This window comes from Panulirus ornatus, chromosome 50, assembly GCF_036320965.1.
Source record: "Panulirus ornatus isolate Po-2019 chromosome 50, ASM3632096v1, whole genome shotgun sequence".
NCBI lineage: Eukaryota > Metazoa > Arthropoda > Malacostraca > Decapoda > Palinuridae > Panulirus > Panulirus ornatus.
The window spans coordinates 27,827,060-27,971,238 of NC_092273.1; the positions used below are offsets into that span (position 1 = coordinate 27,827,060).

The window sequence follows — 144,179 nt, forward strand, 5'->3', positions numbered from 1 at the left end:
TTTGTCACATACATTCTTCAAAGCAAACACCTGATCCACACATCCTTTACCACTTCTGAAACCACAGTGCTCTTCCCCAATCTGATGCTCTATACGTGCCTTCACCCTCTCGATCAATACTCTCCCATATAATTTCCTTGGAATTCTCAAGAAACTTATATCTATGTAATTTGAACTCTCACCTTTATCCCCTTTGCCTTTGTACAATGGCACTATGCATGCATTCTGCCAATCCTCAGGCACTTCACCATGATCCATACATACATTGAATATCCTCACCAACCAGCCAACAACATAGTCACCCCCCTTTTTTGATAAATTCCACTGTGGTACCATCCAACCCGCTGCCTTGCCAGCTTTCATCTTCTTCAAAGCTTTCACTACCTCTTCTCTGTTTACCAAACCATTCACCCTGACCCTCTCACTTCGCACACCACTTTTATCATCTAAAACATTCAACAAACCTTCAATATACTCACTCCATATTCTTACATCACCACTACTTGTTATTACTTCCCCATTAGCCCCTTTCACCAATGTTCCCATTTGTTCTCTTGGCTTACGCACTTTATTTTCCTCCCTCCAAAATATCATTCTCCCTAAAATTTAATGATACTCTCATACCCAACTCTCATTTGCCCTCTTTTTAACCTCTTGCACCTTTCTCTTGACCTCCTGCCTCTTTCTTTTATACATCTCCCAGTTATTTGCACTATTTCCCTGCAAAACTTGGCCAAATGCCTCTCTCTTCACTTTCACTAATAATCTAACTTCTTCATGCCACCACTCACTACCCTTTCTAATCTGCCCACCTCCCATGCTTCTCATGCCACAAGCTTCTTTTGCGCAAGCCATCACTGCTTCCCCAAATACATCTCATTCCTCCCCCACTCCCCTTATGTCCTTTGCTCTCACCTTTTTCCATTCTGCACTCAGTCTCTCTTGGTCCTACCTCACACAAATCTCCTTCCCAAGCTCACTTACTATCACCACTCTCTTCACGCTAACATTCTCTCTTTTTTTCCGAAAACCTCTACAAATCTTCACCTTTGCCTCGAGAAGATAATGATCAGGCATCCCTTCAGTTGCACCTCTCAGCACATTAACATCCAAAAGTCTTTCTTTCACATGCATGTATATTTTTCCACACTTTATTGCCATTTCCCCATATTAGCGAGGAAGTGCCAGGAATTGGCAAAGGAAGGCCACCTGCTCACATCTTTTCTCTAGCTCCCATTTATGATATACTGAAACCATAGCTCGCTATTCACAACCAAGCTCCTTAGACGTTTCAGTGGTTTACCTCAAAAGCTGGTTCAGTCCATTGATAGCACATTGACCACAATATAATGCATCATTCCAGTTCATTTTATCCCATTTCTGCCTTTTGCCCTCTTGAAGGTTCAGGCCCCAATTGCTCAAAATCTTTTTCATTCCGTCCTCCCGTCTCCAATTTGTTCACTTTGTTTTCCTTGTTTCCTCCTCTTTTGACACACACACACACACACACACACACACACACACACACACACACACACACACACACACGACTGCTAGAGAATGATTGTGAGTGAATGAGGTCTTTTCTTGGTCTGTTGATGGTGTATCTCGTTAATGCAGGAGAGACTGTGGTCATATGTTGAGAAAAGAAGGTGAAGAAGAATTTGTGTAGAGTGACATATAGAGGAACTGCCAGGAAAACTATATCAGTTATGTTTGTTGTGTTGTATATCAGAGTTAGATAGAAAAGAAAGAATTATGAAATATATGTGCATAATCAGAGCAAATAATTGGGCAAGTGAGAGTGCTCTTGTGAGTGTGGACAGGGATTATTTATGATCTGTTTGCACATGTAAGGAATTGCCTCCCAGGTAGATATAGCAGATCGATATGATCCTGGTTCTTGATGGTTTAAATTTATTAATGTTTGAGTGTTAAAGGAATGAAATGTCTTTTATTACAGTGATCATTTGGTTCTGCATAGATAATTCAGGACTCATTGCTAAAATCATTGGTTTTAATGAAGTAACATAATCTTTTGAATATGTTAAGGAATTTAGAATGAACATTGGGAAATAATAGTGAATATTAAAATGTACAAATGCTGTAAGAAAGTAATTTTTGAGATGTGATAAGGGAGGTTATGTGGGATGAGAGCAATTTTGTACGGTGTGTGAGAACTAAGTGGATTGGTATTGTTTCTGTAAGTTTTGAAAGAGTGCATCTTTGTTAGATGAAAAAGATGCCTGTATGTTTTGCTTTTAAAGCTTATTAAAGTATATCAGTTACATCAATAAGAGCAGAATAAGTACAGTCAGGATTTTTGTCATGTAACCTTATATGATTAATTGGTATCATAATCACATATGAGGATGCAGTATAAGTAGCTCTTAACCTCTCATTTTCACCGTTCATGAATTTGAGCCATATCTATATAAATTGTAAACACAGTAACGATATACTGATTAATATAGCTAAATCTTCATGCTGTATGCATTGTGGCTTGTGAAATTCTTTCCTTTTTTGTTTTTATATTTACTGACCAATGGATTTGTATGTAGCATTTATGGATCTGGAGAAGGCATATGATAGAGTTGATAGAGATGCTCTGTGGAAGGTATTAAGAATATATGGTGTGGGAGGCAAGTTGTTAGAAGCAGTGAAAAGTTTTTATCGAGGATGTAAGGCATGTGTACGTGTAGGAAGAGAGGAAAGTGATTGGTTCTCAGTGAATGTAGGTTTGCGGCAGGGGTGTGTGATGTCTCCATGGTTGTTTAATTTGTTTATGGATGGGGTTGTTAGGGAGGTAAATGCAAGAGTCTTGGAAAGAGGGGCAAGTATGAAGTCTGTTGGGGATGAGAGAGCTTGGGAAGTGAGTCAGTTGTTGTTCGCTGATGATACAGCGCTGGTGGCGGATTCATGTGAGAAACTGCAGAAGCTGGTGACGGAGTTTGGTAAAGTGTGTGGAAGAAGAAAGTTAAGAGTAAATGTGAATAAGAGCAAGGTTATTAGGTACAGTAGGGTTGAGGGTCAAGTCAATTGGGAGGTGAGTTTGAATGGAGAAAAACTGGAGGAAGTGAAGTGTTTTAGATATCTGGGAGTGGATCTGTCAGCGGATGGAACCATGGAAGCGGAAGTGGATCATAGGGTGGGGGAGGGGGCGAAAATTTTGGGAGCCTTGAAAAATGTGTGGAAGTCGAGAACATTATCCCGGAAAGCAAAAATGGGTATGTTTGAAGGAATAGTAGTTCCAACAATGTTGTATGGTTGCGAGGCGTGGGCTATGGATAGAGTTGTGCGCAGGAGGATGGATGTGCTGGAAATGAGATGTTTGAGGACAATGTGTGGTGTGAGGTGGTTTGATCGAGTAAGTAACGTAAGGGTAAGAGAGATGTGTGGAAATAAAAAGAGCGTGGTTGAGAGAGCAGAAGAGGGTGTTTTGAAATGGTTTGGGCACATGGAGAGAATGAGTGAGGAAAGATTGACCAAGAGGATATATGTGTCGGAGGTGGAGGGAACGAGGAGAAGAGGGAGACCAAATTGGAGGTGGAAAGATGGAGTGAAAAGGATTTTGTGTGATCGGGGCCTGAACATGCAGGAGGGTGAAAGGAGGGCAAGGAATAGAGTGAATTGGAGCGATGTGGTATACAGGGGTTGACGTGCTGTCAGTGGATTGAATCAAGGCATGTGAAGCGTCCGGGGTAAACCAAGGAAAGCTGTGTAGGTATGTATATTTGCGTGTGTGGACGTGTGTATGTACATGTGTATGGGGGGGGTTGGGCCATTTCTTTCGTCTGTTTCCTTGTGCTACCTCGCAAACGTGGGAGACAGCGACAAAGTATTAAAAAAAAAAAAAAAAAAAAAAAAAAAAATTACTGACCAAATTTTGAGTCTGTACTCGCATCTGAGCTTTGTGATGAACTCTGTTCATTCCCAAATCTTCCATGTAAGTCTGCCCACATGACCTAATAAGCTGGAGCCTGTCCTTTTGTCTCTTAGTTCTTTTCCTTTTTTTTTTTATATCCAGCATTGTGTCCTTCATAGAAAAGAAAAAAAATTGAAATAATGTAAGATGCTTGATGCCTACTTTTTGTTTTACAAATCATCTTTTGTCACTGAACACAAATTTTCCTCATATTGATTATGGGAATACAATGTGTGAATGATTTTTCTGAAGTTTATAACCTTAAATATAAAGGAAACAGACTTTAACAGTCTGTTAGTATGGCTCTTTGTGCATGGAGAAATTCTGTAATGTTTGAAGTTTAGGTATGGAGGCTTTTTCTATCATCAATATTTGTTCTACTGGCTGCTGTTACTGATGAGAGTGAAGGATATCCCAAGAAACAAGTGTTTTATTAGTTACTATAATTGAGGAGAGTAAAGAATTTTTTAAGAAACAACCAAATGCTTCTCATGAAAATCAGTGAAGTCCACATTGATGTTTCCTACAGTGGTATATATATTCACTGTAGACTTTTCACATGTTGCAGAAAAACCTTAAACTTGGAATAAGTATAATAACATTTGGACGTAGTGATTAGTAATTCATTGGTTTACTGATGGGTTGAAGTGCATCATATGAATATAGTCCCAAATAGGATGTGGTGGGATGAGAATAACATGGATTGACTGGGAAACACTATACTGATTCTAACGTTTCGATAGTCTTGATCACAGAATGAGTTTAGAAGAACAGGACGCCAGCTTAAATATGCGTCATCATCAGCCTTCATCCTCACGGGTACTTGGTGTGACCTCCCAAATGGTTGTGCCCAGGGTTTGACCTTGCTACCTTTGCCATGTTCGACCTGGCCACCCCTGCCGTTACTGACCTTATCGTCTCCAACAAGCTTGATCTCACTGCTTTTGCTTCAGTGATCTGTCTTGTGGCCACTCTTGCAAGGCACATGAATCACTGGGAGGGCTTTGTCTGCCTTTTAAGAGCAGCTGCAAGACACAGCAGAGGCGGCAAGATCAAGATTGATGGAGACAACGAGATATGGCAGGTGTGACCAGGTGGAGCATGGCAGAGGCAGCAAGGTCAAATGCCAGGCACAACCTTTCAGGAGGTCACACCAGGTACCCATAGGGATGAAGGTCGGTGACAACATATATATATATATAAGCTGGAGTTGTGTTCTGTACTCATTCTTTGATCAAGACTCTCTTGAAACATTAGAATCAGTATAGTGTTTCCCACCCAATCCATCTTTCACCCCACCACATCACCAGGTTGTCATGGAATATTCATCGTCCCAAGTGTATTATTTAGCTATATGTGATTTTGCTGATTCGTATTTAGTGAAGTACATGCGTTACAGATGAATTTCTGCAAAAGTTGTTTTATGGGCTATATATTTTACTTCCAATGCTTTTGATACCAGACTTTGTGACCCTTATGATAATGAAGGCTTATTTAGGATTTATTATCGGTGTAATTTTTTTTTATTCAAGTAATAGAGTAAGTCTTGAAATTGAAAGTAATAGTTTATTATTATGCTAACTCTTCACTATGTAGAATTAAGTTCATAAGAACATTAGTATACAAGAATTTTATTTTAAATGTTTGTTTACTATCTTAACTAATATTTATCAGTGGATGTTGGATGACACCAAAGGTTAAATGGATTTGTAAGCATAGTATACCCATTCTTGCTTTTTAGGTGGGTTTGTATGTGGTCAATGATACCCATTCCTTTTTACTATATATTTTTATATAGTAATTTTGACCTTTTTATTTTTTTTTTTTTTTTTTTTTTTGCATTTCCACTCTTTTGCTGCCTCATTGAGTAAGCACATTTGAGTCCTATATCCCCAGCTGATACTTCTCTTAATCACACAACCTTTCCTGAAACATTACTGGATTATAGAGGATTGAGGTATTGATGTATAATAGACCCAAGTTGTCTTGTACTTAATAGATTTTTAGCATCAACTTTAAAACAGTTATTGGAAAAAATCTCTTAAACATATACTTTGAGAGTGGATTGAAATATTAAGTTTTATTATTGATACAGATCTCTATTACAGTTTTATAATGTATGTTACACAGAAAAAAATGACCTTTTTGTTGTTAGAACTTTTATACAAATGTATGAATAGATTGTTAAGACAGCTGCTGAGGATGTGAAGAAGTGTGATTGGCCCAACTCTCTCTGTACCTGTTTTGCTGTTGGTTTTATGTTAAATTTTTTTACATCCAGAGTCTATGTTCAATTTTATGTATATGTAATGTGTACAGCTATTCATATTTGCTTTTAATACAATGTCATTGCAGTACATCTATCTCTGCTTTACCTTTTATGTGAAGAGTGAATAGGGTAAGTAGTATATTGAATATGACTTTTTTTTTCTGGATGTTTTTATTTAGGCGAGTGACTGGAACTTCTGCAAGATCATCGTAACGAAAAAATACTAGCATTTGTGAATATGTAGTATTTGTAGATGTTGCTGTTGACTTTCACACAAAGTTTCAGTTTTGTGGCTTGAATCATTATAGGAAGGCAGAAAATTTATGAAGGAACATAGGGTGTTTTTGCTGAGTAAATGGAATAATGATGAGTTGAGCTTGATGTTTTGATGATTTGAAAAGACTTGAATTGAGTTGAACTTGGAGCTAACAAGAGTTGTGAAGAGGAATGGAAACTTCAATAAGTTGAGAAAACTGTTGTAGGAAACAGAAAAGTCAAAGGAGTTATGCTTTTAGGTGGAATGTATGGGCAATGTACACTTTAATTAGTGTCATGATTATCTTCAAACTTCAGTGCATTACATTGGAGATATTGTTTTGATATAGGATAGGCTTATGTACGTGAAAATGAGGAGTTTGAAAAGTAATTTTTGCTGTACAGTATAGCAGAAATTTGAATTTACAGAGGAGTTGATTCTTTTACAAGAGATTTTTTTTGAATGTTTAGATGAGAACAAGTAAAGAGTGCTGAATCTTATGGAAGTACCATGGAATGACAAATATTTTGCTGAAATAGGGAGTTGACACTTCATTTTTTGGGTGAATGAGAATTTATTTTATCATTTATGATTGCCTCATGACCCTCTTTTCTACGAGCTCCTGCAGCTCCACGGCAGCACTACTTTCTATAGCTGGGAAATTTTGAGCGAGAAGCTCCTTGGTGATTGTACTTCCAGTGATACAGCTTTGCCGAAGCTGACTTTTCACTTGCAATGTACCCTCATGCAGATGGAATCAGTTACACCAATGGGGAGGATTCTGGTGTAGGAATGGATGAGAAGTGTTCATTCAGAAGAATGAGATGGAAAACTGTGCTTTAGAGGGGGTTCCCACCAAATGACTTTGCAGAGCAATGTTTTGGAAATGAGAGTACAAATTTGTAGGAAGACTGTTTTTTTGCAAGAATGACAGATTTGAAGAAAATATAAGTAGTTTTTTCAGATATGTTTCCATTAATAATGAAATATTTACATGTAAAGTAAGGTTTTTCAGTTTTTTTGCCTTTTATAATGATATCAAAGCAAAATAACATGAGATTCTTATTGTATTACTGAGGGTCACCTTAAAAGAAACACCAAATTTTATATTATTAGTGTGCTGTACAAGTGAAATGTACCTGACTTGAAAACATTGATGTGTATTGTAGTGGCCAAGTATGTCAACAAACATAAATATCATACTGAAATAGGTAAACATGCATTTGTAGGTTTGAAAAACCATTCACTGCCCCTCCATCCTACTCCACCACCACCAACATCAATACCTGATTACCAGCATTCTTTATCATTATTATTATTGTTGTTATTATTATTATTATTATTATCATGTTATATGGTTGTGCAGAGGAGGGTGGATGTGTTGGAAATGAGATGTTTGAGGACAATATGTGGTTTGAGGTGGTTTGATCGAGTAAGTAATGAAAGGGTAAGAGAGAGATGTGTGGTGATAAAGAGTGTGGTTGAGAGAGCAGAAGAGGGTGTATTGAAATGGTTTGGTCACATGGAGAGAATGAGTAAGGAAAGATTGACAAAGAGGATATATATGTGTCAGAGGTGGAGGGAATGAGGAGAAGTGGGAGACCAAATTGGAGGTGGAAGGATGGAGTGAAAAAGATTTTGAGTGATCGGGGCCTGAACATACAGGATGGTGAAAGGCATGCAAGGAATAGAGTGAATAGGAACGATGTGGTATACCAGGGTCGATGTGCTGTCAATGGATTGAACCAGGACATGTAAAGTGTCTGAGGTAAACCATGGAAAGTTTGTGGGGCCTAGATGTGGAAAGGGAGATGTGGTTTCAGTGCATTACACATGACAAGCACTAGAGACTGAGTGTGAATGAATGTGGCCTTTGCTATCTTTTCGTAATGCTAACTTGTGCGCACATGGGGGAAGGAAGGTGCCATTTCATGTCTGGTGATGTGACGGTGTGGCGGCGGGACTGAATGAAGGCAGTAAGTATGAATATGTGTATGTGTATATATGTATGTGCCTGTGTATGTATATGTATGTAGGTGTGTGTGTGGGTGTTTATGTATATACATGTGTATGTGGGTGGGATGGGCTATTCTTTCGTCTTGTTTCCTTGCGCTTCTTCGCTAACGCAGGAGACAGTGACAAAGTATAATAAATATAAAATATTATCATTATACTTGATCCGTGTTTCCTGTGTTGGCATGGTAGCACCTAGAAACAGATGATGAAAGATCCATCTACTCTTTTACACATACATACGCTCATAAGGTACATATACACATATAAACATGTACATATTCATGCTTGCTTGCCTTTGATAAAATCCCAGTGCCACCCCACCCCACAAGAAACAGCATTGCCCCTGGTTGGCTAGTGTGTCATCTTATTTATATTGAATAGCACTACATCTGCATATCAGTGATGAGCCTTGGAATTCAACAGGACTGTTCTTCCAGTCCGTCTCTAGTGATTATCCTGTTTGACAGGAATAAGACGGATTGTGCTGCTGTAAGATGATTGAATAATTTCTGAGTTTGTAAAGGGCATAAGAATCAGAATTCAGATCATGTTAGTAAGCTTAGATTGTTCACTTAGCCGCAGATAATTTTTCTTTTGTGGAGATTTGATCTTTTCCTTTTCCTTAGGTCGATGTTGCATTCTGTGAGGAGAAAATTATTTGAAATTATATTAAAGTTATGCTTGCACATACACATACACATCTGAGTACCTGAATCTGGTTTGTGTGTGTGTATATACACATATAACAGTAAAGACATGGTACATGTATACAAAATTAAGGGACAGGGAACACTAGTTAAGAACTTTCTCCCTGTTACGTAGAAATAGTAATCACACACACACACACACACACACACACACACACACATTCACTTCTAGTGGGACTAGAACTACTAAGGCCATTGAAGCAATGACAGTCTGATATGCTGCCATCACTTTATTATTTTTCTGTTCGTTGCTTCTACTGTATTATTAAAATTATTACAAGCCACCATGGGAGTACCAAGAGATCCAATTTTGTATATAAAGATGTACCTTCTCTCAAGTGTCAACACACAGGAGACTGCAGTACATATAAGAAAATAGGGAAGACTGGGAGTCAGAAGTTTTTTTTCTTTATTCATCCAAAATCTTATGGCAGTTCTTAAGGTCTTAGTGGTTATACACTCAAACTTAACTGTGAAAGCTAAGGAGGTCTACAGTACTCAGGGGAAGTCTTCAGTATTTGATACCAACCAATTTATTGATCCCACTTTCTGATCATGAATCTCCAACTAATGAGAACTAAAGTTGCACATCACCACATTGTGTACATAGAATACATTAATAATCTTTCTCATGAGATACAACCTCAGTTATGAACTTCCACAGAAACTCTGTTATAATTATGCCTGTAAAAGAAATTATCATATCAGTTAAAACTTTTCATAGGAATTACATTTTCAATTATGCCATTTTACAGAAATTACTTTTTCAGTTAAGAACTTGCACAGGAAATACATTTATGATTATGCCATTATACAGAAGTTACTTTCAATCATAAGGACTTGCACAGAAACTACATTTTCAGGTATAAAATTTCAAAGAAATTACTTTCTTAGTTAATTTTAACACTACACTTTCAGCTATGAAATTTTACAGAAATTTCTTTCCTGGGACAATGTTGTACGGCTTTTGATCATGCGCTCATAGTAAAAGTGTTATGGGTTTGGATGTACGTTGGTTCTATCTGATAACCCAGCTGGGTTTACAGAATGAGCTGATTCAAAGTGGTTGAGGTGATTAGCATCATTTATTTTTTCACATCGGCCACAATTCGAAGATCAATATGAATGCTTCCATGAAGGCTAACCGATATGAGTTTACCATCTTCAGTTTTCAGTGCATTTTACATGACAGGTAGAAAGTGGATGAATGCAAATGAGGCTGGTCACTGCATCAAGAAGCTGCTCATCAATAACTACATCTGGAATGTATTGATCAGAAGGGTCATGTGTTCAGAGTTTGCTAACTAAAGTTTTGCACATGAGCATTCGAATATCTGTTAATTAGAAACTTGTACCATTAGAAGTCCTTGTAACCACAGATTGATCTGCTGAAAGCTACTTTACCCAGAGCACATCTGGTGGCACAGCACCCCCACTTTGTGCCAGGTCAAGACACATTACAGTGATGAGAGGATTGCTTGTAACTGGGTTGTTACAAAAGATTCTTCATGTGAGAGACGACACAAGAAGGGCTTTTGACGGTCAGGTTATAAAGTTCACTTCTTTAGCAACAGCTGCTTATTCCTTGCAAGTTCTTCAGCATCAAAATTCTATGCCCGCAGTTTGGCCATCTCTATTTCTTCATCAGCTTCCTCTTCTGGCCTGTGGAAACAAAGATAGGTATTGAATTGTATGAGCATCTGACCTAACATGCTTTCTGATAGATCTAAATAAGACAATATTGCAGTATAAAGAATTACTCATAAAATAAATTTTTACTTTAGGGGTATAACATTTGCAGTCTGTCAGCACATGGAACATGTTAATGGTTGATTTTCATAATGTGCATGTCATGACAGTTGTGGTTCATTCATTATCTGTTTCACAAACATGGACTGTTTCAATTTATGACTAAGGATGCCATCATTCTTTCATGAATGTTTTTCTTTGCACGATCATTCACAGCCAGTTCACTGTGGAGTGGAAGGAGACACCACCAAACACCTCTTCATTACACCCTTGATAAACTCAAATTCCGTTTGCTCTTGACCAACTGCTCTTTGACCAACTAGTAGGGCTCAGGTCAAAAGTCATCTTCACTTAACTGTCATCTTCAGTACATCCTCAACACTTTCAGGGTTAGGTCAAAGGCCATTTTCACTACACCCTCTTCTGTATTGTACGCTTCACACCACTGACCTTTGATCAGATCCCAGCAGTTCAGGTCAAAGGCCAGGGTTAATTAAAGTTGATGGTTGGAAAGAAACAGAATAATAAAGAAAGGATACTTAATGATTAGTCAGAGTAAACTCTCATGTATGTCACTTTTGGATGAAGTGGTATTTAGGAATATGGTGGAATTGTGTATGGTAGGTTACCACCTACAAGCATGGTGACGGTAAGGGATCTCCAGGACAGTGGTCTTTTAGAGTCCGGTGGGATGGTATTTGGAGATTTGGTGGAATGGTATTTGGTGATGTCATAGGACAGTACCTGTGAGTGTACTTGAGTTATTACGGAACACAACCTGGGAGTGTGAAAGTTTGATATTTGGGAGTGTGGTAGTATGATATTTGGGAGTGTAGTAGGATGGTACCTGGGAGTGTGTTGGAAGAGAACTTGAGAGTGTGGAATGATGGTAACTATAAGACTGGAGGTACCTGGAAATGTGGTGGGACCCTGCAGTATTGTGATAGTACTGAGGATTCTCGAGGTCAGTGATGGTGTCTGGGAGTGAGATACTAAGCGTTTCCCGCAGCAGAAGTGTGGATGCTCCTGCCAGGAGGGCCCCCAGCCCAAACACCAGTGATGGTGCCGATGGGTACAACGGGTCCTGTGGAGAGGCATTCGTTACATTTCCAGTCTCTCTACATCTCTTAATGTTCAATATGGTGCTTGATATGACACTGTAGATGAATACAAAATGTAAGTGTTAATAAAACAAGTTTTTATATGAAAATGGCTTTAAATCTTGAAATAAATGATACACTAATGTTTCTACATTTCATGTAGTGGATAGGTGGTTCACAAAAACACTCATATACAATACATAAGTTGGTTCATCAGATATGATGAGATCAGACATTTTCAAAACATCTAAGAGTGACAGAACAGTCACCAGTGTGTGAATAAATGAGGTATCAATAATTGCCAGGTAAAGAGAGAGGAGAGATTGTCAAAACAACTCTTAAATATTAGATGTCACTAGAGGTTGTGAGTAAATCTACTTAACATGTCAAGATTGGAGACAAAAATTATTTAATTATTGTCTTATACCATTGAGCAAGTCTTGCACATTGGCCTTGAAGGTTGTTTTGAGGCTTCTAAAGCTATCTCAGCTGTATAGATTACACAATTCACTATACTCATTCAAAATATGTAACCTAGCAGCTTCAAATTATAATGAAAGTACCTTGGGGTTAAAGGCAAGATCCAAGGGTACCATAGTTTGGCCTCAAAGGCCAACAAGGGATACCTTTCAAGGTTCAGACTTACTACAGCTTCATTGTACTTATTCATCTCGTAGTGGCCACATATTTCAATTTTTTGTCTCCCTTAGAAGACTCTGGAAACCACCATAGGCCATTTCCATTTTGTTATAAAGGCATTTTTTCCTATGTTGTGACATCACTTGGCTAATAGTGCATTACATATGACACTTAGAGATATAGGAATCAGTGAGGCTTTTTCTTTTTCTGTTCCTGCTGTTACCCCCCCCCCTCTTTTTATACGTATATTCATATTATTTATGTATATCTCGCTTTTTAAACCAGGTATTCCCAATCACCGGTCCTTTTTCAGCACATAAATCTACAAGCTCTTCACCATTTCCATTTACAACACTGAACACCCCATGTATACCAATTATTCCCTCAACGGCCACATTACTCACCTTTGCATTCAAATCACCCATCACTATAACCCGGTCGCATGCATCAAAACCACTAACACACTCATTCAGCTGCTCCAAAAACACTTGCCTCTCATGATCTTTCTTCTCATGCCCAGGCGCATATGCACCAATAATCACCCATCTCTCTCCATCAACTTTCAGTTTTACCCATATTGATCGAGAATTTAAGTAGGAGAGATGGCCAGAGAGAGTTATTCGATCGTGTTAATTGACAGGCGCGCGAAAGAGAGACTTTTGAATGTAAATGTGCTGATAGGTGCAACTGGAGGGATGTCTGATCATTATCTTGTGGAGGCTAAGGGGAAGATTTGTATGGGTTTTCAGAAAAGAAGAGTGAATGTTGGGGTGAAGAGGGTGCTGAGAGTAAGTGAGCTTGGGAAGGAGACTTGTGTGAGGAAGTACCAGGAGAGACCGAGTACAGAATGGAAAAAGGTGAGAACAATGGAAGTAAGGGGAGTGGGAGAGGAATGGGATGTATTTAGGGAATCAGTGATGGATTGCGCAAAAGGTGCTTGTGGCATGAGAAGTGTGGGAGGTGGGTTGATTAGAAAGGGTAGTGAGTGGTGGGATGAAGAAGTAAGATTATTAGTGAAAGAGAAGAGAGAGGCATTTGGACGATTTTTGCAGGGAAAAAATGCAAGTGAGTGGGAGATGTATAAAAGAAAGAGACAGGAGGTCAAGAGAAAGGTGCAAGAGGTGAAAAAGAGGGCAAATGAGAGTTGGGGTGAGAGAGTATCATTAAATTTTAGGGAGAATAAAAAGATGTTCTGGAAGGAGGTAAATAAAGTGCGTAAGACAAGGGAGCAAATGGGAACTTCAGTGAAGGGCGCTAATGGGGAGGTGATAACAAGTAGTGGTGATGTGAGAAGGAGATGGAGTGAGTATTTTGAAGGTTTGTTGAATGTGTTTGATGATAGAGTGGCAGATATAGGGTGTCTTGGTCGAGGTGGTGTGCAAAGTGAGAGGGTTGGGGTAAATGATTTGGTAAACAGAGAAGAGGTAGTAAAAGCTTTGCGGATGATGAAAGCCGGCAAGGCAGCAGGTTTGGATGGTATTGCAAAGGAATTTATTAAAAAAGGGGGTGACTGTATTGTTGACTGGTTGGTAAGGTTATTCAATGTATGTATGACTCATGGTGAGGTGCCTGAGGATTGGTGGAATGCATGCATAGTGCCATTGTACAAAGGCAAAGGGGATAAGAGTGAGTGCTCAAATTATAGAGGTATAAGTTTATTGAGTATTCCTGGTAAATTATATGGGAGGGTATTGATTTAGAGGGTGAAGGCATGTACAGAGCATCAGATTGGGGAAGAGCAGTGTGGTTTCAGAAGTGGTAGGGGATGTGTGGATCAGGTGTTTGCTTTGAAGAATGCATGTGAGAAATACTTAGAAAAGCAAATGGATTTGTATGTAGCATTTATGGATCTGGAGAAGGCATATGATAGAGTTGATAGAGATGCTCTGTGGAAGGTATTAAGAATATATGGTGTGGGTGGCAAGTTGTTAGAAGCAGTGAAAAGTTTTTATCGAGGATGTAAGGCATGTGTACGTGTAGGAAGAGAGGAAAGTGATTGGTTCTCAGTGAATGTAGGTTTGCGGCAGGGGTGTGTGATGTCTCCATGGTTGTTTAATTTGTTTATGGATGGGGTTGTTAGGGAGGTGAATGCAAGAGTTTTGGAAAGAGGGGCAAGAATGAAGTCTGTTGTGGATGAGAGAGCTTGGGAAGTGAGTCAGTTGTTGTTTGCTGATGATACAGCGCTGGTGGCTGATTCATGTGAGAAACTGCAGAAGCTCATGACTGAGTTTGGTAAAGTGTATGAAAGAAGAAAGTTAAGAGTAAATGTGAATAAGAGCAAGGTTATTAGGTACAGTAGGGTTGAGGGTCAAGTCAATTAGGAGGTAAGTTTGAATGGAGAAAAACTGGAGGAAGTAAAGTGTTTTAGATATCTGGGAGTGGATCTGGCAGCGGATGGAACCATGGACGCGGAAGTGAATCATAGGGTGGGGGAGGGGGCGAAAGTCCTGGGAGCCTTGAAGAATGTGTGGAAGTCGAGAACATTATCTCGGAAAGCAAAAATGGGTATGTTTGAAGGAATAGTGGTTCCAACAATGTTGTATGGTTGCGAGGCATGGGCTATGGATAGGGTGGTGCGCAGGAGGGTGGATGTGCTGGAAATGAGATGTTTGAGGACAATGTGTGGTGTGAAGTGGTTTGATCGAGAAATAAAAATAGCGTGGTTGAGAGAGCAGAAGAGGGTGTTTTGAAATGGTTTGGGCACATGGGGAGAATAAGTGAGGAAAGATTGACCAAGAGGATATATGTGTCGGAGGTGGAGGGAACGAGGAGAAGTGGGAGACCAAATTGGAGGTGGAAAGATGGAGTGAAAAAGATTTTGAGTGATCGGGGCCTGAACATGCAGGAGGGTGAAAGGCGGGCAAGGAATAGAGTGAATTGGATCGATGTGGTATACCGGGGTTGACGTGCTGTCAGTGGATTGTATTGGGGCATGTGAAGCGTCTGGGGTAAACCATGGAAAGCTGTGTGGGGCCTGGATGTGGAAAGGGAGCTGTGGTTTGGGGCATTATTGCATGACAGCTAGAGTCTCAGTGTGAACGAATGAGGCCTTTGTTGTCTTTTCCTAGCGCTACCCCGCACACATGAGGGGGAGGGGGATGGTATTCCATGTGTGGCAAGGTGGCGATGGGGATGAATAAAGGCAGACAGTGTAAATTGTGTGCATGGGTATATATGTATGTGTCTGTGTGTGTATATATATGTGCACATTGAGATGTATAGGTATGTATATTTGCGTGTGTGGACGTGTGTGTATATACATGTGTATGGGGGTGGGTTTGGCCATTTCTTTCGTCTGTTTCCTTGCGCTACCTCGCAAACGTGGGAGACAGCGACAAAGCAAAGTAAATAAAATAAATAGAAATATATTCATATTATTTATTTACTTTGCTTTGTCACTGTCTCCCGCGTTAGCGAGGTAGCGCAAGGAAACAGACGAAAGAGTGGCCCAACCCACCCACAAACACATGCATATACAAACACGTCCACACACGCAAATATACATACCTATACATCTCAACGTACACAGACATATACATATATACACATGTACCTCATTCATACCGTCTGCCTTTATTCATTCCCATTGCCACCCCGCCACACATGAAATAACAACCCCCTCCCCCCCCTCATGTACGCGAGGTAGCACTAAGAAAAGACAACAAAGGCCACTTTCGTTCACACTCAGTCTCTAGCTGTCATGTAATAATGCACCGAAAACACAGCTCCCTTTCCACATCCAGGCCCTACAGAACTTTCCATGGTTTACCCCAGACGCTTCACATGCCGTGGTTCAATTCATTGACAGCACATCAACCCCGGTATACCACATCGATCCAATTCACTCTATTCCTTGCCCTCCTTTCACCCTCCTGCATGGTCAGGCCCCAATCACACAAAATCTTTTTCACTCCATCTTTCCACCTCCAGTTTGGTCTCCCACTTCTCCTCGTTCCCTCCACCTGCGACACATATATCCTCTTGGTCAATCTTTCCTCACTCGTTCTCTCCATGTGCCAAAACCATTTCAAAACACCCTCTTCTGCTCTCTCAACCACGCTCTTTTTATTTCCACACATCTCTCTTACCCTTACGTTACTTACTCGATCAAACCACCTCACACCACACATTGTCCTCAAACATCTCATTTCCAGCACATCCATCCTCCTGCGCACAACTCTATCCACAGCCCACACCTCGCAACCATACAACATTGTTGGAACCACTATTCCTTCAAACATACCCATTTTTGTTTTCCGAGATAATGTTCTCGACTTCCACACATTCTTCAAGGCTCCCAGGATTTTCGCCCCCTCCCCCACCCTATGATCCACTTCCGCTTCCATGGTTTCATCCGCTGCCAGATCCACTCCCAGATATCTAAAACACTTTACTTCCTCCAGTTTTGCCCCATTCAAACTTACCTCCCAATTGACTTGACCCTCAACCCTACTGTACCTAATAACCTTGCTCTTATTCACATTTACTCATAACTTTCTTCTTTCACACACTTTATCAAACTCAGTCACCAGCTTCTGCAGTTTCTCACATGAATCAGCCACCAGCGCTGTATCATCAGCGAACAACAACTGACTCACTTCCCAAGCTCTCTCATCCACAACAGACTTCATACTTGCTCCTCTTTCCAAAACTCTTGCATTTACCTCCCTAACAACCCCATCCATAAACAAATTAAACAACCATGGAGACATCACACACCCCTGCCGCAAACCTACATTCACTGAGAACCAATCACTTTCCTCTCTTCCTACACGTACACATGCCTTACATCCTCGATAAAAACTTTTCACTGCTTCTAACAACTTGCCTCCCACGCCATATATTCTTAATACCTTTCACAGACCATCTCTATCAACTCTATCATATGCCTTCTCCAGATCCATAAATGCTACATACAAATCCATTTGCTTTTCTAAGTATTTCTCACACATTCTTCAAAGCAAACACCTGATCCACACATCCTCTACCACTTCTGAAACCACACTGCTCTTTCCCAATCTGATGCTCTGTACATGCCTTCACCCTCTCAATCAATACCCTCCCATATAATTTACCAGGAATACTCAACAAACTTATACCTCTGTAATTTGAGCACTATGCATGCATTCTGCCAATCCTCAGGCACCTCACCATGAGTCATACATACATTAAATAACCTTACCAACCAGTCAATAATACAGTCACCCCCTTTATTAATAAATTCCACTGCAATACCATCCAAACCTGCTGCCTTGCCGGCTTTCATCTTCCGCAAAGCTTTTACTACCTCTTCTCTGTTTACCAAATCATTTTCCCTAACCCTCTCACTTTGCACACCACCTCGACCAAAACACCCTATATCTGCCACTCTATCATCAAACACATTCAACAAACCTTCAAAATACTCAATCCATCTCCTTCTCACATCACCACTACTTGTTATGACCTCCCCATTTGCGCCCTTCACTGAAGTTCCCATTTGCTCCCTTGTCTTACGCACTTTATTTACCTCCTTCCAGAACATCTTTTTATTCTCCCTAAAATTTAATGATACTCTCTCACCCCAACTCTCATTTGCCTTCTTTTTCACCTCTTGCACCTTTCTCTTGACCTCCTTTTATATATATATATATATATATATATATATATATATATATATATATATATATATACATATATATATATATATATATATATATATATTTTTTTTTTTTTTTTTTTTTTTTTTTATACTTTGTCGCTGTCTCCCGCGTTTGCGAGGTAGCGCAAGGAAACAGACGAAAGAAATGGCCCAACCCCCCCCATACACATGTACATACACACGTCCACACACGCAAATATACATACCTACACAGCTTTCCATGGTTTACCCCAGACGCTTCACATGCCTTGATTCAATCCACTGACAGCACGTCAACCCCTGTATACCACATCGCTCCAATTCACTCTATTCCTTGCCCTCCTTTCACCCTCCTGCATGTTCAGGCCCCGATCACACAAAATCCTTTTCACTCCATCTTTCCACCTCCAATTTGGTCTCCCTCTTCTCCTCGTTCCCTCCACCTCCGACACATATATCCTCTTGGTCAATCTTTCCTCACTCATTCTCTCCATGTGCCCAAACCACTTCAAAACACCCTCTTCTGCTCTCTCAACCACGCTCTTTTTATTTCCACACATCTCTCTTACCCTTACGTTACTTACTCGATCAAACCACCTCACACCACACATTGTCCTCAAACATCTCATTTCCAGCACATCCATCCTCCTACGCACAACTCTATCCATAGCCCACGCCTCGCAACCATACAACATTGTTGGAACCACTATTCCTTCAAACATACCCATTTTTGCTTTCCGAGATAATGTTCTCGACTTCCACACATTCTTCAAGGCCCCCAGGATTTTCGCCCCCTCCCCCACCCTATGATCCACTTCCGCTTCCATGGTTCCATCCGCTGCCAGATCCACTCCCAGATATCTAAAACACTTCACTTCCTCCAGTTTTTCTCCATTCAAACTCACCTCCCAATTGACTTGACCCTCAACCCTACTGTACCTAATAACCTTGCTCTTATTCACATTTACTCTTAACTTTCTTCTTCCACACACTTTTCCAAACTCAGTCACCAGCTTCTGCAGTTTCTCACATGAATCAGCCACCAGCGCTGTATCATCAGCGAACAACAACTGACTCACTTCCCAAGCTCTATCATCCCCAACAGACTTCATACTTGCCCCTCTTTCCAAAACCCTTGCATTTACCTCCCTAACCTCTTTTATATAAATAAAATAAAAATAAATAAATATATATATATATATATTCCTCGCGTGTCGTAGAAAGCGACTAGAGAGGACGGGAGCGGGGGGCCAGAAATCCTCCCCTCCTTGTACTTTTTTAACTTTCTAAAATGGGAAACAGAAGAAGGAGTCACACGGGGAGTGCTCATCCTCCTCGAAGGCTCAGATTGGGGTGCCTAAATGTGTGTGGATGTAACCAAGATGTGAAAAAAGGAGAGATAGGTAGTATGTTTGAGGAAAGGAACCTGAATGTTTTGGCTCTGAGTGAAACGAAGCTCAAGGGTAAAGGGGAAGAGTGGTTTGGGAAGGTCTTGGGAGTAAAGTCAGGGGTTAGTGAGAGGACAAGAGCAAGGGAAGGAGTAGCAATACTCCTGAAACAGGAGTGGGAGTATGTGATAGAATGTAAGAAAGTAAATTCTCGATTAATATGGGTAAAACTGAAAGTTGATGGAGAGAGATGGGTGATTATTGGTGCATATGCACCTGGGCATGAGAAGAAAGATCATGAGAGGCAAGTGTTTTGGGAGCAGCTGAATGAGTGTGTTAGTGGTTTTGATGCACGAGACCGGGTTATAGTGATGGGTGATTTGAATGCAAAGGTGAGTAATGTGGCAGTTGAGGGAATAATTGGTATACATGGGGTGTTCAGTGTTGTAAATGGAAATGGTGAAGAGCTTGTAGATTTATGTGCTGAAAAAGGACTGATGATTGGGAATACCTGGTTTAAAAAGCGAGATATACATAAGTATACTTATGTAAGTAGGAGAGATGGCCAGAGAGCGTTATTGGATTAGGTGTTAATTGACAGGCGCGCGAAAGAGAGACTTTTGGATGTTAATGTGCTGAGAGGTGCAACTGGAGGGATGTCTGATCATTATCTTGTGGAGGCTAAGGTGAAGATTTGTATGGGTTTTCAGAAAAGAAGAGTGAATGTTGGGGTGAAGAGGGTGGTGAGAGTAAGTGAGCTTGGGAAGGAGACTTGTGTGAGGAAGTACCAGGAGAGACTGAGTACAGAATGGAAAAAGGTGAGAGCAATGGAAGTAAGGGGAGTGGGGGAGGAATGGGATGTATTTAGGGAATAAGTGATGGATTGCGCAAAAGATGCTTGTGGCATGAGAAGAGTGGGAGATGGGTTGATTAGAAAGGGTAGTGAGTGGTGGGATGAAGAAGTAAGAGTATTAGTGAAAGAGAAGAGAGAGGCATTTGGATGATTTTTGCAGGGAAAAAATGCAATTGAGTGGGAGATGTATAAAAGAAAGAGACAGGAGGTCAAGAGAAAGGTGCAAGAGGTGAAAAAAAAGGGGAAATGAGAGTTGGGGTGAGAGGGTATCATTAAATTTTAGGGAGAATAAAAAGATGTTCTGGAAGGAGGTAAATAAAGTGCGTAAGACAAGGGAGCAAATGGGAACTTCAGTGAAGGGTGCAAATGGGGAGGTGATAACAAGTAGTGGTGATGTGAGAAGGAGATGGAGTGAGTATTTTGAAGGTTTGTTGAATGTGTTTGATGATAGAGTGGCAGATATAGGGTGTTTTGGTCGAGGTGGTGTGCAAAGTGAGAGGGTTAGGGAAAATGATTTGGTAAACAGAGAAGAGGTAGTAAAAGCTTTGCGGAAGGTGAAAGCCGGCAAGGCAGCAGGTTTGGATGGTATTGCAGTGGAATTTATTAAAAAAGGGGGTGACTGTATTGCTGACTGGTTGGTAAGGTTATTTAATGTATGTATGACTCATGGTGAGGTGCCTGAGGATTGGCGGAATGCGTGCATAGTGCCATTGTACAAAGGCAAAGGGGATAAGAGTGAGTGCTCAAATTACAGAGGTATAAGTTTGTTGAGTATTCCTGGTAAATTATATGGGAGGGTATTGATTGAGAGGGTGAAGGCATGTACAGAGCATCAGATTGGGGAAGAGCAGTGTGGTTTCAGAAGTGGTAGAGGATGTGTGGATCAGGTGTTTGCTTTGAAGAATGTATGTGAGAAATACTTAGAAAAGCAAATGGATTTGTATGTAGCATTTATGGATCTGGAGAAGGCATATGATAGAGTTGATAGAGATGCTCTGTGGAAGGTATTAAGAATATATGGTGTGGGAGGCAAGTTGTTAGAAGCAGTGAAAAGTTTTTATCGAGGATGTAAGGCATGTGTACGTGTAGGAAGAGAGGAAAGTGATTGGTTCTCAGTGAATGTAGGTTTGCGGCAGGGGTGTGTGATGTCTCCATGGTTGTTTAATTTGTTTATGGATGGGGTTGTTAGGGAGGTGAATGCAAGAGTTTTGGAAAGAGGGGCAAGTATGAAGTCTGTTCGGGATGAGAGAGCTTGGGAAGTGAGTCAGTTGTTGTTCGCTGATGATACAGCGCTGGTGGCTGATTCATGTGAGAAACTGCAGAAGCTGGTGACTGAGTTTGGTAAAGTGTGTGAAAGAAGAAAGTTAAGAGTAAATGTGAATAAGAGCAAGGTTATTAGGTACAGTAGGGTTGAGGGTCAAGTCAATTGGGAGGTGAGTTTGAATGGAGAAAAACTGGAGGAAGTAAAGTGTTTTAGATATCTGGGAGTGGATCTGGCAGCGGATGGAACCATGGAAGCGGAAGTGGATCATAGGATGGGGGAGGGGGCGAAAATTCTGGGAGCCTTGAAGAATGTGTGGAAGTCGAGAACATTATCTCGGAAAGCAAAAATGGGTATGTTTGAAGGAATAGTGGTTCCAACAATGTTGTATGTTTGCGAGGCGTGGGCTATGGATAGAGTGGTGCGCAGGAGGATGGATGTGCTGGAAATGAGATGTTTGAGGACAATGTGTGGTGTGAGGTGGTTTGATCGAGTAAGTAACGTAAGGGTAAGAGAGATGTGTGGAAATAAAAAGAGCGTGGTTGAGAGAGCAGAAGAGGGTGTTTTGAAGTGGTTTGGGCACATGGAGAGAATGAGTGAGGAAAGATTGACCAAGAGTATATATGTGTCGGAGGTGGAGGAAACGAGGAGAAGAGGGAGACCAAATTGGAGGTGGAAAGATGGAGTGAAAAAGATTTTGTGTGATCGTGGCCTGAACATGCAGGAGGGTGAAAGGAGGGCAAGGAATAGAGTGAATTGGAGCGATGTGGTATACCGGGGTTGACTTTCTGTCAGTGGATTGAATCAGGGCATGTGAAGCGTCTGGGGTAAACCATGGAAAGCTGTGTAGGTATGTATATTTGCGTGTGTGGACGTATGTATATACATGTGTATGGGAGTGGGTTGGGTCATTTCTTTCGTCTGTTTCCTTGCGCTACCTCGCAAACGCGGGAGACAGCGACAAAGTATAATAAAAAAAAATATATATATATATATATATATATATATATATATATATATATATATATATATATATATATATATATATATCGACATGCTATCAATGGATTGAACCAGGGCATGTGAAGTGTCTGGGGTAAACCATGGAAATTTTGTGGGGCCTGGATGTGGAAAGGGAGCTGTGGTTATGGTGCATTATACATGAGAGCTAGAGACTGAGTGTGAACGAATGTGGCCTTTGTTGTGCTTTCCTAGCGCTACCTCACGCTTGAGCAGTGGGGAGGGGGTGTCATTTCATGTGTGGTGGGATGGCGGTGGGAATGAATAAATTAGGCTGCGAGTATGAATTATGTACAGGTGTATATATGTATATGTCTGTGTATGTATATATATGTATACGTTGAAATGTATAGGTATGTATATGTGAGTGTGTGGACATGTACGCATGTGTATGTGGGTGGGTTGGGCCATTTTTTCGTCTGCTTCCTTGCGCTACCTTGGTAATGCGGTAGACAGCTAGAAAGTATAAAAACATATATTTTTTTTTTTTTTTTTGCTTTGTCGCTGTCTCCCGCGTTTGCGAGGTAGCGCAAGGAAACAGACGAAAGAAATGGCCCAACCCACCCCCATACACATGTATATACATACGTCCACAAACGCAAATATACATACCAACACAGCTTTCCATGGTTTACCCCAGACGCTCCACATGCCCTGATTCAATCCACTGACAGCACATCAACCCCGGTATACCACATCGCTCCAATTCACTCTATTCCTTGCCCTCCTTTCACCCTCCTGCATGTTCAGGCCCCGATCACTCAAAATCTTTTTCACTCCATCTTTCCACCTCCAATTTGGTCTCCCTCTTCTCCTCGTTCCCTCCACCTCCGACACATATATCCTCTTGGTCAATCTTTCCTCACTCATTCTCTCCATGTGCCCAAACCATTTCAAAACACCCTCTTCTGCTCTCTCAACCACGCTCTTTTTATTTCCACACATCTCTCTTACCCTTACGTTACTTACTCGATCAAACCACCTCACACCACACATTGTCCTCAAACATCTCATTTCCAGCACATCTATCCTCCTGCGCACAACTCTATCCATAGCCCATGCCTCGCAACCATACAACATTGTTGGAACCACTATTCCTTCAAACATACCCATTTTTGCTTTCCGAGATAATGTTCTCGACTTCCACACATTCTTCAAGGCTCCCAGAATTTTCGCCCCCTCCCCCACCCTATGATCCACTTCCGCTTCCATGGTTCCATCCGCTGCCAGATCCACTCCCAAATATCTAAAACACTTCACTTCCTCCAGTTTTTCTCCATTCAAACTCACCTCCCAATTGACTTGACCCTCAACCCTACTGTACCTAATAACCTTGCTCTTATTCACATTTACTCTTAACTTTCTTCTTTCACACACTTTACCAAACTCAGTCACCAGCTTCTGTAGTTTCTCACATGAATCAGCCATCAGCGCTGTATCATCAGCGAACAACAACTGACTCACTTCCCAAGCTCTCTCATCCCGAACAGACTTCATACTTGCCCCTCTTTCCAAAACTCTTGCATTCACCTCCCTAACAACCCCATCCATAAACAAATTAAACAACCATGGAGACATCACACACCCCTGCCGCAAATATATATATATATATATATATATATATATATATATATATATATATATATATATATATATATATATATATATATATATATATATATATATATATATATATATATATATATATATATATATATATATATATATATATATATATATATATATATATATATTTTTTTTTTTTTTTTTCTTTTCATACTATTCGCCATTTCCCGAGATAGCGGGGTATATATATATATATATATATATATATATATATATATATATATATATATATATATATATATATATATATGTACAATGGCATAGTGCCATTGTACAAAGGCAAAAGGGATAAGAGTGAGTGCTCAAATTACAGAGGTATAAGTTTGTTGAGTATTCCTGGTAAATTATATGGGAGGGTATTGATTGAGAGGGTGAAGGCATGTACAGAGCATCAGATTGGGGAAGAGCAGTGCGGTTTCAGAAGTGGTAGAGGATGTGTGGATCAGGTGTTTGCTTTGAAGAATGTATGTGAGAAATACTTAGAAAAGCAAATGGATTTGTATGTAGCATTTATGGATCTGGAGAAGGCATATGATAGAGTTGATAGAGATGCTCTGTGGAAGGTATTAAGAATATATGGTGTGGGAGGCAAGTTGTTAGAAGCAGTGAAAAGTTTTTATCGAGGATGTAAGGCATGTGTACGTGTAGGAAGAGAGGAAAGTGATTGGTTCTCAGTGAATGTAGGTTTGCGGCAGGGGTGTGTGATGTCTCCATGGTTGTTTAATTTGTTTATGGATGGGGTTGTAAGGGAGGTAAATGCAAGAGTCCTGGAAAGAGGGGCAAGTATGAAGTCTGTTGGGGATGAGAGAGCTTGGGAAGTGAGTCAGTTGTTGTTCGCTGATGATACAGCGCTGGTGGCTGATTCATGTGAGAAACTGCAGAAGCTGGTGACTGAGTTTGGTAAAGTGTGTGGAAGAAGAAAGTTGAGAGTAAATGTGAATAAGAGCAAGGTTATTAGGTACAGTAGGGGTGAGGGTCAAGTCAATTGGGAGGTGAGTTTGAATGGAGAAAAACTGGAGGAAGTGAAGTGTTTTAGATATCTGGGAGTGGATCTGTCAGCGGATGGAACCATGGAAGCGGAAGTGGATCATAGGGTGGGGGAGGGGGCGAAAATTTTGGGAGCCTTGAAAAATGTGTGGAAGTCGAGAACATTATCTCGGAAAGCAAAAATGGGTATGTTTGAGGGAATAGTGGTTCCAACAATGCTGTATGGTTGCGAGGCGTGGGCTATGGATAGAGATGTGCGCAGGAGGATGGATGTGCTGGAAATGAGATGTTTGAGGACAATGTGTGGTGTGAGGTGGTTTGATCGAGTAAGTAACGTAAGGGTAAGAGAGATGTGTGGAAATAAAAAGAGCGTGGTCGAGAGAGCAGAAGAGGGTGTTTTGAAATGGTTTGGGCACATGGAGAGAATGAGTGAGGAGAGATTGACCAAGAGGATATATGTGTCGGAGGTGGAGGGAACGAGGAGAAGAGGGAGACCAAATTGGAGGTGGAAAGATGGAGTGAAAAAGATTTTGTGTGATCGGGGCCTGAACATGCAGGAGGGTGAAAGGAGGGCAAGAAATAGAGTGAATTGGAGTCATGTGGTATACAGGGGTTGACGTGCTGTCAGTGGATTGAAGCAAGGCATGTGAAGCGTCTGGGGTAAACCATGGAAAGCTGTGTAGGTATGTATATTTGCGTGTCTGGACGTGTGTATGTACATGTGTATGGGGGGGGGGGGGTTGGGCCATTTCTTTCGTCTGTTTCCTTGCGCTACCTCGCAAACGCGGGAGACAGCGACAAAGTATAAAAAAAAAAAAAAAAAAAAAAAAAAAAAAAAAATATATATATATATATATATATATATATATATATATATATGTACAATGGCATAGTGCCATTGTACAAAGGCAAAGGGGATAAGAGTGAGTGCTCAAATTACAGAGGTATAAGTTTGTTGAGTATTCCTGGTAAATTATATGGGAGGGTATTGATTGAGAGGGTGAAGGCATGTACAGAGCATCAGATTGGGGAAGAGCAGTGCGGTTTCAGAAGTGGTAGAGGATGTGTGGATCAGGTGTTTGCTTTGAAGAATGTATGTGAGAAATACTTAGAAAAGCAAATGGATTTGTATGTAGCATTTATGGATCTGGAGAAGGCATATGATAGAGTTGATAGAGATGCTCTGTGGAAGGTATTAAGAATATATGGTGTGGGAGGCAAGTTGTTAGAAGCAGTGAAAAGTTTTTATCGAGGATGTAAGGCATGTGTACGTGTAGGAAGAGAGGAAAGTGATTGGTTCTCAGTGAATGTAGGTTTGCGGCAGGGGTGTGTGATGTCTCCATGGTTGTTTAATTTGTTTATGGATGGGGTTGTAAGGGAGGTAAATGCAAGAGTCCTGGAAAGAGGGGCAAGTATGAAGTCTGTTGGGGATGAGAGAGCTTGGGAAGTGAGTCAGTTGTTGTTCGCTGATGATACAGCGCTGGTGGCTGATTCATGTGAGAAACTGCAGAAGCTGGTGACTGAGTTTGGTAAAGTGTGTGGAAGAAGAAAGTTGAGAGTAAATGTGAATAAGAGCAAGGTTATTAGGTACAGTAGGGGTGAGGGTCAAGTCAATTGGGAGGTGAGTTTGAATGGAGAAAAACTGGAGGAAGTGAAGTGTTTTAGATATCTGGGAGTGGATCTGTCAGCGGATGGAACCATGGAAGCGGAAGTGGATCATAGGGTGGGGGAGGGGGCGAAAATTTTGGGAGCCTTGAAAAATGTGTGGAAGTCGAGAACATTATCTCGGAAAGCAAAAATGGGTATGTTTGAGGGAATAGTGGTTCCAACAATGTTGTATGGTTGCGAGGCGTGGGCTATGGATAGAGATGTGCGCAGGAGGATGGATGTGCTGGAAATGAGATGTTTGAGGACAATGTGTGGTGTGAGGTGGTTTGATCGAGTAAGTAACGTAAGGGTAAGAGAGATGTGTGGAAATAAAATGAGCGTGGTTGAGAGAGCAGAAGAGGGTGTTTTGAAATGGTTTGGGCACATGGAGAGAATGAGTGAGGAGAGATTGACCAAGAGGATATATGTGTCGGAGGTGGAGGGAACGAGGAGAAGAGGGAGACCAAATTGGAGGTGGAAAGATGGAGTGAAAAAGATTTTGTGTGATCGGGGCCTGAACATGCAGGAGGGTGAAAGGAGGGCAAGAAATAGAGTGAATTGGAGTCATGTTGTATACAGGGGTTGACGTGCTGTCAGTGGATTGAAGCAAGGCATGTGAAGCGTCTGGGGTAAACCATGGAAAGCTGTGTAGGTATGTATATTTGCGTGTGTGGACGTGTGTATGTACATGTGTATGGGGGGGGGTTGGGCCATTTCTTTCGTCTGTTTCCTTGCGCTACCTCGCAAATGCGGGAGACAGCGACAAAGTATAAAAAAAAAAAAAAAAAAAAAAAAAAAAATATATATATATATATATATATATATATATATATTATCCCTGGGGATAGGGGAGAAATAATACTTCCCACGTATTCCCTGCGTGTCGTAGAAGGCGACTAAAAGGGGAGCGAGCGGGTGGCTGGAAATCCTCCCCTCTCGTTTTTTTTTTTTTAATTTTCCAAAAGAAGGAACAGAGAAGGGGGCCAGGTGAGGATATTCCCTCTAAGGCCCAGTCCTCTGTTCTTAACGCTACCTCGCTGATGCGGGAAATGGCGAATAGTATGAAAGAAAAAAGAATATATATATATATATATATATATATATATATATATATATATATATATATATATATATATATATATAAATAAAATAAATAAATATATATATATATATTCCTCGCGTGTCGTAGAAAGCGACTAGAGAGGACGGGAGCGGGGGGCCAGAAATCCTCCCCTCCTTGTACTTTTTTAACTTTCTAAAATGGGAAACAGAAGAAAGAGTCACGCGGGGAGTGCTCATCCTCCTCGAAGGCTCAGATTGGGGTGCCTAAATGTGTGTGGATGTAACCAAGATGTGAAAAAAGGAGAGATAGGTAGTATGTTTGAGGAAAGGAACCTGGATGTTTTGGCTCTGAGTGAAACGAAGCTCAAGGGTAAAGGGGAAGGGTGGTTTGGGAAGGTCTTGGGAGTAAAGTCAGGGGTTAGTGAGAAGACAAGAGCAAGGGAAGGAGTAGCAATACTCCTGAAACAGGAGTTGTGGGAGTATGTGAAAGAATGTAAGAAAGTAAATTCTCGATTAATATGGGTAAAACTGAAAGTTGATGGAGAGAGATGGGTGATTATTGGTGCATATGCACCTGGGCATGAGAAGAAAGATCATGAGAGGCAAGTGTTTTGGGAGCAGCTGAATGAGTGTGTTAGTGGTTTTGATGCACGAGACCGGGTTATAGTGATGGGTGATTTGAATGCAAAGGTGAGTAATGTGGCAGTTGAGGGAATAATTGGTATACATGGGGTGTTCAGTGTTGTAAATGGAAATGGTGAAGAGCTTGTAGATTTATGTGCTGAAAAAGGACTGATGATTGGGAATACCTGGTTTAAAAAGCGAGATATACATAAGTATACTTATGTAAGTAGGAGAGATGGCCAGAGAGCGTTATTGGATTAGGTGTTAATTGACAGGCGCGCGAAAGAGAGACTTTTGGATGTTAATGTGCTGAGAGGTGCAACTGGAGGGATGTCTGATCATTATCTTGTGGAGGCTAAAGTGAAGATTTGTATGGGTTTTCAGAAAAGAAGAGTGAATGTTGGGGTGAAGAGGGTGGTGAGAGTAAGTGAGCTTGGGAAGGAGACTTGTGTGAGGAAGTACCAGGAGAGACTGAGTACAGAATGGAAAAAGGTGAGAGCAATGGAAGTAAGGGGAGTGGGGGAGGAATGGGATGTATTTAGGGAATCAGTGATGGATTGCGCAAAAGATGCTTGTGGCATGAGAAGAGTGGGAGATGGGTTGATTAGAAAGGGTAGTGAGTGGTGGGATGAAGAAGTAAGAGTATTAGTGAAAGAGAAGAGAGAGGCATTTGGACGATTTTTGCAGGGAAAAAATGCAATTGAGTGGGAGATGTATGAAAGAAAGAGACAGGAGGTCAAGAGAAAGGTGCAAGAGGTGAAAAAAAGGGCAAATGAGAGTTGGGGTGAGAGGGTATCATTAAATTTTAGGGAGAATAAAAAGATGTTCTGGAAGGAGGTAAATAAAGTGCGTAAGACAAGGGAGCAAATGGGAACTTCAGTGAGGGGCGCAAATGGGGAGGTGATAACAAGTAGTGGTGATGTGAGAAGGAGATGGAGTGAGTATTTTGAAGGTTTGTTGAATGTGTTTGATGATAGAGTGGCAGATATAGGGTGTTTTGGTCGAGGTGGTGTGCAAAGTGAGAGGGTTAGGGAAAATGATTTGGTAAACAGAGAAGAGGTAGTAAAAGCTTTGCGGAAGGTGAAAGCCGGCAAGGCAGCAGGTTTGGATGGTATTGCAGTGGAATTTATTAAAAAAGGGGGTGACTGTATTGTTGACTGGTTGGTAAGGTTATTTAATGTATGTATGACTCATGGTGAGGTGCCTGAGGATTGGCGGAATGCGTGCATAGTGCCATTGTACAAAGGCAAAGGGGATAAGAGTGAGTGCTCAAATTACAGAGGGGCCTTGAAGAATGTGTGGAAGTCGAGAACATTATCTCGGAAAGCAAAAATGGGTATGTTTGAAGGAATAGTGGTTCCAACAATGTTGTATGGTTGCGAGGTGTGGGCTATGGATAGAGTTGTGCGCAGGAGGATAGATGTGCTGGAAATGAGATGTTTGAGGACAATGTGTGGTGTGAGGTGGTTTGATCGAGTAAGTAACGTAAGGGTAAGAGAGATGTGTGGAAATAAAAAGAGCGTGGTTGAGAGAGCAGAAGAGGGTGTTTTGAAATGGTTTGGGCACATGGAGAGGATGAGTGAGGAAAGATTGACCAAGAGGATATATGTGTCGGAGGTGGAGGGAGCAAGGAGAAGAGGGAGACCAAATTGGAGGTGGAAAGATGGAGTGAAAAAGATTTTGTGTGATCGGGGCCTGAACATGCAGGAGGGTGAAAGGAGGGCAAGGAATAGAGTGAATTGGAGCGATGTGGTATACCGGGGTTGACGTGCTGTCAGTGGATTGAATCAAGGTATGTGAAGCGTCTGGGGTAAACCATGGAAAGCTGTGTAGGTATGTATATTTGCGTGTGTGGACGTATGTATATACATGTGTATGGGGGGGGGGGGTTGGGCCATTTCTTTCGTCTGTTTCCTTGCGCTACCTCGCAAACGCGGGAGACAGCGACAAAGTATATAAAAAAAAAAAAAAAAGTTTGTTGAGTATTCCTGGTAAATTATATGGGAGGGTATTGATTGAGAGGGTGAAGGCATGTACAGAACATCAGATTGGGGAAGAGCAGTGTGGTTTCAGAAGTGGTAGAGGATGTGTGGATCAGGTGTTTGCTTTGAAGAATGTATGTGAGAAATACTTAGAAAAGCAAATGGATTTGTATGTAGCATTTATGGATCTGGAGAAGGCAAATGATAGAGTTGATAGAGATGCTCTGTGGAAGGTATTAAGAATATGTGGTGTGGGAGGCAAGTTGTTAGAATCAGTGAAAAGTTTTTATCGAGGATGTAAGGCATGTGTACGTGTAGGAAGAGAGGAAAGTGATTGGTTCTCAGTGAATGTAGGTTTGCGGCAGGGGTGTGTGATGTCTCCATGGTTGTTTAATTTGTTTATGGATGGGGTTGTTAGGGAGGTGAATGCAAGAGTTTTGGAAAGAGGGGCAAGTATGAAGTCTGTTGTGGATGAGAGAGCTTGGGAAGTGAGTCAGTTGTTGTTCGCTGATGATACAGCGCTGGTGGCTGATTCATGTGAGAAACTGTAGAAGCTGGTGACTGAGTTTGGTAAAGTGTGTGAAAGAAGAAAGTTAAGAGTAAATGTGAATAAGAGCAAGGTTATTAGGTACAGTAGGGTTGAGGGTCAAGTCAATTGGGAGGTGAGTTTGAATGGAGAAAAACTGGAGGAAGTAAAGTGTTTTAGATATCTGGGAGTGGATCTGGCAGCGGATGGAACCATGGAAGCGGAAGTGGATCATAGGATGGGGGAGGGGGCGAAAATTCTGGGAGCCTTGAAGAATGTGTGGAAGTCGAGAACATTATCTTGGAAAGCAAAAATGGGTATGTTTGAAGGAATAGTGGTTCCAACAATATTGTATGTTTGCGAGGCGTGGGCTATGGATAGAGTGGTGCGCAGGAGGATGGATGTGCTGGAAATGAGATGTTTGAGGACAATGTGTGGTGTGAGGTGCCCAAACCATTTCAAAACACCCTCTTCTGCTCTCTCAACCACGCTCTTTTTATTTCCACACATCTCTCTTACCCTTACGTTGCTTACTCGATCAAACCACCTCACACCACACATTGTCCTCAAACATCTCATATATATATATATATATATATATATATATATATATATATATATATTATATTTTTTATTATTATTATACTTTGTCGCTGTCTCCCGCGTTTGCAAGGTAGCGCAAGGAAACAGACGAAAGAAATGGCACAACCCCCCCCCCATACACATGTATATACATACGTCCACACACGCAAATATACATACCTACACAGCTTTCCATGGTTTACCCCAGACGCTTCACATGCCCTGCTTCAATCCACTGACAGCACGTCAACCCCGGTATACCACATCGCTCCAATTCACTCTATTCCTTGCCCTCCTTTCACCCTCCTGCATGTTCAGGCCCCGATCACACAAAATTTTTTTCACTCCATCTTTCCACCTCCAATTTGGTCTCCCTCTTCTCCTTGTTCCCTCCACCTCCGACACATATATCCTCTTGGTCAATCTTTCCTCACTCATCCTCTCCATGTGCCCAAACCACTTCAAAACACCCTCTTCTGCTCTCTCAACCACGCTCTTTTTATTTCCACACATCTCTCTTACCCTTACGTTACTCACTCGATCAAACCACCTCACACCACACATTGTCCTCAAACATCTCATTTCCAGCACATCCATCCTCCTGCGCACAACTCTATCCATAGCCCACGCCTCGCAACCATACAACATTGTTGGAACCACTATTCCTTCAAACATACCCATTTTTGCTTTCCGAGATAATGTTCTCGACTTCCACACATTCTTCAAGGCCCCCAGGATTTTCGCCCCCACCCTATGATCCACTTCCGCTTCCATGGTTCCATCCGCTGCCAGATCCACTCCCAGATATCTAAAACACTTCACTTCCTCCAGTTTTTCTCCATTCAAACTCACCTCCCAATTGACTTGACCCTCAACCCTACTGTACCTAATAACCTTGCTCTTATTCACATTTACTCTTAACTTTCTTCTTCCACACACTTTTCCAAACTCAGTCACCAGCTTCTGCAGTTTCTCACATGAATCAGCCACCAGCGCTGTATCATCAGCGAACAACAACTGACTCACTTCCCAAGCTCTCTCATCCCCAACAGACTTCATACTTGCCCCTCTTTCCAAAACTCTTGCATTTACCTCCCTAACAACCCCATCCATAAACAAATTAAACAACCATGGAGACATCACACACCCCTGCTGCAAACCTACATTCACTGAGAACCAATCACTTTCCTCTCTTCCTACACGTACACATGCCTTACATCCTCGATAAAAACTTTTCACTGCTTCTAACAACTTTCCTCCCACACCATATATTCTTAATACCTTCCACAGAGCATCTCTATCAACTCTATCATATGCCTTCTCCAGATCCATAAATGCTACATACAAATCCATTTGCTTTTCTAAGTATTTCTTACATACATTCTTCAAAGCAAACACCTGATCCACACATCCTCTACCACTTCTGAAACCACACTGCTCTTCCCCAATCTGATGCTCTGTACATGCCTTCACCCTCTCAATCAATACCCTCCCATATAATTTACAAGGAATACTCAACAAACTTATACCTCTGTAATTTGAGCACTCACTCTTATCCCCGTGCCTTTGTACAATGGCACTATGCACGCATTCCGCCAATCCTCAGGCACCTCACCATGAGTCATACATACATTAAATAACCTTACCAACCAGTTAACAATACAGTCACCCACTTTTTTAATAAATTCCACTGCAATACCATCCAAACCTGGTGCCTTGCCGGCTTTCATCTTCCGCAAAGCTTTCACTACCTCTTTTTTTTTTTCATACTATTCGCCATTTCCCGAGATAGCGGGGTAGCGTTAAGAACAGAGGACTGGGCCTTTGAGGGAATATTCTCACCTGGCCCCCTTCTCTGTTCCTTCTTTTGGAAAATTAAAAAAAAAAAAAACGAGAGGGGAGGATTTCCAGCCCCTCGCTCCCTTCTCTTTTCGTTGCCTTCTACGACACACAGGGAATACGTGGGAAGTATTCTCTCTCCCCTATCCCCAGGAAATATATATGTGTATATATATATATATATATATATATATATATATATATATATATATATATATATATATATATATATATATATTTATTTATTTATATATATTTATTATACTTTGTCGCTGTCTCCCGCGTTTGCGAGGTAGCGCAAGGAAACAGACGAAAGAAATGGCCCAACCCCCCCCCCCCCATACACATGTATATACATACGTCTACACACGCAAATATACATACCTACACAGCTTTCCATGGTTTACCCCAGACGCTTCACATGCCTTGATTCAATCCACTGACAGCACGTCAACCCCGGTATACCACATCGCTCCAATTAATTCACTCTATTCCTTGCCCTCCTTTCACCCTCCTGCATGTTCAGGCCCCGATCACACAAAATCTTTTTCACTCCATCTTTCCACCTCCAATTTGGTCTCCCTCTTCTCCTCGTTCCCTCCACCTCCGACACATATATCCTCTTGGTCAATCTTTCCTCACTCATTCTCTCCATGTGCCAAAACCACTTCAAAACACCCTCTTCTGCTCTCTCAACCACGCTCTTTTTATTTCCACACATCTCTCTTACCCTTACGTTACTCACTCGATCAAACCACCTCACACCACACATTGTCCTCAAACATCTCATTTCCAGCACATCCATCCTCCTGCGCACAACTCTATCCATAGCCCACGCCTCGCAACCATACAACATTGTTGGAACCACTATTCCTTCAAACATACCCATTTTTGCTTTCCGAGATAATGTTCTCGACTTCCACACATTCTTCAAGGCCCCCAGAATTTTCGCCCCCCTCCCCCACCCTATGATCCACATCCGCTTCCATGGTTCCATCCGCTGCCAGATCCACTCCCAGATATCTAAAACACTTCACTTCCTCCAGTTTTTCTCCATTCAAACTCACCTCCCAATTGACTTGACCCTCAACCCTACTGTACCTAATAACCTTGCTCTTATTCACATTTACTCTTAACTTTCTTCTTCCACACACTTTACCAAACTCAGTCACCAGCTTCTGCAGTTTCTCACATGAATCAGCCACCAGCGCTGTATCATCAGCGAACAACAACTGACTCACTTCCCAAGCTCTCTCATCCCCAACAGACTTCATACTTGCCCCTCTTTCCAAAACTCTTGCATTTACCTCCCTAACAACCCCATCCATAAACAAATTAAACAACCATGGAGACATCACACACCCCTGCCGCAAACCTACATTCACTGAGAACCAATCACTTTCCTCTCTTCCTACACGTACACATGCCTTACATCCTCGATAAAAACTTTTCACTGCTTCTAACAACTTTCCTCCCACACCATATATATATATATATATATATATATATTATTTATTTATTTATTTTGCTTTGTCGCTGTCTCCCGCGTTTGTGAGGTAGCGCAAGGAAACAAATGAAAGAAATGGCGCAACCCACCCCCATACACAATGTATATACATACACGTCCACACACGCAAATATACATACCTATACATCTCAATGTACACATATATATACACACACAGACATAAAATATTATTTATTTATTTATTTATATATATATATATATATATATATATATATATATATATATATATATATATATATATATATATATAAATATATATATATATATATATATATATATATATATATATATATATATATATATATATATATATATATTATCCCTGGGGATAGGGGATTAAGAATACTTCCCACGTATTCCCTGCGTGTCGTATAAGGCGACTAAAAGGGGAGGGAGCGGGGGGCTGGAAATCCTCCCCTCTCGTTTTTTTTTTTTTTTTTAATTTTCCAAAAGAAGGAACAGAGGGGGGGCAGGTGAGATATTCCAAAAAAGGCCCAGTCCTCTGTTCTTAACGCTACCTCGCTAACGCGGGAAATGGCGAATAGTTTAAAAGAAAGAAAAAGAAAATATATATATATATATATATATATATATATATATATATATATATATATATATATATATATATATATATATATATATATATCTATATATATCACGCGGGGAGTGATCATCCTCCTCGAAGGCTCAGAGTGGGGTGCCTAAATGTGTGTGGATGTAACCAAGATGTGAAAAAAGGAGAGATAGGTAGTATGTTTGAGGAAAGGAACCTGGATGTTTTGGCTCTGAGTGAAACGAAGCTCAAGGGTAAAGGGGAAGAGTGGTTTGGAAATGTCTGGGGAGTGAAGTCAGGGGTTAGTGAGAGGACAAGAGCAAGGGAAGGAGTAGCAATACTCCTGAAACAGGAGTTGTGGGAGTATGTGATAGAATGTAAGAAAGTAAATTCTCGATTAATATGGGTAAAATTGAAAGTTGATGGAGAGAGGTGGGTGATTATTGGTGCATATGCACCTGGGCATGAGAAGAAAGATCATGAGAGGCAAGTGTTTTGGGAGCAGCTGAATGAGTGTGTTAGCGGTTTTGATGCACGAGACCGGGTTATAGTGATGGGTGATTTGAATGCAAAGGTGAGTAATGTGGCAGTTGAGGGAATAATTGGTATGCATGGGGTGTTCAGTGTTGTAAATGGAAATGGTGAAGAGCTTGTAGATTTATGTGCTGAAAAAGGACTGATGATTGGGAATACCTGGTTTAAAAAGCGAGATATACATAAGTATACTTATGTAAGTAGGAGAGATGGCCAGAGAGCGTTATTGGATTACGTGTTAATTGACAGGCGTGCGAAAGAGAGACTTTTGGATGTTAATGTGCTGAGAGGTGCAACTGGAGGGATGTCTGATCATTATCTTGTGGAGGCTAAGGTGAAGATTAGTATGGGTTTTCAGAAAAGAGGAGTGAATGTTGGGGTGAAGAAGGTGGTGAGAGTAAGTGAGCTTGGGAAGGAGACCTGTGTGGGGAAGTACCAGGAGAGACTGTGTACAGAATGGAAAAAGGTGAGAACAATGGAAGTAAGGGGAGTGGGGGAGGAATGGGATGTATTTAGGGAATCAGTGATGGATTGCGCAAAAGATGCTTGTGGCATGAGAAGAGTGGGAGGTGGGCTGTTTAGAAAGGGTAGTGAGTGGTGGGATGAAGAAGTAAGAGTATTAGTGAAAGAGAAGAGAGAGGCATTTGGACGATTTTTGCAGGGAAAAAATGCAATTGAGTGGGAGAAGTATAAAAGAAAGAGACAGGAGGTCAAGAGAAAGGTGCAAGAGGTGAAAAAAAGGGCAAATGAGAGTTGGGGTGAGAGACTATCAGTAAATTTTAGGGAGAATAAAAAGATGTTCTGGAAGGAGGTAAATAGGGTGCGTAAGACAAGGGAGCAAATGGGAACTTCAGTGAAGGGCGTAAATGGGGAGGTGATAACAAGTAGTGGTGATGTGAGAAGGAGATGGAATGAGTATTTTGAAGGTTTGTTGAATGTGTCTGATGACAGAGTGGCAGATATAGGGTGTTTTGGTCGAGGTGGTGTGCAAAGTGAGAGGGTTAGGGAAAATGATTTGGTAAACAGAGAAGAGGTAGTAAAAGCTTTGCGGAAGATGAAAGCCGGCAAGGCAGCAGGTTTGGATGGTATTGCAGTGGAATTTATTAAAAAGGGGGTGACTGTATTGTTGACTGGTTGGTAAGGTTATTTAATGTATGTATGACTCATGGTGAGGTGCCTGAGGATTGGCGGAATGCGTGCATAGTGCCATTGTACAAAGGCAAAGGGGATAAGAGTGAGTGCTCAAATTACAGAGGTATAAGTTTGTTGAGTATTCCTGGTAAACTATATGGGAGGGTATTGATTGAGAGGGTGAAGGCATGTACAGAGCATCAGATTGGGGAAGAGCAGTGCGGTTTCAGAAGTGGTAGAGGATGTGTGGATCAGGTGTTTGCTTTGAAGAATGTATGTGAGAAATACTTAGAAAAGCAAATGGATTTGTATGTAGCATTTATGGATCTGGAGAAGGCATATGATAGAGTTGATAGAGATGCTCTGTGGAAGGTATTAAGAATATATGGTGTGGGAGGCAAGTTGTTAGAAGCAGTGAAAAGTTTTTATCGAGGATGTAAGGCATGTGTACGTGTAGGAAGAGAGGAAAGTGATTGGTTCTCAGTGAATGTAGGTTTGCGGCAGGGGTGTGTGATGTCTCCATGGTTGTTTAATTTGTTTATGGATGGGGTTGTTAGGGAGGTAAATGCAAGAGTCCTGGAAAGAGGGGCAAGTATGAAGTCTGTTGGGGATGAGAGAGCTTGGGAAGTGAGTCAGTTGTTGTTCGCTGATGATACAGCGCTGGTGGCTGATTCATGTGAGAAACTGCAGAAGCTGGTGACTGAGTTTGGTAAAGTGTGTGGAAGAAGAAAGTTAAGAGTATTTGTGAATAAGAGCAAGGTTATTAGGTACAGTAGGGTTGAGGGTCAAGTCAATTGGGAGGTGAGTTTGAATGGAGAAAAACTGGAGGAAGTGAAGTGTTTTAGATATCTGGGAGTGGATCTGTCAGCGGATGGAACCATGGAAGCGGAAGTGGATCATAGGGTGGGGGAGGGGGCGAAAATTTTGGGAGCCTTGAAAAATGTGTGGAAGTCGAGAACATTATCTCGGAAAGCAAAAATGGGTATGTTTGAAGGAATAGTGGTTCCAACAATGTTGTATGGTTGCGAGGCGTGGGCTATGGATAGAGTTGTGCGCAGGAGGATGGATGTGCTGGAAATGAGATGTTTGAGGACAATGTGTGGTGTGAGGTGGTTTGATCGAGTAAGTAACGTAAGGGTAAGAGAGATGTGTGGAAATAAAAAGAGCGTGGTTGAGAGAGCAGAAGAGGGTGTTTTGAAATGGTTTGGGCACATGGAGAGAATGAGTGAGGAAAGATTGACCAAGAGGATATATGTGTCGGAGGTGGAGGGAACGAGGAGAAGAGGGAGACCAAATTGTAGGTGGAAAGATGGAGTGAAAAAGATTTTGTGTGATCGGGGCCTGAACATGCAGGAGGGTGAAAGGAGGGCAAGGAATAGAGTGAATTGGAGCGATGTGGTATACAGGGGTTGACGTGCTGTCAGTGGATTGAATCAAGGCATGTGAAGCGTCTGGGGTAAACCATGGAAAGCTGTGTAGGTATGTATATTTGCGTGTGTGGACGTGTGTATGTACGTGTGTATGGGGGTTGGGCCATTTCTTTCGTCTGTTTCCTCGCGCTACCTCGCAAACGCGGGAGACAGCGACAAAGTATAAAAAAAAAAAAAAAAAAAAACATATTATTTATTTATTTATTATGCTTTGTCGCTGTCTCCCGCGTTTGCGAGGTAGCGCAAGGAAACAGACGAAAGAAATGGCCCAACCCACCCCTATACACAATGTATATACATACACGTCCACACACGCAAATATACATACCTATACATCTCAATGTACACATAATTATACATACACAGACACATACATATATACCCATGCACACAATTCACACTGTCTGCCTTTATTCATTCCCATCGCCACCTCGCCACACATGGAATACCATCCCTCTCCCCCCTCATGTGTGCAAGGTAGCACTAGGAAAAGACAACAAAGGCCCCATTCGTTCACACTCAGTCTCTAGCTGTCATGCAATAATGCCCGAAACCACAGCTCCCTTTCCACATCCAGGCCCCACACAACTTTCCATGGTTTACCCCAGATGCTTCACGTGCCCTGATTCAATCCACTGACAGCACGTCAACCCCGGTATACCACATCGATCCAATTCACTCTATTCCTTGCCCTCCTTTCACCCTCCTGCATGTTCAGGCCCTGATCACACAAAATCTTTTTCACTCCATCTTTCCACCTCCAATTTGGTCTCCAACTTCTCCTTGTTCCCTCCACCTCGACACATATATCCTCTTGGTCAATCTTTCCTCACTCATTCTCTCCATGTGCCCAAACCATTTCAAAACACCCTCTTCTGCTCTCTCAACCACGCTCTTTTTATTTCCACACATGTCTCTTTCCCTTACATTACTTACTCGATCAAACCACCTCACACCACACACTGTCCTCAAATATCTCATTTCCAGCACATCCACCCTCCTGCGCACAACTCTATCCATAGCCCACGCCTCGCAACCATACAACATTGTTGGAACCACTATTCCTTCAAACATACCCATTTTTGTTTTCCGAGATAATGTTCTCGACTTCCACACATTCTTCAAGGCTCCCAGGATTTTCGCCCCCTCCCCCACCCTATGATTCACTCCCGCTTCCATGGTTCAATCCGCTGCCAGATCCACTCCCAGATATCTAAAACACTTTACTTCCTCCAGTTTTTCTCCATTCAAACTTACCTCCCAATTGACTTGACCCTCAACCCTACTGTACCTAATAACCTTGCTCTTATTCACATTTACTCTTAACTTTCTTCTTTCACACACTTTACCAAACTCAGTCACCAGCTTCTGCAGTTTCTCACATGAATCAGCCACTAGCGCTGTATCATCAGTGAACAACAACTGACTCACTTCCCAAGCTCTCTCATCCACAACAGACTTTATACTTGCTCCTCTTTCCAAAACTCTTGCATTCACCTCCCTAACAACCCCATCCATAAACAAATTAAACAACCATGGAGACATCACACACCCCTGCTGCAAACCTACATTCACTGAGAACCAATCACTTTCCTCTCTTCCTACTCGTACACATGCCTTACATCCTCGATAAAAACACACACATATAAAGGCTTTTGCAGCCCAAGGCTATTCTAATTCCAGTAGGAGGAAAATGTAGACTCCTTTGTTTTGAGAAGTTCTTTGATGAGACTGTACTACCAGTGATACTGCTTTGTCAAAGGTAGCTTTTTCACTAGCAAGGTATATTAAAATAATTTTGGTAACATCATGCTGAACTGAAATATGAAATGTTTTACTTTTGGACACACTAAATTCTCTGGCTTTGTCTTGGCTAAAATCAGTGTCCTAATTTTCTGATACTTTTTTTTAACCACGTTTTTTCACCAAATTTAAGAAATTTCAAGTTTCTAGCCATCCCTGCCAGGCAGCTGTGACATGCATACCGAATTTAGGAAAATTAAACGGAGGTGAATACTAGTGGGGCTCTTCAATAGGTATACAAAGTTTCTGTCTTTGTTATGGAGCAATGACAACAATAAACCTCAACAATAAGCTGTTCTAAAAGTTTAGATAACCATACTTTCCCTATGAGGCTTAATCCTCTGTTCTTAACACTACCTTGCTAATGCGGGAAATGGTGTATATGTATGAAAAAAAGAAAAATGATCTTCCATATGTGGTGGAAAGAGAACATTGTTTATATTAAAGATTGGATGGGCACTCACCAGGATGTCATTGATGAAAGGTGATACAATGTAGCCTATTCTACTGGCGGTGGAAGTGGAGCCAAGGCCCTGGAGCCTCACCTCTGTGGGGAGGAGTTCGATGCTGAGCAGGAAGAGGACCTGGGAAGTTGCAGTGACACATACCTTGCCCAGGACGGCCAGAGTCATCACCAACCAATGCAGGTCTGTGGTGTCACAAGGTCTATAAATGCTGTTATATCTGTTGCTACATCATCCAGGGTATAAAGTGTGATATATTTGAAAACTGTCTGGTGTGTGTGCTTACTATTTGTGTGCTGCAGGGAGATATATTTACACCCATATTGCCCCATTACATAACCTTTTAGATATGTACCAAATCTCTACTCTTTTTTCTACATGCTCACACATATTTCTTAGATTTCTAAAAGGGAGTGAGCTCTGTCTTAAGCAAAGGGAAGACTGCATAGGTAGTTTATATCATGCTATGGCTTCTGTTTGTTTTCTTTGCATCTTTCGAATTTAAAGTGCCCCTTATGCTCTCTCTTCCACTGGACTAATTTATGGCATTTAACTTTTCATTGTTAACACACCTCACCTAATTTTGGTGCAATGTTTGTTTCCCTTCTCTTGACCTTGTGTTTCTTTAAGTAAGGTGACCACACAAACACATTCCTATACTTATTTCTTATTAAACAATGTTGGTGTTGAGGTCCTCTTTAACTCTGTCCCATGTCATTAGTGTACTTAGCATTTACTTGGCAAAAATTTTGTCAACTATGTATTGAGCCAGCTTTAGAACCTGAATAATTGCAATCCTCCTCATTCCACCCCCCCCCCCCCCCCCTCATGACTCCGGCATCATCCGCAAACATGCCTGGGTGTGCAGTCAGTATCTCTGGTAAGTTATTTACAGAGATCAAAAGGAGCATTAGCTCTAGTGTGATCCCTGTGGTACACTAATGATGAACTCAACCTACTTCATCAGATGATACAGGACTAGTGGATGGCCTTGATTAGGGCCCTAGCTGCATGTGCAGTCTCTGCTTAAAAAAAAAATTGGGGGCTACTCTGACATGTGTCCTTTGTCACCCTCCAATACCATAATTTTTAATCCATCAAATGAGTTGTATCCTTATTCCAGCTTCCTATGTGCTATGGTTTCATATACCTTCTGATAGTCCAGGAACATACAAACCACTCATCCTGTATTGTCTGATAAAGTTTACCTCCTCATAGAAAGTTTAGGAAATACATTATACACGATCTCTTTTCCAAGTATTTAGGCTTTTTCTTGTGTAGTATCTTCTTTGCAAATAGTTATTCACTTGTTTAGCTCTTGCAAGAGAGATGTGTCTGTAGTTTAGCAGAACTTTTCAGTCTCCTTTCTTAAAATCAGTATGAATTGTGCACTCTTCCACTTTCTTAGCACTATGTTACACTAGCAACATACAGACCAACATTTGAAGCAGTATTTCAAGGGTATCTTCACCCCTTTTCAGAACATACAGCTAAAAAACTACCAGAAGACCATTTTGTGTCTGTTTATGATGCTTATAGCAATTTCATTGTTTTTCATGACCTCTTCCCTCTGAATCCCTTAGCCAAGTAGCTGTTATTGAATGAATTATTTAGTCCTAATGAATTTTTGTTGATCTGATTATCATCTTCTGTTTTTAATGTTCTTTTCTGAGTTTCTCTACTCCATGTTTTTTTAATTTTGCTGTACTCGTTCTTTGATCTTTTGCTTCTTTCCAGTGTTTGTTGGCTATAGCTGTAGTGCCTCTTACATCTCCACTATTGTACATTCTTAAGCTCTTTTGCTTTTTTGACACCTCATATTGAACCACATCTCTGTCTCTTTCTCAGCTTTCCCTCTTTATTTGTAACTGAAAGTAATCATGTTCTCACTCCATTTCAGATTTCATGGAACCTTCCACAATAAAATATGACCTTAAAACTCCATTTCTTAGTTTATGTTCACAAAGAAATTGTTTAGCTCTGTGCAACTTCCACACTTCAAATGTCCTCTCTGATCTATTTATGTCCTCATTTATAAGGTAATCAAATTTAAGCACTGCATTTTCACTTTTACTTATTGATGTGTGTGCATTATTACTATTTTTGTGTTATGGGGAGAGAGTATTACACTAGAGTTGTGTGTGTGTGTGTGTGTGTGTGTGTGCAAACATCTCTATAAATTGAATATATTCTTTGTTATAGTATTTAAAGTGTGTATTCCAAACCAACTTCTTCAGTATAACCACATAACATGAAGTATATCTATACCTGGTGGTATATAAGTGATGGCCAGCATAACTGTGCCACTGATGATGAAGCAGATGATGGTGGGCCACTTCCTGCCCAGCTGGGCAACAATGGGTGCCATAAGAGTGTAACCAGGGACCTCCATCAGACCTGCTAAAGCCATGTGAAGAAAGGGATCTGTGCTGTAGCTACTGGTGCTGAGGGACATCCCATAGAAGCTCATGGACACCATGAAGTGACAGACACACAGCACCAGGGTTATAAGGCGCATTTTTGGTGCCCTAAGGGAGAGATGGGGTCCACAGTTGAAAATGGTTAGTTGAGCTTCTATGAGAGAACGCAACTCTGAAACCTAAACTCTAATATCACTGTCAAAGGCTGTCAGCAGACATCATAATGTTTCAAAAGAAAATGAAAATGCCTTAACATTACTAATTGTTTTACTTCCTAACCAAAGAAAAAGTATCATAAGAAGGACACTTGTGTTCAGGAAAATGCCCTGAGCATTAGGGACAATTGCAGTGGGTTATATGTCAATATGAGTCCATTCAATTTTCAGGGATGTAAATATAGATTAATTGGATGTTTTCAGTTTTCCTGAAATTGTTACTTTAATGAAACCAAACATAAGGTATGAACAAACAGTGATAAACTCTGGTGGATCACTCCAGCAGCTTAATATAGCATTGCATAATATGGAAAATGGTAATGGTAAGTAATCTAAGTATCAATTTGATGGGTACTCTGGTTATTTTCATTTTGATCATATTTCTATTTTCAAATTACAAAGTTCAATATACTCTAAATGTAATTAATATTTTTGCCTTTAAAAGATTTTGTAAGTACATTGTAGACTTTTGTCAGTTTCTTTGTATTCAAAATATTTGATCAATATATCATACCAATGTCCAAGCATATTATGTTCCAAGCATAAGATACTCATCAGCTTTATGCCTTTACAATGAAATGCTGAGGAAAAATTAAACATCAAAATAGGGCATAATACACCAAGCATGTCAAAGAATGTAAGTGTCAACTGACCTTGATCTTGGGGCTTCAACAGAAGACTCACCTCAAGAGGATGAATACATGAATGAAACATTGCCATGTTTTGTGTTTCCAGTTGACCACCTCTCCGTTTTCCTCCCTGGTTGCTTGCCTAGCTTTGGCTGACTGGGAAAACAAAGTAACTGTACGACACCACATGTATATATATTCATTTAAGTACTATACTTAATTGAATGTAGGTTTGCGGCAGGGGTGTGTGATGTCTCCATGGTTGTTTAATTTGTTTATGGATGGGGTTGTTAGGGAGGTGAATGCAAGAGTTTTGGAAAGAGGGGCAAGTATGAAGTCTGTTGTGGATGAGAGAGCTTGGGAAGTGAGTCAGTTGTTGTTCACTGATGATACAGCGCTGGTGGCTGATTCATGTGAGAAACTGCAGAAGCTGATGACTGAGTCTGGTAAAGTGTGTAAAAGAAGAAAGTTAAGAGTAAATGTGAATAAGAGCAAGGTTATTAGGTACAGTAGGGTTGAGGGTCAAGTCAACTGGGAGGTAAGTTTGAATGGAGAAAAACTGGAGGAAGTAAAGTGTTTTAGATATCTGGGAGTGGATCTGGCAGCGGATGGGAAACATGGAAGCGGAAGTGGATCATAGGGTGGGGGAGGGGGCAAAATTCCTGGGAGCCTTGAAGAATGTGTGGAAGTCGAGAACATTATCTCGGAAAGCAAAAATGGGTATGTTTGAAGGAATAGTGGTTCCAACAATGTTGTATGGTTGCGAGGCGTGGACTATTGATAGAGTTGTGTGCAGGAGGATGGATGTGCTGGAAATGAGATGTTTGAGGACAATGTGTGGTGTGAGGTGGTTTGATCGAGTAAGTAACGTAAGGGTAAGAGAGATGTGTGGAAATAAAAAGAGCGTGGTTGAGAGAGCAGAAGAGGGTGTTTTGAAATGGTTTGGGCACATGGAGAGAATGAGTGAGGAAAGATTGACCAAGAGGATATATGTGTCGCAGGTGGAGGGAACGAGGAGAAGTGGGAGACCAAATTGGAGGTGGAAAGATGGAGTGAAAAAGATTTTGTGTGATCGGGGCCTGAACATGCAGGAGGGTGAAAGGAGGGCAAGGAATAGAGAGAATTGGATCGATGTGGTATACCGGGGTTGACGTGCTGTCAGTGGATTGAATCAGGGCATGTGAAGCATCTGGGGTAAACCATGGAAAGCTGTGTAGGTATGTATATTTGCGTGTGTGGACGTATGTATATACATGTGTCTGAGGGTGGGTTGGGCCATTTCTTTCGTCTGTTTCCTTGCGCTACCTCGCAAATGCGGGAGACAGCGACAAAGCAAAAAAAAAAAAAAAAAAAAAAAACTTAATTGCTGTTTCCCACATCAACGAGGTAGCGCTAGGAAACCAAAGGAGAATGGCCCATCCACTCACATAATCATACATATAAATGAATGCCCAAACAGGCACATATACATACATATACATGCACATACAGAGACATATACATATGTATATATTCATACTTGCTTGCTTTCTTCCATTCCTGGCACTACCCCAGTAATAGATATATTTTTATTTCTTTTTTTATACTACTCGCCATTTCCTGCATTAGCGAGGTAGCTTTAAGAACAGAGGACTGGGCCTCTGAGGGAATATCCTCACCTGACCCCCTTCTCTGTTCCTTCTTTTGGAAAATTAAAAAAACAAAAATAAAGAGGGGAGGATTTCCACCCCCCGCTCCCTCCCCTTTTAGTCGCCTTCTACGACACACAGGGAATACGTGGGAAGTATTCTTTCTCCCCTATCCCCAGGGATATATATATATATATATATATATATATATATATATATATATATATATATATATATATATATATATATATTGTACAAAGGCAAAGGGGATAAGAGTGAGTGCTCAAATTACAGAGGTATAAGTTTGTTGAGTATTCCTGGCAAATTATATGGGAGGGTATTGATTGAGAGGGTGAAGGCATGTACAGAGCATCAGATTGGGGAAGAGCAGTGTGGTTTCAGAAGTGGTAGAGGATGTGTGGATCAGGTGTTTGCTTTGAAGAATGTATGTGAGAAATACTTAGAAAAGCAAATGGATTTGTATGTAGCATTTATGGATCTGGAGAAGGCATATGATAGAGTTGATAGAGATGCTCTGTGGAAGGTATTAAGAATATATGGTGTGGCAGGCAAGTTGTTAGAAGCAGTGAAAAGTTTTTATCGAGGATGTAAGGCATGTGTACGTGTAGGAAGAGAGGCAAGTGATTGGTTCTCAGTGAATGTAGGTTTGCGGCAGGGGTGTGTGATGTCTCCATGGTTGTTTAATTTGTTTATGGATGGGGTTGTTAGGGAGGTGAATGCAAGAGTTTTGGAAAGAGGGGCAAGTATGAAGTCTGTTGGGGATGAGAGAGCTTGGGAAGTGAGTCAGTTGTTGTTCGCTGATGATACAGCGCTGGTGGCTGATTCATGTGAGAAACTGCAGAAGCTGGTGACTGAGTTTGGTAAAGTGTGTGAAAGAAGAAAGTTAAGAGTAAATGTGAATAAGAGCAAGGTTATTAGGTACAGTAGGGTTGAGGGTCAAGTCAATTGGGAGGTGAGTTTGAATGGAGAAAAACTGGAGGAAGTGAAGTGTTTTAGATATCTGGGAGTGGATCTGGCAGCGGATGGAACCATGGAAGCGGAAGTGGATCATAGGGTGGGGGAGGGGGCGAAAATTCTGGGAGCCTTGAAGAATGTGTGGAAGTCGAGAACATTATCTTGGAAAGCAAAAATGGGTATGTTTGAAGGAATAGTGGTTCCAAGAATGTTGTATGGTTGCGAGGCGTGGACTATGGATAGAGTTGTGCGCAGGAGGATGGATGTGCTGGAAATGAGATGTTTGAGGACAATGTGTGGTGTGAGGTGGTTTGATTGAGTAAGTAACATAAGGGTAAGAGAGATGTGTGGAAATAAAAAGAGCGTGGTTGAGAGAGCAGAAGAGGGTGTTTTGAAATGGTTTGGTCACATGGAGAGAATGAGTGAGGAAAGATTGACAAAGAGGATATATGTGTCGAAGGTGGAGGGAACAAGAAGTGGGAGACGAAATTGGAGGTGGAAAGAAGGAGTGAAAAAGATTTTGATTAATCGGGGCCTGAACATGCAGGAGGGTGAAAGGCGTGCAAGGAACAGAGTGAATTAGTGAATTGGAACGATGTGGTATACCAGGGTCGACATGCTGTCAATGGATTGAACCAGGGCATGTGAAGCATCTGGGGTAAACCATGGAAAGTTCTGTGGGGCCTGGATGTGGAAAGGGAGCTGTGGTTTCGGTGCATTATTACAAGACAGCTAGAAACTGAGTGTGAACGAATGGGGCCTTTGTTGTCTTTTCCTAGCGCTACCTCGCACATCTTTTTCACTCCATCCTTCCACCTCCAATTTGATCGCCTTCTTCTCCTTGTTCCCTCCACCTCTGACACATATATCCTCTTTGTCAATCTTTCCTCACTCATTCTCTCCATGTGACCAAACCATTTCAATACACCCTCTTCTGCTCTCAACCACACTCAATTTATTACCACACATTTCTCTTTCCCTTTCATTTCTTACTCGATCAAATCACCTCACACCACATATTGTCCTCAAACATCTCATTTCCAACAGATCCACCCTCCTCCGCACAACCCTCTCTATCGCCCATGCCTCACAATGGCATAACATTGTTGGAGCCACTATACCTTCAAACAACCCATTTTTTCTTTCCAAGATAATGTTCTTGCCTTCCATACATTCTTCAATGCTCCCAGAACCTTTGCCCCCTACCCCACCCTGTGACTCACTTCTGCTACCATGGTTCCATCCACTACCAAATCTACTTCCAGATGTCTAAAACACTTCACTTTCTGCTAGTGAAAAAGATGTAAAAAAAAAATGGTGAAATATATATTTCTTTTTCTTTGCATGCTGTCATCATTTGAGTAACATGAGACTCAAAGAGGGAACTTGGGGATGGTGACACTACGTGATAGAGGGAAGATAATATAGAGAACAAGAGATAGGATGGAAGGAGCCCCATCAGCACAAAGATGAATAATTATGATTTTCCGATAACAAAATAACATTTTGCATTTGCTCAAACCAATCTGCAGTAAGTCTTCATGGACGATGACAAGGATAAGATGGAATAAACAAGGTTCATCGAAACTCTTTAGGAACTGAATTGATGATTCGATATGCATTGTTAAGAAACCTGGTTACAAATATTCCAAGCCAAAAATATGGATCTGACAAAACCAGTTTGAAAATTATCTTTTTTCCTCATATTCTACAGTCTGTGTGACTACTGTGATTAAGAAGCTTATAAGAACTCTGAATTTCTTGAGAGACCAGAACTGAAATGTATTGAGCATGTCACCTCTTTTTGTATGGTCCTCATGAGGTGCTCACGTTCTTCGTTGGGCGACAGCTCAACGTTGTTCCAGCGGGCTGCTCTCTCTAGCACCTTCTGGGCCTGCTCAAAGTGTCCATTTACAATCAACCACCGTGGAGACTCATCCAGGAACCTGAAAAGCAGTCATACTAAAAATATGACACTGATTTTTGAAGGAACATTTTCCTAATCAGAATAACATTGTGATCGATATAACTTTGTGTAAAAGATGCATTCTGTTTGCCTATTATTATGAAATTTTAGTTGACAGTTTCAGGTGATCAAAAATTGGACAAAATATCATGGGAAATAGTTCAGCACATATGCATGCAATGACAAGGATCTGTGTCAGAGTTCAGTGCTCAGTTCTAAACTTAACAAGTGTTTACTGATATGTATTCAGTTGCATGTATATATATCTATGAGCCACATCTGAACAATGGAAACTTTGAAAATGACAAAAAAAATAAGATATAGCCTGAAAGACTCAATTAAACGAAAGGGTTGCAATTAACTGTAACATGCACCAAAGAAGGGTGCATGGAAAGTAGAAATTCAGGTAAGGCTCATTGAGTAAATAGGTGGGCACACTGAAATGATGCAAGATAAAAGATGAGATAATCCAAGACCTGAAGGAAAAGCTGGTAAGGGTAAGGTATGAACTGAGATTAAGGTCTGAAGTAAATTAAGAAAAATAGTCAGGGAGTGAGGCAATGATATACACTAATGAATGTAAGGAAGGACTGGGAAATACTTGATAACTACAGGGATAGCAAAGATATAAATAAAGAGAACGACATGGGTGAAATAGTTAACTTGAACAGGGAAGGCAAAGATCTCAGACAGAAGGTAGGAGATGGGTTAAATGCAACAGTGAGGAGTAGGGACCTTCAAAGCTACATCTGAAAGTAAAACTAGAGAGAATGATAAGAAAATTTTAAAAGTTTACTGAATATAATAAAGCTGTTCATAAAATGAGTATGAAGATGGAAAAACTATTCAAGGGAAGGAACTTTGGAAAATACAGAAAATTGTTCCCAGTATCTTGAAAGCTGCTTTAGACAGCATACTGAAATGTGGAATGAAAAGAAATAAGTTGGTTATGGCTTTTGACCTGCAAAATAACTTGATCTAGGGAGGACAAGAAAATCTTGTACTTACTGGAAACTTTAGGCATGAAGATGACACATAACTCCATAAATACACACACACACACTTATGGAATGTGTGCTGAACTACAGGCCAGTCTCTTTGACAAGTATAGTCTGTAGGATTTTGGTAAAGATCACCAGATATCAAATAGATGACGTCTTGCAAAGGATAAATTACCTAAGTGAGAGGCAGCATGGATTCAGTGAAAGGTTCGTGCATATCAATTTTCTTTGAGATTTCTATGAGAGAGTAAGCTCTGTTTCCAGATGATTGGATGGATGGATTACAAGCATATAAACTTCCAAAAAGCACTTGACACCACACGACATAAGAGGTTGGTTAAGAAACAGGATCATCAGGCAGGAATAAGTGGCAGCCTCCTTCAATGGAAAGGCGATTACCATGGTGGTAGGGAACAAAGGATGCATGTCTAAAGGGCCATCTTGAAATGGTTTTGGGTCACTAGTGGCATGCCACAGTTCTTTGTCTTGAGACCACAGGTCTTCATGTATGCAAATGACTTGCAAGAAGAACTTGACTCATATCGAAAATGTCTGCAGATGATGCTAAGGTCACAGGGAAAGTAATGAGTGAGGAGGGTATCATTAGCTTATGAGAGGATCTATACCAACTCCAGAGTTGTTCCAATACATGGCTTAATGAAATGAAATTCATCCTTGAAAATGCAAAGTAATGAGGACGGGAAACAGTAAAAGTATTATCTAATGGGAAATAAGATTCAAGAGTCTGTGTGACAGAAGGACTTTGGTGTCTTTGCTGTATGTAATTTGTCAGAGTCCCACCTTAGGGTATTTACAAAGGAAACAGACTGCTGGCAGATAGAATCACAATCACGTAAATGAATATGAAATTATTCAGCAAATTATTCACATCCAAAATAAGGCTAAAACAAATAATTTTTTCAAGTTTGGCCACCACACTTAAGGAAGCACTAAGGATCAATAATGTCCAGAGAAACAAGGCAACAAAGATGATGCCAGAAATAAGAGGTAAATGGCCATATATTTGTCCAGCCTGGAAGAGAGAAGAGTAAAGAATGACTTGGTCACAACCTTTTAAGTTTTTAAACTAGTTTGATGACATTATTTGTAAATGTTTCTTTGACATATGAAGTTGATAAAACATTCATAAGGTATAACAGGATATAAGCAAAAAAAAAAAAAAAGAAAAAAGATACAGTAATGTCACAGTGATCTGCATGATCTAGTATTTGCTGATAACCACATGGAAAAATGAAAGTTCACTTGGAACTTGTCATGTTTCTTTTTCCTCAGCAAATCAAAGGAGGTGTGTATCACAGTACTGTACATAGCATGGTACAATATAACATAAAGTTTTGTATAGTACAGTACACAGTATGTGATACAAGCTGAGGGATCCATTCTTCATCCAGGTTATGAACTTCAAAGACATGTGTAGATGAACAGCACAAAAATACTGACTTCCAAAAGATAGATTTACAACATATTACAGGTTTTGTTATAGATATCCATCTGAAACTGATTCTTGTGCTCTTCATCTGGTCATTCTAATAGTTTTCTTCTTGTCTGACTGTCATTTCATCACTTCTTTCTTGTGCTATTGTAGCTATCCTCTGTCTGAAAGCATTCTCATCAGCTGTCTGTTGTGATCTTCTAACTATTCCTTCCCTATGTTGACTATGTCTGGCAGCAGTAACATCAACGGTCTCTTGCATTGTTTTCTACATATCTTTTCCCCATCCTGAGCTTGTCATGTAGCAGTTTCTGTGGCCATTTCTTGTCATCTTTCTTCAACTCTCTTGGCTATTTCTGATTTCTGTAATGACAGTGACATCAAAACTTGTTTGAACATCTTGACACACTTCACATACAGTAATGAAGGGAACATATTTAAGTAAGGGTCCCAAGAAAAATGTTTCACTAAAGGAAATGAAGCACATATGTGTGAGAGAGTGTGGTCACTGCACAACTCAACACTTCACTTAGTCGTGTGACAAATGACTGTAGAAAATTTCATCACAGAGACATGAACTCATCAATTCCTAACCCCACCAGAAAACTAGCAGGGTTTGGTTAGGTTAGTTACCAGAGTCCCACCACAACACTAGCAGGTTAGGCAAGCTAAATCCAAGTCCTAATCCCCAGCTGCTTTACGAAATAGGACAGAGAGAACTATTGTAACGCTCCATAAATATGGTAGAGACGAGTCCCCACTGGCAAGTCCCAGATCTCCCTCACAACACAAACCGATATGGAGAGGACCACATAAAAATCCCAGGACCCAAGCTGCGATGGTAACAGGGCAAGGGAGGCCTAAGTACCCGTCACCAGTGGTAACACAATCTCAGCAGGAGAGGGCCAGAGATGTGTCAGACCCAAGCTGTAAGAGTATAGTGGATGAGAGGTTTGTAATAACAGTTTCAAACCAAAGCTGTAACACTACTTGGATTAGGGAATTTCTTTTTTTAGTATATACCATAACAGACAATATGTAAATGTGGACATTACACACCATAAAGCTGGAAAGAGAAATACTCCAGGGAGACTGATGGCTAACTGGAGCCAGTGCCAGTCCCGTAGCAGGTAGGCCAGCCCAGCCCAGCCTATGGTGCCCAAAGCCAAAGGGAAGCCTAAGATAATGCCCACAATGGAACGATGACGCGGCTCACACACCTCCATTGCTGCAATACAGTGAGTCAAATATCAGCAAAAAATGGTGACATACGTTTAGGAATGTCAGCCACCAGTCATATAATCAGTCATGTATCAAAGGCAAGGGAAAGACAAATCTTGAAGGCAAAGTTTGGCCCTTACATTATACTTTCCAAAATCAGGTAGAAAGTAACCATTATCTAAAGAAAGGAGGACATAAATATGTCTTTTGAAAAATACGTAAATCTCAGAAACATGCACAAATGTCTCATTCAAAGGAAGGTGAAGTTCATAATTACTGCACACACTTTTTATCATACCCACAGATCACATCACTTCCCATATGAAAACTTCTTAATGTTCTTATAGCATCTGTAAACTGTCCTCAGAACCCAGGCTAACAAAGATACAATAGTGCAAAGGTTTTTATCATCCATGACGTTCATTATCTATACAAAAACCATGTTTTTTTCCACTATGGACTCCACAGGACTCATTGGACCACTGCTAATGTCCTAGGATCTGTGAACTTTACATGGTGCCACACATGACCTGGGACTGTTTGGGATCTTATATGGTGCCACTCTTCACCAGAGACTTCATATGGTGACACCCATGACCTGGGACCTCATATGGTGCCACTCATGACCTGAGACTTTATATGGTGCCACCCGTGACCTGGGACTTTATATAGCACCACCCATGCCCTGGGAATTTACATGGTGCCACCCATGACCTGGGACTTAACATAGTACCACCCATGACCTGGGATTTTATATGGTACCACCCATGACCTGGGACTTATATGGTACCACCCCATGACCTGGGCCTTTCCTGTGGTTTTATGCTTATACTACATCATGCTCACCATTGTGACCTCTTACAGTATATATATATATATATATATATATATATATATATATATATATATATATATATATATATATATATATATTTTTTTTTTTTTTGCTTTGTCACCTGTCTCCCGCGTTTGCGAGGTAGCGCAAGGAAACAGACGAAAGAAATGGCCCAACCCACCCCCATACACATGTATATACATACGTCCACACACGCAAATATACATACCTACACAGCTTTCCATGGTTTACCCCAAACGCTTCACATGCCTTGATTCAATCCACTGACAGCACGTCAACCCCGGTATACCACATCGCTCCAATTCACTCTATTCCTTGCCCTCCTTTCACCCTCCTGCATGTTCAGGCCCCGATCACACAAAATCTTTTTCACTCCATCTTTCCACCTCCAATTTGGTCTCCCTCTTCTCCTCGTTCCCTCCACCTCCGACAAATATATCCTCTTGGTCAATCTTTCCTCACTCATTCTCTCCATGTGACCAAACCATTTCAAAACACCCTCTTCTGCTCTCTCAACCACACTCTTTTTTTTTTCCACACATCTCTCTTACCCTTACGTTACTTACTCGATCAAACCACCTCACACCACACATTGTCCTCAAACATCTCATTTCCAGCACATCCATCCTCCTGCGCACAACTCTATCCATAGTACACGCCTCGCAACCATACAACATTGTTGGAACCACTATTCCTTCAAACATACCCATTTTTGCTTTCCGAGATAATGTTCTCGACTTCCACACATTCTTCAAGGCTCCCAGAATTTTCGCCCCCTCCCCCACCCTATGATCCACTTCCGCTTCCATGTTTCCATCCGCTGCCAGATCCACTCACAGATATCTAAAACACTTCACTTCCTCCAGTTTTTCTCCATTCAAACTCACCTCCCAACTGACTTGACCCTCAACCCTACTGTACCTAATAACCTTGCTCTTATTCACATTTACTCTTAACTTTCTTCTTTCACACACTTTACCAAACTCAGTCACCAGCTTCTGCAGTTTCTCACATGAATCAGCCACCAGCGCTGTATCATCAGCGAACAACAACTGACTCACTTCCCAAGCTCTCTCATCCCGAACAGACTTCATACTTGCCCCTCTTTCCAAAACTCTTGCATTCACCTCCCTAACAACCCCATCCATAAACAAATTAAACAGCCATGGAGACATCACACACCCCTGCCGCAAACCTACATTCACTGAGAACCAATCACTTTCCTCTCTTCCTACACGTACACATGCCTTACATCCTCGATAAAAACTTTTCACTGCTTCTAACAACTTGCCTCCCACACCATATATTCTTAATACCTTCCACAGAGCATCTCTATCAACTCTATCATATGCCTTCTCCAGATCCATAAATGCTACATACAAATCCTTTAGCTTTTCTAAGTATTTCTCACATACATTCTTCAAAGCAAACACCTGATCCACACATCCTCTACCACTTCTGAAACCACACTGCTCTTCCCCAATCTGATGCTCTGTACATGCCTTCACCCTCTCAATCAATACCCTCCCATATAATTTGCCAGGAATACTCAACAAACTTATACCTTATATATATATATATATATATATATATATATATATATATATATATATATATATATATATATATTTTTTTTTTTTTTTTTTTTTTTTTTTTCCAAAAGAAGGAACAGAGAAGGGGGCCAGGTGAGGATATTCCCTCAAAGGCCCAGACCTCTGTTCTTAGCGCTACCTCGCTAATGCGGGAAATGACGAATAGTATGAAAAAAAAAAAAAAAAAAAAAAATATATATATATATATATATATATATATATATATATATATATATATATATATATATATATATATATATATATATATATATTTTTTTTTTTTCTTTTTCTTTTTTTTTCTTTGTCGCTGTCTCCTGCATTTGTGAGGTAGCGCAAGGAAACAGACGAAAGAAATGGCCCAACCCACCCCCATACACATGTATATACATACATCCACACACGCAAATATACATACCTACACAGCTTTCCATGGTTTACCCCAGACGCTTCACATGCCCTGATTCAATCCACTGACAGCACGTCAACTCCGGTATACCACATCGATCCAATTCACTCTATTCCTTGCCCTCCTTTCACCCTCCTGCATGTTCAGGCCCCGATCACACAAAATCTTTTTCACTCCATCTTTCCACCTCCAATTTGGTCTCCCACTTCTCCTCGTTCCTTCCACCTCCGACACATATATCCTCTTGGTCAATCTTTCCTCACTCATTCTCTCAATGTGTCCAAACCATTTCAAAACACCCTCTTCTGCTCTCTCAACCACGCTCTCTTTATTTCCACACATCTCTCTTACCCTTCCATTACATACTCGATCAAACCACCTCACACCACACATTGTCCTCAAACATCTCATTTCCAGCACATCCACCCTCCTGCGCACAACTCTATCCATAGCCCATGCCTCGCAACCATACAACATTGTTGGAACCACTATTCCTTCAAACATACCCATTTTTGCTTTCCGAGATAATGTTCTCGACTTCCACACATTCTTCAAGGCTCCCAGGACTTTCGCCCCCTCCCCCACCCTATGATTCTCATCCGCTTCCATGGTTCCATCCACTGCCAGATCCACTCCCAGATATCTAAAACACTTTACTTCCTCCAGTTTTTCTCCATTCAAACTTACCTCCCAATTGACTTGACCCTCAACCCTACTGTACCTAATAACCTTGCTCTTATTCACATTTACTCTTAACTTTCTTCTTTCACACACTTTACCAAACTCAGTCACCAGCTTCTGCAGTTTCTCACATGAATCAGCCACCAGCGCTGTATCATCAGCGAACAACAACTGACTCACTTCCCAAGCTCTCTCATCCACAACAGACTTCATTCTTGCCCCTCTTTCCAAAACTTTTCCATTCACCTTCCTAACAACCCCATCCATAAACAAATTAAACAACCATGGAGACATCACACAACCCCTGCCGCAAACCTACATTCACTGAGAACCAATCACTTTCCTCTCTTCCTACACGTACACATGCCTTACATCCTCGATAAAAACTTTTCACTGCTTCTAACAACTTGCCACCCACACCATATATTCTTAATACCTTCCACAGAGCATCTCTATGAACTCTATCATATGCCTTCTCCAGATCCATAAATGCTACATACAAATCCATTTGCTTTTCTAAGTATTTCTCACATACATTCTTCAAAGCAAACACCTGATCCACACATCCTCTACCACTTCTGAAACCACACTGCTCTTCCCCAATCTGATGCTCTGTACATGCCTTCACCCTCTCAATCAATACCCTCCCATATAATTTACCAGGAATACTCAACAAACTTATAGCTCTGTAATTTGAGCACTCACTCTTATCCCCTTTGCCTTTGTACAATGGCACTATGCATGCATTCCGCCAATCCTCAGGCACCTCACCATGAGTCATACATGCATTAAATAACCTTACCAACCAGTCAACAATACAGTCACCCCCTTTTTTAATAAATTCCACTGCAATACCATCCAAACCTGCCGCCTTGCTGCCTTTCATCTTCCGCAAAGCTTTTACTACCTCTTCTCTGTTCACCAAATCATTTTCCCCAACCCTCTCACTTTGCAAACCACCTCGAACAAGACACCCTATATCTGCCACTCTATCATCAAACACATTCAACAAACCTTCAAAATACTCACTCCATCTCCTTCTCACATCACCACTACTTGTTATCACCTCCCCATTAGCGCCCCTCGCTGAAGTTCCCATTTGCTCCCTTGTCTTACGCACTTTATTTACCTCCTTCCAGAACATCTTTTTATTCTCCCTAAAATTCAATGATACTCTCTCACCCCAACTCTCATTTGCCCTCTTTTTCACCTCTTGCACCTTTCTCTTGACCTCCTGTCATATATATATATGGATGGATGTGCTGGAAATGAGATGTCTGAGGACAATGTGTGGTGTGAGGTGGGTTGATCGAGTAAGTAACATAAGGGTAAGAGAGATGTGTGGAAATAAAAAGAGCGTGGTTGAGAGAGCAGAAGAGGGTGTTTTGAAATGGTTTGGGCACATGGAGAGCATGAGTGAGGAAAGACTGACCTGCGTGTCGTAGAAGGCGACTAAAAGGGGAGGGAGCGGGGCGCTGGAAATCCTCCCCTCTCATTTTTTTTTTTAATTTTCCAAAAGAAGGAACAGAGAATTGGGCCAGGTGAGGGTAGTCCCTCAAAGGCCCAGTCATCTGTTCTTAACGCTACCTCGCTAATGCGGGAAATGGCGAATAGTTTGAAAGAAAGAAAGATATATATATATATATATATATATATATATATATATATATATATATATATATATATATATATATATATATATATATATATATATATATATATATATATATATATATATATATATATATATATATATATATATTGGGTATGTTTGAGGGAATAGTGGTTCCAACAATGTTGTATGGTTGCGAGGCGTGGGCTATGGATAGAGTTGTGCGCAGGAGGATGGATGTGCTGGAAATGAGATGTTTGAGGACAATGTGTGGTGTGAGGTGGTTTGATCGAGTAAGTAACGTAAGGGTAAGAGAGATGTGTGGAAATAAAAAGAGCGTGGTTGAGAGAGCAGAAGAGGGTGTTTTGAAATGGTTTGGGCACATGGAGAGAATGAGTGAGGAGAGATTGACCAAGAGGATATATGTGTCGGAGGTGGAGGGAACAAGGAGAAGAGGGAGACCAAATTGGAGGTGGAAAGATGGAGTGAAAAAGATTTTGTGTGATCGGGGCCTGAACATGCAGGAGGGTGAAAGGAGGGCAAGAAATAGAGTGAATTGGAGTCATGTGGTATACAGGGGTTGACGTGCTGTCAGTGGATTGAAGCAAGGCATGTGAAGCGTCTGGGGTAAACCATGGAAAGCTGTGTAGGTATGTATATTTGCGTGTGTGGACGTGTGTATGTACATGTGTATGGGGGGGGGGGGGGTTGGGCCATTTCTTTCGTCTGTTTCCTTGCGCTACCTCGCAAACGCGGGAGACGGCGACAAAGTATAAAAAAAAAAAAAAAAAAAAATATATTGTTGCATGACAGCTGGAGACTGAGTGTGAACGAATGGGGCCTTTGTTGTCTTTTCCTAGCGCTGCCTCGCACACATGAGGGGGAGGGATGTTGTTATTCCATGTGTGGCGGGGTGGCGATGGGAATGAATGGGGGCAGACAGTGTGAATTGTGTACATGGGTATATATGTGTGTGTCTGTGTGTGTATATGTATGTGTGCGTTGAGATGTGTAGGTGTGTATATGTGGTGTGTGTGGGCGTGTATGTGTATGCATGTGTGTGTGGGTGGGTTGGGCCATTCTTTCGTCTGTTTCCTTGCGCTGCCTCGCTGGTGCGGGGGACGGCAGCGGGGCAAAGTGAATAAATAGATAAATATATATAGGGGAGAAAGAATACTTCCCACGTATTCCCTGCATGTCGTAGAAGGCGACTAAAAGGGAAGGGAGCGGGGGGCTGGAAATCCTCCCCTCTCATTTTTTTTTTTAAATTTTCCAAAAGAAGGAACAGAGAAGGGGGCCATATGAGGATATTCCCTCAAAGGCCCAGTCCTCTGTTCTTAACGCTACCTCGCTAATGCGGGAAATGGCGAATAGTATGAAAAAAAAAAAATATATATATATATATATATATATATATATATATATATATATTATCCCTGGGGATAGGGGAGAAAGAATACTTCCCACGTATTCCCTGCGTGTCGTAGAAGGCGACTAAAAGTGGAGGGAGCGGGGGGCTGGAAATCCTCCCCTCTCGTTTTATTTTTTTTTTTTCAATTTTCCAAAAGAAGGAACAGTGAAAGGGGCCAGGTGAAAAATTCCCTCAGAGGCCCAGTCCTCTGTTCTTAACGCTACCTCGCTGACGCAGGAAATGGCGAATAGTATGAATATATATATATATATATATATATATATATATATATATATATATATATATATATATATATATATATATATATATATATATGTATATATATATAAATATATATATATATATATATATATATATATATATATATATATATATTTTTTTTTTTATTTTTTAATTATACTTTGTCGCTGTCTCCCACGTTTGCGAGGTAGCGCAAGGAAACAGACGAAAGAAATGGCCCAACCCCCCCCCCATACACATGTATATACATACGTCCACACACGCAAATATACATACCTACACAGCTTTCCATGGTTTATCCCAGACGCTTCACATGCCTTGATTCAATCCCCTGACAGCACGTCAACCCCGGTATACCACATCGCTCCAATTCACTCTATTCCTTGCCCTCCTTTCACCCTCCTGCATGTTCAGGCCCCGATCACACAAAATCTTTTTCACTCCATCTTTCCACCTCCAATTTGGTCTCCCTCTTCTCCTCGTTCCCTCCACCTCCGACACATATATCCTCTTGGTCAATCTTTCCTCACTCATTCTCTCCATGTGCCCAAACCACTTCAAAACACCCTCTTCTGCTCTCTCAACCACGCTCTTTTTATTTCCACACATCTCTCTTACCCTTACGTTACTCACTCGATCAAACCACCTCACACCACACATTGTCCTCAAACATCTCATTTCCAGCACATCCATCCTCCTGCGCACAACTCTATCTATAGCCCACGCCTCGCAACCATACAACATTGTTGGAACCACTATTCCTTCAAACATACCCATTTTTGCTTTCCGAGATAATGTTCTCGACTTCCACACATTCTTCAAGGCCCCCAGAATTTTCGCCCCCTCCCCCACCCTATGATCCACTTCCGCTTCCATGGTTCCATCCGCTGCCAGATCCACTCCCAGATATCTAAAACACTTCACTTCCTCCAGTTTTTCTCCATTCAAACTCACCTCCCAATTGACTTGACCCTCAACCCTACTGTACCTAATAACCTTGCTCTTATTCACATTTACTCTTAACTTTCTTCTTCCACACACTTTACCAAACTCAGTCACCAGCTTCTGCAGTTTCTCACATGAATCAGCCACCAGCGCTGTATCATCAGCGAACAACAACTGACTCACTTCCCAAGCTCTCTCATCCCAAACAGACTTCATACTTGCCCCTCTTTCCAAAACTCTTGCATTTACCTCCCTAACAACCCCATCCATAAACAAATTAAACAACCATGGAGACATCACACACCCCTGCCACAAACCTACATTCACTGAGAACCAATCACTTTCCTCTCTTCCTACACGTACACATGCCTTACATCCTCGATAAAAACTTTTCACTGCTTCTAACAACTTTCCTCCCACACCATATATTCTTAATACCTTCCACAGAGCATCTCTATCAACTCTATCATATGCCTTCTCCAGATCCATAAATGCTACATACAAATCCATTTGCTTTTCTAAGTATTTCTCACATACATTCTTCAAAGCAAACACCTGATCCACACATCCTCTACCACTTCTGAAACCACACTGCTCTTCCCCAATCTGATGCTCTGTACATGCCTTCACCCTCTCAATCAATACCCTCCCATATAATTTACCAGGAATACTCAACAAACTTATACCTCTGTAATTTGAGCACTCACTCTTATCCCCTTTGCCTTTGTACAATGGCACTATGCACGCATTCCGCCAATCCTCAGGCACCTCACCATGAGTCATACATACATTAAATAACCTTACCAACCAGTCAACAATAAAGTCACCCCCTTTTTAATAAATTCCACTGCAATACCATCCAAACCTGCTGCCTTGCCGGCTTTCATCTTCCGCAAAGCTTTCACTACCTCTTCTCTGTTTACCAAATCATTTTCCCTAACCCTCTCACTTTGCACACCACCTCGACCAAAACACCCTATATCTGCCACTCTATCATCAAACACATTCAACAAACCTTCAAAATACTCACTCCATCTCCTTCTCACATCACCACTACTTGTTATCACCTCCCCATTTGCGCCCTTCACTGAAGTTCCCATTTGCTCCCTTGTCTTACGCACTTTATTTACCTCCTTCCAGAACATCTTTTTATTCTCCCTAAAATTTAATGATACTCTCTCACCCCAACTCTCATTTGCCCTTTTTTTCACCTCTTGCACCTTTCTCTTGACCTCCTGTCTCTTTCTTTTATAAATCTCCCACTCGATTGCATTTTTTCCCTGCAAAAATCGTCCAAATGCCTCTCTCTTCTCTTTCACTAATACTCTTACTTCTTCATCCCACCACTCACTACCCTTTCTAATCAACCCACCTCCCACTCTTCTCATGCCACAAGCATCTTTTGCGCAATCCATCACTGATTCCCTAAATACATCCCATTCCTCCCCCACTCCCCTTACTTCCATTGTTCTCACCTTTTTCCATTCTGTACTCAGTCTCTCCTGGTACTTCCTCACACAGGTCTCCTTCCCAAGCTCACTTACTCTCACCACCCTCTTCACCCCAACACTCACTCTTCTTTTCTGAAAACCCATACAAATCTTCACCTTAGCCTCCACAAGATAATGATCAGACATCCCTCCAGTTCCCGCGTTAGCGAGGTAGCGTTAAGAACAGAGGACTGGGCCATTGAGGGAATATCCTCACCTGGCCCCCTTCTCTGTTCCCTCTTTTGGAAAATGAAAAAAATTTGAGAGGGGAGGATTTCCAGCCCCCCGCTCTCTTCCCTTTTAGTCGCCTTCTACGACACGCAGGGAATACGTGGGAAGTATTCTTTCTCCCCTATCCCAAGGGATAATATATATATATATATATATATATATATATATATATATATATTTTTTTTTTTTTTTTTTTTCCTTGCTCTGTCGCCGCCTCCCGCGCTTGCGAGGCAGCGCAAGGAAAGAGACGAAAGAAATGGCCCAACCCACCCCCACACACACACAGACATATACATATATACACAAGTACACAATTCATACTCTCTGCCCCCATCCATCCTGTTGCCACCCCGCCACACATGAAACAACAACCCCCTCCCCCCGCATGTGCACTAGGTAGCGCTAGGAAAAGACGACAAAGGCCATATTCGTTCACACTCAGTCTCTATCTGTCATGTATAATGCACCGGAACCATAGCTCTCTTTCCACATCCAGGTCCCTAAGAACTTTCCATGGTTTGCCCCAGACGCTTCACATGCTCTGGTTCAACCCATTGACAGGACGTCGACCCCGGTATACCACATCGTTCCAATTCACTCTATTCCTTGAACGCCTTTCACCCTCCTGCATGTTCAGGCCCCGATTACTCAAAATCTTTTTCACTCCATCTTTCCACCTCCAATTTGGTCTCCCACTTCTCCTAGTTCCCTCCACCTCTGACACATATATCCTCTTTGTCAATCTTTCCTCACTCATTCTCTCTATGTGACCAAACCATTTCAAAAAACTCTTTTCTGCTCTCTCAACCACACTCTTTTTATTAGCACACATCTCTCTTACCCTTTCATTACTTACTCGATCAAACCACCTCACACCACATATTGTCCTCAAACATCTCATTTCCAGCACATCCACCCTCCTCCGCACAACTCTATCTATAGCCCACGCCTCGCAACCATATAACATTGTCGGAACCACAATTCCTTCAAACATACCCATTTTTGCTTTCAAAGATAACGTCCTCGACTTCTACACATTCTTCAAGGCTCCCAGAACTTTCGTCCCCTCCCCTACCCTATGACTCACTTCTGCTTCCATGGTTCCATCCGCTGCCAATTCCACTCCCAGATATCTAAAACACTACTTCCTCCAGTTTTTCTCCATTCAAACGTACCTCCCAACTGACTTGTCCCTCAACCCTACTGTACCTATAACCTTGCTCTTATTCACATCTACTCTCAGCTTTCTTCTTTCACACACTTTACCAAACTCAGTCACCAGCTTCTGCAGTTTCTCACATGAATCAGCCACCAGTGCTGTATCATCAGCGAACAACAACTGACTCACTTCCCAAGCTCTCTCATCCACAACAGACTGCACACTTGCCCCTCTTTCCAAAACTCTTGCATTCACCTCCCTAAAAACCCTATCCATAAACAAATTAAACAACCACGGTCACATCACACACCCCTTCCGCAAACCTACATTCACTGAGAACCAATCACTTTCCTCTCTTCCTACGTGTACACATGCCTTACATCCTCGATAAAAACTTTTCACTGCTTCTAACAACTTGCCTCCCACACCATATATTCTTAATACCTTCCACAGAGCATCTCTATCAAGTCTATCATATGCCTTCTCCAGGTCCATAAATGCTACTACAAATCCATTTGCTATTCTAAGTTTTTCTCACATACATTCTTCAAAGCAAACACCTGATCCACACATCCTCTACCACTTCTGAAACTACACTGCTCTTCCCCAATCTGATGCTCTGTACATGCCTTCACCCTCTCAATCAATACCCTCCCATATAATTTCCCAGGAATACTCAACTAACTTATACCTCTGTAATTTGAGCACTCACTTTTATCCCCTTTGCCTTTGTACAATGGCACTATGCAAGCATTCCGCCAATCCTCAGGCACCTCACCATGAGTCATACATACATTGAATACTCTTACCAACCAGTCAACAATACAGTCATCCCATTTTCTATTAAATTCCACAGCAATACCATCCAAACCCGCTGCCTTGCCAGCTTTCATCTTCCGCAAAGCTTTTACTACCTCTTCTCTGTTTACCAAATCATTCCCCTTAACCCTCTCACTTTGTACACCACCTCGACCAAAACACCCTATATCTGCCACTCTATCATCAAACACATTCAACAAACCTTCAAAATACTCACTCCATCTCCTTCTCACATCACCACTACTTGTTATCACCTCGCCATTAGTCCCCTTCACTGAAGTTCCTATTTGTTCCCTTGTCTTACGCACTTTATTTACCTCCTTCCAAAGCATCTTTTTATTCTCCCTAAAATTTAATGATACTCACCCCAACTCTCATTTGCCCTCTTTTTCACCTCTTGCACCTTTCTCTTGACCTCCTGCCTCTTTCTTTTATATATCTCCCAGTCATTTGCATTATTTCCCTGCAAAAATCGTCCAAATGCCTCTCTCTTCTCTCTCACTAATAATCTTACTTCTTCATCCCACCACTCACTACCCTTTCTAATCAACCCACCTCCCACGCTTCTCATGCCACAAGCATCTTTTGCGCAATCCATCACTGATTCCCTAAATACATCCCATTCCTCCCCCACTCCCCTTACTTCCATTGTTCTCACCTTTTTCCATTCTGTACTCAGTCTCTCCTGGTACTTCCTCACACAGGTCTCCTTCCCAAGCTCACTTACTCTCACCACCTCTTCACCCCAACACTCACTCTTCTTTTCTGAAAACCCATACAAATCTTCACCTTAGCCTCCACAAGATAATGATCAGACATCCCTCCAGTTCCCGCGTTAGCGAGGTAGCGTTAAGAACAGAGGACTGGGCCATTGAGGGAATATCCTCACCTGGCCCCCTTCTCTGTTCCCTCTTTTGGAAAATGAAAAAAATTTGAGAGGGGAGGATTTCCAGCCCCCCGCTCTCTTCCCTTTTAGTCGCCTTCTACGACACGCAGGGAATACGTGGGAAGTATTCTTTCTCCCCTATCCCAAGGGATAATATATATATATATATATATATATATAATATATATATATATATATATTTTTTTTTTTTTTCCTTGCTCTGTCGCCGCCTCCCGCGCTTGCGAGGCAGCGCAAGGAAAGAGACGAAAGAAATGGCCCAACCCACCCCCACACACACACAGACATATACATATATACACAAGTACACAATTCATACTCTCTGCCCCCCATCCATCCTGTTGCCACCCCGCCACACATGAAACAACAACCCCCTCCCCCCGCATGTGCACTAGGTAGCGCTAGGAAAAGACGACAAAGGCCATATTCGTTCACACTCAGTCTCTATCTGTCATGTATAATGCACCGGAACCATAGCTCTCTTTCCACATCCAGGTCCCCTAAGAACTTTCCATGGTTTGCCCCAGACGCTTCACATGCTCTGGTTCAACCCATTGACAGGACGTCGACCCCGGTATACCACATCGTTCCAATTCACTCTATTCCTTGAACGCCTTTCACCCTCCTGCATGTTCAGGCCCCGATTACTCAAAATCTTTTTCACTCCATCTTTCCACCTCCAATTTGGTCTCCCACTTCTCCTAGTTCCCTCCACCTCTGACACATATATCCTCTTTGTCAATCTTTCCTCACTCATTCTCTCTATGTGACCAAACCATTTCAAAAAACTCTTTTCTGCTCTCTCAACCACACTCTTTTTATTAGCACACATCTCTCTTACCCTTTCATTACTTACTCGATCAAACCACCTCACACCACATATTGTCCTCAAACATCTCATTTCCAGCACATCCACCCTCCTCCGCACAACTCTATCTATAGCCCACGCCTCGCAACCATATAACATTGTCGGAACCACAATTCCTTCAAACATACCCATTTTTGCTTTCAAAGATAACGTCCTCGACTTCTACACATTCTTCAAGGCTCCCAGAACTTTCGTCCCCTCCCCTACCCTATGACTCACTTCTGCTTCCATGGTTCCATCCGCTGCCAATTCCACTCCCAGATATCTAAAACACTACTTCCTCCAGTTTTTCTCCATTCAAACGTACCTCCCAACTGACTTGTCCCTCAACCCTACTGTACCTATAACCTTGCTCTTATTCACATCTACTCTCAGCTTTCTTCTTTCACACACTTTACCAAACTCAGTCACCAGCTTCTGCAGTTTCTCACATGAATCAGCCACCAGTGCTGTATCATCAGCGAACAACAACTGACTCACTTCCCAAGCTCTCTCATCCACAACAGACTGCAACACTTGCCCCTCTTTCCAAAACTCTTGCATTCACCTCCCTAAAAACCCTATCCATAAACAAATTAAACAACCACGGTCACATCACACACCCCTTCCGCAAACCTACATTCACTGAGAACCAATCACTTTCCCTCTCTTCCTACGTGTACACATGCCTTACATCCTCGATAAAAACTTTTCACTGCTTCTAACAACTTGCCTCCCACACCATATATTCTTAATACCTTCCACAGAGCATCTCTATCAAGTCTATCATATGCCTTCTCCAGGTCCATAAATGCTACTACAAATCCATTTGCTATTCTAAGTTTTTCTCACATACATTCTTCAAAGCAAACACCTGATCCACACATCCTCTACCACTTCTGAAACTACACTGCTCTTCCCCAATCTGATGCTCTGTACATGCCTTCACCCTCTCAATCAATACCCTCCCATATAATTTCCCAGGAATACTCAACTAACTTATACCTCTGTAATTTGAGCACTCACTTTTATCCCCTTTGCCTTTGTACAATGGCACTATGCAAGCATTCCGCCAATCCTCAGGCACCTCACCATGAGTCATACATACATTGAATACTCTTACCAACCAGTCAACAATACAGTCATCCCATTTTCTATTAAATTCCACAGCAATACCATCCAAACCCGCTGCCTTGCCAGCTTTCATCTTCCGCAAAGCTTTTACTACCTCTTCTCTGTTTACCAAATCATTCCCCTTAACCCTCTCACTTTGTACACCACCTCGACCAAAACACCCTATATCTGCCACTCTATCATCAAACACATTCAACAAACCTTCAAAATACTCACTCCATCTCCTTCTCACATCACCACTACTTGTTATCACCTCGCCATTAGCCCCCTTCACTGAAGTTCCCATTTGTTCCCTTGTCTTACGCACTTTATTTACCTCCTTCCAAAGCATCTTTTTATTCTCCCTAAAATTTAATGATACACTCTCACCCCAACTCTCATTTGCCCTCTTTTTCACCTCTTGCACCTTTCTCTTGACCTCCTGCCTCTTTCTTTTATATATCTCCCAGTCATTTGCATTATTTCCCTGCAAAAATCGTCCAAATGCCTCTCTCTTCTCTCTCACTAATAATCTTACTTCTTCATCCCACCACTCACTACCCTTTCTAATCTGCCAACATCCCACGCTTCTCATGACACAAGCTTCTTTTGCGCAAACCATCACTGCTTCCCTAAATACATCCCATTTCGCCCCACTCCCCTTATGTTCTTTGTTCTCACCTTTTTCCATTCTGTACTCAGTCTCTCCTGGTACTTCCTCACACAAGTCTTCTTCCCAAGCTCACTTACTCTCACCACTCTCTTCACCCCAACATTCTCTCTTCTCTTCTGAAAACCTCTACAAATCTTCACCTTCGCCTCCACATGATAGTGATCAGACATCTCTCCAGTTGCACCTCTCAGCATATTAACTTCCAAAAGTCTCTCTTTCGCGCGCCTATTAATTAACACGTAATCCAATAATGCTCTCTGGCCATCTCTCCTACTTACATACGTATACTTATGTATATCTCGCTTTTTAAACCATGTATTCCCAATCACCAGTCCTTTTTCAGTACGTAAATCTACAAGCTCTTCACCATTTCTATTTACAACACTGAACACCCCATGTATACCAATTATTCCCTCAACTGCCACATTACTCACCTTTGCATTCAAATCACCCATCACTATAACCCGGTCAAGTGCATCAAAACCACTAACACACTCATTCAGCTTCTCCCAAAACACTTGCCTCTCATGATCTTTCTTTTCATGCCCAGGTGCATATGCACCAATAATCACCCATCTCTCTCCATCAACTTTCAGTTTTACCCATATTAATCTAGAGTTTACTTTCTTACACTTTATCACGAACTCCCACCACTCCTGTTTGAGGAGTAGTGCTACTCCTTCCCTTGCTCTTGTCCTCTCACCAACCCCTGACTTTACTCCCAAGACTTTCCCAAACCACTCTTCCCCTTTACCCTTGAGCTTCGTTTCACTCAGAGCCAAAACATCCAGGTTCCTTTCCTCAAACATACCACCTATCTCTCCTTTTTTCTCATCTTGGTTACATCCACACACATTTGGACACCCCAATATGAGCCTTTTAGAAAGTTAAAATACAAGGAGGGGAGGGTTTCCACATTTCTTGTGTGCATATCCTAACTGTTCCTAAAGGTAAAGTGAAGCTAGAGCAACATACCCAGGCTGAAACCGGTGTGGATAATGGACGAATGCATGAGTCCAATGATGAAACGGAGGGCTAGTATGGCGGGTAAGACAGGCACCCAGCAGGTTGCTACACCCACAGTGAAGTAAACGAGGACGCCTAGGGTTAACATGGTCTTCCGGCCGAACCTGTGGATTAGTAGAAACATATTATATTTGGTAGAAGGGAAGCCATAAAGAAAACCACCATATGCATACAAATACTTTTAGGATTGAGATTTTTTTTTTTTTTTTTTTAAGCTTTAGTTCTTGGACGAGGGGCTGCATGTTTGTCCAATGTGACAGGCTGCTTGTTCATCCACTCTGATGAACACCTGGATTACATCATATGATTATCTTGTTACTACAGTAATTTATGTCTTCATTAAGTAAAAAGGCGTGTCATCATAATAGATTCAATAGATGCCTTTGGCTTGGCTGTTTATAACTCCTTACCTAAAAGTATCTATTTGAAGGGAAGGGTCTTTGACACTCATAAGGCCCTATCTTTTGATTTTATCTTTTTTACATACGGTCATATAACTTTTTAAATTTCTGTATGCTGTCTAAACTCGCAATTGCATCACTCACTGCATTCCATTCGCCCAAACTATCTCTATGCTAAAAAGAAAAGTACTCCCTTACATCTTTTCTTATATGTTTCTTCCTTAATTTTAAGTCCTTAGGTTTTTTATCTTTGAAGCTTTTGGAGATACACTGACTGCTTATGTCATCAAACTGGTCTAAAACTTCAAATGCTGTGATCAATTCACCCCTAACTCTTACCTCTTCTATATAATTTCATGCCATCTAACCTTTCACTGGTGCCACTTTTGTTGCCCTTCTATCGATCTATTCTGTTAGTTCTTGTGCTTCTCTAAGTGCACTGATTAAACTTGAGGATAATGTTCAAGTTTTGGCCAAATAGAAGGTGTGAGCAGTTTGTTCAATATTTCCCCTATCCAGTTTCTTGAATGTAGTATTTGCCAGGAGAAAAATCTGTCTCCTTTCCTATTCTCCTAAGGTGAGGCTATAAACCTCTTGCTTCGCTATTGATCTTAATTTTCCTGTAATCAACTTGTCCAATAACTCCTGTGTTGCTCATTCGTCAAATTTCATCTTTCTTTTTTTCATCAGAGGTCTCCATATTTGCCAATATGCACTGATCCTAATACTCTGCTCTTTTATTTAAATGATCCTACAATATCCCAACTGTTTTGTCTCCAACACTGCACATTATTCTCTGAATAGTTTCACCTCATAATATCCGACTGACGACTCTTTCAGTGTCCCCAAGTCCTGTGCATTAGGTCATCATTACCCTCTGTTTCTGATCAACAAACCCAGAATTGTCCCCCCCCCCCTCCGATTCCCACCGTGTATGATCAATAGTTTCTGTTCTGTGTGTTACTGGGAATTTACTTTTGCTAGTTTATATAATGACCATACTGTCCTGTTTCTCAAACGCTTTCTATTCATTGTCCCTTTGTCTTCTGATCCCTACTTTCGTCTTCCATCTGATGATACTTTTCACGATCTTTGATTCAACTCTTTATCTTTTCAACAGCTGTAGGTTTTGGTCCCATTTCTCCATAACTCCTAATATTTCCCAATCCTTATGTTTCCCAGCGAGACAGGTGAAGTTTTGAGAAATTGGTGGACTTACCTGTCGGATAGGAGGCCATTCAGTGGCGCCCCGATGAGGTAGCCGAATATATACATGCTCTTGTAGATGGTTCGTAGGTATTCGGACGAGCATACCAGGTCAAACTGTGGGAGGGGAAGAAGGTGTTAGGGGGAGGTTAAGGTCAAACTTTGACCAGTTGTGTAAGGTAGCCACGTCACATCCCCAGCCAGTTAGTTTTTTTTTTTTTTTTTTTAATACATCCAGGTCACACCCGAAGATGGTTAGGTTCTAAAAGACGTCATGGCCACACCCTGAGCAATCTAAATTCTAAGGAACACCCAGGTCATGATCTAAGCTACTTTAGTTGTAGTGGACACCCAGGTCATGATCTGAGCTACTTTAGTTGTAGGGGACACCCAGGTCATGTCCTGAGCTACTTTGGTTGTAGGGGACACCTAGGTCATGTCCTGAGCTACTTTGGTTGTAGGGGACACCTAGGTCATGTCCTGAGCTACTTTAGTTGTAGGGGACACCCAGGTCATGTCCTGAGCTACTTTGGTTGTAGGGGACACCCAGGTCATGTCCTGAGCTACTTTAGTTGTAGGGGACACCCAGGTCATGTCCTGAGCTACTTTGGTTGTAGGGGACACCTAGGTCATGTCCTGAGCTACTTTAGTTGTAGGGGACACCCAGGTCATGTCCTGAGCTACTTTAGTTGTAGGGGACACCCAGGTCATGTCCTGAGCTACTTTGGTTGTAGGGGACACCTAGGTCATGTCCTAAGCTACTTTGGTTGTAAGGGCAACTCCGGTCACCCAGGCAGCATTGTATGTATACTTCTCTCTACACACAATACCTGGTCACAGAACAATTATTGAGATGTTCATCCTTACAACTTTTAAGTAAAACCATCTTTATTGTCTAAGTCAAGCTAGACACCACCTCTTAAAGTTGTTAAAAAAAAAGTCTGAGTTAGCTTTCAACAACTTAGTGGAATCTCCAGTGGGTAGTTTCATATTTCGATCATGAGAGAGAAAATGGGTCATGTGAAGGGGAGGACCCACCTGGGAAATAAGGGTGTTGCTGAAGGTGGAGTTGTCGTACTCCCAGGAGTCGCAAGGCTCCTTGTGCAGCGTACTGTCGTTCGCCCTTTGTGCGAAGTAGTTGCAGTTGTCGCTGCGGGGATGAACAGGTATCATATGAGACCCAGGAGCAATGCAAATCTATACTTTATCTCTCTATTATCATTTACGACACCGTAAACTAAATAGAATCAAATTCCTGATCCACTTCTGAAGAGGTTCCTGAACCTAACCTTAATATGAACCATTGTCAGCTTTTAGGTCACTCTTGTATAAAGTAATTGGTAGTTGGGGTCAGCCTTGAGGTCATTGCATAATATGACTGGTAGTCGGGATGGTAATGTTTTCACTTTTTTCCTCCATCTTACTTGGCTAAAGTTTGGGCAAAAGTGTTGTGCTTCATAAGTGCACCACCAAAGAATGGGTTTTAGACCTCTGCTTAGTGGCTCCGTCGTAACAAATGCTGATAGATTTACATTCTCCTGTTAGCATCAGGACTTAAGCTTTTCTAACACATTACTTTAGTACTTACATGTAAATTGTCTCGATACTCTGGAGGGCGTTTGTAACATAAGTTTACCTCAATCAGTCAGGTGACCGCCAGACACCTCCCTCCCCACTAGCCTGTCGTCTTTACGATACCCTTCACTATACAGGTGACTTACGTGCTGGTGACGTTGGTGCCATCGCTGTTGTAGGTGATGGAGGTGACGGTGAAGGCGTCGTCCGGAGGGATGCAGCTGTACTCCACCTTCGGCGTCAGGAACGTATTGCCCAGGGAGTTGGGCGCGAGGCTTATGATCCCTGCAACGTAAACGAAGACTTGCAAGTTAACTTGTTCACCCTCCCACACAGCAAGAAATATAGACTTTAGCGGAGGTATGTTATCATGTGGCGTGCCACACATGCATGTCTACTGATGCTATACTATGCTAACTGCCACATATGACTGAGGATTAATGATACTGTGTTAAGGTCACCAAGAAATATAGGCTTACACAAATAGCGCATCTCCTGCTCTCTGGACACAAGGCGTCTGATACTACAGTGTCTCTCCTACGCATTATAGAACAAAGAGAAGCAGAAAGACCAAAGGAAGGAAGGAAACCTAGAAACCACAGACTCATGTCAAAAGCTTAGGAGGTGTCGAAAGAAACCACTATGAAGTTTTACCGAAGTCTCTGAGAGGAGGACCAGAGGTGAAACACATAGGAGAAATCAAAAGTAGATCCAGCACTACGGGAGTTGTGTTACTGATGGACAGATGGTAATATAGGATTTTTAAGAGCTTGAGACAATGAGAGTTAAGGAGAGTTTCAAAGACTTTGCAGACGCGAGACGTGAAGGCAATTGGTTGATAACTCTAAGGGTTAGAGCGGTTTCCTTTCTTAGGGATGGGCTGCATGAAATCGTGCTCTCAAAAAAGAAAAATCAAGGTTTTTATATTCCAACGGACGCAAATACTACCCATGGAGAGGAAAAGATAGTAGAGATTAAAGTCATGCATCCGTATCGTGTAGTGGAGATGCTTAGCAATCTTGCACAACTGGGTTTCAGAGATTCTGAGGTTGACAGATGATGCTGTACAGAGGAACTTGGAACCGTAAATGTTGTAGATATGAATCGAGGAGAGCCAGGGGTAGGAGGTGTGTCTGTAAGATGTGGGGTGGGAAGGACGTAGAGAAGTGATATTGTATGGGTGGGGGAACAGTTGGATCAGACTACACACGGGAACTCAGACGATTGAAATGATACTTGATGGTATAGAAAGGTCAAGAGATGAAGGACCCAGAAGTGTAGAACTCTGTCCTCATACTGCAGAAACACACACACACACACACACACACACACACACACACACACGGCTTGATGAGGTCAGCAGTGAACAGTTCTTTCAAAGGTGCAAATGTAGAACAACCAGAAACCATAACATGAGGAGTAAACTCCTTTCTTGTATTCCGGGAGCAGTGGACAAATGAAAGTTACTGAATGACGAAGCTGTGATTTCGTACAGTATAAAGGAGTCTAAAAAGCCGTATGAGAATAGAGAAAGTTCAAGTGATGGGGACCCACGAGCATGGGACTAGGGCCTTCCCTTTACTAACGAGCCGTTCACACACAACTTACAGTATCCCACAGTAATGAAGAACATGAGGTTCCACTTGCCAGTCCCCAGCTGGGTGAGGAGGTCGTCGAAGTGTCTGTGCGCCATACTGCTTGCGGAGGAGCAACCTGAAGGAGGGAATGGTGAATCACTGTCTGGTCTCTATGACAATGCTAGGGGCAAGAGTGGACCAGCAGCCTTGGAGTATCTCAACACAGCGTTACCCCAGTACGTAATCGTCATCGAAATTCAACACTCCTGCTTATAAGACTTCTGAAAAGTAAGACCCATTAGTTTTATATATTAATAATGGTAAGATACAGAGGCGCAGACCTCAGTCCAGTGCACTTACGATTTATTCTTAATGATAAAGGAAAAAGGAAGTTAGCAATCTAAACCCCAAAGTTTGCTAACAACACAAAACTACGTCAATAGATCAGGTCAGATGATGGTCATAGACCTGTAATAAGATCCAGAGTGACCTAGTAATAATAACCTGGTAACTTAGATATATATGAATGAATGAAGTGTGGTGAAGAATGAGAGGTTGTTCTGTCTGGATAAACAAAGAAAACATTTTCCGTTTAAACTACTGGAGGCAATACAAGGAAGATTTTTGTGTCTTAAGTGATGTAGTAATCAAAACATTGTCTAAAACTACGTTAACCTACCAGTGAAATGTTAAGATTATCAATACAAAGCTCAGAGACTGAGCAACACGAAAGATGTGAAATTGAACATCGAAAAATGTCTCGTATTCCCAGTAAGTGAAGGAACATGTTTTCGTTAAACATCTCGAAGAATGACTGAGTGGAGTTTAGACTAATATTTCTATCCTGTTTATTAATTTTAGTGTATATAATCGTTTTCCCCCTTATTTTGCTGTTCGAAATGGCCTGAATGTATATATTAACCACTGAAATGTTACTTTGCATCTGGGTAGCCAGTCCCCAGCCAATCAGAGCTCGTCAGCTTCTCAATCGTTGCCACACACTGCCATCCAATCCGAATGGGTTTCCCCATCACCATTCACCCTCGACCTCTGTTCCACAAACATCCCTGAACATCTACTAAGAATTCATGAAGTTTTAATTGGATTGGAGGTGTCGGTGAGGTTCCTTGATGAACTAGCAATACAGTAAATAACATAATATGTTGACATCCATACCCACTTAGCAATAGCTAACATACACCATTATAAGCAAGCCGAAAAAAACCCCGGCACTTTACCCTCTTACTCAAATTTATTTCCTTTCATCTCACTATCCTGCCTCCTTCCTTCTAATCTTAGTGAAAGGGGTTTGATAAAGGAAGGCAAGTACGAAATCTCATTGTGAGTGACAAGTGCTCTATTTCGTCTCAAGAATATGATTTTGATTTTTAATATAGTTAAGGTTTGAGCATGTCTCATACATCAGTATCATAAAATAAACATGTATTTTTATGCATATCCGTGGGTGCGTGTTTATGTGTATGTTTGTATGTATAGCATCATTGATCTCATACACTGAGTCATTCACAAATACGTAACTTGCCAAGATAAACAAGTGCCAAGGCTGCTCCTGAGGCTGACAATCTTGTGAATGACCCCCCCCAGAACAGGCAACTTCTGCCGCCGTCTGGCTGGTGCAGACGTACACAATGGAGCAGTTTATCCTGATGTAAGCTCATGAAAGCCCAGCACATACCCTCTGGAGGTTACCCTTGACAGCGGTGCCGCTGGAGAACTTGTTGTTCAAGAGCAGCAGATCCTCGGTCTCTTACAAACTCTCTTTTCACCAGACAACTGAACGCGAAATGAGAAGAGACAAACGGAGTGTACATGTTTAGATTCCTGCTCAGCTGACACACTCAGGACGAGGTAACCTTGTCGTAAGCTTGTGGTATGTGGGGATTGCAGTGAGATAGAAACCAACGTCATCCAAGAGCAATTACATCCATATCAGATTGTTTACTTTCACACATAGTCAGTACACTTGACCTGATGCTTATCGATATGGCTGATCACTTGAACACAGTACTCATTTACCAGTGTTGTGGTCCCTTGCCCTCTCCATCTCCCATCATGACTGAGCAGACATCAAAACTAATCGGCCACTTACAGACTCGACGAAGAGAGGTTTAAGTTAGTGGGTAACGCTTCATCCCTGAACCGAGGCGACCAGTTAAGATGATGTTAGGATCATGCAGAAGACGTGTCATGACGCCCCCTGTCGCAACAACGACCTCAACATGCAACTTCGCCCCAGAATGCAAGGCAAAGTACGACCCGCGAAGACGTCCTGCTACCCAAACAAGGTGCAACAAGTGCATAGCTATGCAAGGGAACTGCTCTGTTTTCTGTTTGTCAGGCTATGTGGTACGTTAACAACTGTTATTACTGTAACCATTCGTCACTTAATCCTCTGTTAACTTCACGATGCATAGATCATATTATTTACTCTGTAAACATCCCTGTATATCTGCCACCATGGCGATCTAGATGTACCTCACCCATGAGCTTATCCAAAATGTGGAAATATACAACTCACCCGAGTCTTAAGATCTTGTATGGCTAATTAACTAGTAACTATCATGACCTCCCAGTTGTGGTTTACCTATAATACCTCAGCTGTGTATACCGACGCTTGGCTAACGGTGCTAAAATTCAGGAAAGTGGAGAGCACTGTACCCAGGAAGAGCTTGGATGAGTACCAGATTTAGAAACATGTTCAGAAGGTAACTGTTCTCAGTGCACGGGCTGTGGTAGGTCTTTCCAACACCACTAGTGACAGAGAAGGGAGGGAAAGAAAGGTTGATACGGAAAAGCGAAGGGAAGGGAGAGTGACAGAAGTTGCTAACGACGCTCTTGGCTAAAGAAAACGAAGACTTACTAGTGGATGACGAGGAGAGGTTATCACACTTCCTTTGAATAAAGGAACGTTTCGTCTCCCAGAGAACGTGCTTACTGTGTTTACAGGTAGTGATAAATGGTGAATGGGAGCCAGATAGCACTGATCCCTTACATGAATGGCCTCAGTCCAGGAACGGTTGAACCATGGACTGGATGAAGAGGTCGTCTTGGAGGAAGATGAGATAAATGCTTCCATTCCCGCAACAATAACCTCTGCTATGCGTCTGGCGGAGACGGAAGCATCATCACATAAGACACAGTAATTGACCTTAGGAAAGTCAGAGGAGAATTTACGCAAATTACGCCAATCAGCTTTGTTGAGGTGCCAATATTTACGCTTAGAATGGGCTGCTGGAGGGGGAGGTATCGTTTGGTCAGATGAACCAGATGGAGGCGATATTGTGTAGTTCCAACGTGACTGTGGTGTGTGTTAGCAAGTCACCTCAGCGCGTTACCCTGAGCGACCCACTTCCTCCTGTGTGTGAGGAGGAAGGACGCAGCGAAGTAGATGGAAGAATGTAAACTCAACAATGTACTTTAATGAGAAAATGAGGTTTATAGGGGGCCGTAAACACCCTTATGGGGAAGCACCGGATTGTCCTCCCCCCACCTCTCTCTCTCTCTCTCTCTCTCTCTCTCTCTCTCTCTCTCTCTCTCTCTCTCTCTCTCTCTCTCTTTCTCTTTCTCTTAACCATCGCTACACTATCGCCCTGGTTTCAGACGCTTCACTTGCCCATCATAACTGTTGTGTTTAAGACCCCCCCCCCCCACAATTTTGACCTTATTTAAGGACACTCAATTGGCTGGGTTGGAGGGAGGACAGAGATGGGAGGGACCCTAGCGAGCAAGAATGTAACAAAAACAAGGATTTCCTGCTTAAATGATGGAGTTTGGTGATTATCCGACCTTACACAGTTACTTGGCTGCTCGAACAATGAAAGATGTAAACACACACACACACACACACACACACATACATGTGTGTATACATTCATATGTAAAGTTCTTGAATAGGCAATGGTAATAATAATGATGATAATGATAATGGTAATACAATAATAATAATAATGATAATAATTATAATTTTTTTTTTTTTTTTTTTTTTCCAAAAGAAGGAACAGAGAATTGGGCCAGGTGAGGGTATTCCCTCAAGGCCCAGTCCTCTGTTCTTAACGCTACCTCGCTAATGCGGGAAGTGGCGAATAGTTTGAAAGAAGAAAGAAAACTATAATAATGATAATAATGATACTACTACTACTACTACTAACAATAATAATAATAATAATAATAATAATAATAATAATAATGATAATATTGATAATATTGATAATGTGAGGTGGTTTGATCGAGTAAGTAATGAAAGGTTAAAAGAGATGTGTGGTAATAAAAAGAGTGTGGCTGAGAGAGCAGGAGAGGGTGTGTTTAAATGGTTTGGTCACATGGAGAGAATGAGTGAGGAAAGATTGACAAAGAGGATATATGTGTCGGAGGTGGAGGGAACGAGAATTCTGAGACCAAACTGAAGGTGGAAGGATGGAGTGAGAGGGATTTTGATCGATCGGGGCCTGAACATGCATGAGGGTGAAAGGCGTGCAAGGAATAGTGTGAATTGGAACGATGTGGTATACCGGGGTCGACGTGCTGTCAATGGATTGAACCAGGATATGTGAAGCATCTGGGGTAAACCATGGAAAGTTTTGTGGGGCCTGGATGTGGAAAGGGAGCTGTGGTTTCGGTGCATTATACATGACCGCTAGAGACTGAGTGTGAACGAATTTGTTGTCTTTTCCTAGCACTACCTCGCGCACATGCGGGGGAGGGGGTTGTCATTTTATGTGTGGCGGGATGGCGACGGGAATGAGTGAAGGCACCAAGTATGAATTATGTACTTGTGTATGTATGTATATGTCTGTGTATTTATATATATATATGTATACGTTGAAATGTATAGGTATGTATATGTGCGTATGTGGACGTGTATACATGTGTATACATGTGTATGTGGGTGGGTTGGGCCATTCTCGCGTCTGTTTCCGTGCGCTACCTCGCTAACGCGGGAGACAGCGACAAAGTATAATAAAAATAATAGATGATAATAATAATAATAATGATGATAATAATGATAATGATAATAATAATAATATTGATTATGATAATATGAATGAAAATGTCATAATAATAATAATCATAATAATAATAATAATAATAATAATATAATAACGATGATTATAATAATATTGATAAAGTAGTTTGAAATTACCTGTATACATCTAATCACATACATGCTCAGTTCTGCAGGAAAGACATGACAGGAACTGCTTGAGATTCCCAGAGTGTATGTTTACCAGCTCCCGTTCCAGTCAGCGACCCTGGCTTATGTCAAGGGTTCCACGCTCCCTAGAACAGCCCTTCGCGATGACGGGTCAAAGTTGCCCAAGGTCACAAGTAAGTCAAATCTTGTTTATATGAGGTCAGATAACATTGGATTAGGTTACTTGTGTTGAATCTGGGAGGCATTGTTCGATTTGGATTGTGTTATTCCCTAATGGGAACTTGACCTAAGAACGTAAAAAACTGCATTTAGAAACTATCATCCCAGACCACACTAGGACAGAGAAGTTGCCTTTCTTGGTCTTACTCTCGTGTCCTGTACGATCACCACTTCCCAGACCATACTAAAAACAGAGTAGTTGTCTTGGTATCACTTAACTTAGTTTCTGTTGTGTACTGTACGGTCATCACATTCCAGACCAAACTAGGATAGAGGAGTTGCCTTTCGTGGTATGATTTAAGTTCTATTGACGTGTGCTAGACGATCATCGCATCCCAGACCACACTAGGGTAGAGTAGTTGTCTTTCTTGGTATAACTTTGGTTCCTACTGTCGTCTGCTGACGTTGTGTCGATATTGTATAGTCTTGGACGAGGCGCCAGAGCTCGTCAATGCGGGTGCAGAGTTGACTTACGAGCGCTGAAAGCGTACGATATGAGCAGCAAAGCTGCAATCTAATCTTGTTACTCATTAAGCTTCATTCGACGAACAGCTTCGAAGCCACGATTGCGGCTGGCGAGGAGCGTGGGGTGCTGACAGAGACAGATTCTGAGGTCTGTATGAGGTGGATGTCTTGACGTGTCCTGAGGGGAGGGTATTACACTACCACGACTCTGTTGTATATCCCTGGACACTCACTCTACTGCCGCCTCACCCAGATTCATACACTAGAGTGCACACAGACGCGCAGGTATAGATATACATTATGAATAATATACAACGCCACGATCATACGTAGAAGAAGGGACTCCTACCCGTTTATCGAGGCGCGAACACTCGCATGCTGGCTATAGCGATCCAGGGAATGATGGCATGACCACATAATGAAGCCTCCTTCGCTCACACGATTGCTGTCTTGCCTACCCCAGTGCACGCGTACTTGAGGCGGCTGTGGGATCGGCACCCACATCACAGCACGCGAGAAGCTGTTTGTGTTAAATGTGAGTCTATAGACATCTATTTCCCACAATGAAAGCTCCTCGGAACGTTAAACTTGATATTAATGTCTCTAAATAATTTTTTTTTCTATTTCCGACCTTTGTGTCACTGTGGATCGTGTTTCCATAAGTCAGAGGATGAAGAAGATCCTTCCTTCGTTGTTCTCTCGAGCCTAGAGCGTCAGTCAGGCCAGCCCAGGTTGCTCGCGCCATTTGCTGTCAGTGAGTCAGCTGGGATGTTTGGTGGGTGACCTTGGTGGGCCATGGTAATAATCCTCCACTGTCATGAGAGAGAGGCTGCTCACCCACTGTGGCAAGCTTCCAGTACCACAGATCGAGTCTTCATTCCCACTGTCAGTACCATAAAACCTGGTCTTCGTCCATACTACCAGTACTACCAACAACCGAACCAGCTTCATCCCCACTACCAAGCTACCAGTACCACAGACGAGAACCTACCAACCCGCCAGTACCACATACCAAGCTTACCACAGTCAGTGATCATGACAGCACCAAATGCTAATTTCTGCAGGCCTGGTACGCTTCAAGAACCCCAGCTGGTGACTGATTAGTGCCGGTGACCCTGGCCGGATCTACCTGCGCAACCCATGCTCATCCTGTGAGCTGTGGCGCGGAAGATTACAGAGGTCACAAAGGGTCTTAGTCAGACCCCAGTGGGTTAATGATACATAGGATGTTACAAAGTTGCTTCATTATATACGCTGGCATTGTCCCGACCCCTGCCGTCAGTTAATTGCCCCTTCAAATAGCATTTATCCACCAGTGAAGTAAATAATGTGGAGTGGGGAGCGTCGCAGTGGTGGAGGTTAGTTTTCGCTGGGTGTCCTGGGGTAGGTGACAGATTGTAGGAAAGGAAAAGATGGAGTCGCTGGGGCGACGATGACTGTCGCGAGAGAGGAGAAGGGGTCACAGGCGGTGGGCGTCTGTGTGGGGGTGGCAGCGGTGGAAGAGGCGTCGACAGGAAACTGACGCTGAGTGGTGTGGCGGGGATGAGGTGGTGGATTCGTGTAGCGTCATGTTAGCGCGTGTGGCTGCCTGCTGGAAGGTGTAGGTTGGTGACAGCATCTCGTCCCTCCATCTATCCCATTCCCATTCCAGGTCATGGCAGCATCTCGTCTCTCCCACGTAGCTCGGGTCACTCTTCTCCTACATTCATTTCTGGTAATCACTTCCATACTAAGGCATTCATATGTACAGTGGCCCATGGAATGATTGGAATTAACTCCCATAATCACAGACTAGTGTGTTCGCTGAAGGCTGTTGCGTTACTGCAGACCTGAACTCCTTCGTGAGTTGTGTTGACATACTTTGGATTTGTTCTTGTACAGACGCTTATTGATAACATTTCACGCTAGATTTGTGTAGAGCATCGCAGACAGTACCAGGACGCCGAATGATCATCTGCTTTGAAGAGGGATTTAGTTTCTTTGGTTCTAAGAAGCAGAAACACTTCGATTTCAGAAGAAAAAGAAAAGTGATACTTGAAAGCCATTTCACAACTTCTGTCACAGTTCACAAAAGGTTACATAAACAAAGGGGTGTCAAGGATATCGTGGTAGGGTTGGCGAGTAGTGCAGAGTGCAATAGATGTGGATGACCTATGAAGGGGAGTGAGCGATCTCTGTCGCCCAGTCGCACAGTGTACGGTTGACTTTGGGGTTGAGATAGATGGGACCGTAGACTGAAAAGGATTACCAAACCCTTTGGATTAGGTCTATCACTGCTCACAAAGGCTTATGTAAACGGGTGTGGGAGATGACATGGGAGGGTCGCTTAGCGGCAGAGAGCATGGCAAATAGTGGTGGCGGAGGGAGAGGGAGGGCAAGGGGTGGGGGGTGCTCTAACCCACTGAGTGGCATAGTGTACAGTCGATTTTGGGGTTGAGATAGACGGTTAGAGTCCTCTCACGTCACCCACCAGTGTGGAACGCGTACATACGGATACTCTCCCTCCTTTCTTACTCTCATATCACCGGGTGATGTCACAGGTACGTGACCCGCCTGGGGGTGGTTGGTTGACCAATTATCTCATAATATCTTCTCACTGATAATGCTGTTGTTGTTGTCGCTTTTTCCGTGTTGAACAGGGTTGCACGTCACAGCAAGAATCATCTTGAACGAACAAGTTCAACGCCATAAGCGATCACTCCCTTCACACACACACACACACACACACACACACACACACACACACACACACACACATATCTGGCTTAGGTCATTTTTCCTCCTATTACCATCCTCTTCTTTTCCCCACATAATTCTCTCTCTCTCTCTCTCTCTCTCTCTCTCTCTCTCTCTCTCTCTCTCTCTCTCTCTCTCTCTCTCTCTCTCTCTCTCTCTCTCAGCCTCACCGGACTCTGTCTACACGAGAAAGAGTTACAGCCTCTTCGGAGATTTCTCTCACTCCGAAAGGAACCCATCCTTTCCCTGCCAATGGCTGCAGCGCCGCCCTGAAGCGGTAGAAACCTCGTAAAACTGTCCTCGGATTATATATATATATATATATATATATATATATATATATATATATATATATATATATATATATATATATATATATATATATAATTGTGCGGAGGAGGGTGGATGTGTTGGAAATGAGATGTTTGAGGACAATATGTGGTGTGAGGTGGTTTGATCGAGTAAGTAATAATAGGGTAAGAGAGATGTGTGGTAGTAAAAAGAGTGTGGTTGAGAGAGGAGAAGAGGGTGTTTTGAAATGGTTTGGTCACATGGAGAGAATGAGTGAGGAAAGATTGACCAAGAAGATATATGTGTCAGAGGTGGAGGGAATGAGGAGAAGTGGGAGACCAGATTGGAGGTGGAAAGGTGGAGTCAAAAAGATTTTTAGTGATTGGGGCCTGAACATGGAGGAGGGTGAAAGGCATGCAAGGAATGGAGTGAATTGGAACGATGTGGTATACCGGGGTCGACGTGCTGTCAGTGGATTGAACCAGGGCATGTGAAGCGTCTGGGGTAAACCATGGAAAGTTATGTTGGGCCTGGATGTGGAAGGGAGCTGTGGTTTCGGTGCATTATTACATGACAGCTAGAGACTGAATGTGAACGAATGTGGGCTTTGTTGTCTTTTCCTAGCGCTAGCTTGCACACATGAGGGGAAGGGGTTTTCATTTCATGTGTGGCGGGATGGCAATGGGAATGAATAAAGGCAGCCAGTATGAGTTATGTACATGTGTATATATGTATATGTCTGTGTGTATATATATATATATATATATATATGTATACGTTGAGATGTATAGGTATGTATATTTGCGTGTGTGGACGTGTATGTATATACATGTGTATGTGGGTGAGTTGGGCCATTCTTTCGTCTGTTTCCTGGCGCTACCTCGCTAACGCGGGAGACAGCGACAAAGCAAACTAAATAAATAAATAGTAGGTAGCCATGTGTCTTTCTTTCCCCTGAGCGAGGCGACGCCCAGCTGGTGGGACAAATGACTTAAGTGTTCGTGGAAGGACATCATACAGGACCTGGTGACTCAGCTTCGTCTGTCTCACTCACACACCACAACACCACCAGAGTTTCGACACCGTGGGACTATACATTGTGTTGTTTAGGCTCTTCACCTTTGCAACGGTTCGTCGTGGTATAACACTATCTCGCTCGTCTCTTTTTTTACTCATTTTGGTTCATCGTTCAACTGGATGATCGTTTTTTTGTAAGGGAGAGAAGGAGGGAGGAGGGAGCGTGGGGGTTAGGGAAAGCGCTCACGGCCTGACTGAGGAAGACTTAGTGTGTTACGTCATCGTCACTCAACCTCGGAGAGAGAGAGAGAGAGAGAGAGAGAGAGAGAGAGAGAGAGAGAGAGAGAGAGAGAGAGAGAGAGAGAGAGAGAGAGAGAGAGAGAGATGTGGGTATTCGAGACCCGGTGGTCTGTCTATAAGCAGACGATGCGAAAAGAGAGAGAGAGAGAGAGAGAGAGAGAGAGAGAGAGAGAGAGAGAGAGAGAGAGAGAGAGAGAGAGAGAGAGAGAGAGAGAGAGAGAGAGAGAGAGAACACTGACCCAAAACCATTGTGTCGGTTGAAACTGACGACGTACAGGCGTAGCTCGCACACTGGTGCCTGAACGGCACTACGGGAGAAGGCAACATCTACGTCACCGTTGGTAAAGCATCAGGATACGTAGTAACTAGGGTGTCGTCCCGGTGTAAACACTTGAGTGTAGCAAACGTACGCGTCACTTTTTTTTTTCCAAGGAAATACGTAGCTCATGATGAAACCCGAAGCGTCCCTCTCTCTCTCTCTCTCTCTCTCTTCGCATCGTCTGGTTATAGATAGACCACCTGGTCTCGAATACCCACATAGATCTCTCTCTCTCTCTCTCTCTCTCTCTCTCTCTCTCTCTCTCTCTCTCTCTCTCTCTCTCTCTCTCTCTCTCTCTCTTCGCATCGTCTGCTTATATACAGACCACCGGGTCTCGAATACCCACATAGATCTCTCTCTCTCTCTCTCTCTCTCTCTCTCTCTCTCCCCTCGTAAAGCCAGTCTAGAATTCTTGGCTCCACCCAGCGATTGTTTACACCGTCGTCCTGTGCGACCAGAGATGAATGCCTGGCTTCATCTTGTGGTCTGCTGTGTAGAGAAGTACGTAGTTCATGTTTGCGTAGAACAATGTGGTACTGTATCGAGTATGTGATGATAAGCCTAGCGCCTAGCAAAAAAATCCTAGCACCTAGCAAAAATCCTAGCACCTGCCGAAAATCCTAGCAAAAATCCTAGCACCTGCCAAAAATCCTAGCACCTAGCAAAAATCCTAGCACCTGCCGAAAATCCTAGCACCTTGCAAAAATCCTAGCACCTAGCAAAAATCCTAGCACCTGCCGAAAATCCTAGCAAAAATCCTAGCACCTAGCAAAAATCCTAGCACCTGCCGAAAATCCTAGCAAAAATCCTAGCACCTGCCGAAAATCCTAGCAAAAATCCTAGCACCTGCCGAAAATCCTAGCAAAAATCCTAGCACCTGCCGAAAATCCTAGCAAAAATCCTAGCACCTGCCGAAAATCCTAGCAAAAATCCTAGCACCTGCCGAAAATCCTAGCAAAAATCCTAGCACCTGCCGAAAATCCTAGCAAAAATCCTAGCACCTGCCGAAAATCCTAGCAAAAATCCTAGCACCTGCCGAAAATCCTAGCAAAAATCCTAGCACCTGCCGAAAATCCTAGCAAAAATCCTAGCACCTGCCGAAAATCCTAGCAAAAATCCTAGCACCTAGCAAAAATCCTAGCACCTGCCGAAAATCCTAGCAAAAATCCTAGCACCTGCCGAAAATCCTAGCAAAAATCCTAGCACCTGCCGAAAATCCTAGCAAAAATCCTAGCACCCTGCAAAAATCCTAGCACCTGCCGAAAATCCTAGCAAAAATCCTAGCACCTGCCGAAAATCCTAGCAAAAATCCTAGCACCTAGCAAAAATCCTAGCACCTGCCGAAAATCCTAGCAAAAATCCTAGCACCTGCCGAAAATCCTAGCAAAAATCCTAGCACCTGCCGAAAATCCTAGCAAAAATCCTAGCACCTGCCGAAAATCCTAGCAAAAATCCTAGCACCTGCCGAAAATCCTAGCAAAAATCCTAGCACCTGCCGAAAATCCTAGCAAAAATCCTAGCACCTGCCGAAAATCCTAGCAAAAATCCTAGCACCTGCCGAAAATCCTAGCAAAAATCCTAGCACCTGCCGAAAATCCTAGCAAAAATCCTAGCACCTGCCGAAAATCCTAGCAAAAATCCTAGCACCTGCCGAAAATCCTAGCAAAAATCCTAGCACCTGCCGAAAATCCTAGCAAAAATCCTAGCACCTAGCAAAAATCCTAGCACCCTGCAAAAATCCTAGCACCTGCCGAAAATCCTAGCAAAAATCCTAGCACCTGCCGAAAATCCTAGCAAAAATCCTAGCACCTGCCGAAAATCCTAGCAAAAATCCTAGCACCTGCCGAAAATCCTAGCAAAAATCCTAGCACCTGCCGAAAATCCTAGCAAAAATCCTAGCACCCTGCAAAAATCCTAGCACCTGCCGAAAATCCTAGCAAAAATCCTAGCACCTAGCAAAAATCCTAGCACCTAGCAAAAATCCTAGCACCCTGCAAAAATCCTAGCACCTGCCGAAAATCCTAGCAAAAATCCTAGCACCTGCCGAAAATCCTAGCAAAAATCCTAGCACCCTGCAAAAATCCTAGCACCTGCCGAAAATCCTAGCAAAAATCCTAGCACCTGCCGAAAATCCTAGCAAAAATCCTAGCACCTGCCGAAAATCCTAGCAAAAATCCTAGCACCTGCCGAAAATCCTAGCAAAAATCCTAGCACCCTGCAAAAATCCTAGCACCCTGCAAAAATCCTAGCACCTGCCGAAAATCCTAGCAAAAATCCTAGCACCTAGCAAAAATCCTAGCACCTGCCGAAAATCCTAGCAAAAATCCTAGCACCTGCCGAAAATCCTAGCAAAAATCCTAGCACCTGCCGAAAATCCTAGCAAAAATCCTAGCACCCTGCAAAAATCCTAGCACCTAGCAAAAATCCTAGCACCCTGCAAAAATCCTAGCACCTGCCGAAAATCCTAGCAAAAATCCTAGCACCTTCCAAAAATCCTAGCACCTGCCGAAAATCCTAGCAAAAATCCTAGCACCTGCCGAAAATCCTAGCAAAAATCCTAGCACCTGCCGAAAATCCTAGCAAAAATCCTAGCACCTGCCGAAAATCCTAGCAAAAATCCTAGCACCTGCCGAAAATCCTAGCAAAAATCCTAGCACCTAGCAAAAATCCTAGCACCTGCCGAAAATCCTAGCAAAAATCCTAGCACCTAGCAAAAATCCTAGCACCTGCCGAAAATCCTAGCAAAAATCCTAGCACCTAGCAAAAATCCTAGCACCTGCCGAAAATCCTAGCAAAAATCCTAGCACCTAGCAAAAATCCTAGCACCTGCCGAAAATCCTAGCAAAAATCCTAGCACCTGCCGAAAATCCTAGCAAAAATCCTAGCACCCTGCAAAAATCCTAGCACCTGCCGAAAATCCTAGCAAAAATCCTAGCACCTGCCGAAAATCCTAGCAAAAATCCTAGCACCTGCCGAAAATCCTAGCAAAAATCCTAGCACCTGCCGAAAATCCTAGCAAAAATCCTAGCACCTGCCGAAAATCCTAGCAAAAATCCTAGCACCTGCCGAAAATCCTAGCAAAAATCCTAGCACCTGCCGAAAATCCTAGCAAAAATCCTAGCACCTAGCAAAAATCCTAGCACCTGCCGAAAATCCTAGCAAAAATCCTAGCACCTGCCGAAAATCCTAGCAAAAATCCTAGCACCTGCCGAAAATCCTAGCAAAAATCCTAGCACCTGCCGAAAATCCTAGCAAAAATCCTAGCACCTGCCGAAAATCCTAGCAAAAATCCTAGCACCTGCCGAAAATCCTAGCAAAAATCCTAGCACCTGCCGAAAATCCTAGCAAAAATCCTAGCACCTGCCGAAAATCCTAGCAAAAATCCTAGCACCTGCCGAAAATCCTAGCAAAAATCCTAGCACCTAGCAAAAATCCTAGCACCTAGCAAAAATCCTAGCACCTAGCAAAAATCCTAGCACCTAGCAAAAATCCTAGCACCTAGCAAAAATCCTAGCACCTGCCGAAAATCCTAGCAAAAATCCTAGCACCTGCCGAAAATCCTAGCAAAAATCCTAGCACCTGCCGAAAATCCTAGCAAAAATCCTAGCACCTGCCGAAAATCCTAGCAAAAATCCTAGCACCTGCCGAAAATCCTAGCAAAAATCCTAGCACCTGCCGAAAATCCTAGCAAAAATCCTAGCACCTGCCGAAAATCCTAGCAAAAATCCTAGCACCTGCCGAAAATCCTAGCAAAAATCCTAGCACCTGCCGAAAATCCTAGCAAAAATCCTAGCACCTGCCGAAAATCCTAGCAAAAATCCTAGCACCTGCCGAAAATCCTAGCAAAAATCCTAGCACCTGCCGAAAATCCTAGCAAAAATCCTAGCACCTAGCAAAAATCCTAGCACCTGCCGAAAATCCTAGCAAAAATCCTAGCACCTGCCAAAAATCCTAGCATCTAGCAAAAAATCCTCGCACCTGCCAAAAATCCTAGCACCTGCCGAAAATCCTAGCAAAAATCCTAGCACCTCGCAAAAATCCTAGTACCTAGCAAAAATCCTAGCACCTGCCGAAAATCCTAGCAAAAATCCTAGCACCTGCCGAAAATCCTAGCAAAAATCCTAGCACCTGCCGAAAATCCTAGCAAAAATCCTAGCACCTGCCGAAAATCCTAGCAAAAATCCTAGCACCTAGCAAAAATCCTAGCACCTAGCAAAAATCCTAGCACCTGCCGAAAATCCTAGCAAAAATCCTCACTTTTATTTACAACAACTTGTGTAAATATATCACAGGTTTTTATGTTTCAAGTTCACATAACACTTCTGTATTTTCCAGAATACATTTCTCGCGTTAATATTCTTATCATTTCGTACATGTTAGACACCTCTCGTGCTGTCGTGTATAATGTCTTGATTGTATCATACTAATCATGTATTCTGTATCATACTGAGCGTGTATTGCATTTTGACTGTATCATATTGAGCGTATATTGTATCATATCTGTATCATACTGACCATGTATCTTATCTTGATTGTATCATAATAACAGTGTTGTATCTTTATCCAGGCAAAATAGCCTTTGTTTTATCAAAGAACTCAGTTCTACACCTAACAGATATTTACAGCTATCTATATTTAATCTTACTGTGTCTTTCACTAGTCTTGTATACCCATGTTTGATAATTATAATGCCATTAAGTTCTTAAATCTGATGTTATACAAATACTTCAATGATTTCCCTCAATGTATTTTGTGTTTCTTCAACTCAGAGGAATGTATCTAGGTATATCAAAGCCAACCAGCCCTCTGATGAAGCTAATTAAGGTTCTTGATTACAATGTCGGATTACATTGAATTTAAGGGTTTTAATTAGAAGGAAATTGATAAGAACATGTATGCAGGATCGATGTGGCCAGATATCATCAGGCTAAGATAGCGAGTTAGTGTTTATAATGTCGAGTTTCTCTTTTGCTATATTAAGACAGGCCATAGATAACATGTAGAGAAGGAAGAGGCAAATATTGAAGTCAGGTAAAGCAAGGATAGATAACAGAACATGATATGATCGTAGCATATCTTAGGGTATGATGAACATTACATATGACTTCTGTTATTGACAAATATTAAGTCATGTCTATCAATTGCACATTGAGTAAAGTGAACTCTACAAAACCCCCCCAAAACAAATAGTTTTCATAACTTTGAAAAGTTTACAGGAACAGAAGGATCTTCAAAAGCTTATGGAAGAATTATAATATTAGTTTAGTTTGCCCTCTTAGTAGGTTTTCTATGAATCTTTGATCTTTTTTCATGAGGGACTTAACTTCGGTGTGACAAAACCCTAAAGTATACCGAAATTTGCCGAAATATACCAGATTTACGCAGTGTATGCTATCCTTATTGTGTAAGATATGCTCATGTATGCTGTTAGAATAATGGTTGGTGTAAAAAAGAAAAGATTCGTTACCAGTCAAAGAAAAATAACCATTTTTCCACTCAGCGTCCATTATTTACGACTAGCAGGACTGTCCCCACTACTCAGTGGCACTCGCATCACTAGTCCTCCAAAATATTAAGCAGCCTACATGGCATGCATGTCTACCCTCCTCCCCACGCTTGACAGAGAGTCAACTGGAGTATTACATTCCTGTCTCGTAAAATCTCCACAGGACTTGTATATTCGCTACGTCGCCAGACCGCACGTCAAACAACGCCCCCATGTTTCATCTCGGACCCTTGACGACCGCCTCCTCCAGGCAGAGAAGGTAGTGGAGGATAGTCCCCTCTTTCAAGGGGACCCAACTCCTGACCACCTCCACCAGCACCAATCGTCTAGGGACAGTTTGGTTGCACTACAGGACCGAATCATGGGGGGAAATTCACGAACAACATTAAGCCATCATACGAGCGTAGGGTCTGTGTGGCATCTCGTCAACAGAGTCCTCAGTCAGACGTTGGCCAGTGGCCTTCATCACAGTCCGAGTGGGTATGGGCTAAGAACTTACTGACATCTGGTCTGGCCACTCAAGACGAAGTAACCTTCCAGTGCACGTCCAGCAGGCCCTCTGTTCCCGAGCGTGTCACACAGCTCTCAGTCTGGTGGCACCATTGTTGGGAGCGGATGAAGAGGATACCACACAGCTAACCGAGGACGAAATGCGACGGCACCCAGAGATGACGGCATTACCTCCTAGTCTTCCATCTGGTTCAGAAAGTCTCCCTAGTAAACCCCGAACTCCGACTGGATAATCTGTGTCTCAGACAGCAGTATGCCCGCCGCCTGGACCTAGAGCACGATGGTGCCCACTCCAAAGCCTGGTACTGCCAAGTTTAGACACATCTCCCTCAACTCGTGTTTCAGCGAGGTAATGGAACGCATTCTCCCAGCCCGTCTCCTCCTGTTCCAGTTAGAGGACAAGCTCTTACCTCGACTATCTGGCTTCCTGCCACAAAGGGTTACGCGCCATTGCCTAAGCACACCTCTACACCCGCCTCTCCCCCGAGCAATGGGGTTGCCTTTCACTGGTCTCACGAGTGTTTGATATTGCTACTAGGGACATAACTCTCGACCAGTTGGTTGATTTCGGTGTCGAGGGCGTCTCTTGAAACGGCTGCTGGGGCTACTACCTCTGCAATAGGACCTCCCGGGTTCTCTCAAGAGGGTCTTATATCTCTACCAAAGGCTTCGAATAAGGAACTATACAGGGGAATGTCCTCAGCCCCTTTCTGTTAATGTCCTCATGCACCGCTGACTCTTCCTTCTACCTGACATCCATGGAACCACAGTCACCTATTAAGCTAATCTAATTCACCAGAAGATCTTCAGCGCTTTCTTAACTCCTTCTCTACTTCAGCTGGTGCCTGTGCTCTCATCATACCTCCTGATAAGAGAAGAATCTTCTCTCAACCAACTCCCGGAGTTCTCTGTTGGAGACATTGTCATCCTACATGCCCGCAGTACCTCTGCCTCGGAGCACCACCAGTTTAGATACCTCGAGCCACACCAGCCTGACAACGGGCTCATCCCGTCGTCCAAGACCATCTTGGATCGTCTTGCAAAGGCGCCTGGATCCTCTGATGTGGCTCACCAACACTTCTGCCAGCGTCTGTATACGTTGAGTCGTCATTTACCTCTCCTCTGCTTGAATTCCTCTCCCCAGGACGTCCTTGGATCCCCCTTGAGAAGTTTCGGAACAGAATGATGAGAGTTCAACCTCTTACCTCCTGTATAACTCACCCCACTCGATCACTACAACACCACGCACTACCTTGACTGCCCCTTGGTGGGTAACATGCCGCGGGGACACTGCCTCACTGCAGTATGTCACCACCTCTCAATACATCACGGAAACCTACGTAGATGTGACTCTCATTCGTCACTCGCAGTGTGGCGGGTGCTAGATCTAAGGTGCCGTGCACTCGCACACTTAAAGTGTTCTGCGTGGTACTAGGGCCTTTTAAATATCATGATTATATACTATATCGTAACCGTATTGTTCTCACGCCCAAGGGTGCAATGAATTGATTAAAACAACCAAAAATACAAGTCGTCTTGCAAGGCTTTTCGCCAACAGCGCCCCCAAGCATCAAGGCCTGTTGCAGAAACGTTCGTACGAAAACTTTCAGGTTAGGTTACGAATACACATAGGCGAAATGCTCTATACAGACAGAACTCTGGTTTGAGAGTTGAATAAGAATTACATAGAGAGAAAGAATACTTCCCACGTTTAGTAGAAGGCGACTAAAGGGAACGGGAGCGGTGGGCTAGAAACCCTCCCCTCCTTGTGTTTTAACTTTCTAAAAGGGGAAACAGAAGGAGTCACGCGGGGAGTGCTCATCCTCCTCGAAGGCTCAGACTGGGGTGTCTAAATGTGTGTGGATTTAACCAAGATGAGAAAATAGGAGAGATAGGTAGTATGTTTGAGGAAAGGAACCTGGATGTTTTGGCTCTGAGTGAAACGAAGCTCAAGGGTATAGGGGAAGAGTGGTTAGGGAATGTTTTGGGAGTAAAGTCAGGGGTTGATGAGAGGACAAGAGCAAAGGAAGGAGTAGCACTATTCATGAAACAGGAGTTGTGGGAGTATATGACAGAGTGTAAGAAAGTAAACTCCAGATTGATATGGGTAAAACTGAAAGTTGATGGAGAGAGATGGTTGATTATTGGTGCATATGCACCTGGGCATGAGAAGAAAGATCATGAGAGGCAAGTGTTTTGGGAGCAGCTGAATGAGTGTGTTAGCAGTTTTGATGCGCGAGACCGGGTTATAGTGATGGGTGATTTGAATACAAAGGTGGGTAATGTGGCAGTTGAGGGACTAATTGGTGTACATGGGATGTACATGTGTTGTAAGTGGAAATGGTGAAGATCTTGTAGATTTTTGTGCTGAAAAAAGGACTGGTGGTCGGAAATACCTGGTTTAAAAAGAGAGATAAACATAAGTATACGTTTGTAAGTAAGAGAGCGTTATTGGATTACGTGTTAATTGATAAGCGCGTGAAGGAGACTTTTGGATGTTAATGTGTTGAGAGATGGATCTGGAGGGATCTCTGATCATTATCTTGTGGAGGCGAAGGTGAAGATTTGTAGAGGCTTTCAGAAAAGAAGAGAGAATGTTGGGGTGAAGAGAGTGATGAGAGTAAGTGATCTTGGGAAGGAAACCTGTGTAAGGAAGTACCAGGAGAGACTGAGTACAGAATGGAAAAGGTGAGAACAAAGGACGTAAGGGGAGTGAGGGAGGAATGGGATGTATTTAGGGAAGCAGTGATGGCTTGCGCAAAAGATGCTTGTGGCAAGAGAAGCGTGGGAGATGGGCAGATTAGAAAGGGTAGTGAGTGGTGGGATGAAGAAGTAAGATTATCAGTGAAAGAGAAGAGAGAGGCATTTGGACGATATTTGCAGGGAAATAGTGCAAATGACTAGGAGATGTATAAAAGAAAGAGGCAGGAGGTCAAGAGAAAGGTGCAAGAGGTGAAAAAGAGGCAAATGAGAGTTGGGATGAGGTAAATAAAGTGCGTAAGACAAGAGAACAAATGGGAACATCGGTGAAGGGGGCTAATGGGAGGTAATAACGAGTAGTGGTAATGTGAGAAGGAGATGGAGTGAGTATTTCGAAGGTTTGTTGAATGTGTTAGATGAGAGTGGCAGATATAGGATGTTTTTGTCGAGGCGTTGTGCGAAATTGTCAGGGAGAATGATTTGGTAAACAGAGAAGAGGTAGTAAAAGCTTTGCGGAAGATGAAAGCCGGCAAGGCAGCGGGTTTGGATAGTATTGCAGTGGAATTTATTAAAAAAGGGGATTACTGTGTTTTTGACTGGTTGGTAAGGATATTTTATGTATGTATGACTCACGGGGAGGTGCCTAAGGATTGGCGGAATGCATGCATAGTGCCATTGTACAATGGCAAAGGGGATAAGAGTGAGTGCTCAAATTACGGAGGTATAAGTTTGTTGAGTATTCTTGGGAAATTATATGGGAGGGTATTGATTGAGAGGGTGAATGCATGTACAGAGCATCAGATTGGGGAAGAGTAGTGTGATTTCAGAAGTGGTAGAGGATGTGTGGATCAGGTGTTTGCTTTGAAGAATGAATGTGGGAAATACTTAGAAAAGCAAATGGATTTGTATGGAGCATCTATGGATCTGGAGAAGGCATATGATAGAGTTGATAGAGATGCTCTGTGGAAGGTATTAAGAATAAATGGTGTGGGAGGCAAGTTGTTAGAAGCAGTGAAAAGTATTTATCGAGGATGTAAGGCATGTGTACGAGTAGGAAGAGAGAAAAGTGATTGGTTCTCAGTGAATGTAGGTTTGCGGCAGGGGTGTGTGATGTCTCCATGGTTGTTTAATTTGTTTATGGATGGGGTTGTCAGTGAGGTGAATGCAAGAGTTTTGGAGAGAGGGACAAGTATGTAGTCTGTTGTGGATGAGAGGGCTTGGGAAGGGAGTCAGTTGTTGTTCGCTGATGGTACAACGCTGGTGGCTGATTCGGGTAAGAAACTGCAGAAGCTGGTGACTGAGTTTGGTAAAGTGTGTGAAAGAAGAGAGCTGAGAGTAAATGTGAATAAGATCAAGGTTGTTAGATACAGTAGGGTTGAGGGACAAGTCAATTAGGAGGTAAGTTTGAATGGAGAAAAACTGGAGGAAGTGAAGTGTTTTAGATTCCTGGGAGTGGATTTGGGAGCGGATGGAGCCATGGAAGCGGAAGTGAGTCACAGGGTGGGTGAGGGGGCGAAAGTTCTGGGAGCGTTGAAGAATGTGTGGAAGGCGAGAACATTATCTTGGAAAGCAAAAATGGGTATGTTTGAAGTAATAGTGGTTCCAACAATGTTATATGGTTGCGAGGCGTGGACTATAGATAGGGTTGTGCGGAGGAGGGTGGATGTGTTGGAAATGAGATGTCTGAGGACAATATGTGGTGTGAGGTGGTTTGATCAAGTAAGTCATGAAAGGATAAGAGAGATGTGTGGTAATAAAAAGAGTGTGGCTAAGAGAGCAGAAGAGGTTGTATTGAAATTGTTTGGCTACATGGAGAGAATGAGTGAGGAAAGATTGACCAAGAGGATATATGTGTCAGAGGTGGAGGGAACGAGAAGTGGGAGACCAAATTGGAGGTGGAAGGATGGAGTGAAAAAGATTTTGAGCGATCGGGGCCTGAACATGCAGGAGGGTGAAAGGCGTGCAAGGAATAGAGTGAATTGGAACGATGTGGTATACCGGGGTCGATGTGCTGTCAATGGATTGAATCAGGGCATGTGAAGCGTCTGGGGTAAACCATGGAAAGTTTTGTGGAGCCTGGATGTGGAAAGGGAGCTGTGGTTTCGGTGCATTAAACATGACAGCTAGAGAATGAGTGTGGACGAACGTGGGCTTTGTTGTCTTTTCCTAGAGCTACCTCGCGCGCGTGCGGGGGAATGGGGGTGTCATTTCATGTGTGGCGGGGTGGCGACGGGAATGAATGAGGGCAGATAGTATGAATTATGTACATGTGTATATTTGTATATGTCTGTGTATGTATATGTCTGTGTATGTATATGTATTTGTACGTTAAGTGTATAGGTATGTAAATGTGCGTGTGGACGTGTACGTATACACATGTGTATGTGAGTGGGTTGGGGCATTCTTTCGTCTGTTTCCTTGCGCTACCTCGCTAACGCGGGAGACAGCGACAAAGTATAATAATAATAATAATAAAAAAAACGTAGGTAAGTAACGAGCGTCCTGGGCAAGTAGAGTGTAGAATCTAGAGTTTCTACGCGACCTAAAACTTAGTCATGAAGGCACCTTGAACACGATACATGTATGAAAATGTAACCCTTACTGATAGTAGACTCAAGCACCAGTACAGGGGGGAATCAGTGTGATATACTACTGTTATATCTGTTTAGATCAGACCGAAGTCAGTCGATACGAGGTACATAATTGGGTCAGGGAGATGTGTAGACGGAGAGAGAGAGAGAGAGAGAGAGAGAGAGAGAGAGAGAGAGAGAGAGAGAGAGAGAGAGAGAGAGAGAGCGCACATGAATTTTCGTGGTCAGAATTATGAAAGGAAAATGCTGGATTAATTTGATTTTCTTGAATTACCGAAATCCAGGCCTTAGCAGAAGTTTCCTTATCGCTTCATTTTCTACGTATCAAAATCAAAATCATTAGGAAGTGTTTAGAAGTGGGTGAACAATAGCTGTCAAACACTGTCATTTGCTGGTTTGTCATACCATTTCATGACATGTCACTATATCCATCAACTTAATAAAGTCAAAAATATATACATCGATATGTGAATTTTTCACTGAATCTACTGGACAAAAATATGTTGATTACGTACACGACGAACAACATTTGAACCTTTAATTACCTTAGAGAGTTGCCAACATCGAGTCGTAGCCTATTCAAAAACCTACTTAAACCTTTACGTAGGATTCGAATCAAACTAAAACATTGAACCTAAGTATCGACTATAAGAACTCCTGATCAAGATCATTATCTTAAGTAAGTAATATCGTGCTAAATGAGGTATCTATTTGGGTAATTACATCACCTCTGGCAATACCAAGGGTTGGACGGGCCACAGTCACCGGCAACCGGCCCCTCCACTTCAAGCCTAGCTCAGGACCGCGAGGATGGTGATGGGGTATTGTATACAGGTTTGGTATTAGGTGAGGTGTTGTACGTGAGTTTTAGTATGTAACTTAAGAGGAATTCTGAGGACGAATAAGTTTATCTGGGAATTTTGTTTGAGGTTGTGGTAATTGGCCAGAAATGCCAAAGCATTTTGGCAGTGAGAATTTCATGTTTTCTTAGTTTGGATTTGAAGTTCGTTGTACAGCCACGATTTCATATAGTTCAACTGTTCGTATAGTATACTGTTTTGTCTTGGTGGATCAGGTATCTAGCAATTGTCGCCACAGTGTTGAACACTAGTGATGTTGGTGGAAGTGTTTTATCGATGTGTCTATGCAAGACTACGGTATATTGGTTCTGGGGTGTTAGGGCATAAACACCACCAGTTTAAACCTTACATAGTTTGTGGCAGGGAAAACTAGGCTGTAGGGAAGAGGACGATGTGCACGCGTAAAGGTATTAACTCGTTTCGGTATCTAAACTTCGGTCATTATGTAGAATTGTACTATTGTAGTTGTAAAAGGTTAACGACCATTAGTAACGTACTATAGTAGTTACAATACGTTTATGTACATTAAGTCAACACTGTTTTTAGCAGTTTTAAATGTTAGTCAATTTAATGGTAGATTTATTGTGGTTATCGTATATTGATACAAATTGACATTAACTCTGCGTTAGTTTTACTTTACGGTGTCTGTTATTTCCTTGTTTGATAATTTGAATATAAGGTTTAAGTTGAGGCTGTCGTGTTCAAGGTTTAACAGCAAATGAAAAAAAAAGTATATTACGTTTGGCTCATTAATTTGTATCTGTAAACTGTTGCGCATCAATGAAAGTTGACAAATCTTTTATCTATAAATTATCTACGGTAATCTGAGATTTCTGCGGTATATGATTGCGACATTTAACGAAACTAAAATATACCAATTACTGTAGATTGGAAAATTGCTTGTCTAATTTGGTTAATTCCATAGTTCATACGTGTTCCGTGTTGTACTTTGTAGACTGTAATCTAGGGTTGACGTGTACATGTAGGGATATTTGATAATCTTTTGAGTACAGTTGTGTTAAAGCTGACGCGCTTAAGCGTCCATTACGACTTTGTGAACTAGAATTGGTTAAGCTTAAGCTTCGTATGGCTTGGCTTTCGATTTTGTAGTATTAATAACGGCGCCAGATTTGGGGTATTATAGATTTTACGTTATTAGATAAGGGGATAATTAAGGATTACGAAGACAGGTGAAAAGTCTGGATTAACGTAAGTAGGTGGAACTTTGTTACCTGTGACAAACCCTTCCCAATGTACAAATGTACATTGTGGCTCACCAGTATTATAGTTGAAAGGCACCACACACCTGTTGCTAAACATGAGCTTCAAATGTCTAGATTCTTGAGCCATTCCACACTGCCCTGCAGCAGACCACAATGTTGGTAGATTTCCACTAAAAAAGAAATCTTGTTTGGGAATTTCGTAATTTTTTTTTTCCACTCTCACGCCTACCTATTTATGACTAGTTTATCATTGCAGTCAAGAATATAATGCTCCAAATTTGGCTACTTTGTGTTCTAAGTTCTAGATCATATACCTGAAATGATCAATTGATAAAGGTTGAAGCGGTGGAGGTAAACTGGAATCTCAACATTCTTTCGTAAATGGATAAGTGAAGTCATACGTCTTTGAGATCCTAAACCTTGCGTTTTCGCTGTTGGGGTTATAATACACAGTAATTGTGGGGTATAATCCGTATGGTAATCATGTTCTGGGGTATAATCCATATGGTAATCATGTTCTGGGGTATAATCCATATGGTAATCATGTTCTGGGGTATAATCCGTATGGTAATCATGTTCTGGGATATAATCCGTATGGTAATCATTTATGAATTAATCTACTCGTAAAAAGTAGTTTTATATGCCCAAGAAAACTTAGATTATTCTGTGCAGGCTGGGCACTTTGTTTAATTTTTTTGCTGCATTGGATAAATTATTTTCTGCAGGATAGGCACTTTTAATATTTTTGTGCTGCATTGGATAAGTTTTAAGTGAACGGGATCTGTACATCAATGTGGCTTGGTGAAAGTGGGTGATGTGTTCCCTCGTTAGGTTGGCAATGATACCCTGGGTATCTCGTGTTCGCATCCTGCTGGGAATATCTTGTTAGGGAAGAATAACTGGCGCGCATTTACACTCCTCTAAATTTGCCTGCAGGGTCGCGTACAACAGAGGCAGTTAGGTTAAATTCGATTCTAATTTCAAAGCAAATTCGAATTTCAAAGCAAATTTGAGATATAACAAATTTACATTGATGTAAATAGAAGTATTTTTACGAAGCTAAAGAGATTTCAATGCGGCAGTATAAACAAAGCTGACGATGTATTTATGATGGTATCTGCTGAGTGGCGCCAGTGAATATGATAATCACCTTTGAAGACCCGCAGATACTTGAAAATATAGATAGCAGCTTTTAGATAATTCCTACGTCGTCTTGGTTGTCTTTGGATATGCCTTGTATTGGATAACCTTCTGTTCGTAGGTGATCGATGTGGAAGGCTTGGGTTCGCAGTTATTTTACATGTTTTCTCATATTTGCTGTGGTCCACAATGTAGCGAGAAAGAAATATTCATCAGTAATTTTGATTTAAGGGATCACGCATTACTGTTAGGAGGATTGGTTTGCAAATATTCAAGATATTCGAGTAGTTTTGAGGCTCGAAACGACCCCAGTGTCCCGCTCTGTGTTGCCTCGCATTGTTGTTGCTCATGAGGGTGGAAGGTCTGTGCACTACGTATTGAATGGTTGGAAATCCTTTCACAACCCGTTGATAAGCATTACTCAGCCTAGGATATCCTAGATATCATAGTACTTTGATAAAACCAGTTTGCACCAATGCAAATGGAAATATTTTATACAGCAGTATGTATCGAAGCTAAGAATTGCAATGCGGCAGTATAAACAGAGCATTAGCTGAGTGGCGCAAATACCTGGAATATAGATGGCTTCTTAGGTCATTTCTACGTCATGGTTGTCTTTGGATATTGCTTGTGTATATATATATATATATAATTTTTTTTTTTTTTTTTTTATACTTTGTCGCTGTCTCCCGCGTTTGCGAGGTAGCGCAAGGAAACAGACGAAAGAAATGGCCCAACCCCCCCCCCCCCCATACACATGTACATACACACGTCCACACACGCAAATATACATACCTACACAGCTTTCCATGGTTTACCCCAGACGCTTCACATGCCTCGATTCACTCCACTGACAGCACGTCAACCCCTGTATACCACATCGCTCCAATTCACTCTATTCCTTGCCCTCCTTTCACCCTCCTGCATGTTCAGGCCCCGATCACACAAAATCTTTTTCACTCCATCTTTCCACCTCCAATTTGGTCTCCCTCTTCTCCTCGTTCCCTCCACCTCCGACACATATATCCTCTTGGTCAATCTTTCCTCACTCATTCTCTCCATGTGCCCAAACCATTTCAAAACACCCTCTTCTGCTCTCTCAACCACGCTCTTTTTATTTCCACACATCTCTCTTACCCTTACGTTACTTACTCGATCAAACCACCTCACACCACACATTGTCCTCAAACATCTCATTTCCAGCACATCCATCCTCCTGCGCACAAGTCTATCCATAGCCCACGCCTCGCAACCATACAACATTGTTGGAACCACTATTCCTTCAAACATACCCATTTTTGCTTTCCGAGATAATGTTCTCGACTTCCACACATTTTTCAAGGCTCCCAAAATTTTCGCCCCCTCCCTCACCCTATGATCCACTTCCGCTTCCATGGTTCCATCAGCTGCCAGATCCACTCCCAGATATCTAAAACACTTCACTTCCTCCAGTTTTTCTCCATTCAAACTCGCCTCCCAATTGACTTGACCCTCAACCCTACTGTACCTAATAACTTTGCTCTTATTCACATTTACTCTTAACTTTCTTCTTTCACACACTTTACCAAACTCGGTCACCAGCTTCTGCAGTTTCTCACATGAATCAGCCACCAGCGCTGTATCATCAGCGAACAACTGACTCGCTTCCCAAGCTCTCTCATCCCCAACAGACTTCATACTTGCCCCTCTTTCCAAAACTCTTGCATTCACCTCCCTAACAACCCCATCTATAAACAAATTAAACAACCATGGAGACATCACACACCCCTGCCGCAAACCTACATTCACTGAGAACCAATCACTTTCCTCTCTTCCTACACGTACACATGCCTTACATCCTCGATAAAAACTTTTCACTGCTTCTAACAACTTTCCTCCCACACCATATATTCTTAATACCTTCCACAGAGCATCTCTATCAACTCTATCATATGCCTTCTCCAGATCCATAAATGCTACATACAAATCCATTTGCTTTTCTAAGTATTTCTCACATACATTCTTCAAAGCAAACACCTGATCCACACATCCTCTACCACTTCTGAAACCACACTGCTCTTCCCCAATCTGATGCTCTGTACATGCCTTCACCCTCTCAATCAATACCCTCCCATATAATTTACCAGGAATACTCAACAAACTTATACCTCTGTAATTTGAGCACTCTTATCCCCTTTGCCTTTGTACAATGGCACTATGCACGCATTCCGCCAATCCTCAGGCACCTCACCGTGAGTCATACATACATTAAATAACCTTACCAACCAGTCAACAATACAGTCACCCCCTTTTTTAATAAATTCCACTGCAATACCATCCAAACCTGCTGCCTTGCCGGCTTTCATCTTCCGCAAAGCTTTTACTACCTCTTCTCTGTTTACCAAATCATTTTCCCTAACCCTCTCACTTTGCACACCACCTCGACCAAAACACCCTATATCTGCCACTCTATCATCAAACACATTCAACAAACCTTCAAAATACTCACTCCATCTCCTTCTCACATCACCACTACTTATCACCTCCCCATTTGCGCCCTTCACTGAAGTTCCCATTTGCTCCCTTGTCTTACGCACTTTATTTACCTCCTTCCAGAACATCTTTTTATTCTCCCTAAAATTTAATGATACTCTCTCACCCCAACTCTCATTTGCCCTTTTTTCACCTCTTGCACCTTTCTCTTGACCTCCTGTCTCTTTCTTTTATACGTCTCCCACTCAACTGCAATTTTTTCCCTGCAAAAATCGTCCAAATGCCTCTCTCTTCTCTTTCACTAATACTCTTACTTCATCCCACCACTCACTACCCTTTCTAATCAACCCACCTCCCACTCTTCTCATGCCACAAGCATCTTTTGCGCAATCCATCACTGATTCCCTAAATACATCCCATTCCTCCCCCACTCCCCTTACTTCCATTGTTCTCGCCTTTTTCCATTCTGTACTCAGTCTCTCCTGGTACTTCCTCCCACAAGTCTCCTTCCCAAGCTCACTTACTCTCACCACCCTCTTCACCCCAACATTCACAGGTATTCACAGGGAATACCTGGTTTAAAAAGCGAGATATACATAAGTATACTTATGTAAGTAGGAGAGATGGTCAGAGAGCGTTATTGGATTGTGTTAATTGACAGGCGCGCGAAAGAGAGACTTTTGGATGTTAATGTGCTGAGAGGTGCAACTGGAGGGATGTCTGATCATTATCTTGTGGAGGCTAAGGTGAAGATTTGTATATATATATATATATATATATATATATATATATATATATATATATATATATATATCATATACAAATGAGTTTTTGAGAGTATCGTTATATTTTAGGGAGAATAAAAATGTTTTGGAAGGAGGTAAATAAAGTGCGTAAAACGAAAACAAATGGGAACATTGGTAAAAGGGGCTAATGGAGGTAATAACAAGTAGTGATGAGGAAATGGAATGAGTATTTTGAAGGTTGGTTGAATGTTTGATAGTGGCAGATACAGGGTGTTTTGGTCGAGGTGGTGTGAGAAGTGTGTCGGAGAATGTTTTGGTAAACAGAAGAGGTAGTGAAAGCTTTGCGGAAGATTAAAGCCGGCAAGGCGGCGGGTTTGGATGGTATTGCAGCGGAATTTATTAAAAAGGGGGTGAATGTTGACTGGTTGGTGAGGATACTCAATATATGTGTGGCTTATGGAGAAGTGCCTGAGGATTGGCGGATTGCATACATAGTGCCATTGTACAAAGGCAAAGGGGATAAAGATGAGTGTTCAAATTAGGTATGTTTGAGTTTTCCTGGAAAATTGTATGGGTGGGTATTGAGAGGGTGAAGGCATGTACAAAGCATCGATTGGGGAAGAGCAGTGTGGTTTCAGAAGTGGTAGATGTGTGGATCAGGTGTTTGCTTTGAAGAATGTATGAGAAATACTTAGAAAAACAAATGTTGTATGTAGCATATATGGATCTGGAGAATACATATGATAGTTGATAGAGATGCTCTGTGGAAGGTATTGAGTATATGGGTTGGAAGGTAAGTTGCTGGAAGCAGTGAAAAGTTTTTATCAAGGATGCAAGGCATGTACGAATAGGAAGAGAGGAAAGTGATTGGTTCCCAGTGAATGTCTGTTTGCGGCAGGGGTGCGTGATGTCTCCATGGTTAATTTGTATGGGGTTGTTAGGGAGATGAATGCAAGAGTTTTGGGTAGGGGAAAGTTTGCGGTCTGTTGATGAGAAGGCTTGGAAAGTGTCAGTTGTTCGCTGATTGTGCTGGTGGCTGATTTGGGTGAGAAACTGCATAAGATGGTGACTGAGTTTGGTAGTGTGAAAGAAGAAAGCTGAGAGTAAATGAACAAGAGGAAGGTTATTAGGTACAGTAGGATTGAGGGACAAGTCAATTGGGAGAAAAACTGGAGAAAGTGAAGTGTTTGATATCTGGTAGTGAATTTAGCGGATGGAACCATGGAAGCGGAAGCGGGTCACAGGTTGGGGGAGGGGGCGAAGATTCTGGGTGTGTTGAAGAATGTGTGGAAGGCGAGAGCATCATCTCGGAGAACAAAAATGGGTATGTTTGAAGGAATAGTGGTTCCAACAACGTTATATGGTTGCGAGGCGTGTTCTATAGATAGGGTTGTGCGGAGGTGGAGGATGTGTTGGAAATGAGATGTTTAAGGACATTGTGGTGAGGAGGTTTGATCGAGTAAGGAATGAAAGGGTGAGATGTGTGGTAATAAAGCATGGTTGAGAGAGCAGAAGAGGGTGCACTGAAATGGTTTGGTCACATGGAGAGAATGAGAGGATTGACAGGATATATGTCATAGGTGGAAGGATGGAGTGAAAGATTTTAAGCGATCGGGGCCTGAACATCCAGGAGGGTGAAATGCGTGCAAGGAATCGGAACCATGTGGTATACCGGGGTCGACGTGCTGTCAGGTGGATTGAACCAGGGCATGTGAAATGTCTGGGGTAAACCATGGAAAGTTGTGGGTCCTAGATGTGGAAAGGGAGCTGTGGTTTCGGTGCATTACACATGACAGCTAGAATGAGTGTGAACTAATGTGGCATTTCTTTATCTGGCGCTACCTCGTTGGGATAGGGTGGGGAGGGGCATTTTGTGTTGTGGGGTTGCGACGGGAATGGGTGAAGGTAGCAAGTATATGTGCATGTGTATATACGTATGTATATATAGACATACGTTGAAATGTATATAGGCGGGTTGGGCCATTCCTAGGATGTTTCCTTGCGCTACCTCGCTGACGCGGGAGAGGGCGATTAAGTATAATATAGTCTTCAATATCTTTATGGGGTATATCAAATGTCTCGACCTCTTTTAAAAATCTTGTAACAAAGTTATCTGGGCCGTTGTATCTATCAGGATATAATTGGTTCAAGTATTCTATTACATCACAGCTCACTTCTCTTAACTTCCACCTCCATCAGATCCTTGAAACATTTTCATTGGTTGATGTATTAGATTTCTTCCATTGTGAATACGGAGTTAAAAGAATTTCGTATGGTAGCCATTTCCTTTTCACTAGTTGTGTTCGTTTCGTGATGGTCCAATTCCTTCTTTTAATGTCTTCCTTTGTTTTGTATGTTTGAAGAATTCCTTAGGATTATATAGTTTCTAAGAATTTTTTTCGTCGCGTTTACTGTCTTATGAACTTCTTACACTCTATATTTTGATTTATTACTGGCGATTTTCATCGGTTCCCATTGATTTGAATTTTTCTTTCGGCGAACAAGACCTTCTGTTTTCCTATTCATTCATGGTTTTGAATCATTGCAAGTTCTCTTTGTGAGTCGTGTAATGTTTTTCAATGAGTAATGTGGTTTTGAAATTCCACATTTCATATATGTTTTGTCTAATTGATTCTTGGAATTTTTTTTCAAAATTTGCCCGCTTGGAATCTGGAGTATGTAATTTGATAATGTAAATTTTTCTAATCAAATTATGATCGCTGTTTGACAAACTCTCCTACTTCGCAAGAGTTAAGTTTGGGTCACTGGTGAGGACAGGATCAAGAATGTGTTTGATTAACTTTTCTAGAGAAGCGTCTTCAATCAGTTCCGTTACTCTTCGTTCCCTCTGTTACCTGTTAACGTGTTCTAGTTTGTCTGGACTGTTGGTCTCTTACTGTTATACCCTTCTCTGTTTACTGTAGTTTTGATTTCATTGTATAACATCTTATCGTCTTTTTGCTTACGAGGTTTATACATGACGGAGAGACGTAGTTTACTTCTGAATTTGTAATGTCAATTTGGTCTTGTCTACTTTGGTTATTTCAACAGGGGTTTGCTTATCAACGTATTGCAAAACTCCACCACCTCCCCTGTACAAGCGATCTTTCGTTAATACTTTATATTCGGATATTGCTAACTACCATCAAGTGTATATTCTCACTCTACCCACGTTTGAGATGGCAATAATGTTCGGTATATCAGTAGCTACATAGGGTAAAAGTTCATAGCATGTCATAATGATGCTCCGGGTATTTGTGTATATCAAACTTTGGAGTTATATACGGACTTGGTATTTGATTTTTGTCTTTGTATTGTCACTGTTAATGTCTAGGTGTGCAGCAGCGGGAGCTATTGTTCTTGTTAGAACAATTACACAAAATGATTTTGAAATATCAAGATGATATAGATACGCAATCATGCTATTCCTGATGAGCTTCGCTTGAAATTGGTAATTTGCCGTAAATCATACCCGTTGAAGGAGATTCGATAGTTGTATCAGATAGTAAACTAGAAGTAAGGATAGCCACATCAAACTTTGGTCCAGTTTTGATATAGTGTATAACTAAATTTTTGACGTAAGAATTGAACATTGGACGGATCGGGACGATAGCAGGTTCACGACGAGGCTGTCTGCCACTGTCAAATAATAGCGAGTTTTTATTTGCCTAAGAATGTTCAGGGTTGGTGATATGGGTAGGTAAACATTGTGGCATATCTAGTAGAAACCAGGCATAAATGTATCCATTTATAGATTTAGATGAATGCATTTGATAACATTAAGGGCAATTATTTCGTATGACGTTAAATGTTAAGGAAATGATAAAGGATTTCGTTATATGGGAAAGCCATTAGAGGATAAATGATATCGGTTATCGGTAAGTGAAAGTACTTTGGGAAGTTTAGGTGGTATATATATATATATATATATATATATATATATATATATATATATATATATATATGTCACACTAGCCCGTGATACGTTATTTAGGTGAAATCGCACTTCAGTAGTTCATATAACTTTATTCAACATGTAAATCTTCTATACATGTGGCATGACATGTTTCGTGGAGACAATCCACCTCATCAGGTGATGCCAATACTAAACTTAGTGAAATCCTAGTATCACAACGAGTCCCACCGTCCACCACTAGTCTGTACACACCAACCAATGTCCACTTTCTGGCCATAACCGTTGTGAGCGAGGGTGATTAAGGGGGGGTCAAATGGCGGTGGTTGACCTGGGTGTGTACATAAACTGTTTTTGTCAATCTCGTCGTAATGATTTGGCTAATGCTAGGATGGGCTTTGAAACTGCTTGGGGACAAATTAAAGTATTAGTAATTAAGAATGACGTCACGTGTGGCATATTGAAAATCCCGTTATACCCCTCTGATTATACCACATGTAACAATCTTAATTGCCAATACGAAGAACTTTGTTCCAAGCCCATCCTAGCACGAAGAGGATATCTTGTTTTGGTAAGGTTAAAGTGCTTGGATGTGGCAGCTTTTCGTTCAGCGTCAGAGCGATGGGTGAAAAAATGCTTTAGGAGCTTCACACAAATGCATTGAAGTATTATACTGGTTATGATGCGGTCTTCAGTGGTATGTGGGTCCAGCTATAAAATGTCTCCAATAATGTTTTTACTTTCAGGGTGAATTTTCGAAGTAGGCTGGATTTTCGGTATGTGGCATTCATAACAAAGGGATTACAGAGTACAGGTCAGTGGCTAGAGGATTTATGTATGTTAGAAGGACGGAGACATGAGCGTTTCTAGCATTTGAAGAATTTTGATATTTAGATATAGGTTTAAATCGCGAACGTAAATTTGCTGTAAATCAAAGCCAGTGACATTAATACCAAAAGCAGAAGTGTTGCATTTCGTTGTCTTGAATATATGTAGAATAGTTTTGACAATTTTTTTGTTTTACAGGTTCCTTGGGATTTCTTCTACTGGTGTGGCCAAGGACAGAGCCAGGAAGTGTAGTTCAGGACGAGCAGACATATTGAAAATGTATTTTGAATAAATAAAAAATTTCCAAAACATTGAATAGTATTATTTCGATTTTGTCAGTATCACAAACATTGTCTACCAAAGTGTTGAGTAATGTATGGGTTTGAAAGCAATGTTATGTTCAAAGAGAATAGTCAGTTCATGGAATGTATTTACGTTGTATATTACAAAGCGAGTTTGTCTGGTCGGTTCTTGAAGCAATGTTCTGCAGGTGAAGTTGAGACATTGCAGGTTATAGTCTCCAGCCTGACTGCCAGGGTTAGCTAATAAAGTGGTAGACTCAATTATGAAAGGCTTTATATAGTCTTACTTGAGATGACACGATAGTAGTATTTAAAAGAATGTTTTTTCATTGTTTAAAACTGCATTTGAAGGTACAGCAGAAAATTACCAGACTTTCAAGAAGTTTAAGCGACAATTTGAATATAGATTTAGTATGAAAAAATATTAATCATTTAAGGTTCGTTATAAAACCATATTTGTCAACGTGGAAGGCTTTATTTATACTCTCTTAAACTTGGTATAACATTAAGGATTTTAATACAGAAAATTCAGAAATGTACACGAAACCCCCAGTTCCGAACTAGCCCCAGCTGGGACGTATTGTGATCATGGCGTTACTACGCTGAAATTGGCGACCACTAAGTCTTGAACAAGGACATACTTATACCACTGCGCACCAAATGGACTCCACCTTCATTGTGGAGTCCCAGGTTCCTTCAAGTACATAATGAGCTCGAGATATACAACCACCAAGACATCCACAAGTGGACTGTACCAATCAGATTGATTGGTTAGTCAAACCTATAGCACTTACTGGCAAACACTTTGGCTTTATCAGATCTGCCTCCTCTTACCCTTAATTGTCAAGTGTTCATTCTTGCAAATTCACTAGATACTAAAGTTTTTCCTACGAAGTTTGCTTCAAAACTTCCATTTTCGAACACTTTTTCTATACTTGGAATGTGGAATGTTTTGTGAACCTCTTATTAACGACCGTGACCTCTGATTACCCAGTTTAACTTACGTTATTAGCCGTGTCAGGTCATTCGAGTGCTTGTAAAACTTCATATTACCAGTTAAAAATCCTTCCTGAAAAACGATGCACAAAAAAAAAAGACTACGGAAATTTGTTGTACAAAAACTACTAAATATTCATATTATTTATTCTGATATAAATTAAAGGATTTACATATCACAATTATGACAATTCCAGAGACTGAAAAGATTATACACCATTAACTATATACCAAAGGATTAATCCACTTACTTTACAGTTAATGTGAACATTACTTTTTCAGCAAATCTGAATCACAGGTTTGTACAATAGATCCACTGTCTACATTTTCGTAAGTACTTTTTCTTTCATTTACAAATTAAGTCGATTCGTCTACATTAACCTCACCATACACAACCCCTATACACTAAATACCATTATTGTAAAACATCGTCATTGCTAACATTTGAAATATGCCCAGACTTGACAAGCTCGCTCTGACAAGGTTACAGTCAGCCATACGCTCTACACGACTGTCGTCTAAAATACTCATGTATTCGTCTTTCTAACCACTTAACGCCACCTCATCCACTACTGTCCTCAAATAATCGTAGAACTAAGTTTATCAATTTCTACTGTTCTTCTTACCACCTATTTACAGTTGCGCTTCGGAGTTGAAACGGGTGCCTTAAGCACTACTACCAGCACTGCTTGAATATTAACCTTCCACAAAACTAAAGCTTTGAGAACGTCATTTTCGTACACGAGTTTCAATTTAAGCTTTCCCACTGCTTTCTTTGAACTCTGACCACAAAGCATACATTCTCGTCAGCTCTTCCTGCCTACCTTACATAGTTTAGTAACTGTAGCAACCCGAATGAATGATTTAGGACCTCACAACAATTGTCTAATGTTACGACAACCACTCTTAGTAACGCCCCAGCCATTGCAAAATATTTTAATACTTCCACGTAAAACTACGGCCCAAGTGCAATACAAGTACTCGTACAACTTCTGGCTACACAAAATCGCAAACAACCGGAAATTTGCCAGCAGAATACCAGGTCTGAGGCCCTGCATACCACCTAACTGACCCCTTTTATCACTATATCACTTGCCATTAATATCAAATCCCAAAATTATGATCCATCTGATGACCCCAATCACAAACTTTAAGCACGTTCCCTCAAGTACAGTACAAAATCAGGATTCCACACCGGCAACCAACACTTCAACTTGAAAGTGCTCAACACCAATTTCAAAGCTGGCTACCAAACCAAACGCCCTCACATAGGCTTCACCTCGACCTATATAATGTTCCCTATGAAGCAGTACTGTCTTCAAGCTTAAAAAAAAAAAGCACAACCATCATCGGCTGTCGTAACAGCAAACATTCAACACCTGCACAATGAAAACCAATACTTTTGAGTACAATGGTAAAGTCTCGGTTCCTTGCAACACCACTAGACCCTTCCATCTATACAGAAAAGCTTCGACCTTCAGCAATCCATACCTAATGCGATACACCTCGCTCCAGAAAGAATAAAAAACTATGAACACAAGCATTAAACAGCCGCCCTCCCCTTTCTGTCGAAACTCCTCGCCATCAAATACACCCGTCTGAAACTACACTTCCCAGGTATGATAGAAACATTTATGATGCATGAACTACCGATCTTCAACTGATTTTTCCTTCAAGTGGTGCTCGTGCAATATTATGATCGTAGAACATGCCAGCCTGTAATACCGAAATGGACGAGGCTTAAGTCGGCCGGCGTAAATATAAGATGCGTGATCACTGCTGAGCGGGTTGTACGAGGGAAGGGGGTTGTGCTTTCCAAGCAAGGCCAAAGTTTGTCAATGTGGAATATGCGAGTTTAGATTTCAAATTCAAAACTCAGATATCTCTGGGAAAAGTCCTACCTAACTACTGGTCTCATCCAAACCATATTCAATACAGTTATGTCCAGAATACGATCATAACCACAGCCTAGTATAATGCAAAGGCAGGATTAACATGGAACAAAGAGGATGGAAACACGTATGACAGACTTCCACCAAATCATTTTTGGTCATTACCTCAATTTCTTTCCGGCATACGAATACTTTTCCTCTGCAAAAACTAAAAGTTTGGCAGTTTTTGTATACAAACATTTCTTTCAATCTACTTATATTTCGCTATTCGTTCAATAAAAGGTATTTTGAGTTACACTGACAAATGACAATGGCGTGTGACAACGTCTGTGGAGTATTGCCTTGTGTAGCCTAGCCATAATGGTAAGGTGTTATATTATAAACATTGGTCATCTAAAATCTTGAGTGTTTTTCATGTTACAAATGCCGAGGAATAATACGGATTATACGTATCTAAGTGTGATCTTAAAGAAAACGAACCATATATGTAAAATACGTCTCGCATACGTATTGCAAATTAGCATTGTCAAAGTGAACTCATCTCGACTTATTCCCGAATAGAATATTGGCGACTTGTGAAATCAAATGCCATAATTTGCAATGTGATTAGACAGACAAATGAAAATAAATGCAAGTGTCCCCAAAAACTTACGGTTAACATTTTTGTGGCCATAAATATGTAAAACTGACAAAATCCAATTTGTGAATCCTTAATTGAATACAAGAAATTCATTGCAAGGCTAGCATTAGACGACCACAATTTGGTACACCACAACCACGTCCCTGACAACTCAACGCGCAGGACGTTTCAATAGTGAATCACACGACCTCGACTGTAACTATATCAACCGACTTAACAAGGAAATGTTGCCTTTATGAACAAAAGAAAAGTGCGCCCAATTAGCTTTACGTGTTATATAAAACTATGGAAAAAATACGATTTGTCTAACAAACACTTTTCCGATAAAGATCCTGCCTGACGAATTTGGATTTTTTTTTTTTTATAGGAATTGGGACGGAAAATTACCGTCTGATGTAGTATAGATTTCCAAAACGCTTTCGAAGGAGTACCTCACAAGAGATAATCTCAAAGCCCACGGAATCGGTGAAGAATTCTGTACATGGATCAGATTGGCTTACCGGAAGAAAGCATAGTAGTATTAAATGCGAAGCCTCATTAGCTAGGCGTAACGAGTGGTGTGTCACAGGGGTCGGTCCTAGGCCCAATTCTTTTCATATACATTAATGACCAAGAACTGTCTCATATCTAATATCGCCATATTTGCTAACAATACTAAACTAGGAAGTAGAGCTGTAAACAGACAGGAATGCGAAATGATTCAGAGATCTTAAATTGCGAGCAGAGTGGTCAAACATATGGTAAAGTTTAATATAAGCAAGTGATAAGTTATGAACTTTGGAGACTACATACGTTGCAACAAACTATTCATAAAATACAGTGGATGAAAAGGACCTTGGAGATATTAGCAACAATTTGAAACAGTTGGTGTCCAGCAAGCAAAAAAAAAAAAAAAAAAGGCAATCGAATGTTAACTTGCATAGCTAGGAACACAGATTACAAGACCAGAAAATTCTCGTTTTATGATTCTCTATAAAATTTGGTCCTCAAACAAAGACGAGGAAAAATTAGAGCAAGTGCAAAGACGTGCGACAAAATTGATCCCATCCTTTAGAAACCTGGCATACGAAGAAGAGAGGCTAAAAATATCACGAACATCTTTTCGAAATACAATACAGTTACTAGAACAAACGGAATAAAGCTGAAATATGGAGTACGGACAGTCGATGACAGCTTAAAGTAGAGAGTGGAATTGGATTTTGCAAGCAAGATCTTTTTCGGACAACCCAGTAGTGGGCCAATCAGGCGTCCTGTTATCTGTAAACAATATCAGAATCCACAAATATCGACCATACGAGGTAAACGAACAGGGGCGTATTGTTTTCATTAATAGCAAACTTACAAATGTTCCTAAACATGAATGGTAGGTTTCGAACACGATTGTCAATTTCACGTTTCCAACACGAAAGATAGGGGAAGATTCATGAATCAACATCGGAAACGTGCATCGTAATAATTACATTAAATATAACTACTATCACAAATCGATTTAATTCGTAAAATACATTCTATTTTTTACGTACAGCAATTCATACCCCGAGGTCGGTAGTTTACATGTGCGCGAAACAAATCTGAATAATGCAACGATTTATTTCAAATGGTTATTACTAACAAAATTACTATGATTATCAGTTATTACGTCGTATCGAAGACGAAAGAAGGTAAATTTTTACGTTTCGAACACGAAAGAGAAGGGAAATTTCGTGCATCAGGATCGAAGACTTGCACCAATTACATTAGAAATAACTTACGATCACAAATCAAGGTAATTCGTAAAATATATCTAATCCAATTTTTACGCATAGCAACTTGTACCCTGAGTTCGATAGTATATACATGTGCGTTAAATCAAAGCTGAATATACTACACGTGTAATGCAACGAATTCATTTCAAATGGTTGCTATGAATTTATGATTATCACTTTACATAGATGACAGCAGTAATGTTCATTTGGACATTGATCAACGAATAAATACCTTGCGTTTCGTATCGTTAACAACCTGTTACATTACGTCTGGTTTACCTCTAGCTACATTGTTATTACCCATTTGTACAGTGAAAGTCGTACCTTTAGTTTAAAACTAATTCTACTTTACATTATTGCTTATCGTGGCCTTACGAAGCAAACATTATCTCGGTACTTATACCACAAAATCAGTTGTAATGCAACTCCATTCTCTACTAAATTTTGAGTGCGTACCACCCTGGCCTTAACTGCAGTACGACAATTCTTCCCAGACGTTTGAGGAAATACCATCCTTCAACTTTAGTTTACGATATTAGCCATCCTCATACCTACACTAAACTACCCGACTTGCATAACCTTACTGAATATGTATTACTATTACAGTGGCCAAACCTACATTACACTCCCATACCTTCAACGCAACATCTTAAACTTCGTAACACTTCACTTCATAATCTATACTGAAGACTCGTCAGCCAAATTGTAAACCATACACTATATACTTCCCCGTACAGCTAGGACAACGGACACGGGCAGCCATACACTTCCTGATACAGCTAGGACATGAGACACTGAGCAGGAGCCATATACTTCCTCATATAGCTAGGACAAGGGACACTAAGTAGGAGCCATATGATTCCTTATACAGCTGGTACAGGGGACACTGAGCGGGAACCATACATTCCTGCATACATCTGGTACATGAGACACTAGAGCTATACACTTCCTCATACAGGTGGTACAGTTAAAGCTGGAGCCAAACATTTCCTCATACAGCTGGGACAGGAGACACTCGCTCATACATCTAGGACAGAATGCACTGATCGGGAGGAATACACTTCCTCATACATCTGGGAAAGGAGAGCAATACAATCCCTCACAATTGGGACAGGACACATTGAGCAGGACCCATACATTTCCTCATACAGATGGGGCAAGACTAAGCAGGACCCATACATTTCCTCACAGCTGGGACAGGAGACACAGAGCAGGAGCCATATACTTCCTCATACATCTAGGTCTGGGGGCACTCATCGGAAGCCATACATATCTTGATACAGCTGGGACAGGAGACACTAATCAGGAGCCATACACTCCCTCATACAGCTGGGATAAACAGGAACCATACACTTCCTCATACATCTGGGACAGGAGACACTAAACAGCCACACACTTCCTCATACAGCTGGGACAGAAGACAATGAGCAGGAGCCATACTTTCCCTCATACTTTCGGGTATGCATGTATAACCATTGGTACTACACATGACAATCCTACTTCAAAGCCCTGTGGTATTGTGGGAAGTCGAGAGTGTTGTAGTTACAGGATTCTAGTGTCACCTTGCCCATCCACAAACGAACATGACTAAGATCGATTTTGCGATTTCGGCCAGAAATAAAGACGCAGGTATAACGCATGATAACCATTAACCAATTCTCACTTGACAATATATTTGATAAAAGATTACAACAGTGAGCTACCAAAAATGATTTCCTGGCAGATTACTCTTACGACAACCAAATACACGATAAATAACGTTATAATAAAGGAACCTCAAAAGACCTAATGCCGGTTATCAATGCTATCAGAGGTTCTGATAATACGCAGTCTGCTATTCAAGTCTAGATCTCAATTTCATTCGTAATGGATACAATTATATTAACTGAAAAGAGTCAGTGTAATTTTCCTTTCGATAATATTCTTTAAATCAATATCACTTCTGCTCACGACATTAACATGAAGACCAAGACAACTAAATGTAATAATGACATTACTTAAGCCAACTTAGCTCTTACGATACTAAAGAAACATACCCCTAAATGTAATACTTAAGACATTACTTAAGTAAACTTTGCTCTTACGATACTCAAGTCTTCGAAGGTAATTACTGTCCGATAGTTTGAATTCCTTGATACAAAGCTAACCCACTCAATAATACAATTGGAAACGACAAAACCAACCAAACCACCCAGATTCCAAAACAAATATTCAATATACATTCATTCTTATCAGCAACACATGTTCTCATCTACCCTACTACCCGTGTCAATACTATGTAATGTACGTCTTTACAACGAACATCTCTTGTGCCTCTACTGTATGGTGGACAATGTTATGAAGACGATGCGTTGGGCCATTGCAGATGGTCGAAGCCATTGGAAGAGAGACGCTCCAAATATCGTAGTTCCTCCTGGATGTCCTCAGAAGAGACGCGAGTGTATTACCTGCAACAAAAAGAAAAGATTGAGTTACAAGGTCCATTTCTCTCTACTACGATACAAACTGAATAAACCCCTACACTTCCCTAATGAATATTGGCAAATATCTAACATCATCGAATACATTCAGTGAATAGCTACTTTTCTAAGTGGGATATAACCCGAATATCTGCAGATATCGATCAAATATTTCACATTGAACGATACAAATCGATAATTTTTAGAAAACAATTGATTTGAGATTCGATAATGCTTAACAGTGACAGACTTAAAGGACTCGTATGCATGCAGCAGATGTTATTAACTATCGTTCCAAGAACGATCTCGTTCAGTTAAACTTCAACCTAATTGCGTTAATGGGTGATAAAACCATACAACACCACGAACTACAAGGGGTCTTGATGTGTACCAAGCCCTCTGGTGTACTGTAAGTTCTCAGTCTTGCCCCAACGCTGACGAAGGCTGGAGGAGTGTTTATGGTATAGCATGATGGCTGGATAATGCCTAAACCAAAAGACTGTCTTTTGCAATGTATAATGTATGCTAATATAAGCTTCCCAGACCACTGAATTTCACATCAAAGGCAATCAAATATAATATAGTTTAACTACGCTTGTAACATGACGCTATATAAATGTAAGTATGGCAGGACCCCAAAAAATCTAACAAAATTATATCGCTACCTATACTTATACACTAAAAATAAAGATCAGAGAGACAATGGCTTACCCAGCTCGTCCAACAGCAACCGAGCAGCAACTGCGCAAATTCAGTCCTCCACCCAGACCTGCCTTCCCTCAACATTGCTGCCAGGCGCATGAGAACTGAAGAGGCTCCGCTAATTACACATATCGCATGATTGCGACTAATATAAATCACCCTGGTTAATAATCCTCATGTTTGATAATCATAACGTATATTCAGATTTAAAGAAATTGATACCAATTAGGTTTAGATTGGGTTTTCTTCAATAGACATGGACACGATGTCATCAAAACTTGATAGTTCAAACGTTGGGTCATTTAAACTTGGGTTTTAATGCGTCTTTCTATTGATATAATTTTCTTGGGGTCGATTTAGTGTATGGATTCACTGCTTTTCGATGAGTATATGAATGACTGAGAAACAGACGTACATACGTGGTATGGGCATAATAATATAAATGACTATCTGGCACATGTTATAGTTTGATGATTTCCTACAGAACATATAATTCTTCTATAAATTTTCAAGTATATATATATAATATAAATAAATAAATATATATATATATATATATATATATATATATATATATATATATATATATATATTTATATTTTTTTTTTTTGCCGCTGTCTCCCGCGTTTGCGAGGTAGCGCAAGGAAACAGACGAAAGAAATGGCCCAACCCACCCCCATACACATGTATATACATACGTCCACACACGCAAATATACATACCTACACAGCTTTCCATGGTTTACCCCAGACGCTTCACATGCCCTGATTCAATCCACTGACAGCACGTCAACCCCGGTAAACCACATCGATCCAATTCACTCTATTCCTTGCCCTCCTTTCACCCTCCTGCATGTTCAGGCCCCGATCACACAAAATCTTTTTCACTCCATCTTTCCACTTCCATTTTGGTCTCCCACTTCTCCTTGTTCCCTCCACCTCCGACACATATATCCTCTTGGTCAATCTTTCCTCACTCATTCTCTCCATGTGCCCAAACCACTTCAAAACACCCTCTTCTGCTCTCTCAACCACGCTCTTTTTATTTCCACACATCTCTCTTACCCTTACGTTACTTACTCGTTCAAACCACCTCACACCACACATTGTCCTCAAACATCTCATTTCCAGCACATCCATCCTCCTGCGCACAACTCTATCCATAGCCCACGCCTCGCAACCATACGACATTGTTGGAACCACTATTCCTTCAAACATAACCACTTTTGCTTTCCGAGATAAAGTTCTCGACTTCCACACATTCTTCAAGGCTCCCAGAACTTTCGCCCCCTCCCCCACCCTATGATCCACTTCCGCTTCCATGGTTCCATCCGCTGCCAGATCCACTCCCAGATATCTAAAACACTTTACTTCCTCCAGTTTTTCTCCATTCAAACTTACCTCCCAAATGACTTGACCCTCAACCCTACTGTACCTAATAAACTTGCTCTTATTCACATTTACTCTTAACTTTCTTCTTTCACACACTTTACCAAACTCAGTCACCAGCTTCTGCAGTTTCTCACATGAATCAGCCACCAGCGCTGTATCATCAGCGAACAACAACTGACTCACTTCCCAAGCTCTCTCATCCCCAACAGACTTCATACTTGCCCCTCTTTCCAAAACTCTTGCATTCACCTCCCTAACAACCCCATCCATAAACAAATTAAACAACCATGGAGACACCACACACCCCTGCCGCAAACCTACATTCACTGAGAACCAGTCACTTTCCTCTCTTCCTACACGTACACATGCCTTACATCCTCGATAAAAACTTTTCACTGCTTCTAACAACTTGCCTCCCACACCATATATTCTTAATACCTTCCACAGAGCATCTCTATCAACTCTATCATATGCCTTCTCCAGATCCATAAATGCTACATACAAATCCATTTGCTTTTCTAAGTATTTCTCACATACATTCTTCAAAGCAAACACCTGATCCACACATCCTCTACTACTTCTGAAACCACACTGCTCTTCCCCAATCTGATGCTCTGTACATGCCTTCACCCTCTCAATCAATACCCTCCCATATAATTTACCAGGAATACTCAACAAACTTATACCTCTGTAATTTGAGCACTCACTCTTATCCCCTTTGCTTTTGTGCAATGGCACTATGCACGCATTCCGCCAATCCTCAGGCACTTCACCATGAGTCATACTTACATTAAATAACCTTACCAACCAGTCAATAATACAGTCACCCCCTTTTTTAATAAATTCCACTGCAATACCATCCAAACCTGCTGCCTTACACACACACACACATATATATATATATATATATATATATATATATATATATATATATATATATATGTATGCAAAGGTGAGTAATGTGGCAGATGAGGGGGTAATTGGTGTACATGGGGTGTTCAGTATTGTAAATGGAAATGGTGAAGAGCTTGTAGATTCATGTGCTGAAAAAGGACTGGTGATTGGGAATACCTGTTTGAAAAAGAGAGATATACATAAGTATACGTATGTAAATAGGAGAGATGGCCAGAGACCGTTGTTGGGTTACGTGTTAATTGATAGGCGCGCGAAAGAGAGACTTTTGTGGAGGCGAAGGTGAAGATTTGTAGAGCTTTTCAGAAAAGAAGAGAGAATATTGGGGTGAAGAGAGTGGTGAGAGTAAGTGAGCTTGGGAAGAAGACTTGTGTGAGGAAGTACCAGGAGAGACTGAGTACAAAATGGAAAAAGGTGAGAACAAAGTATGTAAGGGGAGTGGGGGAGGAATGGGATGTATTTAGGGAAGCAGTGATGGCCTGTGCAAAAGATGCTTGTGGCATGAGATGCGTGAGAGGTGGGCAAATTAGAAAGGGTAGTGAGTGGTGGGATGAAGAAGTAAGATTATTAGCGAAAGAGGAGAGAGAGGCATTTGAACGATTTTTGTAGGGAAATAATGCAAATGAGTGGGAGATGTATAAAAGAAAGAGGCAGGAGGTCAAGAGAAAGGTGCAAGAGGCGAAAAAGAAGACAACTGAGAGTTGGGGTGAGAGAGTACCATTAAATTTTAGGGAGAATAAAAAGATGATTTGGAGGAGGTAAATAAAGTGCGTAAGGACAAGGGAACAAATGGGAACATCAGTGAAGGGGGCTAATGGGGAGGTGATAACAAGTAGTGGTGATGTGAGAAGTAGATGGAGTGAGTATTTTGAAGGTTTGTTGAATGTGTTTGATGATAGAGTAGCAGATATAGGGTGTTTTGGTCGAGGTGGTGTGCAAAGCGAGAGGGTTAGGGAGAATGATTTGGTAAACAAAGATGAGGTAGTAAAAGCTTTGCGGAAGATGAAAGCCGGCAAGGCAGCGGGTTTGGATGGTATGGCAGTGGAACGTATTAAGAAAGCGGGTGACTGTGTTGTTGACTGGTTGGTAAGGTTATTTAATGTATGTATTACTCATGATGAGATTCCTTAGGACTGGCGGGATGCTTGCATAGTGCCATTGTACAAAAGCAAGGGGGATAAGAGTGAGTGCTAAAATTACAGAGGTATGAGTTTGTTGAGTACTCCTGGGAAATCATATGGGAGGGTATTGATTGAGAGGGTGAAGGCATGTACAGAGCATCAGACTGGGGAATAGCAGTGTGGTTTCAGAAGTGGTAGAGGATGTGTGGATCAGGTGTTTGCTTTGAAGAATGTATGTGAGAAATACTTAGAACAACAAATGGATTTGTATGTAGCATTTATGGACCTGGAGAAGGCATATGATCGAGTTGATAGAGATGCTCTGTGGAAGGTATTAAGAATATGTGGTGTGGGAGGTAAGTTGTTAGAAGCAGTGAAAGATATTTATCGAGGATGTAAGGCATGTGTACGAGTAGGAAGAGGGGAAAGTGATTGGTTTCAGAAAATGTTGGTTTGTGGCAAGGGTGCGTGATGTCTCCATGGTTGTTTAATTTGTTTATGGATGGGGTTGTTAGGGAGGTGAATACAAGAGTCTTGGAAAGAGGGGCAAGTATGCAGTCTGTTGTGGATGAGAGAGCTTGGGAAGTGAGTCAGTTGTTGTTCGCTGATGATACATCGCTGGTGGCTGATTCGGGTGAGAAACTGCAGAAGCTAGTAACAGAGTTTGGTAAAGTGTGTGAAAGAAGAAAGCTGAGAGTAATTGTGAATAAGAGCAAGGTTATTAGGTACAGTAAGGTTGAGGGTCAGGTCAATTGGGAGGTAAGTTTGAAAGGAGAAAAACTGGAGGAAGTGAAGTGTTTTAGATATCTGGGCGTGGTTTTGGCAGCGTATGGAACCATGGAAGCGGAAGTGAATCATAGGGTGGGTGAGGGGGCGAAAGTTCTGGGAGCGTTGAAGAATGTGTGGAAGTCGAGAACGTTATCTTGGAAAGCAGAAATGGGTATGTTTGAAGGAATGGTGGTTCCAACAATGTTGTATGGTTGCGAGGCGTGGGCTATAGATAGAGTTATGCGGAGGAGGGTGGATATGCTGGAAATGAGATGTTTGAGGACAGTATGTGGTGTGAGATGGTTTGATCGAGTAAGAAATGAAATGGTAAGAGAGATGTGTGGTAATAAAAAGAGTGTGGTTAAGAGAGCAGAGGAGGGTGCACTGAAATGGTTTGGTCACATGGAGAAAATGAGTGAGGAAAGATTGACCAAGAGGATACATGTGTCAGAGGTAGAGGGAACGAGGAGAAGTGGGAGACCAAACCTTAGGTGGAAAGATGGAGTGAAAAAGATTTTGTGTGATCGGGGCCTGAACATGCAGGAGGGTGAAAGGCGTGCAAAGAATAGAGTGAATTGGAACGATGTTGTATGCTGGGGTCGACGTGGTATTAATGGATTGAACTAGGGCATGTTAAGCGTCTGGGGTAAACCATGGAAAGTTGTGTGGGGTGCCTGGATGTGGAAAGGGAGCTGTGGTTTCGGTGCATTATACATGACAGCTAGATACTGAGTGTGGACGAATGTGGCCTTTGTTGTCTTTTCCTAGCGCTACCTCGCGCAAATGCGGGGAGAGGGGTTTTCATTTTGTGTGTGGCGTGGTGGCGACGTAATGAATAAGGGCAGACATTATGAATTATGTACATGTGTATACATGTATGTGTCTGTTTGTGTATATATATGTATACGTTGAGATGTATAGATATGTATATGTGCTGTGGGTGGACGTGTATGTATATACATGTGTATGTGGGTGGGTTGGGCCATTTTTTCGTCTGGTCTCTTGCGCTACCTCGCTAACGCGGGAGACAGCGACAAAGTATAATAACTAAATATATATATATATATATATATATATATATATATATATATATATATATATATATATATATATATATATATATATAGTTCGTTTTCTTTCTCCAACTATTAAGATAACATGTCTTTATTGTGAAATTGCAAGTAGAATACAAAATGAAATTCTCTATGGCTAGAAGCTCAAGAAAAAAAAAGTATAAGAATGATAAAATATCATATAAATACTACACGAAATATCACCTAACCATCTATCTATTTCAAGTACGGTTCTTTAGGACACTTTGAAACGGTCCAGTTAGCTGAATAGGATCCTCATCTGTCTCTAAAATGAACAACTGCTGTTCTCCACAGCTTTGGTGTTCGTATCCGCCAAATTGAAAAGAGAAATAGATGAAGCTGATTTTAATCTGTGATGCTGTAATGTTATGAACTTCCTTTAATAGATTTCATGAACATATCAAATAGATTTTTTTTTTTTTTGTCAAACGAATCAAAAACCAGAACATTTTCTTTAAGATGTCCCAAGTTTTGACGATAATCATGTATCGTAATATAGATCGTATGTTAATTACCTACATACAGCCATGTAAAACAACCCTTTTTATACTCTCACATGCATGGAAATCACCATACTGCATGTAGGATATTTTTGAGAATTATTTTTCCGAAGCATTTTTATGACAGACTTTCCACATTTTCCCTCACTTTCATCGACTCAGGCCACATAGAGAATATATATGAGTTGATGTCCCTTTTATTGATCTATCGACATGTGAAAACAGAATCAAAATCTGTTCATAACTTTCCAAGTTATCAATTTTTGAATGTTTGAAATCAATATTTTGAGAAATCGACGTTTAAAGTTTTGGAATACATTCTCTGCCCTTCATTTTTTTTTTTCTGTAGGACTATGTTTCAAAGTCGCAGTAAAGTATTAAGAGCTAATTTAGATAATTCTACATAATACTGAATGCAAATAAGGCTCTTAGTTCCCTTGTTTTTCGCTGCCTCTTCCTCGGAGTCACGACGCATCTGCCAGCCAGCAGAGCTTGCTTTCCAGGCAACAGCAATCTCAAGGAGTGTCTCCTGGGATACGTGCATCGCCCAAATGCTGAACAAACTTCACGAAATTCGATAGAAAGTTACAGTGTCGAACGAGTGTGGGGTAAATCCTCACTCACAGACCTTGGAGCAGACGCTTTTGAACAATAAGAATTCAATGAGATAAATTCCTTTTTTAATAGTTTCCTCTTGAAAATAAAACAAAAACCAGCGTACAAAATATCGACAATCAGCGTGGATTTCGTGATCCTTGCACACAGCGTACAGGCAACCCTAAAAGTTCGATTTAAAGGGCGGAAAAAAAAAAAACAACTTTTCAAGTTTATAATAGTTAGCCATGACATGCAGAAAGTGCGTTTTCTTTTCTCCAAAAATTATCAAAGAAAATGCATTTTTAGGGTGACTTGCCTGATAAAGCAGTCGCCCTAGAAGGGGATTGGGTAAGTTGCAAGCCGGGTGGGGACAACATTGTGGAACGACACAAGTCAGCATGTGGTACGCTATTCAGACATGCGTCCCAGAGGAAAGTGCACTACAGTCACAGACACACACACACACTCACACACACACACACACACACACACACACACACACACATACACACACACACAAACACACTCGCGCGCACACACACACACACACACACACACACACACACACACACACACACACACACACACACACACACCCGCCGCCCTGTGCCAGTATTGGCACCCCGAGCACACACAAGTGCCACCCTGTGCCAGTAATGACACCCCAAATACACACACACACACACACACACACACACACACACACACACACACACACACACGGGCCGCCCGGAGTAGTAGTAACAGTAGTGGAAACACTTGAAGTCTGGGTCCACTGTCCAAATATTTTGATAAAAGATCCATACATTATAGGTGTTTGTTTAGTGTATGATCTAAGACATACGTCTTCCCACATGCAGGAGTTGCTTGAGACCTGCTCTGAGCAGACATACCCTCCTAGGCCACTGGTAACGCCGAACCAGGGGCGTCTTCCTCACGCAGATCAGACGCTACATCACGATGTCCCCTCCTCCAGTCTGGACATGAGGGATGATCACCGTGAAGACCTCCCTCCTCGCATAGAGGGACCTCAAAAGAGACAGAAGTGAGAGGGGGACAACAGGAAACCACGGCTCTTTAGAGAGACAGAAGGCTACAGGGTCGTTCTGGATATGGGCGGACATACCTCAGCGAGCAGCAAGACCCCGGCCACACAGCAAGAGCCGCCCTTCAGAACACCGGCTGCGACAAAGGACTCATCTCTGGCCCTCACGGCATCCTCGAGAAAGACTTCTCTCACGAACGAGGAGGACCCGAAGTCGCGCGACGGCCGGAGGTTCTGGAGCGGCAGCACTACGACGAAGACGAGCGTCAGTCGGGGTGGTGAGGACGTGCACCAGGCAGGGTAGATAGATAGATAGATAGATAGTCTATTGACCACAATAAGATAAGATTGACATTAAGCATACATAAATACAATTAAACGTTAGATCTAAAGTAACAATAATCACTAAATCCACTTTAGATGTTGATAATGTAGTCCACAGAATATCATCTTAAAGTTATTTAATCATACATTTCTAATATCTTAAAAATTATTTCACAACATGTGTCATGGGGAAAATCAGGTGCAAAAAGGTCCTCTAATCTTATGAAGTTATTCATATGTCTGATGTTCTGTGTCAAAGAACAATTTTCAATCCCATGCCTCTCAGTTTGTACACCTCCACCACAAATACACACACGTTCTTCAAAAGGTATGCGGCCACGTCCCCTTCTATTCCAGCGACCTGTTTCAACACTTACACTGTGGCCGCTTACACGGACGCGCGTAAATGCAATGCGGTTGGACTCTGGTATCAGATGTTTGTTAGTGTATACGTCATGTACAGACAAACCTGGGTTGAGCTCTCTATATATGGTACACCTTGAGGAGCTGGAATGTTCAATTGCGTTATGTACATTTTTAATGAAGGAAGTTAGGTCAGGAGGACGGTTATCAATGAAATTTTGAATATGTTTCCCCATGTGTGTATTGGTGCTGGTTATAACACGGATGGAAAGTCTTAGGGGATCATCTGGCATATCTGATCTTTGGGACCACATACTGTTGAAAAACTTGTGCTGTTTAAACTTAATCAAATCTGGGAGTGAAGGATATGCAGCTTCCGCATAGCATACCGAATTTGATGTAGTCTTCCTGACCCCTAGTAGTTGTTTTATGGCCCAATTGTACAGTTTAATAACAGGTTTGATATCAGCACCTACCCAAGACTCGCATCCATACAGTAAGGACGACATCATGGCACCAGCATCAAGGACTCGTCGTTTAACAATAAATGGGATGTCGTTATTCTTCTTGAGGAATGATTCATACTTTAACACATGGGACAATTTTCTTTTAGCGTGAGTCCGTACAGCCGAGGACACAGAGCCGTCACAGGTAAAGGGTGACCCCAGGTAGACATAGTTCACGCAGTGTTCTACGACTAAATTATTCATCTGAAACGGCTCCTTATCTCTCTCTCATTGCCGTTAATTACAAAAAATTTAGTTTTAGAGCAGTTGATCACCATGCCAAACTCTTCACAAAATTGTTGTAATATTTCTAACTTTTTTACCATATTCTGTCTATTAGTTGATAACAACACAGTGTCATCCATAACAACCATTACATGTAACCACTCTATGAGTTGCTCAGGTTGACATCTTTCTTTCATGAGGCGAATGAGTTCATTGACAAATATTATGAACAATAAACAAGATGTAGGTGACCCCTGCCTAACCCCACGCGTAGCTGTTACCACAGCCCCACCCACTAGGCTCTCCGTAACACGATACATGGCCTTGAACGCCGCTAACATACCGAGCCACACCCAATATGCCGCAACACTGTAAAACTTCTGCCTCGGGACTAAGTCATAAGCTCTGGGAAAGTCAATAAAGGTTATAAATAATTCAACTTTCTTACGTCTGGTCGTGTCAGAAAGAATACGAAGTGTAACAACAATATGTTTGATACAGCTCCGCTGCTTCTGTGATCCAGTCTGTTCCCTGTAAGGTTTGAACCACAGGCTAAACCGCCGGCACAGAACCATATCATACACTTTTGCTAAAGTGTTGATTATACTTATACCTCGGTAATTACTTGGGTCTTTTCTGTCACCTTTCTTAAACACTGTAAAGACTTTACCTCTTATCCATGAGTGAGGGTAAATGCCTGGTAAGAAAATGCTATGAAACAAAGTAGCCAAACTGCACAACCACTGAACTGGCAACAAAGAGAATACGCCAGGGGGAACTCCGTCAGGCCCGCTGGCTTTATCAGGCTTCATCTTCCTGGACTGTTCGTGTATCTCTGCAGGTGTAATTGGCTCATCAAGGATACGGATAGTAACGTCAGTTGTCTTATTGTTTCCGTCAATGTCTGTCTCATTATCAGGGTTCAGTACTGTCTCGATGTGGGTCTTAAAATCCTAGTCACTGGGACACGAGCTATCCTGGCAATCCTCCATACTGAAATCACCCTTCCAATTAATTGCTCTCCACACTCGAGCGTCATCTGCATCATTCAGTAATCTTTCCCATCTGCCTAAACTAGTATTGTTAACTGTTGATTCGTCCTGTCACACACTACTCTGTGCACAAGCATATACCATGTTGGATAAATCCTGCACAATATTGTCTATATCCAAATTATCTTTCACTGGATCTATATGAGGGATATTTTCTACAACCAGATCTTTTCTTATACTGCTGAACTTGATAGGTTTCTTACATAGTCTCATTTTACTGGCATCACCGTGAAGAACGGCATGATCTCCCAACATTTCTGCCCTGGCCAGCAGGCTGGTAAGGTCGACACCTTTACAGGCAATACTGATGGGGGCGTGGTCTGGGGGCGTGGTCTGAAGGGAGATCATTCCTCTGTAACACCGCAAAGTCTCCAATAAGGCTAAGTATTCTCGCAGACACGACACACGCATCTACCTCAGAGACCCATATGTCGCGCCTGCGGAAAGTCTTTCCTCCAAGAAAATGTTTGTCTTGATACTTTAGATTATTAACTACAAGTAAAATGTTATCAATACAAATGGTAGACAAAAGCTCTGCGTTGTCACTAGGTGTTTGAACATCATCAGGAATATATGGGTATGACAAGTCTTCTACATTAGTAGGTTCCAATAAATTCAATATATCTCTAACACTTTGGCCAAATCGTGTATTCATATCTCCCACTATGACAAAACTAGTTTATATCTCCCACTATGACAAAACTAGTTTCAACAGATCTTGTGGTGAGTTTTTCTTGAATCACTGCAAACAAGTCATGGGAATAATATTGGGAGTCACAGGGAGGTATGTAACAAAACCCAAATAAAGCATCCTGGATGTTACAAAAACGCAGCCAAACCTGATCACCATTACTGGTATCTACTTCAGCCACTAAATCTGCCAACCAGTTCTTCACACACACAACTGAACCCCCACGATCCACAGTAACTGCACTCTTAAAGGAAACATACCCAGGGAAACTCACAGGAAGAGAAGTTTTCACCTCGTTAAGGCAAATAAACATCATATTCAAGTAATGATGACTGAACATTACCTTTCTCCAATTTTGTACATACTGCATTAACATTCCATGATATTATCTTTACATAACTTGCTTGTTGTGGTCTACCTAGAGAAAAAACTGTGCATTCCAACTATCAATAACCACATCATCTTTATATAGCTTACGCTCCTTGGTGTTCAGCCTGATGATGCACCCGACATTCTCTGGGCGAGCCTTCTCAGCAGCTTCCATATCCCTCAAACGCTTCCACTCCTTCCTGTGATGCTCAGATGAACATCTCTCTTGATGTAAATACGACTCCCTTCTAGTCAGACTTCCGACTTATGCCCCCGGGATATAATGGGGTCCCGTCAGCTCGCCTTACTTCGCCCACTCACTCCCCTGACATGGCCACAACCACGACGGAACTTGGTCGACTTGTCTCCTTGGTCTGGGTGAGGCTGCCACCTCTTCTCGCATTATACAAGCACCCTGATGGTGACGCCTCCCCAAATATGACCTCATGTTGTCCACAGGACACACATACACACACACACACACACACACACACACAAGCGTGCATCTCAAACGTGTTCCAGTAACGCAGACCAAAAACGCACGAGGGCGCGCGCGCGCGCGCGCGCGTGTGTGTTTGTGTGTGTGTGTGTGTGTGTGTGTGTGTGTGTGTGTGTGTGTATCCTGGGCGAGGGCGTCCAGACTGACCCTCATGCATCACTTTGGTCTTCACCGTTGTTCTTGGTGTCATAGACAGGGGCTTAGTCGAGGTGATGAGCGGGACGCTACGTTGGCAGAGACCCAGTCGAAGTAGTAATCTTCGGCAGTGTCAGTAAAGTACCTGATCAACTGAATGTAACTTAGGAGAAGCTAGCTTGGATGACTTGTTTTTGTGGTTTGGTAATGTAGGATATATGAATATACCTAAGGATACCCTTGTGCTTCCTTGGTGAAAATTATGCTCCTCTGGCAAGAGACAGAACGGGGAAAAAACGTCACCATTTTATCTTAGACTCGTTTGAAGCATTACTGTTGTTGTGGCTACATTGTTAGTGACCACAGATACAAACGTATTTCTTCCAGTAAAAACTATAAAGACGACCTAAATATTGTTTGATAATTCCATCATAAAAAAAGGCCATATCCTACAAAAGCCATCACTCCTCTGATTACCAGGGTGTTGCAGTGTTCGAAAGATGACCAACAAATGTCCAGTCTTCAGACCTCTCATCCTATCGTCCTGTTGCTTTGACATCTACCATTTCCAAATTCTTTGAATCCCTTCTCAGTTCCCATATCCTCAGACATCTTGGATCTCACAGTCTTCTCCCTGTTCACCGGTATGGCTCCCGTGAGACAAGATCCACTAGTGATATTCTTTCCTACCTTACTAATGTCTGGTCATCATACATGAAAGATTTTGGGGAATCACATGTAGTTGTTCTTGACATATCTAAGGCTTTTGATAGGGTGTGTCATCGGGATCTTATCTCTAAGCTCCCTCATTTGGCTTCCCTCCCTCACTTTGCTCCTTCATATCTAGCTTCCTCTCTGGCCGATTCATCTCTGTGGTTGTTGATTGATCAGCCTCCCCTCTTTTCTCCATCAATATCGATGTCCTTCAAGGTTCTGTCCTGTCCCCAACACTTTTTCTCACTTTTTTCCAACGATTTCTTCTCCTCCAGAAATCCGATACACTCATACGCTGACGACTCAACAGTGCGTTCATTCACATCCCACCTCTCTCACTCAGTCTACAACTCGTCTTGACACAGCTTCCTCTATAAACTCAGCCTTCGAAGACCCAATTTCTACTCATCTTTCTATTGATAATCCCTCACAACTCTCGTCTCTTCTTCGATGTTTCTTGTAATTTCAACCCTTGGCTCGATGAACATACTTGGTCTTACTGTAAGATCCACTCTTTCTTGGAAACCCCCCACATTACGGGTGTCCTGTTTATATGTTGACGCTTCTTCTCTTCTGTACAGTTGCTTCGTTTATACAAGGGATTGATTCATCCTTGTATGGAGGACTGCCCTTGCATCTGGGGTGGTTCTAGCTCTGCCAAGTGATTAACTCAAACTCGATACATGGGCAGTCACAGAACTCAGGCCTTGCAAGAGGTCTTCGCGCTGCGGATGAGCGATTTTAGTCAACTCGCAGTCAGTGAACAAAAGGAAGATCATGATACAGAATATGGCATTGTTCAGTCGTGGGGGGGGGGGGGGGGGGGGGGGGGGGGGGGACACTCAGGAAGCCGATGTTGCTCACGCGCAATGCGGGGTTTGGCTTGGCCTTCGACGCAACATTTCGTCGAGTCCATATTATTATGCTCAGGTGATAAATGACTGATGCGTGTCGTTCTACCACCCGTTACGCACTGTCTGCTAGAAATCACGAGGATCGAACCCTGGCTGTTTCTGTTCGGAAAACAGCAACAACTTTTTCGTTCAAATGGCGAACGAGGAAAGTTCAAATGAAGGAAGAGAATTCCACGGTTTAGTTCATTCATGAAAGAAGGAGGTATTATAACAATCGGCCCTGAATCATTATTGGCATTATTTCAACAGCCACTATCTTTCCTTGGGGTTTATGTGTCTGTTTCTCTATATCAGCTGTGTGTTAGGATGGGTCTGAGCGTGTAGGCAAAGGTGTTGGAGGTCACCTGTTAAGGGAGGAAGGAGGTGAATCAAAATGGGCGTTGCCTTTGGCACTATAATGAAAATGACAGGAAAAGGAGGAGTGGGAAGTCGTATCCAATATGTGTGTGTGTGTGTGTGTGTGTGTGTGTGTGTGTGTGTGTGTGTGTGTGTGTGTGTAATTACGTTGTTGTAATTTCGTATTTATGCTGTACGGGGAGGGAGTTGTACACTCGAGGGGCCCCATCTCTTGTGCTGTATGGGGAGGGAGTTCTACATTCGTGTGAACCCCACCTCTTGTAATGTACGGGGAGGGAGTTGTACACTCATGGGGCCCCATCTCCTGTGCTGTACGGGGAGGGAGTTGTACACTCGTGGGGCCCCATCTCCTGTGCTGTACGGGGAGGGAGTTGTACACTCGTGGGAACCGTATCTCCTTTACTGTGTTCACAATGTTGGGTGTTCGCGTGTGTACGTAAGGTGGGAGGGTTTACGTAACATACGACTATGCGAAAGCGACTTGGGATTCTCCTTCCTCCCATCCTGTATAGGTTCAAGTCGTCTATCACGGATTCCTGCATACGAGACAAAATAATGTCAACCTTACATCATGCGTAGGATAGACTGGTCAAGGCGTCTATACGAACGTTTCCGTTGCTTAAAAAAGAAGGAAAGGTGCGCAACTTAGCTACCAACCCCTAGGGGAGGATGAACAGCTGGGTTGACTGTGGACCGTCTGCCGCAACCAGGATTCGAACTTTGGTGCTCGGTGCACGGCCAGCATTTACACCGACTCATCTAACTAAAGACCATTGTTTTGCCCGACAGGTAGGAACCCCGGATGACCAGTGAGCTGTGAGGATCCATACTAATCAGACGTGAGGAGATGCCAGATCCAAAGTTTAACGTCTTGATCAAATTGGCAAACACTAGGATAACCATTTGTGGGTTCTTGTCTTCGTCACCAGATGTCTGAGGTTGCTACCACTGGTGTGCGAGCAGCTTATTCTCCGCTGCACACCAAAGGGGGGCACTAAAGTAAGCTTTCTACCTCCCCCCCCCTCCCCGAAACTGCTTCTGGTAATTCGAGGGTTAATTGGAAACTGGTGGTGGTGACGTAGCTAGAATCATTACTGTCCAACCATTGCTTTCATTTGGTGGCAATATTTTTTTCCCTACTATGATCTGGGCGATTCTTGTGGTACGCTCACTTCAGGTTGGAAGAAGTCACGGTCATGGTCGCGGTCGCGTTTGCGGTCGACACTAGTCGCTGAGTACATGACTTGACCATTTTCGGCAAAGGCTCTAGTTTTTCCTCACCATTACGTGTACGTGTGTGTGTGTGTCTCTATTCGCTGGCGAATACACCAAATTAGGGTCATTGTATTGTCGTCTTATTACTGGCTACCTCAATAGAGTCATAATCGTTGAGGGTTTCGGTGGAAGCGTTCGTTACAAATCCTCTCTGGGTAATGGAGGAACTTATTGTACAGTCGTGCTTCCTTGGGAACCTAGTCTGACACTGGGGAGGAAGTTGGCAACTTGCCATCCCTGGTTGGGAGGGAGGGATAGACGTTTGTAAGCAATATATGAGTTGTGCCTATCCTTGATAAGGAAGGATTGGGCTGGGAGGTTATCTGGGTATGATTTCTTCTTTCTCTGGTGTTGTGTGATCTGCAAACCTGCTCACAGTACCGAGAACAGATGGTTAAAGGCGGACTGGGTAAGGAATGAGAGGTATTTAGGAAAGCAATGGTGGCATGTGCGAGAAAGGTGTATGGCATGAGGCTGGTGGGAGGTAGGCGGGTGAGAAAGGGTAGTGAATGGTAGAATGATGAAATTAAGTTGCTAATGAAAAAGAGGTGTGTGTGTGTGTGTGTGTGTGTGTGTGTGTGTGTGTGTGTGTGTGTGTGTGTGTGTGTGTGTGTGTGTACGTTACCTGCAGATGAGTGCAAATGATTAGGAAATGTACGAAAGATGTACGAGAGGAAGCGGCAAGGTCAAGAGTAAGGTGCAGGGGTTGAAAAAAGAGGGCAAATGAGAATTAGGGTGAGAGAGTATTGAAATGAGGTGAATAGCGAGAGGGAAATAATGAAAGAAGCATAGGAGAAAGTGGGGTGAGAAATACTTAAGAGAAAAAGAAGGATTTGTATGTTGCACTTATGGTTCTGGGGAAAGCATACGATAAGGTCGATAGACACGCTTTGTGGAAGATTCTACGAACGTATGGTGTGGGAGGAAAGTTACAAGGAACAGTGAGCAATTTCTCTTAAGAGAGCGAGGCATGTGTGCGAATAGGTAAAGAGGAGGGTGAGTGGTTCCAGCTGAAGGCGAGGAGAAGGATGTGATGCCATTATGGCTGTTTAATCTCTTTATGGACTCGGTGATGAAGAAGGTACCAGAGAAGATCTCGGAGAAAGAAAGGGGCAAATCTACAGTCATTTAGAGGTTGAGGGGCTCGGGAAGAGAGTCGGCTGCTGTTTACTGATAATACGGTTCTGGTGGCAGACTCTGTAGAAGCTGGTTCCTGAGTCTAGGAGAGTGTGTAAGAGGAGAAATGAATGGTATAAAGTTTAGCATGGGAGAGATATACAGGTTGGTTCGAGCGTGAGTTTGATCAGAGAGAACTTAAAGGGAAAGTGGAATGTTCTAGATGCCTAGGAGTGGATATGTCGGCACATGGGACCACGGGAGCTGAAGGAGACCATCGGATGGCTAAGGGGGTGAAGGTCCACAGCACACTGTCAGGTGTGTGTAGAGAGGTCACTGTTTGCGAGGAAAACATTGGGTATATTTGATGGTAAAGAAGTCCTGATTTTCTTTTATGGATGCGAGACGTGGACACAACATGAAAATACACAAAAATTCTAGATGTTTGAAAATGAGATGCTTGAGGATAATATACGATGTGAGATGGATTAATCGAGTGAAAAAAAATGACAGAGTAAGGGAGAGGTGTGTTAGGAAGAAGAGGATGCTTCCTAGAGCTGAAGACGGTGTGCTGAAATAGTTTGGACATATGGGGAGGATGAGTGAGGAGAGGTTGACTAAGGGAGTATGTGTATCAGAAGTAGGAGCGAACAAGGCGATGGGGGAGGCTGAGAACTATATGGACGGATGGAGTCAAAGATGCTTTGAGTGACTGGAGCCTGACCATGCATGGGGGTGTGATACATGCACTGGATAGAGCGAATATGAGCCGTCTAGTATACAGGTGGCGAAGTGTCGCCAATGGTATAGTCGAATCAGGGTATATGAAGCTGTCAAGGTCAAACTTGTGGAGTCTGGCAGGGGATAGGGGCTCTGTTGTCGCTGAATTACACATGATAGCTGGAGTGTGGATGTGAGCAATTGAGGCCTGAGGCCAATCATTGTGTATTCCTGGCTCTACTCGCTTAACAGGAAGCGACGAATGAGTATATATATATATATATATATATATATATATATATATATATATATATATATATATATATATATATATATATATATATATATATATATATTGTTTAACAAATGGCGTCCTAGCTATGTCTCTTCGTTATATATCAACTGACTGTTATATTTCTTGCTTGTATCTCCTCTGATGATGTGATTATTACACGAAAGTGCACTTGTGAACTTATCGTGTTTCATTTCCCCCGTGGATTCATAGGAATATGAAGCAAATGGATGCTGAGCTATGGGTTAAGGATAACTGTGGAAAATGAAAGTCAGGGCTGAATGATTGTGCGGAGGCCGTTAAGCATGAGACACAACGAGGAATTGAAATCGAGGAAGAGAAAACCCCGATGAACGAAGAGAGAGATTTAAATTCAGCTGAAGATTTTTGCATCGTGACGCTACATTTTGCATTCTGGAAAACGACCTAGCTACGCAACCGAGGGTGATTCGACGGAAGAGATCGTTAAACATCATTACACACGAGAGAGAGAGAGAGAGAGAGAGAGAGAGAGAGAGAGAGAGAGAGAGAGAGAGAGAGAGAGAGAGGAGAGAGAGAGAGAGAGAGAGAGAGAGAGAGAGAGAGAGAGAGAGAGAGAGAGAGAGAGAGAGAGAGAGAGAGAGAGAGAGAGACCGCCCGGGGCGAATATGAGGAAAGACCTTGGGAGGAGCAACACCTTGCTCTGCCACGTAGTCTCCAGTGTTCTCCTGGGTCTGCAGTTCACCACACGTTCACTTTACCCACGCAGGGGAGCGTGTGCACATCTTTGAGGCCTCCAGAAGCAAACAGATCTGTGCCTGAACCTTTCGATGTATCACTGTGTGTCTCCACTGGATGTTCTCTGACGCACCTGGTTGATAAAACAGAGAAACCTTTCCAGGTGCTTGAGCTGCATAGCTGGTAGTTCATTGGAGGTGTGTGTGTGTGTGTGTGTGTGTGTGTGTGTGTGTGTGTTGTCTACACCAAGCAGCCACCCACCGGTGTAGGAAGTACTGCTAAAGGTAAGGTATTACCTCACAACACTTGGTATACAGAGAGTGAACATTTCCCTAAGTTTTGATATGGCAGTGAGTGATGAAGGGAAAGAATGCAATCTGGATGACATCGGACTGGGGGTAGTGAGGTCCGTAACACGATAACGACCAAGCCTTCAGAACATAAGGGAACGTGTGTGATAAAGAAATCACGTATATGAACACAGTGTTTGGTAGAAATGTCTACATTATAATCTACTTAATCTACTACAACTTCCTCCCCGAGTAATGGAACACTAGAGGAATGATGAAGTGACGAAAAGACAATAGTGAGGCGGAGGACACCATGGGAGTGTTTGTTGCCACGGAGAGACTGTGTCTTTCTTATATCGTGCACGAAGAGGAGGTGGTGAGGGAGCAGCCGAGAATACACAATAGGGGAATAAAATTGGGGACACAAACGTAATGATTTCGCTAACGGACGAATGACATTACACACACAGATGACATCTCATTTCGACAGTGGACCACATGAAGGTCGAGTGTTTACATCATGTTTATGAGTCGTGGTATAAAATGGGAGAGGCAGGTTACTCCCCTCCGAGGTGGCCTTGATGTGGGACTGGTGTGACAAGTGGCATTATAAAACCAGCTCTTGGGGCCCGGTGGAGGAGGAGGAGGAGGAAAGAAATGAACCGTGACTGATTTTTGATAGTGTAAACACTTACCAGTTGTCACTGCAGGGAACCAGTTGCTCTGAGAGAGTCCTCGTGTTGGCCAGACACTTTCTAAACACTCCTGCAGCCCCACTTTGTACTGCCAGTGACTCAGCCTCGCCAAAGGTAGTCTTCTCACTTCCTGGTGTAACCTCAGCCAGGCGGAGTCCGGTAGCACTGCGAATATCGAACAAGTATTGTATAGAGGCGTAGCAGTGACAGCACAGGAGCAATAGATGCGATGATATCAATTACTGTAGCAGTGACAACACAGGAGCAATAGATGCTATGATATAAATTACTGTAGCAGTGACCACATAGGAGCAATAGATGCTATGATACAGGTTACTGTAGCAGCAACAACACATTAGTAATAGATGCTATGATATGAATTACTGTAGCAGTGACAACACGGGAGCAATAGATGCTATGATACAGGTTACTGTAGCAGCAACAACACATTAGTAATAGATGCTATGATATAAATTACTGTAGCAGTGACAACACAGGAGCAATAGATGCTATGATACATACAATGGCAACTTTACAGTGACGCTTTCGGCGAATACGTGACGATCGCTATGCGGTTAATAAGAAATGCTAAAAAAGAATAAAAATTCTTCTTGGTATGGGCGTTTTTAATTTCTAAATCGTTATAATGATGAATTCTATGTTCACTCAATAACTGACCTGCCATGAGAACTACGATGAGTAGGGAACTTGATATGTTCTCTGCTGAACAGGTGGCCCTAGGCTCACAACGAGAGGGTCGAGTGTCCTTCGTTGAAGAATATAATGACAGTTTTACTGACTGAACAGAACAGTCTGTATAGCTCCCATGTAATTAGGTATATAACGTATTTGAATCATTTTGATATGTTTCCTTTGCATGTATCTATCATTTTAGATCTTTATCTTGTAAAGTTTGCCAAGATCCACATACACAACGCAAGTGGTGATGTGATGGAGCTAACGCTTGTGTTGTTCTGTGTTCCAGCAAAGTTTCGTAATGACAATATCTTCGTAGTTACGTCTTGGGAAGCCGTCACGTCACGATTGGTTGCCGTAACACCCACGTTAAGTGACGGTAGTGCTGTGATAGGCCGGGTGACTTACCATTCTCTGATATATTGAAGTACGTGAGTTGTGCATATGCCATATTGGTACACTGGCACAAGGAAGGCTGGGTTATAATGGACGCAGTCAGAGGAACATCTAGCTATGAGAGAGAGGGTAATTAGCATGGCAATTAGCATGGTTATTAGCATGGGAATTAGCATGGTCTCTTTGTAGAACCAGGCAATTACGACAGCTCGAGGATATACACTGCCAAGCTGAAGGAAATGGCAAACATCCTGGGATTAATTGATAATTATGTGATTCAACCGTTAGGAAACGTTTTTCTGGCATCAATTGATTATAATGTGATTAAAATATCAGAAAACGTTTTTTTTGGATCAATTGATTATCATGCGATCACAACGTTGGAAAACGTTTTTTTTTCAATTGATTTATTATGATTACAACGTTGGAAAACTTTTTTTTATCAATGGATTATCATGTGATTAAAACGTTCAGAAACGTTTTTTTTTTTTTGGATCAATTGATTATGTGATTTAAACGTTGGGAAACTTTTTGGACCACTTGATTATTATATGATTAAAACGTTGGAAAACCATTTTTTTTTTTCGGGATGAGTTGATTATCATGTGATTACAACGTTGTAAAACGAGATTTTAAAACAAGATAAGTAAATACATGTAAACACTGGAGGTGTTTGGTCGTCAACCTCAACCAACTGAGGCCGGTGTGAGTAACATAGATGCTGTGGTATAGGTGGATAATACGACCAGAGATGCTGTGGTATAGGTGGATAATACGACCAGAGATGCTGTGGTATAGGTGGATAATACGACCAGAGATGCTGTGGTATAGGTGGATAATACGACCAGAGATGCTGTGGTATAGGTGGATAATACGACCAGAGATGCTGTGGTATAGGTGGATAATACGACCAGAGATGCTGTGGTATAGGTGGATAATACGACCAGAGATGCTGTGGTATAGGTGGATAACCTCTCCTGTCTTAGCTGTAGTAGTAGTTGGATAATACGACCAGAGATGCTGTGGTATAGGTGGATAACCTCTCCTGTCTTAGCTGTAGTAGTAGTTGGATAATACGACCAGCATCGTTAGGATAGGTTTCTGGAGGTTACAATCATCGCTCATGATATCCTCCAGCGGCCACACCTTCTACAGGAGACTGCAAGCAACATTTATCCCTTCCAGGGCGGCGTGAGGGAGAAGGGGGAGGAAGAGCTCTCTCCTACCACCACCACCACCAGTCTTGGTGTCACTCGCCACCACACCAAGAACAACAACAACAACAAGAACAAGAACAAGAACAAGAACAACAACAACAACAACAACAAGAACAACATGGACATCAGCTTCGACAGCATCCTCACCCAGCTTGGGACGGGAAGATGGAACATCTTACACTACATCATCATCTGGTTCTGTATGTATTGAAGGTTCTTTCTTTCTTGTTTGTTTCATATTCAATTAAAATTCATATATATATATATATATATATATATATATATATATATATATATATATATATATATATATATATATATATATATATATATATATATATATATATATATATATATATATATATATATATATATATATATATATATATATATAAGTATATATATATATATAAGTAGCGGTGATGTGAGAAGGAGATGGAATGAGTATTTTGAAGGTTTGTTGAATGTGTCTGATGACAGAGTGGCAGATATAGGGTGTTTTGGTCGAGGTGGTGTGCAAAGTGAGAGGGTTAGGGAAAATGATTTGGTAAACAGAGAAGAGGTAGTAAAAGCTTTGCGGAAGATGAAAGCCGGCAAGGCAGCAGGTTTGGATGGTATTGCAGTGGAATTTATTAAGAAAGGGGGTGACTGTATTGTTGACTGGTTGGTAAGGTTATTTAATGTATGTATGACTCATGGTGAGGTGCCTGAGGATTGGCGGAATGCGTGCATAGTGCCATTGTACAAAGGCAAAGGGGATAAGAGTGAGTGCTCAAATTACAGAGGTATAAGTTTGTTGAGAATTCCTGGTAAATTATATGGGAGGGTATTGATTGAGAGGGTGAAGGCATGTACAGAGCATCAGATTGGGGAAGAGCAGTGCGGTTTCAGAAGTGGTAGAGGATGTGTGGATCAGGTGTTTGCTTTGAAGAATGTATGTGAGAAATACTTAGAAAAGCAAATGGATTTTTATGTAGCATTTATGGATCTGGAGAAGGCATATGATAGAGTTGATAGAGATGCTCTGTGGAAGGTATTAAGAATATATGGTGTGGGAGGCAAGTTGTTAGAAGCAGTGAAAAGTTTTTATCGAGGATGTAAGGCATGTGTACGTGTAGGAAGAGAGGAAAGTGATTGGTTCTCAGTGAATGTAGGTTTGCGGCAGGGGTGTGTGATGTCTCCATGGTTGTTTAATTTGTTTATGGATGGGGTTGTAAGGAGGTAAATGCAAGAGTCCTGGAAAGAGGGGCAAGTATGAAGTCTGTTGGGGATGAGAGAGCTTGGGAAGTGAGTCAATTGTTGTTCGCTGATGATACAGCGCTGGTGGCTGATTCATGTGAGAAACTGCAGAAGCTGGTGACTGAGTTTGGTAAAGTGTGTGGAAGAAGAAAGTTGAGAGTAAATGTGAATAAGAGCAAGGTTATTAGGTACAGTAGGGGTGAGGGTCAAGTCAATTGGGAGGTGAGTTTGAATGGAGAAAAACTGGAGGAAGTGAAGTGTTTTAGATATCTGGGAGTGGATCTGTCAGCGGATGGAACCATGGAAGCGGAAGTGGATCATAGGGTGGGGGAGGGGGCGAAAATTTTGGGAGCCTTGAAAAATGTGTGGAAGTCGAGAACAGTATCTCGGAAAGCAAAAATGGGTATGTTTGAGGGAATAGTGGTTCCAACAATGCTGTATGGTTGCGAGGCGTGGGCTATGGATAGAGATGTGCGCAGGAGGATGGATGTGCTGGAAATGAGATGTTTGAGGACAATGTGTGGTGTGAGGTGGTTTGATCGAGTAAGTAACGTAAAGGTAAGAGAGATGTGTGGAAATAAAAAGAGCGTGGTTGAGAGAGCAGAAGAGGGTGTTTTGAAATGGTTTGGGCACATGGAGAGAATGAGTGAGGAGAGATTGACCAAGAGGATATATGTGTCGGAGGTGGAGGGAACGAGGAGAAGAGGGAGACCAAATTGGAGGTGGAAAGATGGAGTGAAAAAGATTTTGTGTGATCGGGGCCTGAACATGCAGGAGGGTGAAAGGAGGGCAAGAAATAGAGTGAATTGGAGCGATGTGGTATACAGGGGTTGACGTGCTGTCAGTGGATTGAAGCAAGGCATGTGAAGCGTCTGGGGTAAACCATGGAAAGCTGTGTAGGTATGTATATTTGCGTGTGTGGACGTGTGTATGTACATGTGTATGGGGGGGGGGGTTGGGCCATTTCTTTCGTCTGTTTCCTTGCGCTACCTCGCAAACGCGGGAGACAGCGACAAGGTATAAAAAAAAAAAAAAAAAAAAAAAAAAAAAAAAAAAAAAAATATATATATATATATATATATATATATATATATATATATATATATATATATATATATATATATATATATATATATATATATATATATATATATATATATATATATATGGTTGTTTAATTTGTTTATGGATGGGGTTGTTAGGGAGGTGAATGCAAGAGTTTTGGAAAGAGGGGCAAGTATGAAGTCTGTTGGGGATGAGAGAGCTTGGGAAGTGAGTCAGTTGTTGTTCGCTGATGATACAGCGCTGGTGGCTGATTCATGTGAGAAACTGCAGAAGCTGGTGACTGAGTTTGGTAAAGTGTGTGAAAGAAGAAAGTTAAGAGTAAATGTGAATAAACGCAAGGTTATTAGGTACAGTAGGGTTGAGGGTCAAGTCATTTGGGAGGTAAGTTTGAATGGAGAAAAACTGGAGGAAGTAAAGTGTTTTAGATATCTGGGAGTGGATCTGGCAGCGGATGGAACCATGGAAGCGGAAGTGAATCATAAGGTGGGGGAGGGGGCGAAAATCCTGGGAGCCCTGAAGAATGTGTGGAAGTCGAGAACATTATCTCGGAAAGCAAAAATGGGTATGTTTGAAGGAATAGTGGTTCCAACAATGTTGTATGGTTGCGAGGCGTGGGCTATGGATAGAGTTGTGCGCAGGAGGGTGGATGTGCTGGAAATGAGATGTTTGAGGACAATGTGTGGTGTGAGGTGGTTTGATCGAGTAAGTAATGTAAGGGTAAGAGAGATGTGTGGAAATATAAAGAGCGTGGTTGAGAGAGCAGAAGAGGGTGTTTTGAAATGGTTTGGGCACATGGAGAGAATGAGTGAGGAAAGATTGACCAAGAGGATATATGTGTCGGAGGTGGAGGGAACCAGGAGAAGTGGGAGACCAAATTGGAGGTGGAAAGATGGAGTGAAAAAGATTTTGAGTGATCGGGGCCTGAACATGCAGGAGGGTGAAAGGCGGGCAAGGAATAGAGTGAATTGGATCGATGTGGTATACCGGGGTTGACGTGCTGTCAGTGGATTGAATCAGGGCATGTGAAGCGTCTGGGGTAAACCATGGAAAGTTGTGTAGGGTCTGGATGTGGAAAGGGAGCTGTGGTTTCGGGCATTATTGCATGACAGCTAGAGACTGAGTGTGAACGAATGGGGCCTTTGTTGTCTTTTCCTAGCGCTACCTCGCACACATGAGGGGGGAGGGGAATGGTATTCCATGTGTGGCGAGGTGGCGATGGGAATGAATAAAGGCAGACAGTGTGAATTGTGTGCATGGGTATATATGTATGTGTCTGTGTGTGTATATATATGTGTACATTGAGATGTATAGGTATATATATTTGCGTGTGTGGACGTGTATGTATATACATGTGTATGGGGGTGGGTTGGGCCATTTCTTTCGTCTGTTTCCTTGCGCTACCTCGCAAACGCGGGAGACAGCGACAAAACAAAATAAATATAAATAGATAAATAAATAAATATATATATATATATATATATATATATATATATATATATATATATATATATATATATATATATACATATATATATATATACATATATCATTCATTATACTTTGTCGCTGTCTCCCGCGCTAGCGAAGAAGCGCAAGGAAACAGACGAAAGAATGGCCCAACCCACCCACATACACATGTATATACATACACGTCCACACACAACACATATACATACCTATACAGCTCAATGTATACATATATATATACACTCACAGACATATACATATATACACATGTACATAATTCATACTGTCTACCCTTATTCATTCCCGTCGCCACCCCGCCACACATGAAATGACGACCCCTCCCCCCGCATGTGCGCGAGGCAACGCTAGGAAAAGACAACAAAGGCCACATTTGTTCATACTCAGTCTCTAGCTGTCATGTATAATGCACCGAAACCACAGCTCCCTTTCCACATCCAGGCCCCACAAAACTTTCCATGGCTTACCCCACACGCTTCACATGCCATGGTTCAATCCATTGACAGCACGTCGACACTGGTATACCACATTGTTCCAATTCACACTATTCCTTGCACGCCTTTCACCCTCCTGCATGTTTAGGCCCCGATCACTCAAAATCTTTTTCACTCCATCTTTCCACCTCCAGTTTGGTCTCCCACTTCTCCTCGTTCCCACCACCTCTGACACATATATTCTCTTTGTCAATCTTTCCTCACTCATTCTCTCCATGTGACCAAACCATTTCAAAACACTTCACTTCCTCCAGTTTTTCTCCATTCAAACTTACCTCCCAACTGACTGGTCCCTCGTGCCTCAACATTACTGTACCTAACATCCTTGCTCTTATTCACATTTACTCTTAGCTTTCTTCTTTCACACACTTTACCAAACTCAGTCACTAGCTTTTGGAGTTTCTCACACGAATCAGCCACCAGCGCTGTATCATCAGCGAACAACAACTGACTCACTTCCCAAGCGCTCTCATCCACAACACACTGCATACTTGCCCCTCTCTCCAAGACTTGCATCCACCTTCCTAACAACCCCAATCCATAAATAAATTAAACAACCATAGAGACATCACACACCCCTGCCGCAAACCCACATTCACTGAGAACAAATCATTTTCCTCAGTTCCTATTCGTACTCATGAGTGACATCCTCGATAAAAACTTTTCACTGCTTCTAACAACTTGCCTCCCACACCATATATTCTTAATACCTTCCACAGAGCATCTCTATCAACACTTTCAAATGCCTTCTCTAAATCCATAAATGCTACATGCAAATCCATTTGCTTTTCTAAGTATTTCTCACATACATTCTTCAAAGCAAACACCTGATCCACACATCCTCTACCACTTCTGAAACCACACTGCTCTTCCCCAATCTGATGCTCTGTACATGCCTTCACCCTCTCAATCAATACCCGCTCATATAATTTACCAGGAATACTCAACAAACTTATACCTCTGTAACTTGAGCACTCATCTTTATCTCCTTTGCTTTTGTACAGTGGCGCTATGCCTGTTTCAGTTTCCTTGGTTAGTTGCTCCACTTATTTTTCAGTTTCTTTGGTTAATTGTTCCACTTATGTTTGAGTTTCCTTGGTTAATTGCTCCACTTATGTTTCACTTCCCTTGGTTAGTTGTTTCACTTATGTTTCAGTTTACTTGGTTAGTTGTTCCACTTATGTTTCAGTTTCCTTGGCTAGTTGCTCCACTTATGTTTCAGCTTCCTTAGTTAGTTCCTTCACTTATGTTTCTGTTTCCTTGGTTAGTTGCTCCATTTATGTTTCAGTTTCTTTGGTTAGTTGTTCCACTTATGTTTCAGTTTCCTTGGTTAATTGCCGCACCTATGTTTCAGCTTCCTTGATTAGTTGCTGCACTTATGTTTCTGTTTCCTTGGTTAGTTGCTTCACTTATGTTTCAGTTTCCTTGGCTAGTTGCTCCACTTATGTTTCAGCTTCCTTGGTTAGTTCCTTCACTTATGTTTCTGTTTCCTTGGTTATTTGCTCCATTTATGTTTCAGTTTCCTTGGTTAGTTGTTCCACTTATGTTTCAGTTTCCTTGGCTAGTTGCTCCACTTATGTTTCAGCTTCCTTGGTTAGTTCCTTCACTTATGTTTCTGTTTCCTTGGTTAGTTGTTCCACTTATGTTTCAGTTTCCTTGGTTAGTTGCTCCATTTATGTTTCAGCTTCCTTGATTAGTTGCTGCACTTATGTTTCTGTTTCCTTGGTTAGTTGCTCCATTTATGTTTCAGTTTCCTTGGTTAGTTGTTCTACTTATGATTCAGTTTCCTTGGTTTGTTGTTCCACTTATGTTTCAGTTTCCTTGGTTAGTTGCTTCACTTATGTTTCAGCTTCCTTGGTTAATTGCTCCACTTATGTTTCAGTTTCCTTGGTTAGTTGCTCTAATTATGTGTCAATTTCATTGGTTATTTGCTTCACTTATGTTTCAGTTTCCTTGGTTAGTAGCTCCACTTATAATTCAGTTTCCTTGGTTAGTTGCTCCACTTATGTTTCAGTTTACTTGGATTTGTTGCTCCACTTATGATTCAGCTTCCTTGGCTAGTTGCTTCACTTATGTTTCAGTTTCCTGGTTTAGTTGCTTCACTTATGTTTCAGTTTACTTGGTTAGTTGCTCCACTTATGTTTCAGTTTCCTTGGTAAGTTGCTCCACTTATGTTTCAGTTTCCGTGGTTAGTTGCTCCACTTATGTTTCAGTTTTCTTGGTTAGATGCTCCATTTATGTTTTTAGCTTCCTTGGTTACAGTTATGTTTCAATTTCCTTGGTTAGTTTCTCCACTTATGTTTCAGTTTTCTTGGTTAGTTGCTCCACTCTTGTTTCAGTTTTCTTGGTTAGTTGCTCCACTTACGTTTCAAATGTTCCACTTATGTTTCAGTTTCCTTGGTTATTTGGTTCACTGATGTTTCAGTTCCCTCGGTTAGTTGCTCCACGTATGTTTCGGTTGCTTGGGTAGTTGTTCCACTTATGTTTCAGCTTCCTTGGTTAGTTGCTCCACTTATGTTTCAGCTTCGTAGGTTATTTGCTCCACTTGTGTTTCAGTTTCCTTGGATAGTTGCTCCACTAATGTTTCAGTTTCTTTGGTTAGTTGTTCCACTTATGTTTCAGTTTTCTTGGTTAGTTGCTCTATTTATTCACTTTTCTACACTTGTTACATTTTCATTGTCACGTTAATCGACACTTTCATTTTTTTTTGCAATTCATAGTTTTATTTGAGTAATAATTATTTAAATAGTTTTGATTCAGTAATCCCTCGATAGGTGATTGAGTAATCTATTATGGGTGACAACACTGACGACATAGACTTCATTGGAGCAAGCCTTATGTTCAGACAAACACACACACACACACACACACACACACACACACACACACACACACACACACACACACACACACACACAAATAGATATTATCTCGGAAAGCAAAAATGGGTATGTTTGAAGGAATAGTGGTTCCAACAATGTTGTATGGTTGCGAGGCGTGGGCTATGGATAGAGTTGTGCGAAGGAGGATGGATGTGCTGGAAATGAGATGTTTGAGGACAATGTGTGGTGTGAGGTGGTTTGATCGAGTGAGTAACGTAAGGGTAAGAGAGATGTGTGGAAATAAAAAGAGCGTGGTTGAGAGAGCAGAAGAGGGTGTTTTGAAGTGGTTTGGGCACATGGAGAGGATGAGTGAGGAAAGATTGACCAAGAGGATATATGTGTCGGAGGTGGAGGGAACAAGGAGAAGAGGGAGACCAAATTGGAGGTGGAAAGATGGAGTGAAAAAGATTTTGTGTGATCGGGGCCTGAACATGCAGGAGGGGGAAAGGAGGGCAAGGAATAGAGTGAATTGGAGCGATGTGGTATACCGGGGTTGACGTGCTGTCAGTGGATTGAAGCAGGGCATGTGAAGTGTCTGGGGTAAACCATGGAAAGCTGTGTAGGTATGTGTATTTGCGTGTGTGGACGTATGTATATACATGTGTATGGGGGGGGGGGGGTTGGGCCATTTCTTTCGTCTGTTTCCTTGCGCTACCTCGCAAACGCGGGAGACAGCGACAAAGTATAATAAATATAAATTATATATATATATATATATATATATATATATATATATATATATATATATATATATATGAGGCTCAGATTGGGGTTTCTAAATGTGTGTGGATATAACCGAGATGAGAAAAAAGGAGAGATAGGTAGTATGTTTGAGGAAAGGAACCTGGATGTTTTGGCTCTGAG

At 41.8% G+C, this 144,179-nt stretch overlaps 2 protein-coding genes and 1 long non-coding RNA gene across 4 annotated transcripts in view; 2 read left to right on the forward strand and 1 right to left on the reverse strand.

The window, feature by feature from the left end:
* Positions 1 to 5,725: 5,725 nt before the first annotated feature.
* Positions 5,726 to 73,626, reverse strand: LOC139764692 (organic cation transporter protein-like). Its single transcript, XM_071691578.1, has 12 exons — positions 73,446 to 73,626; positions 71,984 to 72,122; positions 71,301 to 71,412; positions 70,276 to 70,379; positions 68,605 to 68,759; positions 52,468 to 52,636; positions 48,787 to 48,934; positions 44,441 to 44,541; positions 43,390 to 43,649; positions 41,122 to 41,306; positions 11,834 to 12,006; positions 5,726 to 10,835 (listed from the first exon to the last, which is right to left on the reverse strand). Exons 1-12 carry the CDS (start codon positions 73,528 to 73,530, stop codon positions 10,784 to 10,786), a joined length of 1,683 nt encoding a protein of 560 aa, XP_071547679.1. The 5' UTR covers positions 73,531 to 73,626; the 3' UTR covers positions 5,726 to 10,783.
* Positions 73,627 to 95,992: 22,366 nt separating this feature from the next.
* LOC139764462 (uncharacterized) lies at positions 95,993 to 106,734 on the forward strand. The gene is made up of 3 exons (XR_011716380.1): positions 95,993 to 96,087; positions 106,342 to 106,409; positions 106,622 to 106,734. It is a non-coding gene; the product is annotated as an uncharacterized lncRNA (long non-coding RNA).
* Positions 106,735 to 132,829: 26,095 nt separating this feature from the next.
* LOC139764694 (organic cation transporter protein-like) overlaps positions 132,830 to 144,179 on the forward strand; it is a 120,749-nt gene continuing 109,399 nt past the window's right edge. Inside the window, exons 1-2 of one of the 2 annotated variants that reach the window (XM_071691581.1) lie at positions 132,830 to 133,019; positions 136,119 to 136,350. In XM_071691581.1, coding sequence (XP_071547682.1) covers positions 136,269 to 136,350 — 82 coding nt within the window. In that variant the 5' untranslated portion in view covers positions 132,830 to 133,019; positions 136,119 to 136,268. Of the gene's footprint in view, positions 133,054 to 136,118; positions 136,351 to 144,179 lie in introns of both variants that reach the window. The other variant, XM_071691580.1, reaches the window with a different exon arrangement.

What these genes read in the sequence shown, in the direction of transcription:
- LOC139764692 (XM_071691578.1), bottom strand. Translation starts at nt 73,530, where the DNA reads ATGGCGCACAGACACTTCGACGACCTCCTCACCCAGCTGGGGACTGGC. An exon ending in GGCACCAACGTCACCAGCAC is followed by an intron (nt 71,413 to 71,983) that starts GTAAGTCACCTG and finishes TCATCCCCGCAG; the next exon opens with CGACAACTGCAACTACTTCG. An exon ending in CATCACTTATATACCACCAG is followed by an intron (nt 41,307 to 43,389) that starts GTATAGATATAC and finishes GTGACACCACAG; the next exon opens with ACCTGCATTGGTTGGTGATG.